At 39.1% G+C, this 144179-nt stretch overlaps 2 protein-coding genes and 1 long non-coding RNA gene across 4 annotated transcripts; 1 reads left to right on the top strand and 2 right to left on the bottom strand.

Annotated features, from left to right (window-relative positions):
* Nucleotides 1–18177: 18177 nt before the first annotated feature.
* Nucleotides 18178–51677, bottom strand: GTF2A2 (general transcription factor IIA subunit 2). The gene is made up of 5 exons (XM_068965094.1): nt 51556–51677; nt 25813–25933; nt 25100–25204; nt 21671–21797; nt 18178–19277 (listed from the first exon to the last, which is right to left on the bottom strand). Exons 2-5 carry the CDS (start codon nt 25882–25884, stop codon nt 19252–19254), a joined length of 330 nt encoding a protein of 109 aa, XP_068821195.1. The 5' UTR covers nt 25885–25933; nt 51556–51677; the 3' UTR covers nt 18178–19251.
* On the top strand, nt 19821–24471 carry LOC138073407 (uncharacterized). Its single transcript, XR_011144427.1, has 3 exons — nt 19821–19928; nt 22305–22531; nt 24053–24471. It is a non-coding gene; the product is annotated as an uncharacterized lncRNA (long non-coding RNA).
* A 1315-nt stretch (nt 51678–52992) lies between the features above and the next one.
* On the bottom strand, nt 52993–77561 carry BNIP2 (BCL2 interacting protein 2). 2 transcript variants are annotated; one of them, XM_068966404.1, is made up of 11 exons: nt 77417–77561; nt 70084–70190; nt 69123–69190; nt 68474–68650; nt 66538–66714; nt 63348–63450; nt 62635–62766; nt 61161–61247; nt 60944–61042; nt 60175–60210; nt 52993–57671 (listed from the first exon to the last, which is right to left on the bottom strand). In XM_068966404.1, the coding sequence occupies exons 2-11, from the start codon at nt 70131–70133 to the stop codon at nt 57620–57622; spliced, it is 981 nt and encodes a 326-aa protein (XP_068822505.1). In that variant the 5' UTR covers nt 70134–70190; nt 77417–77561; the 3' UTR covers nt 52993–57619. The 2 variants fall into 2 exon arrangements, with proteins under 2 accessions (XP_068822505.1, XP_068822506.1); XM_068966405.1 differs by lacking the exon at nt 60175–60210.
* Between the last annotated feature and the right edge of the window lie 66618 nt (nt 77562–144179).

A 144179-nucleotide genomic window follows, 5' to 3' on the forward strand; every position in this document is an offset into this window, starting at 1 on the left:
GACATTTGAAATCCCCAGTAGCCAGCAAGAGAATCACCATTATTCCCTAGTGATCATGGCAGGCTGTATAAATGGCCGATGCGCAAGAATGTAAAGCTTCCCTTGTTTTGTTAACATTGCCAGTAAAAAAGCCAGGGTGATTTAACCAAGGTGACCATCCATATCCTTACAGGAAAATTACAGCACTAATTTTGCAAGCTTCACAGCCAAAGCTTAATGTTTCATAACAATGATTGTAGCAGCCATTAGGTAAGGTCATCATATAATTTACTGTCAAAACTGGAACTCATTTTAGTTGGCGGGGGGTGGGTGGCCTGTAGTATTAAGGATTATTTAGATAACAAAAATAAACTAGGTCTGGTTACTCCATCTTTATGCCTCTGGAGTCAAAACTCTTATTTAGGTATGTGAATGGAATGGTCACTGATTTTGTGGTTTATACATTTCCTTGGGTGGGAGACAGTTGTGTGTGTGTATGTTATACGTGCCTTCTCTGCCCCAGCCTTCTGGTCACCTGCCCAACAAATGTTACCCAGTGAAACACTTTCTTTTCTAAAGCTCCAGAGATAATTATCAGGTTGCTATTAGTTGCTTAGTCACGTTGGACTCTTTGCGACCCCACGGACGGTAACCCGCCAGGCTCCCCTGTCCATGGGATTCTCCAGGCAAGAATACTGGAGTGGATTGCCATTCCCTTCTCCAGAGGATCTTCCCAACCCAGGGATCGAACCCTGGTCTCCAGTATCACAGGCAGATTCTTTACTGTTTGAGCTATAGGGAGATCTCACTTTATCAGAAGGCAATTAGCTGCAAGTTATATTCTTCTGTGATGAGGAAGTGATCCTTTGTAAACAGATAAGCGTATCCTGTATATGGTAGAACTGGTTTTCTGCATACAGTACATTCTGGAAAAATCACTTCTGGAAAAGTGATTTACACACCAGTTTGTATAATCTGGGGCTTCCCTGATGGCTCAGTTGGTAAAGAATCCGCCTGCAATGAGGGAGACCCTGGTTAGATCCCTAGGTTGGGAAGATCTGCTAGAGAAGAGAAAGGCCACCCACTCCAGTACTCTTGGGCTTCCCTTGTGGCTCAACTGGTAAAGCATCTGCCTGCAATGTGGGAGATCTGGGTTTGATCCCTGGGTTGGGAAGATCTCCTGGAGAAGGGAAAGGCCACCCACTCCAGTATTCTGGCCTAGAGAATTCCATGGACTGTATAGTCCACGGGGTCACAAAGAGCTGGAACACAACTGAGCAACTTTCAGTCACTCACTCACTTGTATAATTGGATCGTGCAATGAGCCTGTTTTCTTCATTTCTGATTTTGAGTCAGTTCATCGAGTGTTCTCACAATCAGCTTTCCCAGCATTCCATGTACTCTGACATAGCTATGACTGTGTCTGGCACAGTGACTCTTCTAGGTTAGTGACTGCTTCTGTAAGGCTGTATTCCTTTGAAAATGGGCAGTGCCACCACCAGCTTACCTGCACTGTCGCAGGGTCCTCGTCACTTTGCTCTCATCATGGAGATGACTGGTGAGTAGTCAGTTGCTCTGCAGTGAGCCCTGTAAGGTCTGTCCTTAGCACCAATGACTGTAGACCTCTCCACCTATTAGCCTTTCAAATGTCCTTGGTCCCCCTCTGAGGGGGCTGCCAGGGGGCAGAAAAGTTTCCAAGTACACATGTCCTGAAAAAAGAACTTGGGTCTTTGGCTTCATAGTCAACTTCCTCTTTAAATTTTCATGTGGGGAAAAAATATGTCTTTATATAAATACATTAAAAAGATTAAAATGTGAACTTATCGTTTTGGGGGAACAAGTTGCTGAAATTCTCCAAGCATTGACATTTCCTCTATAAATATTACACATTCAGGTGAACAGGAAATGCTCTTTATTTAATAACAAACACAAGGTCTTCATATCAGAAGGGTCAAATTTCGCCCTCCTTGGGTTAGTGTATTTTAGAAATTGTACAATTAAACCAACCCATCTGTTGATTTTTCCTTCTCTCATATCTGTTTCTATACCTTATCTCTGGAAAGGAAACATCCTATTGATGAATTGAGCAACTGTGTTTGTGTTCCTTTAGAAAGCTTGAATTTCCTCTTTTGATTTGTGGACTGTTGATAAGTGTTGTTTTAATCACTATATTTTTGCTGCACACTCTGCCCATTGTAATATGCCCTCTTTTCTTGATTTTGTGAAAATTTAGGAAAGGAAGAGAAGGCAGTTTGGAAATCTTGTTTGGAAAGACATGATATAATTTATGCGGGGAGAACAAGTATTTGAATTAAAAATGGACAGAATAATTAAATCCATGGCCTGCCTTAAGTACTTCAGCTGAACTGAATTTACCTACTGTGACTTCTTTCCCTTAGTTGGCCAGTCCTTACAGAGATAGAGTTCCCATCTCTATGAAGCTTTGAGTGTATGACAAGCAGTGGAATAGCTCATTCATTCATTCCACAAATGTTAATTAAGCTCTTACTATTTACTAGGCATTGTTCTTGACACCAGGGGTAGTGTAGTCAATAAAACAGAGATTCGCGTGCTAATGTTGTTCACATACTACTGGGAAAACACCTAGAAACAGTTAACATATATGTATATTAGGAGGCAAATACTAGAGAGAAATTGAAGGAAGTGAATGAGACCTTCCAGTGGGGAGGAAAAATTTAAATAGTGTGGTCAGGTCAGGGAGGTTACATTTTAATGAAAAAGGTAACATTTGAGTAAACATCTGAAGGAGATGAAGGAATGACCGGTGAGGATCAATGGGGGAAGAACATTCTAGGCCAAGAGGAAAGACTGCAGGAACACACCTGTCATGTTTAAGGAACAACAAGGAAACGGGTGTAAATGGAGCAGAGGGAAGGGAGGAGTGAAGACTTAAGAATACAGGGGAAGAGGGCGTATCCTGACGGCCTCTGTGACCCATAAGGTGGACTTGTCTTCTCTGAGAGAGATTATAGGCCGCTGGAAGGTTTCGAGCAGAGGCTGACAGGATCTAACACTTGAATGCTGAGGACGGGCTGGTCGGCTGGGAGGCGGGGGTGGGGCCAGGAGGCTAGTGTAGAGGCCAGCGTGCTGATCCCAGCACTAGCAGCAGCGGCGAGGACCCGGCTAGCAGCAGGAGAAATGGCCAAAGGGGTCAGATCCTGGGAATGTTTTGAAGGTTCAATATGAGGGTTTGCGGACAGATGGAGTTTGCTTATGAGATCAGTGGAGCCGTCAGGGATGACTCCAGTGGTTTTGTTCGGGTGTTACGTTTAGGAGGACAGGGCTACCATTGACCAAGACAGGCACACTGTGAAAGAGTGGCTGTTTAGGGGAAGACTATGGGCTTGACTTTGAAGATATAAAATTGACGATGCCTATTAGACATCTGAGAACGGATGCCGAGGGGATGACTGTGACAGGAGTCTGGGTTCAGGAGAGAGGTCTGGACTGGAGGCACTTAACCTGGGGCTCCTCAGTTCATTTATCATACAAAGCCATGGAATGGGATGAGAGCCCCCAAGGAGTGAAGAGAAATAGAAAAGAGCCTCCCAGATGAGTTCTGAGGGCCTTCTAAAATGCAGAAGTTACGGAGATAAGGAAGAAACAACAGAAGAGTTGGAGGGGAGCAGCTGGTGGAGTAGAAGGAAAGCCACTGGCTGTGCAGTGTTCTGGAAGTGTAAAGGAGAAAGCGACTCAGGAATGAGGACGTTGACGACTGTGCCCCAAGCCACTGAAAATTGCTTAAGATGAGAACGAAGACATGACTATTGGATTTAACAACGTAGAGCTGGCCTTGATAAGATCAATTTTTTTGTGGTGTTTGGAGGTGAGAATATGATTGGAGGTGGTCCAGAGAGAATGTTAGAGCAAATCTGGCTTTGGCCAGTATAGATACATGTTTTGAGTTTTGCTTTAAGGCAAGAGAAGGAGAATAAAAGTAAAATGATGGCAGGTTAAGAGCAGTTTGTCCTAAAAGTTAGAAAAGTGATAGCATGTTTGTCAGTTGATGAGAAAGATCTAGTTTAGAGGAAAAGATGCAGGAATGAGATGGGTTATTTGCCAGAGTGACAGCCTAGTGAAGAAGACAGGGTCATTATGTAGTGCACAGGAGAAAGGGCCTGTCTCTGTTGGAAGCACGGACGACAGTTCACCCACAGTAGCAGGACTGAAGGCAGGATAGATGGGCTCAGATGTACACAGAGGGTCAATGTGGTGGTCTGTAGAGTTTGTGGAGTTATTTTAGGTATAATATATACACAGAAAGGGGGCTTCCTGTGGCACAAGAATCTGTCTGCCAAGGCGGGAGATGTGGGTCCTATCTCTGGGTTGGGAAGATTCCCTGGAGTAGAAAATGGCGACCCACTCCAGGATTTTTGCCTAGAAAATCCCATGGAGAGAGGAGCCTGGTGGCCTACAGTCCCTGGGACTGAGTCAGACACGACTGAGAAACTGTGTGTGCACGTACACATACACACACACACGCACACACACGTACACATACACACACGGAAAAGTACAAAAATCCCAAAGATATAGATTATAATTTTTACAAAGTGAACAAATCTGTGTAACTCGAACCCTGATCAAAAACCAGAACATTACCAGCAACCCAGAGGGCTCCTGTGTCCTTTTTCCAGTTACCACCTAGGCTTCAGCAAAGATAATCAGACATTGAATCCCAGCAGGACCCTGCAGGGCCCTTCTGGGTACAAGCCCTTCTGTGTCTCCAGTTCTTGTTTGTAGGAAAAGCTTTCCCTCCCTAGGTATTCCTAAAATTTCAAAGAGCAGACTCGAATTAATGACTAGAGAAAGTAAATGTGGAAAGAGAGAGCTTGAACATTGGAGTCAGAGGACTTCTAGTTCCTCCTGAAGGGAGGTAACAGTCTGATGCATATCTTTGAATTGTCCTGCAGAAATTAAGACTCACATCTGGTGGAGGATCACAAGATCATAGACCCCAGACTGGTAGAACCAGATCGACAACTAACATTCCTGAAACCTCATCCAACCTGATCACACATCCTGCAACCCTCACCTCCAAATTTGCCTTTAAAAACCAAAACCCATTGGGAACTTCAGGTCTTTTGCGTATTTAGCTGCCCAGTCTGCTTGCTTTTGTTTAGTTGCTCAGTCATGACTGACTTTTTTGTGACCCTAAGGCCTACATGTTCATGGCTCCTCTGTCCATGGGATTTCCAGGCAAGAATACTGGAGTGGGTTGCCATTTCCTTCTCCAAGAGGTCTTTCTGGTCCAGGGATTGAACCTGGGTCCCATGCATTGCAGGCAGATTCTTTACCGTCTGAGCCACCAGGGAAGTCCACAAATAGTACTTTCCTTTATCAGCATCCTGTGTTAGTGGACTGGCTCTGCAACATTCAGGTAAGTGGATCCAAGTTCTCTAACACCACTACTCTGTGATCTGTCTTTGAATTTTTTGTAAGTAGTATGTTATCTTCTGTTTATGACTCCTTAAACTCAACAATTTGAGTTTCATCTATGTTGCATGTAGTCGAAGCTCAATGATTTTCACTGCTGTGTGATATTCCCTATGTGAATATACCATAGTTTTACCCATTCAACTGCTGCTGAATATTTGGGTTAACTTTTATGAATTGTGCTCTATGAACTTCTTGAAATGTTTTATAGGGAATATATGTATACATTTCAGTTTAGTAGGTATGTAGGAGTGAAATTGCTGGGCCATACGTTATACACGTTTACCTTTAATAAGTACTGTCATCGTTTTTACAACATGATCTACCAAAATAACTCCCACCAGCAAGGTGTGAAAGTTGCATTTGCTTCATTTCTTAATATTACTAATCTTTGTCATTTTAATCATTCTGGTGGGTGCTGGTGATATCAGATGGTGGTTTTAATTTGCATTTCCCTACTGTTCAGTAGCTTTTCAAATGCTTGCCATTTGGATATTCTGAAGTTCTCTTTCAATTACTTTAATTTTGTTCAGGCTTCCCTTGTAGCTCAGTTGGTAAAGAGTCTACTTTCTATGTGGGAGTGAGTGAGTGAAGTTGCTTAGTTCTGTCCGACTCTTTGCGACTCCATGGACTGTAGCCTACCAGGTTCCTCTGTCCATGGGATTTTCCAGGCAAGAATACTGGAGTGGGTGGCCATTTCCTTCTCCAGGAGATCTTCCCGACCCAGGGATTTAACTCAGATCTCCCACATTCCAGGCAGATGCTTTACCCTCTGAGCCACTGGGGAATGCAGGAGACCCAGGTTCAATTCCTGGGTTGGGAAGATCTCCTGGAGAAGGAAATGGCCACCCACTCCAATATTCTTGCCTGGAGAATCCCATGGACAGAGGAGCCTGGTGGGCTGAAACAGCAAGATGATTTTATGAGGAAATGGGGAAGAGATAGTGGAGGTTTAGAAAGAGAAAAATGTATTAAATATTTCAGATTGGGAACTGGAAAAGAAACCAGGAAAAAAAAAAAGAATGCCTGGCAGCATTAAGAACCCATTGACGTTAGGGAAAGTGAATATAAAAAGAAATCAGCCACTCATTCACATTCAGCTGCAAGGGTACAGGCCTATAGTAGGAAGAGAATAGGCTTTACTCAGGTTCGTGATTTATCCTAGCAAATATGAGAAAAATTATCAACTCCTGACCAACCTTGCCTAATCTACATGCAGGCTAAGTTTCTAACCCCAACTGGGCTATTTTGAAGTAAAGCCCAAATATATTTTTATTTTAAATTGATTTTTAAAAATAATTTTTTGTGTTTACTTATGACCGTGCTATGTCTTCATTCCTGTGAGGGCTTTTCTCTAGTTGTGACGAGCAGGGGCTGCTCTCTGCTTGTGGTGAGTGGGCTTCTCATTGCAGTGGCTTCTTGTTGTAGAGCACATGCTCTAGGGCTTGCAGGCATTAGTGGCTGTGGCACATGGACTTAATAGCTGAGGCACATGGGATCTTCCCGGACCAGGGACTGAACCCATGTCTCCTGCATTGGCAGGCAGATTCTTTACTACTGAGCCACTAGGGAAGCCCCTAAGTATATTTTAAAATTAACTTATTCTGCTGTATGTAAATCTCAACTGAGATAATAAACATTTAAAAAACTCAACATATTAAATCATACCTAACATAGTAACCACTATGACCATTCAGGTATGACCTAAATCAAATCCCTTATGATTATACAGTGGAAGTGAGAAATAGATTTAAGGGACTAGATCTGATAGAGTGCCTGATGAACTATGGACGGAGGTTAGTGACATTGTACAGGAGACAGGGATCAAGATCATCCCCATGGAAAAGAAATGCAAAAAAGCAAAATGGCTGTCCAGGGAGGCCTACAAATAGCTGTGAAAAGAAGAGAAGTGAGAACCAAAGGAGAAAAGGAAAGATATAAGCATCTGAATGCAGAGTTCCAAAGAATAGAAAGGAGAGATAAGAAAGCCTTCTTTAGTGATCAATGCAAAGAAATAGAGGAAAACAACAGAATGGAAAAGACTAGAGATCTCTTCAAGAAAATTAGAGACATCAAGGGAACATTTCATGCAAAGATAGGCTCGATCAAGGACAGAAATGATATGGACCTAACAGAAGCAGAAGATATTAAGAAGAGGTGGCAAGAATACACAGAACTGTACAAAAAAGATCTTCACAACCAAGATAATCACGATGGTATGATCACTCATCTAGACCCAGACATCCTGGAATGTGAAGTCAAGTGGGCCTTAGAAAGCATCACTACGAACAAAGCTAGTGGAGGTGATAGAATTCCAGTTGAGCTATTTCAAATCCTGAAAGATGATGCTGTGAAAGCGCTGCACTCAATATGCCAGCAAATTTGGAAAACTCAGCAGTGGCCACAGGACTGGAAAAGGTCAGTTTTCATTCCAATCCCAAAGAAAGGCAATGCCAAAGAATGCTCAAACTACCGCACAATTGCACTCATCTCACATGCTAGGAAAGTAATGCTCAAAATTCTCCAAGCCAGGCTTCAGCAGTACGTGAACCATGAACTTCCAGATGTTCAAGCTGGTTTTAGGAAAGGCAGAGGGAACCAGAGATCAAATTGCCAACATCTGCTGGGTCATGGAAAAGCAAGAGTTCCAGAAAAACATCTATTTTTGCTTTACTGAGTATGCCAAAGCCTTTGACTGTGTGGTTCACAATAAACTGTGGAAAATTCTAAAAGAGATGGGAATTCCAGACTGCCTGAGCTGCCTCTTGAGAAACGTATATGCAGGTCAGAAACCTATATGCAGGTCAGGAAGCAACAGTTAGAACTGGACATGGAACAAGAGACTGGTTCCAAATAGGAAAAGGAGTATGTCAAGGCTGTATACTGTCACCCTGCTTATTTAACTTCTTAAGTAGAGTACATCATGAGAATGCTGGGCTGGAAGAAGCACAAGCTGGAATCAAGATTGCTGGGAGAAATATCAATAACCTCAGATATGCAGATGATACCACCCTTATGGCAGAAAGTGAAGAGGAATTAAAAAGCCTCTTGATGAAAGTGAAAGAGGAGACTGAAAAAGTTGGCTTAAAGCTCACCATTCAGAAAACTAAGATCATGGCATCTGGTCCCATCACTTCATGGGAAATAGATGGAGAAACAATGGAAACAGTGTCAGAGTTTTTTTTGGGGGGGGGCTCCAAAATCACTGCAGATGGTGACTGCAGCCATGTAATTAAAAGACGCTTACTCCTTGGAAGGAAAGTTATGACCAACCTAGATAGCATTTTGAAAAGCAGAGACATTACTGTGCCAGCAAAGGTCCATCTAGTCAAGGCTATGGTTTTTCCAGTAGTCATGTATGGATGTGAGAGTTGGACTGTAAAGAAAGCTGAGCGCCGAAGAATTGATGCTTTTGAACTGTGATGTTGGAGAAGACTCTTGAGAGTCCCTTGGACTGCAAGGAGATCCAATCAGTCCATTCTAAAGGAGATCAGCCCTGGGTGTTCTTTGGAAGGAATGATGCTAAAGCTGAAACTCCAGTACTTTGGCCACCTCATGGGAAGAGTTGACTCATTGGAAAAGACTCTGATGCTGGGAGGAATTGGGGGCTGGAGAAGGGGACGACAGAGGATGAGATGGCTGGATGGCATCACTGACTTGATGGATGTGAGTCTGAGTGAACTCCGGGAGTTGGTGATGGACAGGGAGGCCTGGTGTGCTGTGATTCATGAGGTCGCAAAGAGTCGGACACGACTGAGCAACTGAACTGAACATAGTAACAGTAATTCTTTGATACCAAATGTTTTATAATTTTGCCCAATATCTTAATTATGCTGTATAGTGGCTTATTTGAATTTCCTTCCTCCGTCTTTTTTGTTTTGGCAGTTTGTTAAACAAGTTTTTTTTGTTTTTTCCCTGAATGGTCACAATGCTTTGGATTCTGCTGATAGGATGCCAGCACTGCTATTTAAAATATTTAATATTTTCCTGTTCCCAATATTTCTTATAAACTGGTACTTAGATTTAGAAGCTTAAAAGGATTCAAGTTTGAAGTTTTGTCAAGAAAATTTCGTTTTGGTATCTTGTATTTCCGATTCCATCACAGCAGGAGGTATATATGTCTGTTTGGCCTTTTTTTAAGTGTTGGGATTGAACTATGGGGTTTTGAATTTGTCAGGTGGATTATACATTTCCTATAACCTTTTCATCTAATCATGTAATTAAAAGATGCCATTGAAGATCATTGTTTAGTCCTATTACTTTATAACAAATTACAAAATGGTGGTATCCTACTTCTATAAATCCTTCATTTAAAATTTAATGTGAAACAAAACTTCCTTATCAACTGTATTGCTAGTCTGAAGAATAATATTTCCCTTTACCAGTTTAATGCAGAATAATTGAATTGGCTACGTAATGAAAATGAGTCTACATGTATTTTAGAACTCCAGAAATGTTAAAAAACAATTTATATGCTGTGACTCACTGCACTTATTTTAATGATGTTCCATCTTTGGCTAGTGTATTTTCCTATGGCTAAAGGACCAAAGTATCACAAACACGGTGGCTTAAAACAACAGAAACTCAGTTTCACAGGTCTGGATGACAGAAGTCTAAAACCAGCTTCACTGGGTCAGGACAGGGTGTAGGCATGGCCATGCTCCCTCTGGAGGCTTTCGGGGAGAACCTGCCCCTTGTGTCTTCCAGCTTCTGTGGCTGCCAGCATTCCTTGGCTTGTAGCGGCGTTGCTCCGGTCTCTCCCTCCATGATCATATTGCTTTCTTTCCTCCTGTATGCCGAGTCTCCTTCTGCATCCCTCTTATAGATACATGTGATTGCACTTAGGACCCATCCTGATTATCTTACACTTTCCCCCATTCCAAGATCCTTAACATTTGCAAAACTTTTGCTACATAAGGAAACATTTACACATTCCAGGGATCAGGACTTGGTATCTCTAGGAGTCATTATTCAGCAGAGTGAGAACCTTTTAAAGTTGGCTGTTTCCTTGGGATATGATTCCAGTAATTTTGGATAACTTCCTCATTTTCTATTATAAAAAGCCTTTCTAAGATTGTATTTCTATCCTTTACTTTTAGTTAGCTAGTCTCATAAAAATTTTCTGGTTTTTAAATGTGAATGGTATTTTTAAACCACAATTTTGGCATTAGAGATGCTCTTTGTAAATGGGTTGTCACTGAAACAAAGGATCCAGGAATCAAGAGGGTGAGTGTGGCTCTCAGTAAAGTTACATTCTATAACTCAATGAAAATAATTTTTGCTTCCTGTACCTGCAACTTTGGGCTCAGCTTTTTGGGCCCCACGGGAGGAATTCTTCCACCAGGAAACCAACAATGTTCCCACTGAACTGGAAATTGAGATTCCCCCTTGAGTATTTAGGGTTTTTGTGCCCCTGGACCAATGGGAAAATGAGGGGATTATATTGACTGGGGTGGAAAGTGAGTCACTTGGCTGTGTCTGATTTTTTGCAACTCCGTGGATTGTAGCCTGCCAGGCTCCTCTGTCCATGGACTTCTCCAAGCAAGAATACTGGAGTGGATAGCCATTCCTTCTCCAGGCAATCTTCCCAACTCCAAGGATCAAATCTGGGTCTCCTGCACTGCAGGTGGACTCTTTACTGTCTGAGCCACCAGGAAGCCCACTGTCTGGGGTGGTTGATCCCAATTATCAAGGGACATACAGCTGCTGCTAAAGTCTGTGGTGTTGGAGAAGACTCTTGAGAGTCCCTTGGACTGCAAGGAGACTCAACCAGTCCATCCTAAAGGAAATCAGTCCTGAATATTGGAAGGACTGGTGCTGAAGCTGAAACTCCAATACTTTAGCCACCTGATGCAAAGAACCAATTCATTGGAAAAGACCCTGATGCTGGGAAAGAGTGAAGGCAGGAGGAGAAGGGGATGACACAGGATGAGATGGTTGGATGCCATCATCAACACGATGGACAGGAGTTTGAGTAGGCTGTGGGAGTTGGTGATGGACAGGGAAGCCTGGCATGCTGCAGTCCATGAGGTCGCAGAGAGTCAGACCTGACTGGGCAACTGAATTGAACTGAACTGTAACTCACTGGAGTGCCTTAGTGCCCCTATATATTTTATTGTAAAAGTTAAAGGAAGACTGTAGCAATTCACTAAAGGTAAATTCACTAAGAACTTATATACTTCAGGAATGAAGTTTAGGGTCTCCTAAAGAACCTGTCAGCTAAGGTGCTGACTGAAGGCAACTGGAAAATGGTATGGGCTGTGTCAAAAAGATAGCCTGATGGCTAATTTATAAAAATGAGGACTGTGCCATTCATGTTTGCTTGTTCTATGGTGTGCGTATAAACTACGTTTGATTCCTTTTAAAAATGCTGCACTTTTCACTCACCTCAGCTTTCCTAACTCTCAGTATCTTCTCAGCTCAGCAGGGTTGCCAAGCTGTTTGGGTTCCCCTCTCCCTGAGTCTTTCAGTTCAGTTCAGTCACTCAGTCATGTCTGACTCCTTGTGACCCCATGAATCGCAGCACGCCAGGCCTCCCTGTCCATCACCAGCTCCCGGAGTTCACTCAGACTCGCATCCATCGAGTCAGTGATGCCATCCAGCCATCCCATCCTCTGTCGTCCCCTTTTCCTCCTGCCCCCAATCCCTCCCAGCATCAGTCTTTTCCAATGAGTCAACTCTTCCCATGAGGTGGCCAAAGTACTGGAGTTTCAGCTTTAGCATCATTCCTTCCAAAGAACACCCAGGGCTGATCTCCTTTAGAATGGACTGGTTGGATCTTTAATCTGGGTATTGCTCCATGCACAGCTGCACGACTACAGAGCTCATCTTTACCCCTGTCCCCTGATTCTCAGGGATTACAGCCTTGTGTCCTGCCTGTTGCCTACTGTATGAAGAACACGGTTTCATACATTTTGTGTACTTTTCTAGTTGTTTACAGAAGGAAGTTAAGTCCTGTCCTTGTTATTCTGGCATGCGTTGAAGTCTCTGAAGATGAGATTAAAACTGACAGGTAACATTTTATTAATCTTAGATGCACAGTGATTTTATATATGTGTATACTCCAAAATGATTACCATGATGTTAATGTCCATCAAGACACAGACAATTTCTTTTCTTGTGATGAGACTGTTAAAAGTTAGATCTACTTTCAGTTCAGTTCAGTTGCTGTGTCCGACTGTTTGCGACGCCATGGACTACAGCACCCCAGGCCTCCCTGTCCATCACCAACTCCTGGAGTTTACTCAAACTCATGTCCATTGAGTTGGTGATGCCATCCATCCTGTGTTGTCCCTTTCTCCTCCTGCCTTCAATCTTTCCCAGCCTCAGGGTCTTTTCCAATGAGTCAGTTCTTCGCATCAGGTGGCCAAGGTATTGCAGTTTCAGCTTCAGTATCAGTCCTTCCAATGAATATTCAGGACTGATTCCTTTAGGAAGGACTGGTTGGATCTTCTTTCAGTCCAAGGGACTCTCAAGAGTTTTCTCCAACATCACAGTTAAAAGCATCAATTCTTCAGCACTCAGCTTTCTTTATAGTCCAACTCTCACATCCATACATGACTACTGGAAAAACCATAGCTTTGACTAAATGGACCTTTTGTGGCAAAGTAATGTCTCTGCTTTTTAATATGCTGTCTAGGATGGTCAGAGCTTTTCTTCCAAGGAGTGAGAGTCTTTTAATTACAAGGCTGCAGTCACCATCTGCAGTGATTTTGCAGGCCAAAAAAATCAAGGCTGTCACTATTTCCATTGTTTCCTCATATATTTGAAATGAAGTGATGGGACCAGATGCCATGCTCTTAGTTTTCTGAATGGTGAGTTTTAAGTCAACTTTTTCACTCTCCTCTTTCACTTTCATCAAGAGGCTCTTTAGTTCCTCTTTGCTTTCTGCCATAAGGGTGGTGTCATCTGCATATCTGAGGTTATTGATATTTCTCCCAGCAATCTTGATTGCAGCTTGTGCTTCTTTCAGCCCAGCGTTCTCATGATGTACTCTACATAGAAGTGAAATAAGCAGGGTGACAGTATACAGCCTTGACATACTCCTTTTCCTATTTGGAACCAGTCTCTTTTTCCATGTCCAGTTCTAACTGTTGCTTCCTGACCTGCATACAGATTTCTCAACAGGCAGGTCAGGTGGTCTGGTATTCCCATCTTTCAGAATTTTCCAGTTTGTTGTGATCCACAAAGTCAAAGGCTTTGGCATAGTCAAGAAAGCAGATGTTTTTCTGGAACTCTTGCTTTTTTGATGATCCAGCAGATGTTGGCAATTTGATCTCTGGTTCCTCTGGCTTTTCTAAATCCAACTTGAACATCTGGAAGTTCATGGTTCACGTACCGTTGAAGCCTGGCTTGGAGATCTACTTTCAGCAACTGTTAAACACCCAGTTGACCACTGAACAATGAGGCCTAGGGTTGCTGACCCTTTGCAGTTGGCCTGTATAACTTATACCTGGCCTTCTACACAAGCCAACTATAACTTACAGCTGGCCTTCTATATGTGGTTTTTCTGAATTCGTGGTCCCACATCTGTGGATTCAACCTACTGTGGGTCATGTAGCACTGTCACGTGTGAGTGTGTGCTCGGTCGTGTCTGACTCTTTGCAAACTCATGGACTATAGCCCACCAGGCTCTTCTGTTCATGGGATTTGCCAGGCAAGAATAATGGAGTGGGTTGACATTTGCTTCTCCAGCATTGTGGTACTTACTATTAAAAAAAAAAAAATCCCTGTATAAGTGGACTTGTACAGTTCAAACTGGTGTGAATGATAGTACTTAAAAAAATTTTTTTTTTAATTGGAGAATTTCTTTACAATGTTGCATTGGTTTCTGCTGTACAACGTGAGTCAGCTATAAGTTTACACATCTCTCTTCCCTCTTGAGCTCCGTCACTCTCCCCATCTCACCCCTCTAAGTCATCACAAAGCACTAGGCTGAGGCTGTGTTATATAGCAACCTCCCACTAGCTATCTTAACACGATGTGTATACATTTCAGTGCCTCTCAATTCGTTCCACTTTCTCCTTCTCTTGTTACCTACAGCCACTGTGCTGTATATTCGCTGGACTTGTTTATACAGCTGAGGTTTGTGTCCTGTGACACCTTCACTCATTTCGCTCACTCAGGTCACCACCTGCCTCTGGCAGTATCTGTTCTCTGTACCTATGAATTCAGTTTATTTTAGATTCTACATATAAGTGAATTTATATAGTCTATCTTTCTCTAACTTCTTTCACTTAGGATAATGCCCTCAGGATCTATGTTGTGGCAAATAACAAATTTCCTTGTTTTAAAAATGGCTGAATAATATTCAGGTCCTTGTGGGCCACACATGACACTGTATGCATTCTCCATCCATCCATGGTCGCTTATTTTCACATCTTGACTATTGTAAATAGTGCTGCTTTAAACATGGCTGCAGGTTATCTTTTAAAGGTAAAAGATTTCATTTACTTCACATAAATACTCAGTAGAATTGCTGCATCATATTCTAAGGTTTTAAATTTCCAAGGAATCTTCAAAGTCTTCTATAAGTAGTTGCACCAATTTGCGTTCCTGCCAACAAGGCATGATGGTTGCCCTTTTCTCTCATCTTTGCTAATGCTTGTCTGTCTCTCTGATAGTAGTTTCCTAACAGGCATGAGGTGATGGTCTTACTGTGGATCTGTGCTGCAGTTCCCTGGTTAATGACGGACATCTTTCTGTGTACCTGTTGATGTTACTTACGTCCTCTTCAGGAAAATGCCCATTCAGATCTTCTACTTTTACCTACTGAGTTGTCTGAATTCTTTGTTGTTTTTTGGATGTAAATCCATCAGATATGTAATTTGCAAATGTTGTCTTCCATTCGTCAGGCTGCCTGTTCATTTTATTGATGATCTCCCTTGCTGTGCAGAGAAGCTTTTTAGTTTGATTAGTCCCACTTAGTTTTGCTGCCTTTGCTTTTGGTATCAAAAATAAAAATAAATAAAAAAACACTGCTGAGACTGATGTCAGGGAGATTTACACATCTTCTTTCAGTCTAATGACTTTTGGTCTTGGGTTCTTTAGCGCGCTCTGAATTGATGTTTTGGTGTACTGTAATATAGTGGGCCAGTTTTGTTCTTTTGTATGTGGATGCCGTTTTCTCAATGCCATTTATGGACTAGACTGTCCTTGTCCCATTGCATATTCTTGCCTCCTTTGTCATAAATTGATCATTTATGTGTGGGTTTATTTCTGGGCTCTATTCTGTTCCATTGATCTAAGTGTTTTGTGTTTTTTTTTTTTTTATGCCAATGTACTACAGTGTTTTTTTTTGGGGGGGTAGTGTTTTGATTACTATAGATTCATAACATAGAAAGCAGAAAGTGTGATGATTTCAGGGTCGTTCTTGCTTCAGCTATTGAAGGTGTTTTGTGGTTCACTTTGGGGAACAGAATGAGTAAAACCAGAGGAAGAAAGGATTAGAAAATAAGACAGTTGGAATATTCGAGAGAGAATACTGTTGAGTTTTCTTGCATAATACTCTCTTGAACTAATCCTGCTAAATCCTTTGTTGCATGCTTCCTAACACCTTGAGGCATTTACCTTAAGACAAGGTAAATGCCTTGCCTCAAACCATGTGCACATTTTATCTACCTATATATTAGAAAAATAAGATTCTATCATTACTACAGCATATAAAACAGTTGAATTTTCACCAATTTACAGGGCCTTTTTAGAACGGATTGACAAAACTAAGGTCGCAAATTCTTATTTTAGTTTTGCTAATAGAGGCAGACTTTTTTTTCTTGCACATTAAGAGGCCGATCACTGCAGATGGTGACTGCAGCCATGTAATTAAAAGACGCTTGCTCCTTGGAAGGAAAGTTATGACCAACCTAGATAGCATATTCAAAAGCAGAGACATTACTTTGTCAACAAAGGTCTGTCTAGTCAAGGCTATGGTTTTTCCAGTGGTCATGTATGGATGTGAGTGTTGGACTGTGAAGAAAGCTGAGCGCCGAAGAATCGATGCTTTTGAACTATGGTATTGGAGAAGACTCTTGAGAGTCCCTTGGACTGCAAGGAGATCCAACCAGTCCATTCTAAAGGAGATCAGCCCTGGGTGTTCTTTGGAAGGAATGATGCTAAAGCTGAAACTCCAGTACTTTGGCCACTTCATGAGAAGAGTTGACTCATTGGAAGAGACTCTGATGTTGGGAGGGATTGGGGGCAGGAGGAGAAGGGGACGACAGAGGATGAGATGGCTGGATGGCATCACTGACTCGATGGACGTGAGTCTGAGGGAACTCCGGGAGTTGGTGATGGACAGGGAGGCCTGGCGTGCTGCGATTCATGGGGTCACAGAATCAGACACGACTGAGTGACTGAACTGAACTGAAGCTTATTATCACTAGAGCCTGTGGGAGGGCACAGACTGGTATACACTCTGGCCGTGTCTCTCCTGTAATCTCTAGTAAAGTCTGAGTACTACCATGGTGGGAAGATTAGACCAGCTATATCACTATGCAAATGTTAGCCATGTGATGTGTATGGAAGTAATTAACACTGAGAGGGAATGTTAGGCTGTGACTTCTGCACTCATGCCTAGGGAAAAACAGGTGTGCGTATGGTGGCTGTGCTGAATACAAGAACTGGTTTCAACCTGTGGAATGTGGTATAATTCCTAGGGACTACACCTGGGTCATTACAGATATACCTTAAACACCTGGCACTCCGTACCAGTTACCTGGGTGAATATGAGTGAGTGAGGACTGAAACCCATGCAAGTCCTTCCTGTCCTTTGCTGTGTTTCCTCATGACTTCTTTTTAAGAACTCATAAGGAAAGAGATCAATATGGGTTACACTCAGTACAAGTGGGTTTAAGTTCTAAAGGATGGGTAGGATTTTGATTCTGAAAAGTAAGTCATGAGAAATGAAGGAAACTGCATAGCCAAAGACAGAAATCTTTTTTTGTGTCTTTCTCAAATTAACTGAGCAGACTATGCAATTGTTGGTATGAAAGATTAGGAAGAGAACACTGGAATTGATTATGCAGAATGGGCTGCAAGAATGAAAGTTAAGTTTTAATGTTAAGAATCAAGGACTACACTGACATATTAAGGTAACACTAGGGGCACCCAGTCCTTCCTACCATTACTAGGTTACAGTAGTCAACAATTTCCTACAAGAAACTCAAGATCTAGGCCAAAGTGCTTCTGTACCTTTTGCAAACACAATCATCTAGTGACATCATTTATAGGATTTAACATTCCCGAAAGTATACACCTCCAGGCATAGACTTCTTTAAAATCTCTATGACTGTTCATAACATGAAAGTCTAAACGATTATTCCTTAGGAAACAGAAATTTCTACCACCATAGTAAGTTTACTACCAACATTACTTGTCTTGTAACCATTATCTTGAACCTTCAAAATAAAAAGGTATTGCTCTTGACTAACTGCAGTTAAGACAAATCCTAATTACGTAAAGCCTTTGGTAATCAAGTTGCTAAATCTGTAAAAGGGGAACAAAGTTCTTCCAGGGTCATTGTGAGGATCATCTAGAAGAAAAGCACGGCACCTGTTTTTGTTACGTTTACCATAATGAAGTTAGTGATGTCGGCCCCTCTCTTACACAGATCAGACTTACTTAAAAATGATGACATCTATAGAGTAACATGCTTTCTCAACAACAAAAGAAAAGCTGAGGGATTGTGTGCAATATAAAGATCTTTTTAATATTTTAATAGGTTTATGATGGAGTAAGAGCGAAAAGACAGTGTCACACTGAAAAGGGGTGAACTGCGGGGGACCACAGGCTGCGGCTTTAAAAGCTCCTACTAAATGATAAACATTCTGCGAGACATTTTAGAAATGCCAAATTCTTCATCATGTATTCCTAGACTGACAAAACTTTTCCTTCAAGTACACAAAGATATGGCAAACGGTTAACAGGACTTTTTACTGAAAGTCTAATAACTGGTAAGATGTAGAGCACTCTAGAAATGAAACTTGACTGTTACGGCCAATTTAATTACATGTCATGTGAAGACTATTTTATGTTGTTGCAAATAGGTTTTTTGGTTTTATTTTAGCTATGAAAGTCACTCAGTGGTGTCCTACTCTTTGCAACCCAGGAATTCTCCAGGCCAGAATACTGGAGTGGGTAGCCTTTCCCTTCTCCAGGGGATCTTCCAACCCAGCGGTTGAACACAGGTCTCCTGCATTGCAGGCAGATTCTTCACCAGCTAAGCTACAAGGGAAGCCCTTATTTTGGCTATATAAGCTGTCTGAAGATGGTCTAATTTTTTCCTAGTTGAGTTTTTCACACCAATGATTACCCTTGTTTTTGCACTTTGAAAAAGATTTTTATAAGGAAAGTTCCAGTCTGGAATTCTGGTTTTGCCCCTGCTAATGCTTTCATCGGCTAAACTTGCAATTGATAACTAACTTGACTCTACTCAAATGAATGCATGTTCTAATTTCCTTTGTAAGGAACACGGTACTCTTTCAAAATGCTTATCTAGTATCTGCATATTGTGAGCTTAGTAGCTCTAGCAGTTATTACTCACATTGAGTTTTAAAATGCATTTATTAAAGAATAGTCCTAGGAAGGCAACAATGTTTGATTTGTCATTAAAAAAAAAAAGTTCTGTTTCTTCATGCTGTATAATAAAGAGGGTACAGACTTATGAGCTTCTTTCTATTGGAATTCTCTGATAGTATAGCACAGAGTAGTCATTTCTGCAATGTTAGAATAAATAAAAAAAAAGTCTCTTCTATGCTTCTCTCCAAAAAGCGATGAACAGTAACAGGATGGCATTAAAAAGCCATTTCTTTTTTCTATTCATTCTGTAGTATTGGAGCCAGTATCTAGGAAACAGAGGAGAGAAAGAGTAAATTCAAGAAGCAACTTAAATATTTCGAGAAAAATCTTTCAAAAGTGAAACAGGAACTAACGGTGGTGAAGAAGGGGAGACAAAAAGCCGACCACAGTAGTATCTTCTGCACTTAAATGTCGTTTTACCTTAACGGGAAAGTCAACCTTTAGCCTCCATGTTTATGTTAAGAAAAATCAAGGTATACTACATTTGGTTTACATACTTTTTTTCAGGTCCTCTACTTTCCCAAAATTTAAAACCACAAAGGATAATAATGTATAATCAGAAGAAATTTGTATTTAATTCCTGGTGAGACAAAAAACCCAAATTCTAGTCACTATCACTTTTTCTCTGCTCCTCTATTAGGAACTGAACTGTATTTCAGAAAGCTGACCAGTAGAAAAAATGGTTTTATTTCACAGTAGCACTGCATTTATCGGGTGAGGAATGGTATTATTACTTAATCTCCTACCTCTAACTGCCACAGCCATTTATATTTTAATGACTGTTTTTTTCTGCTGACATAGAGGAACATGGAACACAATATAAACTTTTCTTGAATACTCAACAATTTTTTCTTTAAAGAGCAATCACTTATACTGTGCTGTAAGTAAAGCAAGCTCCTCAGAAGCCACCGAAGGAGGTAAGGCTGATTTGTATTTTACATCCACTGAAGTTTGAAAAAATAAGATACATCTTTTATCTTTAAGAAGCAAGAGAAATATACTTTAAGGACCACTGATAAGTAAAACACATATGTTTACATGGACTCTTTGATATTAAGTTTGCTCAGGGGCCTTCACTGACTTTTTGGTAATTAAATATGTTTCAAATAATTGAAACTGACACTCTGCTAGTCTGTATCTGTGCTGTCCAATATGGTAGCCACTGGCTAGGCACATGTGCTTAAAGTTAACTAATAAATATAAGACCATTAACTATCTCAGCTACCCTAACCCATTTTAAGTGCTTAATATCAGATGTGGCTACAGGAGAGTACAGACAGAAAATGTCCATCCGGATGCTAATCCATATAATTAACTCATTTTGGTAGAGGTCTAGAAATTACACAGTAATGCTAAAATTCTATAGTAAAAGTTTGAAAACCTAAGGGTTATAAGGATGCTATTAGCCTAAATTATAAGAAAGACTTGGGGAAAAAAATACATTATCTGACATACAGAAAAATGTTATCACTTGTGATCCAGGAGCTATTTTTAAACAGACTTTTGTTGTTGTTGTTATATTAAGGACCCAAGTATATGATAACTATATAAAGTCATCCTAAATTTCTTAGAATGATTATTTCTAGTTAACCTTCTGAAACATACAAGCCACTGTAACATTGCTCATTTTAGAGACTCTGACATCTGGAAAACACAATTTCTTTAAAAAAGGGAGAAAGGTACAATCTCAGGCAGCTATCAAAAACCAGGCTTAAGAGAACAACAGCTAATGAGTTGTGTGAAAAACAATGTGTTCACAAATGAGTATTACTTTAAAGATATATATAACTGAAGGCTAGAAGATTCTATACTCAAGTGATATGTTATCTCCAGATGATGTTACAAATGATGTCTTTTCTTCTCTATGGTTTTCTGTCTTTATATCTTTTCAGTGATTAGAGCGTTTCTTTGAAACCCAAATTATAACAATAAAAACCTAACCTATAACCCAAGAAATGTAGGGTTTTGTTTTCCACATTTGTCTTTCTCTTGACAGTCTTCTCTATTCAGGAATAATTGCTTTAAATGCAAACTGTTCAGAATACAAAGTAAAAGTAAGTATATTTAAAATAATACAATTTATATATTTATTTTTGCTAACTGAATTTAATCATGGGACAGAAAGCAGAGACATACAGCTTCTGAAACATTAAAGGCGTGAACAAATTCCTAGGTCTGCTGTGAAAATATCTGCGAGTACCAGATGAGAAGACTAGATGTTTACCCTTATGAGTGATGGGGCTCTTATAATTATTTGAAAGATTTTAAATAATCACTTTAAAATGTATAGCTATTCAGTAACACAGAAGCCATAGGATAAATTGTTGAAATTAAACACGTAAGGAAAAAGAAAAAGCTTGAGAAATACTTCAAACCTGTAACAGAAATAGGGAAGAAAGGCTTACTAATTTGTTCCCCTTTCCCCCAACAAAAATTCAACCTGTGCAAGTAGTCTATGTGTCATACGAAACGTTTATACCTGAAGTTAGTAAGAGGACTATTTGAGATCTGGATTTTAGAATCTGAGAAAGGAGCCAGGTCTCTAGTTGGGAGTAGATCATTAGCCAGCTTCCCCCCTTACTTTCAGATGATTCTCTAAAGATGCATGAAAAAGATTTCAAGTAGCTTTGCTTTCACAGTAATTAGGGTAGACACTTACTTTTACCATCACAGGCTACAATTTTCACTTTATCCACTTTAATAAGTTCTGTCACCTCTCTGAATTCAACATCATTCAATACAAAAGTCCACACGTTATCGCAGAATCTGTATGTATTTAGAGAGCCCTTTAAAACAAAACATTGAGGCAAACCATGAAGTCATTTTTTCCCCCTCATATTTTTCTCCAGACAACTTATGAAATCCTAGCTACAAGTACATAATTCTCAAAATAGGATGAAAATTAAGGAAAATAAAGCAAGGAAGCTAAGTATTAAAATACCATACCATTACTTAAAAAAAAAAATCCTAGAGAAATATGCCAAGGTAAGAGTTTATTTTAGTAAGCAGACTATTTCCAGCACTGGAAGAGCCTGCAAATTACTCACCTGAAATCTGAAGAAAAGCTGAAGGGAAATTTGAATTTGTATTTATACTGCCCTCATGTGGTGAAATTATGAAAATGTATTTGAATTTTTATGAAACTACTTTAAGAAAGCAACCTATTTTATTGTGTATGTTAATTCTCCAAATTTGTACAAATGCATGGAATTCCTAGAAACATATATTAGCCACTAAGATGATAACATTATTGTCCTGCGCAACTGACATTCTTCTAATTTATTTCCTTTTAGGAAAAATGTGTGTCTGGACATTAAAAAAGGTCTTTTTGAAGAGTGTGATGAAGGTGCAAGAATGAATGCTGGCAGAATATAATCAAAACCCAAGAGACATACACATGGATTCACGAAACACTGAAATTTAGTATTCAATAAAACATGTATATGCCTAAAACCTTCAAACCAGAAAAAAAAATTCAGCACAAAACTGTTCCCTGCTGTGTTACCTGTAATACCAAAATGTGAGTTCTCCTAATGTCTTACAAAGTTAGAGTGACTAGGGTAACTATAATGGTTATGACTTAAGTTACCAAATTCATTAAATAATAGGAATAATTACCATCCTAGGTGCTAAGGATACAATGGTAAGCAATAGACATATGATCCCTGCCACCCAAGAGGTTTAGCTGAGCAGGGAAGATCATTAAAACAAGTAAATACATAGTGTGAAGTGCTATGTAAGCCTGGGTTACTCGGAGCATAGCAGAAGACAGGACAGAGCGTGCTTGAGTGCCAAAGACTAAGGAGTCAGGGAAAGAAAGGTGGGGCAGCAGAAGTGCAGACAGACACTTGGTGTGGGATAAGACGTTCCAGAAACCAGAGTGTGACAGGCGGTCCTAAGGTAGAAGAGATCAGGAACCTTGGGAAAGAATAGATATCCTGAGGGCACCAGGAGGTCAGGGAAGGATTTCAAGCAGAGGAGTAATGTACTAAAACTGCATTTTTGGTGACGGCATGAAGACCAGGCTAGAGGGGAGTCTGGAGGAAGGAGCCCTAAGAAGCTGATACTTTACTTTAGCTGGCTGTGTCACACAGGTGAAAGAGGCTGGGCAATAGCAGGAGCAAAGGGTCCTGAGAAGTGGAGAGGTTTTAAAAGGGAGATCTGTCAAACCTGACAACCAACTGCATGTGGCTGGATAGTGAAGACAGAAGTCTGTGTCATTCCCAAGTTTCTGGCTCGTGTACCAGCGCAGTCATAGAAAAAGCTGGTTCGAGAGGAAAGTTAAAGTTGAGTTTGAGCTACAACTTACTGTATCCAGTGCACAGCTGGACTGTAAAAGCAAGCATGGGAGAATATCAGCTTTAAAGGATGAGATCATGAAAGGAGCATATGTGGAGCCCTAGAGAACCCCTTAGGAAAACCAACAATTAAGTGACACAGACAGTAGGAAAACTACAAAGGAGCCTGAGAGAGGGGTCAGAGAATAGAAGGAGAGCTAGAACAGTATGGTTTCAAGGGAAGTATGAGTTTTAAGAGATTAATCAACAGTATTACTGATTGTACATTGGATTTATCAATAAATAACTTGGCAAGAGAAGTTTCAGTAGAGGAGTGGGATTAATGCATTGAAAATCACTCAGAACATACTGTTAAGTAAAAAGACACAGAGTTGTAAGTGTAAAAAAATTTTTTTTAAATTAGATCTATTCTTTTGACTATAGTTTGAGGCTTTTGGAAGGCTGAAAAACCAAATGCCAACTTCAGTGTTCATTTCTGGCATTCCTGTGTGTATAATCCATGATCCTATGAACGTGTAGGTTACTGTCATAGCCAGTTGGTGGTAGCTGTGTCAATAACGTGAACTAGGTAGGTCACTATGATTTATGATTAGCGTGTGAACATTCAAATATGCTGAAATTCAATATATTCAAAATATTCCTTGTATATGATAATATGCGGTTACACTTTAATATACATTTCTCCCACTTTTTTTTTTATATTTATCTATAACTGAGTAACACTTTTTAAATCCTTTAAACAGATCCAGACTAGAAATCTACAATAACTGGCGATCACTCAGACCTTGTGAACCCTATGACTCTAAACAAATTCTCTACATGGGCTAAAGTTTATGTACCATCATGGCTCAATTTAAAGGATCAAGTTTTGAATAACAAACTAGGTAGATGTGTACGTATGACTGCACAAAAAGAAGCTAACTTTGCCAGAATTACTACTATTCAAGAATCTGATAAAATTTTATAAAGACATACATGTGAAACTGGTTTACCATTATAAAACACATGCAGATTTTATCCCTTCACGTAAAAAAGTCAAATGTGGCCCTGTTTGTCTTCTTCTGCCTTCTATACCCAATATCCAGAACAATGCCTTGTACCAACTAGCATTGAAATGTTTGCTGAATAAATGGCATTTTGTCTTTTGTGATTTTCACCACCAGCTAAAACAAAAAACCCCAAACACTGATGTTCTCTTAAATGCAAAATAACATCTATGGATGGTCTTTTTATATGATGATTTTCATCTCTTTTAATCTGGATTTACTATCAAATTAAGATCTTGTTTGGTTTGGTCTTACTGTTCAAAGTACAAATGATTCCTATGAGACCTAGCTCCCAGAAGAGACCATCGTCTGCCAACAGGCCTGCCAATAAGCCATGCTATCTAAGAGCAGGTGGGGCGCAACATGACGTTTCTAGAAATTACAGTATTCTTCCCTGGCCAGAGTTTAAAAATCATAACTGATCCTTAGAGATTACTCTCACTTACCTTCAACCCTGAAGATATTGTTTCAGACGTCTGAAATCTTTAACTCTTCAAGGAAGGTAGCCAAACATACATAGGCTGATTTGTGAAATAATGGAATAAAAATCCAAAAACAACTGTGCCTCACATTAAGTGAACTGGTAGATATATCATTTAAATATAAAACAGGATTCAGTTGTTCTAAAACAAGTTTTAAAGTTTCATTAAGTCATCTCTATTTATGATTAATAAATACGGAGGTATTATAAAAATCACTATTGTAACAAGCACGGTGCAGCTAGATTTAAGAATATATCCTTACCCTGAAGTTGACGCGGTTCCTGACCCTCTGTGCCAGTGCTGCGTTTATAGCCTTATCAAACTGAAGTAGAACTTGAAGGGCAAGCTGGGGGGTAATCTGTTGAGACTGAAAAAATAAAGGTCATGAATCCTCTTTGGGAAGAACATTAAAGACAAAAATAAAAATACATGAGTTATCATCTAAAATTTAACTAAGGTTAATCAAAGCCTCTAAACTTGAATCCCTTTGTTCTTTTTTTGAGATAACAGGCAATTAATAAGCAAAACCTGACAGTATTTTCTTACACTATCTTGAAACAAACATAATTTTGAAAAGAAAACATACAGTGATGTTACAACATCAGGACAAAACTTTGTCTATCACTCCTTCACAGTATCTGCAAAGAAGTTTTCACTGATAAATTGAAGGAATCAAGTCTTGAGAAAAAACTTGGGATCAGTAATACGTTAAAAAAAAATAATAAAATTCATCAAAGTTCAAGACATATGAAAATAAATGGAAATACACAATATGTTCCTGGATGAGAAGTTTATGTAAAAAATGTTAATTTTCCTAAAATTAAAAATATGAATTCAAAATTCTAATTTACATCTCAAGACTTGCATTAACTTGTCTAAAGTTAAAGCTACACACAATATGCTATTTTCATAATTATGAGAACAAGAATTACTATACATCCATCTAAATGAAAATGTTGATTTTTAGTCTCTCACCTGTATAAGCTCATCCAGGCTCTCCTGAAGACTGTTTCCCAATGTGGTATTTCTGTACAACTGATATGCCATGGCTTAGGAGGGAGAAATTCTTTTTCTTATTCAGGCTTGCATTGATGTCCTAAAAATTTAATATGAAAGTATTAAAAAAAATTATAAATCACACATGTAATACAGTCTACTTCATATATTCAAATATACACTATGAGTGGGTAAAGAATCCGCCTGCAATGGAGGAGACACAGGCGACATGGGTCTGATCCCTGGGTCAGGAAGATCCCCTGGAGGAGGAAAATCGCAACCTATTCTAGTATTCTTGCCTGAAAAACCCCATTGACAGAAGAACCTGGTGGATTACAGTCCACAGGATCACAAAGAATTGGACGTGCCTGAGTGACTCAGCACATACTATATATACCATATAGTAACTTAGGAATTACAAGGAGTGGTTAAAAATGCTTTTTCTGTTTTTCTATTATTTCAACATAGGCATTTACATTCCTTTATACAAAGTGCGTGTGTGTGTGTGTGTGTGTGTGTGTGTGTGTGTGTGTGTGTGTAAATGTACACCTTTATCGTTTCTTTCGAACATCTACCTTTTGACCTACTCTGGACTTCACCATGTACCATTTATTTCCACTTACTGCCAAGGCAGTGATTCAATCTCCAGCTCACATTTGAGTGCCTTCCCCTTCATTTTCCTGTTCTCTTAAAATGCAGTATTTATAGAGTGCCTACCAAGAATATAACACAGTGATAGGTATCATCGGAGAGGAAGATAAAGATACACTCTGATTTTAAATAATTGATACTTTGGGGAAGGTAAACATAAAAAAGACATACAAAGGAAATTTAATAGAGAATAAGAACTGTGACAGAGATTATACAGAAGCTGACTGAATGAGCTGGCTCACAAAAACTTCCTGATTCTTCAAGCTACACTTTAGCCAAGCAAAGAAGGAAAGTCACCTTAGGCTGAAAAAACAGAATGAATAAAGCCACGGAAGGATGAAATCATCCAGTCTATAGAGAGAACTGCAAATTGATCCATATTAGGGTATCGGTATATGAATAGGAAGCGGTAGGATGTGAGGCTGAAAAAGATGACATGGATGGATTTGTCAGGAAACGTGCCAGAGTTTTACAGTGAAGGTAAGGGGAGCCCCTGAAGCTTTCTAGGTAGGAAAGGTCAGGCAAATGGGCAGCAATGTAAAGGACGTACTTGAATACAAGTTTAGAAAGAGATGAGGGATAAGGGCTTGAAGAGGAGTCCAGATTCAGCAAATACTGAGCTTCTACCACATGTTGCGTGTAAGACCCCTGACCCCGTGACACTTTCCGTTTGGACAGAGGGAGACAGCTGTACACAGAGTAACCATCAAGTAAAACTTGGCAAAGAATAACAGCTGCCTTCACGTTACATACTTGGTGGGCATCTGATACGCCTGGTCCCTCCTGCCTCTCCAAGTCTTTTCTCTGGCTTCTGTGGCCCCCAGTCAGCCTTCTCCTCCTGCCACACTGGGTACTAGCTTCTTGTTTCCTTTGGCGGGCTGCTCCTCAGCAACCTGACTGCTAAGCCTTGAGTACCCCAAGGCTTCTGTCTTCTCTCTATTTGTTTACTCCCTTAATAACCCTATCTAGGCCACAACTTTAAATACACTGTATTTATCTGCTGATGACCCGCAAACTTTTTGCCAGTCCTGACTTTTCATATGCCAAGTTGCCGCACACAAAACGGCGTCCTTGACACTGGATGGAAATATCAAATAGTAGATCAAATTAAATTTGTCAAAAACCAAATTTCTTGACATTCTTCAAAACTTTTCTGCCCCTGGTTTGCCTACCTCAATTAACAGTAAATCCAGTCTTCCAGAAAGATGGCCCCAAAACCTTACAGTCAACTTCTCTCGCATCCTGCATGCAAGCTATCAGCAAATCCTTTCAGCTGTTCCTTCTGAATGTAACCAGAATCGGACAACACTGACCATCTCCACTGCTAGTACTAGATCACCATCATCTGTCACTAAGATTTACAGTGACAGACAAGTAAGGGGTCACCCTCCTTCCACCCTTGTCTATGCCCCTTGAGCTGTTACAGCGAACCTTTTAAAACAGAAATAAAATCACATCACTCATCTATCGACACCTCTCATGGCAGCATTCTATTTCAAAGTAAACACCAGAGTCCTCCTAATGGTTTTCAAGGCCTGAATGATCTGGGCCCTCCACTATGGCTCTGGAACTTGACTTCCACCCTCTCTCTCACTGACTGCTTCAGCTACCAGTGCCCTGCTTCAATACGGCAAGACGTTCTTGTTTAGGGCCTCGGCACTGGCTGTTTGTTTTGGTTCAAATGTTCTGCGCAGATACCTGCATGGTTTACTCTCTCATTTGATTCAGATCTCTGCTCAGGTTATTCCTTCATTAGAAATGACTTTTGTGACCAACCTAGAAAAAAGAACTTCCCCCCTTTCTCTTTGCACTGCTTCATTTTCATTCATACCACTAACTGAAGCTGACATAAATATGCTTATCCTGTTTCCACCCCCACTAAAACAGATGTTTCCTAAAGATACGACTTTCATTCACTTATATATTTATCATCTGGAGCAATGCCTAGTACACAGTATGAATTCAGTAAGTATCTGTTTGTGAATAAATAACTTGGTGATATGTCAAAATGCCGATATCAAATTGTATTGCCATTAGGTGCATTTATAATAGGTTTTCTACTTTCCAGAAGGAAGTGAAGTGGTAAGCACTTTAACTCTCAAAACTACATCTAAGCACCTATCAGTATCGCTTGTCACTAAAGTCAAACTATCCATGTTGTTACTAAATACAATCCTTCTACCTGTGTACCAGGTCCTAACCTCTCTAGGACAGGATATTGTTCCACAAATTCAATTATTCCTGCTCTATCAAATTCCCGTCTATGGATCTTTCCCATGAACAAACAGGAGCTATTTCTCTCATCTTAAAAAGTCTCAACTTGCGTTTCCCGCCAGCCTCACTTTATTTCTCTATTCCTCTATGTAGCAAAAACGCCAAATAGTTGTTTGTATTCACAGTTCTCATTCCTTTTCTCACATTTTCTCTTAAATTTAACTCCTTAAAGTTTTGCCTCAAGCATTAAATGAAACAGACTGTGAAGGTTATTGCTGGCAATGCTACAACTAACAGTCCTCAACTCTTAGTTCTCATCAGACCTAAGCATCTGGCAAAGCTGACTGTTCCCTCCTCTGATAGAGGATCCTGTCTTAGCTACTGGGACAGTACACTTTTAGGGTCATTCTCTTACATTTACTGGTCCCTCCTCAATATCGTTTGCTGGCTGATGCTCTTCTCCCTTAACTCGTAATTCACAAGGCGCCCCTCGGTCCTCTGACTCTGTCTACACTCGTTCCTTGCTGCTATCACTCTGCCTCATGGCTTTACACACCATCGCTGATGACCCCCAAATTCGTACACTAGCACAGACCTTGCCCTGGACTCACTGCTGGATCCAACTGCCTACTCAGCATCTCTATCTGTTGTCTTTCCTATCTCAGTTGATAAAACTCCATACCTCTATGGGCTTAGGCAAAAACCTGTGAAGATATTCCTGACCACCTTCTCCTTCCCCTGGTCTGGCCATCTTACCTTCACATCCAATCTCTAGCATAACCTGTTAACTCTACTTTCAATATGGATTCGGAATCCAGCCGTTTTTCACCATATGTACTGTTATCACCCCGATGTCTGCCACTATCAACTGTCACTGGGATTACTGGAATAGCTTCCTAACTGGTTTCCTGGTTTCCACGCCTGCCTTCTACATTCTAATCCCAATTCAGCGGTCAGGTGCTCTTTTAGAACACAGTATTTCTTTGTGCAAAACTCTCATGTAGCGCCACCCAAGTTGGACAGGTGATAGTGGAGAGTTCTAACAAAACGTAATCCACTGCAGGGAATGGCAAACCACTCCAGTATACTTGCTGTGAGAACCTCACGAACTGTATAAAGAGGCAAAAACATATGACACGAAAAGATGAGCCCCCGAGGTCAGAAGATGTCCAAGATACCACTGGGGAAGAGCAGAGGACATCTACTAACAGCTCCAGGGAGAATGAAGCGGCTAGGCCCAAGCGGAAATGACACTCAGTTGTGGATGTGTCTGGTGATGAAAGTAATACCCAATGCTGTGAAGAACAAGTACTGCACAGGAACCTGGAATGTTAGGTCCATGAACCAAGGTAAACTGGACATGGTCAAGCAGGAGATGGCAAGAGGAAACATCGACCTTTTAGGAATCAGTGAACTAAAATGGATGGGAATGTGTGAATTTAATTCAGATAACCATTATATCTACTACGGTGAGCAAGAATCTCATAGAAGAAATGGAGTAGCCCTCATAGTCAACAAGAGTCTGAAATGCAGTACTTTGGTGCAACCGTAAAAATGACAGAATGATCTTGGTTTGTTTCAAGCCAAACCATTCAATGTCACAGTAATCCAAATCTCTGCCCCAACCACTGATGCTGAAGAAGCTGAAGCTGATCAGTTCTATACAGAACTCCTAGAATTAACACCAAAAATAAGACGTCCTGTTCATCATAGGGGACTGGAATGCAAAAGTAGGAAGTCAAGAGATACTCGGGGTAACAGGCGAGTTTGGTCTTGGAATAAAAAAATTAAGCAAGGCAAAGACTAACAGAATTCTGCCAAGAGAATTCACTGGTCATAGCAAACACCCTTTTTCAGCAACACAAGAGATGACTCTCCACATGGGTATCACCAAATGGTCAATACCAAAATCAGACTGATAACATTCCTCATAGCTGAAGATGCAAAAGTATACAGTCAGCAAAAACAAGACTTGGAGCTGTGGTTCAGACCATCAGCTCCTCATAGCAAAATTCAGGCTTAAGCTAAAGAGAGCAGGGAAAACCACAGTCCAGTAAGGTATGACTTAAATCTCCTATGAATATACAGTGGAGGTAATGAATAGATTCAAGGGATTAGATCTAGTAAACAGAGTGCCTGAAGAACTTTGGACAGAGGTCCATAACGCTATACAGGATAATAAACCATAATACTGAAGAAAACATAAATAGGATAAACCGTAATACAAAACATAACTGTAATACTGATCAAAACCATCCCAAAGAAAAAGAAATGCAAGAAGGCAAGGTGGTTGTCTGAGGAGGCTTTACAAACAGAAGAGAAGTGAAAATCAAGGGAGAAAGGGAAAAGTACCCCCAACTAAATGCTGAGTTCCAGAGAATAGCATGAAGAGACAAGAAGTCCTTCTTCAATGAACAGTGCATAAAAAACTGTTCATAAAAACTACCTTCATAAAAACAGAAGGTAACAACAGAAAGGGTAAGACGAGATCTCTTCAAGAAAATTGGAAATAACTGAAGGAACATTTTATCCAAAGATGGGCACAATAAAGGACAGAAATAGTAAAGACCTAATAGAAGCGGAAGTAATCAAGAGGCGATGAAAAGAATACACAGAAGAAAAGAATACAACCATACAAAAAAGGTGTTAATGATCTGGATAACCATGATGGTGCAGTCTTTCACTCAGAGCTAGACATCCTGGAGTGTGAAGTCAAGCGGGCCTTAGGAAGCACTGCTGCCAATAAAGCTGGTGGAGCCGATGGAATTCCAGCTGAGCTATTTAAAATCTTAAAAGATGATGCTACTACAGTGCTGCACTCATTTTGTCAGCACATTTGGAAAACCCCACAGTGGCCACAGGACTGGAAAAGGTCAATCCTCATCCCATTCCCAAGAACGGCAGTACTAACGAATGTTCAAACCACCAGGCAATGTTCTAAACTCCCATGCTAGTAAGGTTATGCTCAAAATCCTCCAAGCTAGGGTTTAGCAGTTTCTGAACTGAGAACATTCAGATCTTCAAGCTGGGTTCAGTAAAGGCAGAGGAACCAAAGATCAAATTGCCAACATTTGCTGGATCTTAGAGAAAGCAAGGGAATTTCAGAAAAACATCTACCTCTGTTTCACTGACTACGCTAAAGCCTTTGACTGTGCGGATCGTAACAAACGGCAAAATTCTTAAAGAGATGGGAACACCAGACCATTTTACCTGTTTCCTGAGAAACCTGTATGTGGGTCAAGAAACAAAAGTTAGAACCTTGTATGGAACAACGGACTGCTTCAGAATTAAGAAAGGAGTACGACAAGGCTATTTACTGTCACCCTGTTTATTTAACTCATATGCAAAGCACATCATGCAAAATGTCGGGCTGGATGAGTTACAAGCTGGAATCACAACAGCCCGGAGAAATATCAACCACCTCAGATATGCAGATGACACCACTCTACACACACGCTTGGCAGAAAGCAAAAAGGAACTTAAGACCCTCTTGATGAGGGTGGAGGAGAAAGAAAATGCTGGCTTAAAACTCAATGTTAAAAAATTAAGATCATGGAAAAATTAAAGTCATAGCATCAGGTTCCATCACTTCATGGCAATTAGAAGGGGAAAAGGTGGAAGCACTGACAGATTTCCTCTTCTTGAGCTCTAAAATCACCGTGGATGGTGACTGCCGCCATGAAATTAGAAGATGACTGCGTCTTGGCAGGAAAGCTATGACAAACCTAGAGAGTGCGTTAAAAAGCCAAGATACTACTTTGCCAACTGACATAGTCAAGGCTATGGTCTTTCCAGTAGTCATGTATGGATGTGAGAGTTGGACTGTGAAGAAGGCTAAGCGCCGAAGAATTGATGCTTTCAAAATGTGGTGCTGGAGAAGACTCTTGAGGGTCCCTTGGACTGCAAGGAGATCAAATCAATCAATCCTGAAGGAAATCAACCCTGAATATTTACTGGAAGGATTGATGCTGAAGCTGAAACTCCAATACTTTGTCCACCTGATATGAACAGCTGACTCACTGGAAAAGACTTTGTCACTGGGAAAGATTGAAAGTAGAAGAACAGGGTGATGGAGGATGAGATGGCCGGATGGTATCACTGATTCAATGGACATGAACTTGGGCAAACTCCAGGAGATGGTGAGGGACAGGGAAGCCTGGTGTGCTGCAGTCCATGGGGTCACGAAAAAGTGAGACACGACTTGGTGACTGAACACCACCACCTATTACCTCGATGACCTCATCCACCATCTCCCCCTTGTTCTTGCCCTTCTCCAGACACAACGGCTTCCTTATTTTTCTTAGAACATGACATACATGTTCCTGCCTATGTAAGCCTTTGTGACAGCTGTCTTTTCTACCTGGAATTATCTTCCCCTGGATATTCACTTGGTTTTCTTTATACCTTTCAGAACTCAATGGGGCCTAAACAGACCACATATTTAAAATCCCACCCCCGCCTCCACCCTGCAGCTCTCAATCTCCCTCACTCTGCTCTATTTCTTTGATGGCACCATGATCTTCTAATACCTTATACAGTTTTCTTATTTTATGTTTACTTTTCTGCATCCTTCAGCAGAATGTAACCTCCTACCAGAGCAAGGGCTTTTATCTGCTTTTGTTTACTGAAGAGTAAACCAGGCATCGAGAACAAACACTACCTGGCACATGATGGAAGGAAATTAAACATCTGTTCAAAAAATAAACGAAGGCAAAAAACCAGTAAGCATAATGTGTGGGGTAGGTTAGGGGGATAAAGAGGGCAGGAAGGAGTACCAGTAGGTGGATACAAACTTGACAAAAGTAGAGCATAGAATCTTGTGTCCTCTCCATTTCCCATTTAGGAGAAGTCCAAGAGGTACCTAGAAATGAAGAAAGCTGAGCGCCTAAGAACTGATGCTTTTGAAATGTGGTGTTGGAGAAGACTCTTGAAAGTCCCTTGGACTGCAAGGAGATCCAACCAGTCCATTCAAAAGGAAATCAGTCCTGGGTGTTCACTGGAAGGACTGATGCTATAGCTGAAACTCCAATACTCTGGCCATCTCATGCGTAGAGTTAACTCACTGGAAAAGACTCTGATGCTGGGAGGGATTGGGGGCAGGAGGAGAAGGGGACGACAGAGGAAGAGATGGCTAGATGGCGTCACTGACTCGATGGACATGAGTTTGAGTGAGCTCCGGGAGTTGGTGATGGAGAGGGAGGCCTGTCGTGCTGTGATTCATGGGGTCGCAAAGGGTCGGACATGACTGAGCGACTGAGCTGAACTGAACTAATGAATTATCAGAAGGAGAAATAATCCTGTTTGCAACTGCCTCAAAAAGAACAAACTATATAGAAATAAAAGATATGGATGTTGAAAACTGCAAGACAATGATCAAAGAAACTGAATATGATACAAATAAACAGAAATTCCATGCATGTGGATTGGAAGAATCAATATTATTAAAATGTCCATACTACCTAAAGCAATTTACAGATTCAACACAATTCCTATCAAAATTCCAATGGCATTTTTCAGAGACATAGAACAAACAATCCTGAAATTTATATGAAACCACAAAGACCCCAAAATGCCAGGGCCATCTTGAGAAAGAAGGACAAAGCTGGAGGCATCATGTCTGCTGACATCTAACTCTATAATGAAGCTACCGTAACGAAAACAGGATGCCACTGCCAATAAAAACAGATGTACAGATGAATGGAAGCGAATAAAAGGCCCAGAAGTAAACCTGGGTGTGTATGGCTGATTAACTCATGATAAAGGAGACAAGAATTTTGTACATGGGCAAATGACAGTCTGTTCAGTAAAGGGTGCTGGGAAAACTGGGCATCCTCATGACAAAAGAAAGGCACTGGACCACTATATTACACCATACACAAAACTAAACTCAAAATGGTTTAAAAGCTTGAAATGTAAGACCTAATACCATAAAACCCTAAAACTCCTAGAGAAAAACAGAGATGGTAAGCTCCTTGATACAGATCTTGGTGATGGTTTTCCGAATCTGACATCAGAAGCAAAAGCAATAAAAGCAAAAATAAATAAGTGTGATAGGATCATACTAAAAAGTTTATGCACAACAAAGGAAACCATGAAAAAATGAATAGGCTACCTACTGAATGAGGGAGAACATTTTCAAATCATATTTCTCACATGAGGCTGATATCCAGACTATATAAAAACACAAAACTCAACAGCAAAAACCCAAACAATCCCAGTAAAAAAATTATAAATTACATATGTAATGTGTAGTAGTCTATTTCATATATTCCAATGTATACTATTAGCTGTTATAAAAAAGACAATTGATAGCAAGTATTGGCGAGGACGTAGTGAAGGGAACCCTTGTGACTTGCTGATAGGAATGTAAACTGGTACAGCCTCTATGGAGAACAGTATGGATGCTTCTCAAAAAAGTAAGGTGGAACTCCCATATGACCCAACAATTCCACTTTAGGGTGCTTACCTAAAGAAAAAGAAGACCCTAACTGGGAAAGATACACGCACCCCCATGTTCACAGGTACTCCCAACAGCCAAGATGTGAAAGCAACCTAAGTGTCCATCAAACATGGAACAAACAAAGAAACTGTGGAGTGCAGAAGGACATGAGCTCACGTCCTCTCTCAAAAACACCAAAATCACAGCTAAACGACTGCAACATACCAAAACAAATTTTCTATATCCACACACAAAGAAGCCAGGATACTGCGATACTCATAGCATACTAGGTCAGACCTGCATGCTGGCGCTCACCTCCGAGAGCTAAGTAGTGACGGCAGCTCATTTTGAGGACAAAGACAAGGGTGGCAGGAGTTCTAGAGTACTCACTGGTGTGAGACCTTCTGGAGGCTGACATTTTCTTACTAAACAGCCTATAGGCCCCAGTATGGGGATGCCTCAGGTCAAACAATCAACAGGGCAGGAACACAGCCCCACCCACTGGCAGGCAGGTTGTCTAAAATCTTTCTGAGCCTACAGTTGCCTACTAAACACACCCCTTGCCACGGCCCTGTTCACCAGAGGGACAAGATGCAGCTCTACCCACCAATGGCCAGGAACCAGTCCTTCCCATCAGAAGGCTTGTAAAAGCTCCCTCATCCAAAAGGGAGCAGACAACAGAACTAAGAACTACAACTCTGCAGCCTGTGGAAGAGAAACTGCAATCACAGGAAGTCAGATACAATGAGAAAGGAGAGAAATGTATCCCAGATGAAGGAACAAGGTAAAGCCCCAGAAGGGGAGATAGGCAATGGACTCAAACAACAATTCAGAGTAATGACAGCAAAGATGATTCAAGGTCTTGAAAAAGAACGGAGGCACAGGCCAAGAAGATGCAAGAAATGCTTAACAAAGACCTAGAAGATCTAAAGAAGAAGCAAACTAAAATGAACGATACGATACAATGAAATGAGAAATACTCCAGGAGGAATCGAGAGCAGAATAAATGACGCAGAACAGAGGAGTGAGCTGGAAGGCAGAATGGTGGGAATCTCTGCCACGCAGCAGGATAGACAAAAAAGAATGAAAACAAAAAGTGAGGACAGTTTAAGAGACTTCTGGGACAAAAACAGATGCACCAGCACTCGCATTATAGGGGTTCCAGAAGGAGAAAAGAGAGAAAGGGCCTGAGTAGCTGAAGACATCCCTAATATGGGCAAGAAAAAAAAGACATCCCCAAGTCCAGGAAGCAGAGTCCCATACAGTATAAACCCAAAGAGGAATACACCACGACACACAGTAATCAAACTGACAAAATTTAAGATGAAGAATAAATATTAAAAACAACAAAGGAAAACCAAATGAAATACAAGAGAAATCCTATAGGGCTATCAGCTAATTTCTCAGCAGAAACTCTGCAGTAGGGAGTGGCACAATACATTTAAAGCGATGAAAGGGAAGAGCCAACAACCAAGAATACTTCACCCAGCAAAGCTCTTGTTCAGATTTGACAAAATCTGAAGCAAAATCAAAAGCTTTACAGATAAGCAACAGCCAAGAGAATTCAGTGCCACCAGACCAGTTGATAAAGGAACTTCTCCTGGTGGAAAAGACAAGACTGCAACTAGAAACAAGAAAATTGTGATTGGGAAGTTCACAGGTAAAGGTAAACATACAGTAAAAGTAGCAAATCATTCAACACAAATGTGACACCAAATCCAGCAATCATGAGTAGAGTACAAATGCGGGATAATGGAAACACATTTGAAATTAAAAGACCAGTAATTCATGGTAACTGCAAACTGAAAATCTACAAATATATACATACACACAAAAGAAAAAGGAATCCAAACACAACTCTGATGATCAAATCACAAGAGAACAGAAGAAGAAGAAAAAATAAGACTGTCAAAAACAAATCCAAAACAGTTAAGACGGCAATAAGAACATGCATATTGACAGACTTTAAATTAAATGGATAAATGCTCCAACCAAAAGACACAGACTGGCTAAATGGATACAAAAACAAGACCTGTATGTTTGCCATCTACAAGAGACCCACTTCATATGTAGGGACACATATAGACTAAAAGTGAAGAAAACATAGGCAGCGTACTCTCTGACATAAATCACAGCAATAACTTTTGGGATAAACCTCTTAGAGTAATGAACATAAAAACAAAAATAGTGAAAGTTAGTAGCTCAGTCGTGTCTGACTCTTTGTGATCCCACGGACTGTAGCCCACCAGGCTCCTCTGTTCATGGAATTCTCTAGGCAAGAGTACCTGTGCGGGTTGCCATTTCCTTCTCTGGAGGATCTTCCCGACTGAGGGACTGAACCTGGGTCTCCTGCACTGCAGGCAGATTCTTTATTGTTTGGGCCACAGGAAGCCCTCAAATAGGAACTAATTAAACTCAAAAGTTTTTGCACAGTAAAAGAAACCATAAACAAAGCAAAAAGACAATCCACAGAATGGGAGAAAATATTTGCTAAGGATGCAACCAACAGGGGATTAGTCTGCAAAATTTATAAACAGCTCAAGGAGGCAATATCAAACAACTAAACAACCCAATCGAAAAATGGCTGGAAGACCAAAATAGACATTTCTCCAAAGAAGACACAGAGATAGGCAAGACACATACTAAGATGCTCACCACTAACTGTTAGAGAAATGCAAATCAAAACTTCAGTGAGATACCACCTCAGGCTGGTCAGAATGACTATCATCAAGCTGTCTACAGACAACAAACGTTGGAGAGTACATGGAGAAAAGGGAATGCACCTGCACTGTTGGTGGGGATGTAAACTGGTAGGCGCTGTGGAGAATAGTACAGAGGCTCCTTAAAAAACTAAAAACAGGAACTTCCCTGCTGGTTCAATGGGTGGGACTCCACTCTTTCAATACAGGGGGCACGGGTCCGATCTCTGGTGAGGAACGAAGATCTCACATGCTGCATAGCCAGTAAGTTTAAAAACATAAATAAAAGTGGGTGTTAACACAAAAACTAAAAACAGAGCTATCATAGGATCCACCAATCCCACTCCTGGACATATATTCAGAGAAAGCCATTGTTCAAAAGGATGGATGCAACCCCATGCTCATCAGAAAGCTGTTTATAAGAGTTAAGACATGGTACCAACCTAAATGTCCATGGACAGATGAATTAAGATATGAGAGAGGGAGATATATATATATAAATGGAATATCACTTAGCCATTAAAAAAGTGAAATAATCCATTTGCAGCAACATAAATGAACCCTGAGATTATCACACTAAGCTAACTCAGACAGAGAAAGACAAATATCATATGATATCACTTACATGTGACGTAATACAAATGAACTTGTTTACAAAACAGAAAAAAGCTCACAGACTTAGAAAGACACACGATTATCAAAAGGGAATGATGGAAGGAAGGGATAAATTAAGAGTTTATAACTGAATCACTTTCCTATATACCTGAAACTAACACACTGTAGCTCAACTATAATATAAAATATACGCTTAAAGAAATAAAGAAATTATGGTATCTATACACAAGGATCATTCTGTCAGAAAAAGAGAATGAAATCTTGTCACTTATTATGGCAGGGATGGAACCTGGCATGATACTAAGTGAATTGAAAGTCAGAGAGGAAAAAAACACAAATACCAAATACTGTCTTGTATGTGCAATCTATAAAACAACCAAACAACCCCAAGTGCACAGATACAGACAGACTGACAGTTGCCAGAGGTGAACGGAGTCAAAAAAATGCAGCTGCAAAACAAATATGGAAATTCTGACTCATTCAAAAGGCAGACCTTATAATACACACATGTGTATGCTTACGCATGTGTGCGTGCCAAGTCACCTCAGTTGTGTCCAACTCTTTGGACTATGGACTCTAACCCACCAGGCTCCTCTGTCCATGGGATGTGCCAGGCAAGAATACTGGAGTGGGTTGCCATGTCTTCCTCCAGGGGATCTTCCTGACTCAGAGATCAAACCAGTGTCTTTTACGTCTCCTGCACTGGCAGGCAGGTTCTTTATCATTAGTGCCACCTGGGAAGCCCGCACATGTATATATATATGCTAAAAATACGTATGAAGACCTACAAGACCTTCTAAAACTAACACCTAAAAAAGATATTCTTTTCCTTATAGGGGACTGGAATGCACAAGTTGGAAGTCACGTAACAGTTGCCTGGAGTAACAGGCAAATTTGGCTTTGGAGTATAGAGTGAAGCAGGGCAAAGGCTAATAGAGTTTTGCCAAGAGAATGCACTGGTCACAGCAAACACCCTCTTCCAACAACACAAGAGACAACTCTACACACGGACATCACCACAGTCAATAATGAAATCAGACTGATTATATTCTTTGTAGCCAAAGATGGAGAAGCTCTATACAGTCAGCAAAAACAAGACTGGGAGCAGACTGTGGCTCAGATCATGGACTCCTTATTGCCAAATTGAGATTTATAAATTGAAGAAAGTAGGGAAAACCACTAGACCATTCAGGTATGACCTAAATCAAATCCCTTACGATTATACAGTGGAAGTGAAAAATAGATTCAAGGGATTAGATGTGATAGAGTGCCTGAAGAACTATGGACAGAGGTTCGTGACACTGTACAGGAGACAGGGATCAAGACCATTCCCAAGAAAGAGAAATGCAAAAAAGCAAAATGGCTGTCAGAGGAGGCCTTACAAATAGCTGAGAAAAGAAGAGAAGTAAAAAGCAAAGGAGAAATGGAAGGATATACCCATTTGAATGCAGTCCAAAGAATAGCAAGGAGAGATAAGAAAGCCTTCCTCAGTCACCAATGCAAAGACACAGAAGAAAACAACAGAATGGGAAAGACTTCTCTATAGTCTTTAGAGATACCAAGGGAACATTTCATGCAAAGATGAGCACAATAAAGGACAGAAATGGTATGGACCTAACAGAAGCAGAAGATATTAAGAGGTGGCAAGAAACACAGAAGAACTATATAAAAAAGATCTTCATGACCCAGATAATCAAGATGGTATTATCACTCACCTAGAGCCAGACACCTTGGAATGCAAAGTCAAGTGGGCCTTTGGAAGCATCACTATGAACAAAGCTAGTGGAGGTGATGGAATTTCAGTTGAGCTATTTCAAATCCTAAAAGATGATGCTGTGAAAGTGCTGCACTCAATATGCCAGCAACTTTGGAAAACAGAGGTGGCCACAGGACTGGAAAAGGTCAGTTTTCAATCCAATCCCAAAGAAAGGCAATGCCAAAGAATGCTCAAAGTACTGCACAATTGCACTCATCTCACATGCTAGGAAAGTAATGCTCAAAATTCTTCAAGCCAGGCTTCAAAAGTACATAAACCATGAACTTCCAGATGTTCAAGCTGGATTTAGAAAAGGCAGAGGAACCAGAGATCAAATTGCCAACATTCGCTGGATCATTGAAAAAGCAAGAGAGTTTCAGAAAAACATCTGCTTCTGCTTTATTGACTATGCCAAAGCCTTTGACTGTGTGGATCACCATGAACTGTGGAAAATTCTGAAAGAGATGGGCATACCAGAGCACCTGACCTGCCTCTTGACAAATCCGTATGCAGGTCAGGAAACAACAGTTAGAACCTGACATGGAATAACAGACTGGTTCCAAACAGGGAGAGGAGTATGCCAAGGCTGTATATTGTCACCGTGCCTATTTAACTTATATGCAGAGTACATCATGTGGAACGATGGGCTGGATGAAGCATAAGCTGGAACCAAGATTGCTGAGAGTAATATCAATAACCTCAGATATGCAAATAACACCATCCTTACAGCAGAAAGCAAAGAAGAACTAAAGAGCCTCTTGATGAAAGTGAAAGAGGAGAGTGAAAAAGTTGACTTAAAGCTCAACATTCAGAAAACTAAGATCATGGCATCTGGTGCCATCAGTTCATGGCAAATAGATGGGGAAACAGTGGAAACAGAGACAGATTTTACTTTGGGGGGCTCTAAAATGGACGTGAGTCTGAGTGAACTCCAGGAGTTGGTGATGGACAGGGAGGCCTGGCGTGCTGCGATTCCTGGGGTCGCAAAGAGTTGGACACAACTGAGCGATTGAACTGAACTGAACTGAAAAAACTGCAGATGGTGACTGCAGTCATGAAATTAAAAGACGCTTACTCCTTGGAAGAAAAGTTATGACCAACCTAGACAGCATATTAAAAAGCAGAGACGTTACTTTGCCAACAAAGGTCCATCTGGCCAAAGCTATGGCTTTTCCAGTAGTCATGTATGGATGAGAGTTGAAGTATAAAGAAAGTTGAGCACCGGAGAATTGATGCTTTTGAACTGTGGTGTTGGAGAAGACTCTTGAGAGTCCCTTGGACTGCAAGGAGATCCAACCTGTCCATCCTAAAGGAAATCAGTCCTGAATATTCATTGGAAGGACTGATGTTGAAGCTGAAACTCCAATACTTTGGCCACCTGATGGGAAGAAATGACTCACTGGGAAAGACCCTGATGCTGGGAAAGTTTGAAAGTAGGAGGAGAAAGGGATGACAGAGGATGAGATGTTGGATGGCATCACTGACTCAATGGACATGAGTTTGAGGAGGCTCCGGGAGTTGGTGATGGACAGGGAGGCCTGGTGTGCTGCAGTCCAAGGAGTTGCAAACAGTCGGACACAACTGAGCAACTGAACTGAATTGAAAAATACCTAATGAGTTAAATGTTAATTCAAATTGAGCTGTTCAGAGGACATGTGAATTGGTATTCTGAAAAATATGAATTTATCAAAATACAGTCTAGAGTTTTCAAAGTGATATAACATTTAGAGTTATGCCAAAAAACTAAATAGAAAGGCAACGTATAGATGTTTTCTTTTTTTTTGGCCACACTGAGGGATGCATGAGGGATCTTGTTTTCCTGACCAGGGATCAAACCCAGGCAGTGAAATGTGGAGTCTTAACCACTGGACCACCAGGGAACTTCCAACATACAGACTGGGAGAAAATATCTGCACATCATGTATCTGATAAGGAGTTACTATCCCCAGTATATTAGGAGTTCACACACCTCAACAGCAAAAAAGCAGAGTAATCTGATTAAAAAATGGACAGAGGATCAGAACAGACATTTTCCCAAAGATCACATACAGATGGCCAAAAACTACTCATGATTAATTATCAGGGAACTGCAAATCAAACCCACAATGACACATCACCTCACACTCATCAGCATGGCTATAATCAGAACGACAAGAAGTAACAAGTATTTGGTGATGATGCAGAGAAATAGGAAAAATCACTGTGTAATGCTGGTGGGAATGCAAACTGGTACAACAAATATGGAAAACAGTATATAGGCTCCTCAAAATATTAAAGACAGAATCATCTTATAACTCAACAATTCCACTTTTGTGTATTTATTTGAAGGAAAAGGAAACACTAATTCAAAATGATATATGCAAACCACAACAGATGCACACACACACACAAATAACACAAACACGACACTGAAGACAGTCATCAAACCAAAAAGGAAGGAAAAACAGAAGACTGTCAGAAACAAATCCAAATCAATTAAGAAAATGGCAAGAAGAACATACACATCAAAATACCTTAAATGTAAATGGATTAATGCTCCAACCAAAAGACACAGACTGGCTGAATGGTACAAAAATAAGATCAGTATATATGCTGTCTATAAGCGATCTACTTCAGACTAGGGACACATATACAAAGTGAGGGGATGGTAAAAGATACTCCATGTAAATGGAAACCAAAAGAAAGCTGGAGCAGCAACACTCCTATCAGAGAACACAGAGGAAGGACACTACATAATGATCAAAGGATCAATCCAACAAGATATGAGAACTGTAAATACATATGCACCCAACACAGGAGGGCCTAAATACGTAAGGCAAATGCTATCAGCCATAAAAGGGGAAACTGACAGGCACACAATAATAGCGTGGAACGTTAACACCACACTTTCACCAATGGACAGATCATCCAGACAGAAAATCAGTAAAGAAACACAGGCCTTCAGTGATACATTAAACCAACCGGACTTAACCTATACAGGACATTCCAACTGAAAGGAGAATACACTTCCTTCTCGAGTGCACATGGAACACTCTCCAGGACAGATCACATTCTGAGCCACAAACTGAGCCTTGGTAAATTTAAGAAAAATGAAATCATGTCAAGCATCTTTTCTGGTCATAATGGTAAGCGATTAGAAATAATTACGGGGGGGGGGGGGGGGGAAATACCTGTAAAAACCCCACAAATATGTGAAGGCTACTGGATATGTTACTAAACAACCAATGGATCACTGAAGAAATCCAAGGGCAAATTTTTAAAAACCAAGAAACAAATGACAAAGAAAACATGATGATCCAACCTCCATGGGAAGCAGCAAGAGTAGTTCTAAGAAGGAAGTTTATACCAATATAATTTTACCTCAGAAAACAAGAAAAATCTCAAATAACAACCTAATCTTACACCTAAAGCTACTAAAGAAAGAAGAACAGACAAAACCCAAAGTTACTATCAGGAAAGAAATCATAAAGATCAAAGCAGAAGTAAATGAAATCGAGACAGAATAGAGAAGAACAATGAAACAAAAAACTGGTCCTTTGAAAAGAAAAAACAAAATTGACAAATCATTAGCTAGAGTCATCAGGAAAGAAAAGGAGAAAGCTCGAATAAATTAGAAATGAGAAAGCAAAAGTTACCACCACCATCACGGAAATACAAAGGATCATAAGAGACTACTGCTGCAAGCAACTATACACAAATAAAACAGACAACCTAGGAGAAACAGATAAATTCTTGGCAAGGTACAAGCTTCCAAGACTGAACCAGAAAGAAACAGAAACTATGAGCAGACCAATCACAAGTACTGAAATTGAAACTGATTAAAAGAAAAGACTCCCAAGAAACAAAGTGCAGGACCAAGTGGCTTCACAGGTGAATTTGTCTCTATCAAACACTTAGAGAAGAGTTAACACTTGTCCTTCTACTGAGAGAAAGAACACAGTCAGTCGCTCAGTCATGCCAGACTCTTTGTGACCCCATGGACTGTAACTTACGAGGCTCCTGTCCATGAATTTCCAGGCGAGGAGGCTAGGGTGCGCTGCCATTGCCTCCTCCAATCCTTCTCCACCCTTTTAAAACTCTTCCAAAAAACTGCAGGGGGGGCTTCCTTGGTGGTTCAGTGGTTAAGAATCCACCTGCCAGTGCAGGGCCAGGTTCAATCCCTGGGCAACTAAGCCAGTGTGCCACAACTGCTGAGTCTGTGTCTCCAGCCCATGCTCCATAAGAGAAGCCACGCAAGACGGCCATGCACCGCAACTAGAGAGCAGCCCATTCGCCGCAACTAGAGAAAGCCTGCCCGTAGCAACGAAGACCCAGAGCAGCCAAAAGCAAATAAATATATGGATCTTACAAAAAAATCGCAAAGGAACACTCCCAAGCTCATTTTACAAGGCCACCATCACCCTGATACCAAACAAAAGATACCACAACAAAAGGAAATTACAGGCCAATATCACTGATGAACATAGACACAAGGGTCCTCAAGACAACACTAGCAAACTGAATCCAACAACACGTTAAAAGGGTCATACACCATGAGCCAATATCATTGATGAACATAGACCAAGGGTCCTCAAGACAACACTAGCAAACTGAATCCAACAACACGTTAAAAGGGTCATAAACCATGAGCCAATTTCACTGATGAATATAGACACAAGGGTCCTCACCACTAGCAAACTGAATCCAACAACACGTTAAAAGGGTCATACACCATGAGCCAATATCACTGATGAACATAGACCAAGGGTCCTCAAGACAACACTAGCAAACTGAATCCAACAACACGTTAAAAGGGTCATACGCCATGAGCCAATATCACTGATGAACATAGACACAAGGGTCCTCAACACTAGCAAACTGAATCCAACAACAGGATAAAAGGGTCATACGCCATGAGCCAATATCACTGATGAACATAGACACAAGGGTCCTCAACACTAGCAAACTGAATCCAACAACAGGATAAAAGGGTCATACACCATGAGCCAATATCATTGATGAACACAGACCAAGGGTCCTCAAGACAACACTAGCAAACTGAATCCAACAACACGTTAAAAGGGTCATACACCATGATCAAATGGGATTTTCCCAGAGATTCAGGGTTTTTTTTTAGAATTTGCAAATCAATGTGATACACCACATTAACAAATTGAAGAATAAAAACCATATGATCATCTCACTGGATGCAGAAAACTCTTTTGACAAAACTCAACACACATTTATAGTAAAAACTCTCCAGAAAGTAGGCAGAGTGGAAACCTACCTCAACATAATAAAGGCAATACATGAGAAAACCACAGCTAACATCATTCTCAACAGTGAAACACCGAAAGTATCTCCTCTAAGATCAGGAACAAAACAAGAATGTCCACTCTTGCTACTTTTATTCAACAGTTTTGCAAGCTCTAGCCATGGCAATCAGAGAAGAAAGAAAGAAGACGAATTCAAACTGGAAAAGAAGTGTAACCACTGCTGCAGATGACACGATACTACACACAGAAAATCCTAAAATGCCGTCAGAAAACTACTAGGACTCATCGGTGAGTTTGAGACACAAAGACAACTCTTACATTCCTATACACTAACAACGAAAGAAAATAAAGAGAAATTAAGGGAAAAAAAACCCAGGACTTCGCTGGTGGTCCAGTGGTTAAGAATCCTCCTGCCAATGCAGGGGACATGAGTTCAATCCCTGGTATGGGAACTAAGATCCCACGTGCCACAGCGCAACTAAGCCTATGTGCCACAACTAAGGAAGCCTGTGTGCCCCAGAGCCTGTGCTGTGCAACAGGAAAAGCCATCGCAATGAGAAGCCCCTGCCCCACAACGAAGAGTAGTCCCTACTTTCCACAACCAGAGAAAGCCTGTGAGCAGCAATGAAGATCCAGGGCAGCCAAACATAAATAAATAAATAATAACAATAATAAAAATCCCATTTACCATCACTCCCCCAAAGCTACCTAGGAAGGCAAAAGACCTGTACTCTAAAAACTTTAAAAGACGCTGATGAAAGTAAGCAAAGATGATACAGATGAAGAGATATACCATGTTCCTGGAATAGCAGATTCAATATTATCAAAATTATTATACTACCCAGGGCAATCAACAGATTCAGTGCATTCCCTACCAAATCGCCAATGGTATCTTTCACAGAATCACAACAAAAAAGTTTACAGTTTGTATGGAAACACAAAAGACCCTGAATAACCAGAGCAAACTTGACAAAGAAAGACAGAGTTGGGGCAATCAGGTTCCTTGAATATGGACTGTACTGGCACAAAATCAGAAATACAGATCAATGGAACAGGATAAAGACCAGAGATAAAACCATGCATCCATAGTCAAGTAGTCTATGACAAAGGCGGCAAAAACAGACAATGGAGGAAAGACGGTCTCTTCAGCAAGCGGTGCTGGGGGTACCTCCCTGGTGGTCCAGTGGTTAAGAATCTGCCTTCCAATGTAGGGGACTGAGGCTTGATTCCTAATGGGGGAACTAAGATCCCACATGCTGTGGAATAACTAAGCCCACGCATCCACAGCTGGAGAGCCCCTGCACCAAAACTACTGAGCCTGCATGCTCTATATCCTGTGTGCCACAACTGAGACCCAGTGCAGCCACACACAAAAGATTTCAAATACTCAAATATCGTAAAAAAAAGGCGGGGGAGGAGGACTTCCTTGACAGTGCAATGGATAGGAATCCACCTGCCAATGCAGGAGACACGCATTTGACCCCTGGTCAGGGAAGATTCCACATGCTTGGGAGCAACTAAGCTCAGGTACAACTACTGAGCCCAAGTGCTGCAACTACTGAGGCCTGTGCACCTACAGCCTGTGCTCCCCAACCAGAGAAGCCACTGCAATGAGGCCGTGCGCCACAGCTAGAGTGTAGCCCCCACTCTCTGCAACTAGACAGAGTCTGTGCAGCAACAAAGGTCCAGCACAATCAAGACAATGCAACCAAAAATCAATAAGTATACAAATGACAGAATATGCAGGTCAGGAAGCAGCAGTCAGAACTGGACATGGAACAACAGACTGGTTCCAAATAGGAAAAGGAGTACGTCAAGGCTGTATATTGTCACCCTGCTTATTTAACTTCTATGCAGAGTACATCATGAGAAACGCTGGACTGGAAGAGGCACAAGCTGGAATCAAGATTGCCGGGAGAAATATCAATCACCTCACATATGTAGATGACACCACCCTTATGGCAGAAAGTGAAGAGGAACTAAAGAGCCTCCTGATGAAAGTGAAAGAGGAGAGTGAAAAAGTTGGCTTAAAGCTCAACATTCAGAAAACGAAGATCATGGCATCTGGTCCCATCATTTCATGGCAAATAGATGGGGAAACAGTGGAAACAGTGTCAGACTTTGTTTTTTGGGGCTCCAAAATCACTGCAGATGGTGATTGCAGCCATGAAATTAAAAGATGCTTACTCCTTGGAAGGAAGGTTATGACCAACCTAGATAGCATATTAAAAAGCAGAGACATTACTGTGCCAACAAAGGTCTGTCTAGTCAAGGCTATGGTTTTTCCAGTAGTCATGTATGGATATGAGAGGTGGACTGTGAAGAAAGCTGAGCACAGAAGAATTGATGCTTTTGAACTGTGGTGTTGGAAAAGACTCTTGAAAGTCCCTTGGACTGCAAGAAGATCCAACCAGTCCATCCTAAAGGAGATCAGTCCTGGGTGTTCTTTGGAAAGAATGACACTAAAGCTGAAACTCCAATACTTTGGCCACCTCATGTGAAGAGTTGACTCATTGGAAAAGACTGATGCTGGGAGGTAGGAGAAGGGGATGACAGAGGATGAGATGGCTGGGTGGCATCACTGACTCAATGGACATGAGTTTGAGTGAACTCCAGGAGTTGGTGATGGACAGGGAGGCCTGGCCATGTTGCGATTCATGGGGTCACAAAGAGTCAGACACGACTGACTGAACTGAATCAAAACAAAAGGGAGCGGGGGGTGGGAGGGGTGGTGCCAGGAAAACTGGACAGCTACATGTAAAAGAATGGAATCAGAATATTCTCAAACACCATACACACACTAAAAACGCAGCATAAAGACCTAAATGTAAGACTGCATACTATAAAACTCTTAGAGGAAAACACAGGCAGAACACTCTGACATAAATCACAGCAGTATCTTTTGGGATTGACACCCTACAGCAATGAAAACAAAAACAAACAAATGAGACCTAATTAAACTCAAAAGCTTTTATACAACAAAACCATAAACAAGACTAAAAGACAACCCACAGAATGGAAGAAACTATTTGCAAACAAAACAACCAATGAGAGATTACTCTCCAAAATACACAAATAGCTCATGCAGCTCAACATCAAAAAACCCCATCAACCCAATCAAAAAATGGGCAGATCTAAATGGATGTTTCTCCAAATAGGACTTCCCTGGTAGCTCAGTTGGTGAAGAGTCCACGTGCAATGCAGGAGACTGCCTGCAATACATAAGCGATGTGGGTTCAATCCCTGGGTTGGGAAGATGCCCCAGAGAAGAAAATGGCAACCCACTCTAGTATTCTTGCCTGGGAAATCCCCTAGACAAAGGAGCCTGGCAGGCTGCAATCCATGGGGTTACAAGAGTCTGACATGAGTTAGCAACTAAACCATCGGCACCAAACTGGACAGACAGATGGCCAAGAAGTGCATGAAAAGATGCTTAAAATCGGAAAAATGCAGATCAAAGCTGAAATGAGGTATCATTTCATACCAGTCAGAATGGCTATGAGCAAAATAATCTGGAAACAATAAATGCTACAGAAGGTGTGGAGAAAAGGAGACGCTCCTGCACTGATGATGGGGAAGTAAATTAGTGTACCCATTATGGATAACAGTTGGAGCTTCTTTTTAAAAACAAACAAACAAACCAAAAAACAACAACTAAATATAGAACTACTGTATGATCCGGCACTCCCACTCTTATACATGCACCCCAATGTTCACTGGAGCTTCCCAGATGGTACGATGGTAAACAATCTGCCTGCCAAATGCAGGAGACCCAAGAGAAGCGCGTTTGATCCCTGGATTGGGAAGATCCCCTGGAGTAGGAAGTGGCAATGCACTCCAATATTCTTGCCTGGATAATCTCATGGCCAAAGGAGCCTGGCTGGTTACAGTCCATGGGGTCACACAACTGAGCAGGCACACACACAGTGTTCATTGCAGCGTTATTTAGTTACAATAGCCAAGACTGTTAGTCACTCAGTCATGTCTGACTCTTTGTGACCCCCTGCCAGGCTTCTCTGTCCATGCAATTCTCCAGGCAAGAATACCAGAGTGGGTAGCCATTCCTTCTCCAGGAGATTTTCCAGACCAAAGCCAAGATATGGAAGCAGCCCTAAATATAGATGTGGTACGTATGTACAATGGACTATTACACAGCCATAAAAGAGCAAAACAATGCCATCTGCAGCAACATGGATGGACCCAGAGACTGTCATCCTATGTGAAGTAAACGAGACAAAGACAAACAACACATGGTATCACTTCCATGTGGAATCTACAAAAATGGTAAAATGAACTTATTTTCAAAACAGAAATAGAGTCACAGATGTAGAAAACAAACTACAGTTACCAGGGGGATGAGGGAGAGTGATATATTGGGAGATGATGACTGACATATACACACTATTGTATGTAAAACTGATAATAGTGCACATTTCACAGTCTTTTTTCATGTTAAGAGAAAAGATATTTCTGATGAGTTAAATAAACCTCTGGAGATAAATGAGCAGCGTAACTAATTTAGCCATTGCTGTCTGTCATTGTCAGACAACAGTCAATAGCTTCATCTTACATTTTGTATTTCTTTGCATTGTGATGGTTTTGCCTTTTAATAAAAATGAAGAAGCATTGCAGGTGTTTTAGTATCTGTTGTATAGAAAATATAACTTTTTAAATTAAAAAATAAAAAAGTAAAAAAAACTGATAATAACGACCTGCTGTAAAGTACAGGGAGCTCTATTCAGTATTCAGTAATGACCTACATGAGAAAAGAAATCTTAAAAAAAAAAAGTAGATATATGTATAACCTATTTACTGTACACTTGAAGCTAACACAACTATATTTCAATTAAAAAAACCAAACACAAAAACACATATATACAGTCTTCCACTGCAGCATTATTTCCAACAGTCAAGACACAGAAACAACCAAAATGTCCATTCATGGGTAAATCAATAAAAAAAGGTGTGGTATATATAATTCAGACACTTAGAAAAGTGAAATCTCGCCATCTGAGACAATGTGAATGGGCTTTGAGGGCATTACACCAAGTCAAATAAATTACATCGAGTCAAAGAAATTAAAGCAAGACAAATACCACATGGTCTCACTTTCATGTGGAAACCAAGAAACGAAAGAAAATTAAGCTCACAGAAGATTAGGGGTAAGGGAAAAGGATGGATGAAACGACAAACTTCCAATTATAAACCATAAATCGTAAAATTATAAATTATAAAATACATCGCAGGGATATAAGATACAGCATGATGACTAGAGTTAATAATATTGTATTGCATATTTGAAAGTTACTAAGACAGACCCTTAATTCTTCATAAAAAAACTTTTTTTGCAACCATGGTGACGGATGCTAACTAGACTTACTGGGTTGATCCTTTTGCAATATGTACAAGCATCGAATCATGTTGCACACCTGAAACTCATGTATTTATATGCCTATTATGCCTCAAAAAATACTTCTACAAATAGATATTTAAATATTTGTTAAAATTACTTGCTTTAACAGTCTTAGATTCCCCAAAATTGCTTGTGATATATTAAATTTTTCTAGATGTAGTTTGAGCCATAGAATTTTAGTACTACTCCATTTTGCAGTTTAGAAAAGTAGAAGGCGCCACGTTCGGGAAGTAACCGGACAGTCCTAGTCTTTCTTGAGCAAACCATCCGGTTTAAATTCGTTCTAGTACGAATTCACAAGAGGTTTGAAAGCAGGCTTCAAGTGACCGAAGACACAAGAATGAGACATTTAAAGAAAGCGACCCCTAGATATTGCGGGTGGGGGTGGGGTGGGGAAATCACCCTTGTAGGCTTTAAGACATTCACCTGGCTAAAAATACGGTGCTAGGCTGAGGACCTTTCTCCCAAACCCCCGTGTTCCCTGGACTGTTTACTTGGCACCCGGTGGACAACAAGTCTCTTGGCCGCCTCCCTTTCCTTCCCATCCCGGGAGCGCCGCGGGACCATTTAGGCATCGAAATTGGCAACGGGCCAGGCCGAAAATGCCCTCCCAGAAGACCCAATCGACGTAACGCCTGCTCTGGAGAGTGGCAGGGAGTGCGGGCCGGTTCACCCAGTACCTGGGGAATAGGCGCTTCCCGCCTCGGAGCGGATAGAAGTGGCGCAGCCAGTAGGTCAGCCAAAGGTACCTACTTTCCCGACCACCTCTCCAGCCGCAGCAGAGATCGCAGAAGTGGGCCGGCGACCCGGAAGCGCTCGCAGAACCTGGAAGTGACAACACAGGGGTGGGCCGAGAAGCCCCGCCCCTTCCCGCTCCCGCCACCCACTCACGCCTGAGAAGGCGGGGGTGCGGAGAGAGGAGCGTGGAGCCGCAGTTTTCAAGCTTACACCGCTCAACCCACTTAGATCCCGAGTAACTCACCAGGTTCACTACATAATGAATAAGAATTATAACTTTATAGGTTGTTCTTCACTATTAGACACACTATTAGAAAATCTAAGGCAGTCACATTTTATGCCTGCGGCGTGTTTAGCGTAATACTGTTGAAGACCCTGTAAACTGAAGACAAACTCTTAAGTTTATAGCAAGAATTTGATTCAGAACAGTGCGGCAATTAACTTAACCCAGCAAGCGCCTGGTTTGTGAACCATATAGTATTTTGATTTGGAAGAATGTGTATTTAAAACTTGTGCTTGCTGCTGCTGCTGCTGCTAAGTCGCTTCAGTCGTGTCCGATTCTGTGCGACCCCAGAGACGGCAGCCCCCCAGGCTCCCCCGTCCCTGGGATTCTCCAGGCAAGAACACTGGAGTGGGTTGCCATTTCCTTCTCCAATGCATGAAAGTGAAAAGTGAAAATGAAGTTGCTCAGTCATGTCCGACTCTTAGCGACCCCATGGACTGCAGCCTACCAGGCTCTTCCGTCCATGGGATTTTCCAGGCAAGAGTACTGGAGTGGGGTGCCAGTGCCTAATAAAAGACAAATACTTAAATATGTATTCGCATTGTGTTATCTCAAGTGGTATCGTAACTGTGGAACAAAGGAAGCTGGAACGTGCACAGCTGTTTGCCGTTAAGCAGCTGAACAGTGATTAGAGTAAATGCAAAACAAGTGCTACCATCTGGAACCTCTGAGCAGGTTCACAGAGTAAACAGGTTATTATTTATGCTATGTTTTCAGCCACTTAGTGAACTGATTTCATTGGTGGATTCCCCATGACTGAACTAATTCCAAACTATGAAATACAAAGTGTGATTAAGGTTAAGATAATGTTTAAAATTAAAGTAGGATGAATTCTTTACCCCTCTGAATAGGAAGCAGCACCCAAACTACAGAAACAAGAGTAAAGATCTAAAACTATTTGAAAAGCTTAAACTTTGTAAAAATTCTGTAGTGAAATGGGAGACAGAAAAATGTGATAAAATGAGTCAAAAACAAACTTTACAATTAATTTATTTAAATTCATTAATGTTGCAAAAATATGATGTGCAACAAATCAGGACACAAGTTATTCCTAACAAGTCAAAGAAAATATTACATCTTAGTATCAATAAATCAAGACCAACCCTAGTATTTCTTACAGGGACCAACCACATCAACATCTTGCACACACAGTTTTTAGAAGTGAAATCTCTCTCACTGTAAAAGGAGAGCACTAGGCTACACAACATTATGTGAATAGTGGTAAAATGATCACAGTACGTTAATTGTGTCTAAATGACAGCATGTGAAGTTATAGTAAACAAAATGTTTGAATTCTTGAAATACACATATCAAAGTGCGTTAGTGTCTAACGAATTCTGAATTGTGTTCCATGTGCCCCAAGGTCTGTGCAAGTCAGTGCCCTGAACATCACAAATATTTACTAGCTAGTTTACGTAAATAAAACTGTTTAAGGGGCATAATTTTAGAAAATTCAAATATAAAAAGTGCAGTGGAGTAGCTAATTAACATTACTTTCCAAGTTCCTCCTTGCTGCTGCTGCTGCTAAATCACTTCAGTCGTGTTTGATTCTGTGCGACCCCATAGATGGTGGCACACCAGGCTCCCCGATCCCTGGGATCCTCCAGGCAAGAACACTGGAGTGGGTTGCCATTTCCTTCTCCAATGCATGAAAGTGAAAAGTGAAAGTTAAATAGCTCAGTCATGTCCAACTTAGCAACCCCATGGACTGCAGCCTACCAGGCTCCTCCCTCCCTAAACTCAATGTGAAAATGTATCAAAATTTCAAAATGCCAATGTTTTAACCTCTTGCAGAATGTCTTATAAAACAGAACTAGCTATCTCAAAGAGATAATAATTCTTTAGTAACATGAAAGCACTAAACCTTTGATTTTCTTCTGTTGTATGATGTATTAAGTGCTTTATGTAGACTTTCCATAGCATTTTTAAAGTAGTTCGCAAATCATAAGAAATTAGGTAGATCTACCATATATAGCTGCAGCAAAGTAACAGTTCTCTTCAAATTTTAGTGTCACTCCTTGCCGGTCAACACATTAGTTTCAATTGCCATTTACAACTTCCAAGGAAAGTTACACTACTAGGACTCACCACTGATCTGAGTCTAATTTACTCATTCTTGGGGTAGGAAGAGAAGGGTGAAAGGCTCCCTATGTAATTCTTTACTATTACAACACTAACCATCTCCCACTTCTCTTACCCAGCTGACCTTCTCATGCAAGCATGCAAGTCTAAGTCCTTAACTTTCTGCCAGCAACTCAAATTTCACAATCCCTATTCCCAACAGAGTACTTGGTCTAACTTTTAAGTGCTTTAGTTCTTCTAGATATCCCACCCTTCTGAGATCTGTGATCCATTGCTCCAATGTCTATACAGGATAAGAAAAAACATAAGGCATGAAAAAACAGAATGGGGTAGCCATATCTATCTATTTTCAGTCTATCTCCTCCTCCTGATTGAGCACTGTTAGCTCTCCACATATAACATGGGGCAAAGGATGAAACTTCTGTCACCTTATATACAACCTTTCCAATCTCATTAGGAAACTGGACTGTTCTACTTGATAATCCTAATGTTAATTTATCTGTCAACTGAAGAAATCTAAAAAGCCACTTCTGTATTAATTCAAACACTTTCAAATTCCCTGAGCACTCACATGACAACAGCCAGAGAAACAGAGTCATTTACAAGAAGGCTTATCAAAAAAGCGGATTCCTTACCTTTTTAAGTTCTGGAATTGCAGCTGAAAGACAGTCTAGCTACCTATATAAACCTGTCAATCAGCAAATTTCAATATTCAGTATAGTTACTAAATAACGATGTCCATTTTGGAACAATACATTAACTGTTTACCAGCCATGAAATGTCAAAAGTAACATATCCCATAACCCTACATTTTAACCTGAGCATTGTAATTGCCAACATTCCCTATTTGAACTTGCTTCTGTATGAAGAGACAAAGAAAGCAGAAGGAAATATGTATTCTCATTGGAGGTATTACTAGCCTTTGCACCTTTCACTCCAGTCTCCTTATTCATGTATTCTGTATGTAGCCTGCAATATTCTGTAAATTCCTGCTTGATACGAAAAATGGTACCAACAGCTGCCATATATAGTACTTCCCTTAACAAGGACACATTCAGTGGCATCTTAGATAACAACTGATTTTATCCCTAGGCCCTACTTAGAATCATATTTCTCTACATATCTCCCCAAACCCAGTTAAAAAGACTATTAAGCTTAAATTGTGGGATCAATATATTGACTACTCTTGGTGCTAATAAGGAATATGTCCAAGAAGAAACACAAATTACTTGATGAGAAACTTTTGACTAAAAAAAGAGACACTCCGAACTCAAACACAACAAGAAATAGTGACAGAAGCATCAAATTAAACAAGTTAAATCCATGATCCCAGCAGAAAGATAAAATAACACAATTCTATCTATTTAATCAGTAAGGGAAAATTAAAATTGAATGATACAGGGAAAATGTCACATAGCTACTAATGTCACACAGTCACATTACTATTTATAAATAACAAATTTAATAAATACTTTTCCTCTAGCCTACTTGTTATGATCTTCAGTCTCATAGTTATGAAACATTATGGGGCATGTCCCTGGACCAGATTCCATTAAGGTATATGTTAGAACAGGTATTCTTTTAAATCTAGTGATTGATAGCACACCCCTTTGCTTATATCACATTCCCTCTGAATTTTAATGTTCTAATAAAAGATAGGCTACCTCTACTTCAAAAAAAAAAAACAACTTAGGAATATGCACCACTTTTGCAACAAGTTGTATCTATAGTCAGGAACAATGCTTGTGAAAGCAAAAGTCAATAAACAGTAACAGGTTGAAACTGAAGAACTGGGTACTAAGTGGGGAGGAAAGTCACATATTAAAAAGCTCAGCTCAGTTTGAAACTACTTTTCAGATGAAAAAAAATCACTTAAAGCACTCTACAAATATACACTCTAATCACAAATAAATTCAGTATGATCTTTTATTCATAATTCTCATATAATAAATTCAGAAGGAATGCCTAAATTGTTAGTTTGCATTTGCAACACAAAGTATTTCTAAGATCTGAGCAAGCAATATGGTTTTGGTTTTAGTCACTGTAATGACAATAGTTCAGGATCTGCCTACAGCTGCTGGATCCAAGTCAAGTCAGAAGGCTGCTGAGGGAAGAGTCTCATCCTGGGAATCCTCCAGCCTCTCCCAAAATAGGACTTGGGTTAGCATGTCAAGTTTATGAGTGGGGAGGACAAAGAGTAAAGGAAATTCTCTTCTGTAATAGAAAAGTTTATAGCGAAAACAGTAATGATAAAAGCCAATCTAGGATGGACTAGAGCTTGAAGGTTTAGCTCTCATTCATCTCAATTTCACTACTCTTTTCATATAAATTATCTTATGAAGGGCTGGAGCATGGTACGACCCTTAAATTAGGAAAAGTACTGAGTTCACCAAATATATGAGTCCCACAAGTATATTAGAGCAATCTATTGCTTTTGGATGATTCTGTGGGTAATGAAGTTCTACCTGGGGGCATAAGTACAATTTCAATGTAGAGTCAAGGTACTTACCAAATTAAACAAGGAGTTTATATGCTTACACCAAATGAGTCATCCATAACACCACAGTATGATGATGCTCTAAGACTTACAAAATAACTTAGTTTACAGTACTGTCAACACAATTTAACAGAAAATGTGAAAACACACCACATCTAACTAGGTCAAACACCTGATAGGAAAGTATTTTGGTAAAGTGCCCACATTGAAAGCAGTTAAAAAAGCAGCCCTGTTTTCTAAAGAGAAGAAGTGACAGTGAGTAACTCATCACATTCTCTACTACACTGCACTCACACAAATTCCTAAGAGTGATATCCTGGAAACACAGCTTATTTCACATTAGTGAACAAACCTTTTTATGAAGTTTTGACTTTTGGCCAGAAGATAAAATGTCCAAAATATACATATATACACACAAACCCCAATTCTTAACCTCTTTAAATTCTCCAATTCTAGAAATGGCTTTTTGATTTGTCTTAAAAAAAAAAGTGTGCAATATACTTGTATTTGTGTCTGAATTAAGAAACAATAAATGTTAAGTGAGAAAAATGTTCAGAATTGTACTAATCTACTTAGATTTTATGTACATGACCTTTGAATATTCATGAAAACCATTTTAACTGTCCCTCACCTTATGAGCATATTTTCTAAGTGACCCAGGAAATATATTTAACCATTTACAAAAACAAAACTTCTAACATGCACTTTAAAAAATCATGGTCTTATTTACCTGCATATTTGTCCACAAGAAAGGTATACATTAAAAAATATTGCTCAAAACATAAAAATATATATTATCTCTTTCCTTTTTCCATTTAGACATATAAATATTTTACTGAAGAAAATGCATCATTTAACAAACAAATGCAAAAACTGCTTTATATAAAGTGTGGTTCTCTGCTATAATAAGCAATATAAAATATAAAATGATTACAATATAATTAGCTAGTAAAGAACTAAATTCAAGAGATCTACAAACCAATACAGCAGTGAACAGTCCCTTATACAAAAGTCCATTAAGAAAAAGTCAAGTCAATTCTGTAACAGGTTACATAAAAATCAGGACCAATAAATGCATTATAAATGCAAAAAAGCACTGCTTCATCAGCACATTCTTCAGTTGTGTTTGGACTAGATGCCAAACTTACTGTTCATTTTTCGGTTCATCTTGTTTTCCATTAAGCTCTTGATCAACTCTGTTTAATGAAAAATAATACAGATAATAAGTTATCAGTAAATGATCAATTTTCTTTTTAAAAATAATGACTGATTTTACCATAGATTATTATTCTGTTAAAAACAAAGCTTTGCAAAGAAGCAGACATAGTAAAAAGGTTACCAAACATTCTCCCAACCAGGAAAAGATAACTTCTAAAGGCAAGAGGACACTGGCAAGAATGTGACTGCTGCTGCTGTTTTTTTTTTCTAAAGAGTATAAGATACTTCATATACAAATGCACATAAATTTTATTAGAAGTTCAAGTTACAGCAGGCATATTAAGATGCTGAACTGTAACATGGCGGGGCCAGGGAGCTAAGTGATCTGAGTGGCAGGAAAAATAATTTGTCAAAAACTATTTTGTTAACTGATATATTTAAATGCTACAACTGCCACCAACTGATCAATTTGTAATTTCAGTGATGAAAGTACATATTTATGGATGCCATAATTATTCTCCAGAATTTTACTGGTACACTAAGAATTTGAATGCTTTTCATTTATCTTGATAGTAAGAAGTCACAGAATTTAATAATCAGAAATATCTAGATATAGATTTAAAATTAGGAGTTATGTAATTAATCACAAGAAACTTACAGACAACCCTTCACAGATAATGTACAACAATTTATAATATAATATTTGTATATTTTTATTTGTAGTACTTTGAATCACTGATGGAGTTTAAAACATCTTGGTATGATATATGAAGATACTTTTCACACTTGTTTCCATTACTATGATCAAAGCCTTGGCCTGTGGTAAAGCCAGATTAACAACATTTAAAAATATTAGTTATACTGGTATCAAAAATTTGAAAGGTACATATTCTTGATAAGGCATGCAATATAGACATAAATCTTTTCAACATCTGAAATGTCAGTATGAACTAATTTCATAATTGCTTTATTTTAAAACTCTGTTCAAACATTTTAACAGTCAACATCTATCTGTCTACACTTACACTGAGTTGTTTGAAACCAACATCTAAAACTGCTATATTTAAGCACACTCAGCTCTGAATCTTCCTATCACTAGTACTCATGATAGAGATTTTACCTTGAGTAAGTTCCCCACAGGTAGCTTCTGTTAATTTGACATTAAAAACATGCCCTTCTATTTTTAACTTGAATGTCATTTTCAAGCTGACAAGGATTATTTTTCAAGGCTAAAGAAACTTTCTACAAAAACTAAGAAGTGCCTGAAAGATATGTGTAATGATTCTATTTAAGGTTAAATAAAACAAAAGTTTAAAAAAAATCAAGATAAAAATAATATTTGTAAGTTTCAAACAATACATTGAAATAAAAAGTACAATTCCACTTTTTTTCTGGTGCCTAAGTTACTTAACTAAGAATTTTGTAAAAAGATACAACACAGCAGATTTCATCCACAAAGGCAATTCATTTTGAAATCTACAAAGCAGCTGGCTTCAAAATATTTTATAATTACAGACTATATTTCAGCCAGTTGTCTGGCAAGTGCACACCAATGCCTTGAGAGGAGTAAGAAATGAGCATTGTTCTTATCTCTATCTTAAAATGTTTAGCTGTAAAGTGTCATATAGAAATGTAAAGCTATGATTCGATCATGTGGTCAACTGAATTCTTGCTCATCAACAGAGCCAAAATGTGTTTGAAGTTAAATATGAAGTTATGAATATTTCAGCTTTACTTCCTCACAGTGGTCCAAATAATAAATAAATCTCCCGCTTTAACTCTTATGAAAGATTGTATGAATCTGTTTTGCTGATTTAATTGTCAATATTTTAAAAATCCATTAACAAGTCAGATCTAAATCCTGTACTTTTCTAAATTACTATGTAAATCAATACTAATTTATACCCTTGCCTTTCATCTTCTATGCTAACATATTAACAGATGACAGTCTGTTATGCTCAAAGCGGAAGTATTCAAAATTAAATTAAAGATGGAAAGCAGAGTGTTTAACTATCAAATGGTACATTGAACTTTTAGGTATTTTATCACATGGAGAATTTGACTAGTTAGCAGGCCATTGTTTAAGCATACAAGGAAATCAATGTTGGTTAGCCAAAGAATATCTGCATTGTAAATATAATTATCAACCCCAGGGGGGAAATCTGATATATTAAAAAAGAACATAAATATTTCAAAAGCACAAATTGGTAAGGTATTATAAGTAATTGGCTTTTCAAAGAGCATTCTTAGGATCTGTTATTTATACCAAAAGGAGGAAGGAGACGTGGTCTTTATTTTCTAACTGGCATTATTAAGTGGCCTTTATTTTCTAACTGGTCTTTATTTCCTACGTAGTAGAGAATCCAAGCCACACTCAGCAGCAGGAACTTTGGATTCATGGCATATCTGGGCCCTGGGGTATCTTCATATTTACAAATGCTGTTATCTTTGTCTACAAGCTAACCAACCCATAAGGAAGAGTTAGTCTGTGCAATGCAAATGGACTAGTCTAGATGCAACCCAGTCAAGGTGTGCATATACCTTTTCTTTTTCTTTTTTAACTTTTCTTCTTCATACCTTGGTGGGGAAGAGTTATTTTAGTAAATATACATGTTATGAAGATGAACAAAAACTAAAAAAAAAAAGGCTCTAACAACAAACTCAAGTTTGTAGGCAAACGCAAAAATATTTAATACACTATATAGAAAGTCAGAACTGATGTAAGAAACGTGGCGTTGATATATTCAACAAACTAAAACCTCAGATTATTAGAACAAAGAAACATTTTTCTATATTATAGCACTGTTATACTCAAGTATTTATGTTAACAGTCTTCTGCTAAGCCCTTCTAGAAGTTACGTAAGTAAATTTGGTAAATAGAACAAATTACAGCCACTGAAAAGTATCAAGGTTAGGCTGATATATTTTATTTCCCTAGTAATATGATTATTTGATGCCATAATGAGCTTACTTAAACTTGAGGAGCAGCATGTTCAGGTGTGGAGAATGTGCTTTAGTACTGACCAATCAAGAATCATCTCTTAGACTGTCACTAGTCTTTAAAATTATAAATGAACCAAACCAGAAGCAATTTCTCCTACTTCAGCTGATAGCCTAAAGAAAATGGTGACTTAAAAGGAAGGTGTTCAAAAGTATCTTCTTCCCCCTTTTCTTCATTATAAAAAAAAAAGAGCAGTTACAAAATATTTATAATCTATGAAGGGAGAAAGAATAGGTACCAAAGTATTTACCTCTTGTATATCAAAATATAAAGATCCAAATACAATGAAATAAATAAAACACAACATACTGTTTTATGCATTCTGGTATTCCAACATATTCCATGGGGACAAGCTCTGCTAGTTCTGCCAAATTAAAGACGTATCTAATTTTTTGGCTGAATTTTGAGCTATAGAAAAAAATAAAGATAAATACCTTAATATTTTTGACCAACAGAATTGACAAAACATTCATACAAAGAGTTTGTAGATTTTTTTTTTTTTAGTTAATGGCTCTCAGAAAATTACCTAATAAATGGTCTTGTAATAGCCAGAAGTGTTCTTATAAACCAAGAGGGATGTACAATGATTAGAGATTTTAGGTTTTTCCGTAACCTGGAGTTAAAAAAAAAAAAAAAATTGAAAAAGCTCTACAAATTCTAATGCTAGAAGAAAAGCTAAGTTATCAATAAGTTTGTACAAGTCTATACAAAAAACTGAAAAAAAAAAAAAAAAACAACCCTCATTGAAGAGCTGTCATTTAGATATATTACTAAAGACAACAAAAGATAAATAAAACAAAAAGCACTCCTAAATTGAAATGGCCCTTCCCACTGCCATGAAATTAATTCTACTTCATTCGTATTTATTTTCACAGTGTAGCCTGATATTAAATGTCTCCTAGTATACAACTTGTCTTCAGGACTCTGCCAGTCAGGGGTAGAGGTCAATGATGAATACAAAAGTAAGCTCTTCATTTCTCAGGAATGGAGGGGAAACTGTTACTGATTTCTTCAACAACATCAAAGGCACTGGGCAGGCAGAAAGATAAGAGGGGAAATCACCTAGGGAACAGGCAACATGAATCAGATCTAATGTATTCTTATGGAGTCTAAATGGAGAAGGAAATGGCAACCCACCCCAGTATTCTTGCCTGGAGAATCTCATGGACAAAGGAGCCTGGTGTGGGCTATAGCCCATGGGATCGCCAAGAGTCTGACACGACTTAGTGACTAAACCACCACCACCAACACAAGTCTAAAATTCTGATTAAAAGTTAAATGCATTATCCTAGACAACTTAAAATGATGAAATAAAAACTGCTGTTTTATTGTTATAGTTTACACTTATCATAATCACTAAACATTAAAAAATTACATGAACCAGCCAATGTCACGTTCATGTATGAAGAGAAACCTCTTCATAAACCTGAGTTGATTAAACTACTCTGAATTTGCTGTGGTCAAATCAAACCAAAGAGAGAATCAAAATTCCTTCTATTAGCATGGACGACTCTCAGAAGAATACAATTCTAGAGCTCACTCCAAAGAAAGATTACAGATAAATAAGCGTCATAAATAACAAAATACAGTAAGCACTATATGCTCAGTTGTGGTCGATTCTTTGCGACCCCATGGACTATAGCCCACCAGGCTCCTCTGTCCATGGAATTTTCCAGGCAAGAAACCGGAGTGGGTTGCCATTTCCTTCTTCAACTAAGCACTATAAATGAAGCAAAATGCAGAATGTAATAAAATAGGAAATGTACTGAATTCTCCATCCTTTCCCAAAATATAAATTATAGGAGAGTGTCTGATGTGGTACAAAAGAGAAATAAAGAGCAATTTTATAAGTCTGAAAATAGAAACTTGCTATGAAATTAGTAAATGTAATTCGTGAAGTAATACATGGTACCTGTAAGTGGTAACAGAAAATAAATGTTAAACTAATAAGGACATTATAAAATTTATTCAGACTAGCTTTTAACTTGTATTTACAATACCTTCTGTCAATTTGTTGATAGCATTTCCTGAGCCATCCCAGACTGGGCATTTTTCTTCGAGTTGTTGCACCATTTAAATAAACTATCATGTAGTTTTCTGCTACTAACAGCTCCAAAGTGCCAATAACATACCTATAAAAATAAAGTCTGAAACACTGCTATGCAGAACCAAACCAGGTTTATCCAAATAACACAATTCCCTTCCCTCTCCTTCACTGAAAGCAAAAATTCAAAACTCTATTAGTATTATTGTCATTTAAAGAAAAAAAAAAAAAACTTCTTTTAGAAATACACACTGAAATGTTTATAGGTGATAAATACTTGCAGGGATTTGCTTCAAAATTATATCATGAGGGAAGTATTTATGGGAATAATGTATAAACTGATAATTGTGGAAGTGGGTGATAGTTAGACAAAGATTTAATATATACTTCTCTCTACCTTTGTATATGTTTGAAATTTCCCACAAAAGCACTTAATGTGTCCTCAAATGTAAAATAAAGAAGTTGGAACAAATAATCTGTAATGTACCTTCCAGTTTTAACATGACAATTCTTCTGTTGAGTTGGAATAGTTTCAGAATGCCAAATAACAGACTTAAGGAACCAGAACCAGGATATTTACAATTTTTACCTAGCTAAATAAAGTGCACTTTCTTAAACTAGAGATATGATTTACTCAATTCTTTCCAAATATTGTGATGATCTACTTACTTAAAGAGATTGTCCATCAGGTATCTATAATTAGGTTGACCACTTTCAGGCATAAAACAGACAGCAAACACAACAATGGCATTTAATCCATCTCCATAATACCCTGAAAAAGAAACCAGCATGATTATACTCTGAAGACTTTTCAGGGGATATCATTTTTAGTTGATAAATTATAGTGGTTTATGTTCCACACATTTCTGAATCAAAAAGTATATTTTTTGCTGTCATTGGTCTGACCTTGTATAGTCTTACAAAGATCTTTAAATCCTCTCTTCTCACAAACAATAAAATCAATAAAATCCTCTCCTCAAAAACAATAAAAATATAAAATCTGGTTTATATGGTGGCCTTATAAACCAGAAACCCACTTAAATTAGCATACTCAGAAAGCTAGCCCTATTTTATCAAGTAGATAGAATTATATAATCCAAGAATATACAACATCTGCAATAAAACATTCTTATGCAACTTTTTTTTACATGTAAATAGTAAATGTAAAAATAGTTTTACATTCAGTGATGTCTAGCATTTTGTAGCTTTTAGAGCCTTACAAAGTAAGAAAAGATTTTATCTCTGACATAAGACTAAGTGAAGAAAAACAGCACTAAAATATGCTTTAATTATAATCTCTAAAATGTAAATGTTTTAATGATAATAGATATTAAGCTGTAACCAGCAAGGAGTATTTCTGCTTTAACTTTCATTCCGATTGTTTACAAACATGCACTGAAAAGGTTGAACATTTCATTAGAATCTTCACTACCTTTCTTAACCCCTTAGTCACAAAACATTGCAGTAACTCAGTAGGACAAAATGGCCCTAATTACTATTTTCTCTTAAATAAAGTGCTATGTCTCAAAAAGATTAGGTTTAAACCATGAGGCAGGTCTCACAACTTGCTTCCAATGAATGAGCTGAATTAATACATTATCTGTGCACTTCCTGATCCATATTATCCTGTTTTCTTCCCTGCGTAAGACTAAATTAGGCAGAATAATGCAACTGCAAACATTCAAGTGATTTGTTTTCAAATGAATGAAGACCACAGAAATAAGCAGGACAAAGCATTTGGCAGAGGGTAAATTAAGCAGAAATGACTACGTGAAAAAACCAATCTGCTTGACATATGTGGCATCGTGTCCTGCATTAGGAGGAATTCAAGTTATATGACATGATCTACGGAGTAACATTCTGATGCTATTTAAACAGTGACTATGTAAACTTCTACATACAGGACAGTCAGAATGATATAAATTATAGCTGTACTTCATAGCTTTTCCTATTTGACTTGTGAATTTCTTAAGGAACCAAGCCTTATATTCATATATTCCAGAAATACACAAAGTAGGTGTTCCATAAAAATGCAGAATGAATTCTCCACTTTGTGGTAAAGCTGAGTGGTTTGTTCACAGTTTTAAGGTAAATTAAGAATCATATTTTAAAGGGTCAGGTTGTATTTATAAGCACAAAAGACTTGTACAGCAATGTTCACGGCAGTTTTAATCATAATAGCTCAGACTGGAAAAATCTCACACGGTCCATCAAAACAGAGATGAATAAACAAATCAGCAGTAACAAGGAAAGAACTGCAGATACATGCAACAACAAGGATAAATGTCAAGATCATTATGCTGAGTGAAAGCAGACGAGTGTAAACTGTGATTCCAGTCACATGATTGTAACAGGCAAAACTAACCATGGGGTAGGCATTAGAACAGTGGTTACTGCATAGAGGGTATTCATTGAGAGGGAGTACCAGAGAATTTTCTGGGGCAATGAAAATGTTCTGTCTGTCTAGGGGGCTGTAGATTATATGAGTATATATGGTTATACAGGCATTTGTCAAAACTCAGTGAATTATACACTTAAGATTAGAGCATTTCCAGTGAAACAAGACGGAGAAGGCAATGGCACCCCACTCCAGTACTCTTGCCTGGAAAATCCCAGGGACGGAGGAGCCTGGTAGGCTGCAGCCCATGGGGTCGCTAAGAGTCGGACACGACTGAGCGACTTCACTTTCACTTCTCACTTTCATGCATTGGAGAAGGAAATGGCAACCCACCCCAGTGTTCTTGCCTGGAGAATCCCAGGGACGGGGGAGCCTGGTGGGCTGCCCTCTATGGGGTCACACAGAGTGGACACGACTGAAGTGACAGAGCAGCAGCAGCAGTGAAACAAGAAAGATAAACACTCTATATCACTTGTATCTAAAATATCTAAACTCTCAGGAACAGAGATTAGAATGGTGATTACCAGAGACAGGATAAAAGGGGAAATAACAGTCAAAGTACAAACTTCCAGTCAGAAGATGAGTAATTTCTGGGGACTAATGTAGCACATGGTGACAATAGTTAACACAGTTAACCATATCTATTATGTGCTTAACAGCTGCTAAAAGGGTAGTCTAGACCTTAAATGCTCCCACCACAAATAAGAGTTGGTAATTATGTGGTGTAATGCAAGTGTTAGCAAATGCTATGGTGGCAATCATTCTCAATACAGACTGCATCAAGTCAACACATTTCATGCCTTAAACTTATATACAATGTTATATGTCAGTTTTATCTCAATGAATATGAAAATTAAAAAAGGAATTTGCAAATACTGCAAAAATAAAACAAAGGATTAGAGTATTTTACTCCATATAAATTCAGTTCAGTTCAGTCGCTTGGTCATGTCTGACTCTTTGCGACCCCATGGACTGCAGCACCCCATGAACTCCCTGTCCATCACCAACTTCTGGAGTCCACCCAAACCCATGTCCATCGAGTCAGTGATGCCATCCAACCATCTCATCCTCTGTCGTCCCCTTCTTCTCCTTCCCTCAATCTTTCCCAGCATCATGGTCTTTTCAAATGAGTCAGCTCTTCGCATTGGGTGACCAAAGTATTGGGGTATAAAAGGATAAAAAGAGGAGAGTGTTAAGTCTCAGTTTAAGGGTGTTTAGGGATAAGGGTGGAGGGAGAAATAGTTTTCATTGTATACTCTTATACTTTTGGAACTTATTGTATGTGTATATTAACAAATTTTAAATGTTTTTTTCTTTTACTTCAAACCCGTTACATTTCTAAAAGGACACGTTTATTATACTTTCAAAATTATGTTAATATCCCAAAGGAAAGATTCTTTAAGCATTCAGATATCTGATAGTGTATTTAAAAAAATCTGAAAAGTCTTTGGTAGCTCTTACCTCCATGGCTGATAACTTTCTTATAGGGTTCAATTGCTTTCATATCAACCCTGTGGTCCTGTTCTCCAATTCTGAACATACGCCAGCGTCGTCCATCTTCTTTTTCCTCTGCCGCTGTATATTCAGTAATTGAGCCTTTCCTAATAACTTCAGTAGTCTTGGGTTTTGGAAGATCATCTGTCAAAAGATTTTTGAATCACAGATTGTTACTTACACAATAAAAATCAAATTACATGTTAACCACTTTACTATCTAATCAGACTGTTTAGAGAATATTTTTTACTATACCTTCTGTGGAATTTTTTTTAACTTTTTATTTTATATTGGGATATAATTGAGTAACAATGTTGTGAAAGTTTCATATGTACAGCACAGTGATTCAGTTTTACATATACATGTATCTTTTTTTTTTCAAATTCTCTTCCCATTTAGGTTGTTACATAATATTGATTAGAGTTCCCTGTTTGCGGAATTTTAAATATTTCTTCCATAATAGAGAAAAAGGCTTACTCTTGATATAAGGCCATTTTATTTTTGGAAATCACAGTTCTTTAACTTTTTTTGTATTGCTTAATTCACAGAGGACCTAATCGCAGTACAATGTACATCCACAATTTGCAGATCCTGTTGACAACACTGTTCTTGACAGATAGTTACCACTATATTAACTAAAGCAACTCTCTGGGGGCCAATGTTTTTTGTTGTTGAACACATAAATTATTCCCCAAACATTATAATACCAGATAGAAAGTGGTTAACAAGTCAATAGTTACTTCTCATTTGATCAGTTTCATAAAGCAGAAAATTATTTGATAACATTCCAAAGTGTACATGCAAAAGTCTATTTTAAATTGACATTAGCCAAAGCACAAGCACCAGTGATTAGGTATAATTTACAGTTTAAGGTTGCATTTTAGCTGATTTTTCATGATGTAATGATTTTCAAAATTTTAGTATCACAGTCCTTACCAAAAGATGGGGGAAGGGGAAACCTACTGTATGTTAGTTGTTTGTTTCCAAGACAAAGTTGTTAACGGAAAATATCCTTCCAGGAAATGACTACAGCAGCATTAAAGAAAGAAGAGACAAAACACATAGGCAGAAAACTATTTCAGTATCTTTATAAAATATTGTTTACTACTGGATTGCTTACTGAACCAGTAAAATGGGGAAGAAAAAAGAACAAAAGATAAAGTACATTAAGAATCTTACTCTTTACTGCGGATAACATACCTAGTGCTAAACTTTTGCTCGGAAGCAAAAGACACTTAAAAGGTGAAATACGCATATATAAGTTATTCCCAACTACAAAGATACTAGACAGCAATTATCTAACTAAAGGAAGCATGCAAAGCAAAACACATGCCAATTCCTTTCAATTCCAAATAGCTAATGATAACAAATCTAAGAGTGGAGTCAAGGAGACTACATTAGTTCAAGTTGGTCGTTTATAAAGTGCAGCACTATCAGATGAACCCACTGGAAAAAAAACCCTCAAAAAACACACCTCAACACCATTCCTATAGAACTCCCTCTTTGCAAATCCTTAACTACTTTTAAGAATTCCCTGAAATATGTTTTTCAGTGCTTTCCCTCTTATTTAATCCACTGAATAAAAGAACGCTGTAATTATCAAGCAATATTTGGGAGCAAAATGGAAAAACATAATTTTACAGCACTGGGCAATTAAAAAAAATAATAAAGCCACAGGTAATCTACTATAAACAGTTTGGAAAGCCATAATATTCAACGTTAGCCAATTTTTATATCTTTACAACCTATACATGAACTTTAGAATTGATAACATCTCATTTCAATAAAATCCCTTAATCATTGATTTTAGTTGGTTTCATGATCAAGTGAAAATGCCACTGTGCATATACATGAACACAAACAATCATTAATAAAGGTCAGGTAAAATCAATGAAACACCTACCTTCCCACTCAAATTCATTACTGTCATCCGATGGTGTATCTAAGTCATCTAAGTCAATCTCCCCACTTTCATCCAAATCATCTGACAACACAGAGCCATCACTAGGATCCAGAGTGAGGCTAATGTCGGGAGCCATTAGTTTCTTTCTCACTTTATTGCCATTAACTTCTAGTGAGCCTGGAATGGGTTAAAAAGAAAAATCAAAGATATATTTAGAAAAGATGCTTAGATTCATAAATCAAGTAAGAGAACTTTAATCACTTTATTCTTGAGAAAATAACATTCATTAAACAATTCCAAAGCCCTTATGTACAAACTTTGGACTTTGATCACTACTGTTTCTGTATCACAGCAAGCTGACACATCCCAGCAAGGACATGGTTTTTTAAATAACAGAAGCAGAACTTCCAGTCACCATTTACTACTAAAAATCATCTTCCCTCTCTCCTTCATGATCAAAATTTCTAAAACCCAAGGGTATGTTTTCGCAAAGTATTCCAAAGCATTCCAAAAATGCTTTCCTAAACAGTCAACTTACCCTTTGGCACCCTATGATGGAACAAAAATTGAGTATATTTTGTATCTTGACAAAGTGTGTTAAAAAGAAATACCACAGATAAAAGTCTATTTCTAAGTGTCAAGTTCTTACCAGGCCGACTCTCTGGTCCAGTTACAGCTAATATATCTGCTTCAATACTATCATCTTCTGGTAAAGGTCTAAAACACACAGACATAATTTTTAACCCAGAAATTAAAAAAAAAAATCTTTTGACATTCAAAGATCTATTAAAATAGCTTATAGAAACAATTATGTGGAAAACTGAATAAAGCAATGTTTCTTAAGCTTAAGTAATTTACAAACTACTGTTAAAGAAAAATTTCAAACTGTCTCAATTAATTTACATATCTATATAAGTAACACATAAAAGTAGGTATATATTCCCTATGTAACAGCTCTTGAATACAACTACAAAACAAATTTTAAAAATCATTACTTTACAAAATGAATATGCTTCAAATGCATGAATTTAATGGAATGTACAATACAATGTACGATGAAGCTAAACTGTCACTTAAAATGGGAATATGCACATGACGATTATGTTTTTGAGCTCAGCATTTCTGTACTACGATTATCATGCTGTGCTATGCAATGACTCAGTACTCTCACCAGCTGTTCCTATTCCAACTGCTAAGTAATCTTCTTAGGCACTGAGATGGTCTTCTGGCCAAAATGGCACGGAAGTATCCCTTAAATATATGGTCTGCCTTTGCTCTCTCTCTCTTACCCTAACTAGTGCCGACAGAGTTGTAAACACAAACACAAATGTGCCACGGTAGCTCACCAGATAATATAGAAAGCTTTCCTTGTCTAACTTAACAAGTTTTTGTCTTAAAATAAAAGCATAAAATTTAATAATTCCTGCAGGCTTCTAAAGACCATCTTCCTCTAGAAATCCTGAAGACTCTATTATTAGTACTAAATGAACATTTTGCAACACTGGGTTTCTTTAAGAAGTCCAATCAATATTCATTTAGTAAGTGACACCTCAGTAAAGAAGTAGTGAAGTTCTGTTTTGAATTTGTTTTCATTTAAAAACATTGCTCACATTGGAAAATCTTCATCTTGCCATTCTTCCTTAAGTTCTACACCTTCCATCCTCAGTCTGGACTCAATGTCAACTACAAACTCCTGATAATCGAGAGTGCCAAAATCCTGTTGAAAAAAGAGAAAAGAGAGAGAAAGAAAAAATTTCATAGGCTTATTTTCCACATTATCTGTTGAAAAGATGCAATAATCTTATATTTGAGTTCACACTTCCACCCTGATCATGAAATAAATTTAGTGGGTTACAACTACTCCTTTCCATCCCCCTCCCCCTGCCCCAAGAATTAGAAAAGAGTCAGAGTACATATATTCTAGAAATTACCATTTGTGATAAGGGTGCTGTGCAGTGAAGTACTTATTCCACATGTATACATGCATGTGTGTGTCCAGGACATGATTCACCATTTATTAGGTACTGTGAATTATGGAAAAGCAATTTTGGGGCTGAGGGGCACAAATAATACAAGTAAATAAATATATTCTCTATTCTAGACCCATCATCAAATTTTCTGTCCTTTGGAGAGAGGTTAATTCTGGAAATTGAACACTAGTAACTAGCATTTATACTCTTAATTCAGCAGAGCCCAAGTGGTGTGCTGTCTCTTATATTTACTTCTCCATAATTCCAATGCCACAATTTCTGAGCCACTTAAAGAGGGCTATTCAGCACCTGTTCAGTAAATGAATTTTGCCATATTTTTATTTGTTTCATATCTATATCAAGCTTTTCTCATGTACTTTAGCATGAGTTTTCAGACACTGACCTTAGTGAATATTTCTATTCATGCCACTACATGTTTTAACTTAGTTTCAGTTTTTCTAAGGAAGGATATGGGTGTTACTATCCTCAGTTTACAAAATGACGGATCTAGAGTTTGGCAAGGTTGATGGAATATGAAAGAGAGGTTTAAATATATTTAAGAAATCATTAAGGTCAACTGGTTAACATTACAACAAAAACTATGGTACCTTGAGGGGGCAGGAGGTATAAATGGAATATCTGATTCACTTACATTAGAGTAAGTCAATAGATGACTAAACTTAACTTAAAAAATGAAGTAACTCCTGAGAAATCTGTATGCAGGTCAAGAAGCAACAGTTAGAACCGGACATGGAACAACAGACTGGTTCCAAATTGGGAGAAGAGTAAGTCAAGATTGTGTATTGTCACCTTGCTTATTTAACGTATATACATCGTACATCATATGAAACCCCTGGCTGGATGAAGCACAAGTCAGAATCAAGATTGCAGGGAGAAATATCAATAACTTCAGATATGCAGATGACACCACCCTTATGGCAGAAAGTGAAGAGGAACTAAGAGCCTTTTGATGAAAGTGAAAGAGGAGAGTGAAAGAGATGGCTTAAAACTCAACATTCAAGAAACTCAGATCATGGCATCCAGTCCCATCACTTCATGGCAAATAGATGGGGAAACAGTGACAGACTTGATTTTCTTGGGCTCCAAAATCATTGCAGATGGTGACTTGCAGCCATGAAATTAAAAGATTCTTGCTCCCTAGAAGAAAAGCTATGACCAACCTAGATAGCATATTAAAAAGCAGAGACATTACTTTGCCAACAAAGGTCCATATAGTCAAAGCTATGGTTTTTCTGGTAGTTGTGTATGGATGTGAGAGATGGACCATAAACAAAGCTGAGTGCCGAAGAACTGATGCTTTTGAACTGTGGTGTTGGAGAAGACCTGCGAAGTCCCTTGGATTGCAAGGAGATCAAACCAGTCAATTGTAAAGGAAATCAGTCCTGAGTATTCATTGGAAGGACTGATGCTTGAGCTGAAATTCCAATACTTTGGCCACCTGATGTGAATAACTGACTCATCAGAAAAGACCCTGATGCTGGGAAAGACTGAAGGCAGGAGGAGAAGGGGATGACACAGGATAAGACGGTTGGATGGCATCACCGACTTGATGGACATGAGTTTGAGCAAGCTCCGGGAGTTGGTGAGGGACAGAGAAGCCTGGTGTGCTGCAGTCCATAGGGTCGCAAAGAGTTGGACACAACTGAGTGACTGAACTGAACACATACATCTCAAGAGACAGAAAGTATTACTAGTTATCACTAGAAGTTTTAAAACAGAGGTAAAAGTGATTGACACCAGTGGAAGAAGGTGGGATGGGGAGAATGAGGCTTTTCACAGTAAATCCTTCTATATTATTTAACTTTTAAAACCACATATGTGTAACCAGTGGTCATGTTTAATGGTTGCCTATCTGTTATGTCATTATAACATTCAAAAGATACACAAAGCTGTAGCAAAAAACCATTATGTTCCAGAACAACAATAACAAAATTACACAGAAATTTTCTAAAGTGTTAGATTTCACACAATAAACTAAATTCTTATCTCTGCCAAGACTGGGAGGCTTTTTTCCCAGTTTGAATTCTTACTTAGGCTTAAGAGGTTCAAAAATCTTCAAAAGGTTTACATTTTTGAGGAGTCACTTGCAAACAGAAAAAAAGCAAATGGTGTCTTTTTTTCATCAACATATTTGCTGGGAAAAGTCAGTTAATTTATATGTAGGAGTAAGGCATTTTTAATTCTCTGGGAAAAACTTACGTAATTTTGAGAAATGAATGGGAAACACACTTAAAATACAATAATCTTGACTTATTTAAGCCTTTGATATTCACCATAAAGTGAACTAATGTTTTATCCTAGATTTAATAACCAGAGAAGTTTCATTAATTAGTCTCACATTTGTACTGGGTGTTGGAAAAATAACAGGATGCTCTCAGTATTTTTTCAAATACTTCACATACTCAAAAATATTTAATATTTCAAAAATATAAGCAGTAACTGGAAGCTGCTACCACTATGTTTGCAACATCTAGCACAGTGTCTGGCACATAACAAGCCTGTAAATATTAGTTAAATTTAAAAATAAATATTTAATTGTAAGGTGTAACACTGAATAATAAGCATTTGCTTTGCTCAACCTCAAGCTTATTTTTCTAATTAAACTACATAAATAGGCTTCCTGTTAAGTTTTACACCTCAATAAAGAGTAGTGAAAATATTTGGGGAAACTAACATACTGTCCATTTCTGTTGGCAAAAATTTTCTCTTTGTAAGAGAAAATACACACCTTGTGCAATTCTAAAAGATAAACCATGTCTTTTAGCTATTTTACCACTTCAGTAAGTCTATCATGTGAAAATACTACTTTAAACACAGAGAACCAGAGTCTGTCAGCTCACTAAGCTGATTCATTCAATCTTCACTTTAATATCATTGAGTCACATGATGTTAATACACCCCAGCATGTGGACATGGATATTTAGTTTGGGAATAATTATTTAGGCTTGTTAAACAGGACCTAGAGGGAAAGAAAAATAGGTTCACTCTTAACCATTTCATCGCAAATTTTACAGGGAAAAATATTGATACACTAGGTAAAGTTTAAACTGCTGCTGCTGCTGCTAAGTCGCGTCAGTCGTGTTCGACTCTGTGCGATTCCATAGACGGCAGCCCACCAGGCTCCCCTGTCCCTGGGATTCTCCAGGCAAGAACTCTGGAGTGGGTTGCCATTTCCTTCTCCAGTGCATGAAAGTGAAAAGTGAAAGTGAAGTCGCTCAGTTGTGTCCGACTCTTAGCGACCCCATGGACTGCAGCCTACCAGGGCCCTTTGTCCATGGGATTTTCCAGGCTGGAAAGAGTACTGGAGTGGGTTGCCATTGCCTTCTCCTAGGTAAAGTTAGAAAGTCCTTGAAAGAAGACTGTTCTTAGAACCACATTATCAGCAGTTGTAAGAACAGGAAGCAAGAAAGGAGCAATATAAGCACAACAACTCTGAAAGAAATCAGGATATTGCTGACTCACAATATAAATAAATCAGAATGGAGAAGTAATAGTTTAAGATGCTAACTGTCAAAACAACCAAATGCAAGAGGAATAACTTGATTTCTCAACAAACTTGTGGTAGCGGTGGCACATTATTACTTATGCCAGTTATCAGTGGTGGTGATAGAGATAAATTCAAAACGGTATAGCTGACTTCAGTGAAGTGTGGTGGTAAATTCAACCAAGATGCAAATGGGGATTTCCTCATGCAGCCTAACAATATAAGTAAAAATTAAATATTAAGATCATATTTAGAAACACCCAAATTATAACTTAAAATTTTACATGACAACTTCACTATTATGTAGTTTAACACAGATGGTGGAATAAGTGCTAGTACTCAACATGTACACTCAAATCAATTTTGTTCGGCAAAAGGACACGCTTAGGCAAGCCTTTCACATCCCCATTTAAACGAAAGGACTTTGTTCCAAATGTTCATGTTCACATTTTCCTATGAAGCTGGCAATACTGGTAGTACAGAGGAAAACACTTTTGACCAGCCTGTATGTTCAGGAGGGTCGCCAATACACCTCTGTAAAGATCCTACATGCCTGCTTCTCACTGTTTCCTTGAGAGCAGAGTCATGTAGGTTTTTAAGAATGAAATGACACAAAGACACTAACAGCTTAGAATGGCTATTCTCAAAAAGACCAGAAATAACAAGCAGTAGTGAGGGTGTGGAGAAAAGGAAATCCTTGGTGGGAATGCAAACTGGTGCAGCCACTATGGAAAACAGGAAGGAAGTTCCTCAAAAAATTAAAGCCAGAATTCCGGTACAATCCAGCAATTCCACTCTGAGTATTCATTGGAAGACAATTAAAACACTAATTAGAAAAGATGTGTGTACCCCCATGTTCACAGCAGCATTATTTACAATAGCCAAGATATGCAAGTAACCTAAGTATCCACTGATGAATGAATGGATAAACACACACACAGGAATATTATTCCATCATTTAAAAAAAATCTGCCATCTACCACAACATGGGTGGACCTTGAGGGCATTATGTAACATAAGTAAAGTAAGTCAAAAAGAGAAAAACAAACATGTTACGATCTCACTTATGTGTCTGTAATCTTAAGAAAACAAAACAGAAAAATCAAAGCTTATAGACACAGAGAACATATTGGCAGTTGCGCGTGAAATGGATGAAAGGGGTAGAAAGGTATAAACTTTTAGCTGTAAGTTAGTTCTGGAAAGGTACAGCATGGTGACTATAGTTAGTATCACTGTATTAGATATATGAAAGTTGCTAAGACAGTAAATCGTTAAAGTTCTCATGATAAGAAAAAAATTTCATAACTAAATATGGTGATGAATGTTAACTAGACTTACAATATGTATTTGGCAATGCATACAAATATCGAACTCATGATGTTGTATACCTAAAACTAAGTTATCTGTCAATTACATACCTCAATTAAATGTGATACCCTATCAGAAATGTTAATACAAAATTCAAGAAAAATCACAATAGCGCTGTTTCTCACAATTGTGAAGACAAAGCACAGGAAAATTATGCCAACCATAAAAGTTACATTTATTATATTATCAGTATGCAGAACATACTGGAGGGCTCTGAGACCTTTAAGAATATTAAAGCCTAATAACTGATTTCTAATACTTTCTAGAGTTACAAATATTAGATGCAATATAAAAGTATAACTTTGGAATATTATTATCATCACATTATACTAGCACTCTGCTTTATAGAGTGTAAGCTTAAGATGACATCTTTCGATTCACAGTCAGCCAAGGTTGAATTATCTGATCTGGCTATACATATACTTCCTTTCTTAGGTGTCTTTTTCCATTGCTGCTCCTTCTGTGAGCGTCACACCAGAAGAATGAACAGAACCACTTTCCAAAGAGTGCTTTTTCCATTTACTGTTTGTATATCTCATACATTCCAACCAAAAATTCTGTATCACATATAAAACATGCGGTTATTATCCCCATTTTAGCTTATATTTGAGGCAAATAACCACATCCTGGTTTCCAGGTTAGACCTAGACTGTTTCTAATACAGCACACTGTCTCCAGTTCACTGGCAGCTTTCTACAGAATAAGACTGTCAAGCTAGATTTGGCTAAGTACTCTTGCCTGGAAAATCCCATGGACAGCGGAGCCTGGTGGGCTGCAGTCCATGGGGTTGCTAAGAGTTGGATACGACTGAGCGACTTGCCTTTCACTTTTCATTTTCATGCATTGGAGAAGGAAATGGCAACCCACTCCAGTGTTCTTGCCTGGAGACTCCCAGGGACGGGGGAGCCTGGTGGGCTTCCGTCTATGGGGTTGCACATAGTCGGACAGGACTGAAGCGACTTAGCAGCAGCAGCAGCAGCAGCTTCAAAGATTCTGTAATGCCGAAAGACTACGGTAACACTTACTTATGATAATTGAGTTCGAGTCCTATGTTTGCAGAAGGAGACCCGTCATACTTCCTGTCTAAAACCAACAATATTATGCTGCAACAGAGATTATGAAAATTAAAAATAGTGTGTGGAGAAAATGTAAAATGATAAGAACTAAGGAGAATGCAAGATCATCAAGAAAATGGTCTATAGGATAACTAGATACAGTAACTTCAGTTAAAATTCTGAGGAAACATCCATTTACAAATTGTAGAAATTCCTATACAATTTTAGATAAAGAATACGTTTAATTTAAAAAACTAAGTAGTTAAGCATTAGGAGAAGTAGCCTAATTCTTTTTTTTTTTTTAAAGGTGAAGATGGGAAAAAAAAGCAACATCAAAAATCAATCACACATTTCATTAAATTATATGGAAGGCGCTAAGACTACCCGGATGACTAAAGCCGTGCTCTCAAAGCGCTTGCCAGAGCACACCAGACCAAGGGGAAGTTTCAAATCAATGTAATAGACGCAAATAAATTTCTGATTTAATATGCGCTGGTCCAGCAGATCATCCAGGGCATCAGGTGCACCAAGGAAACCCGAGCCACTTGTGCCAGCTCTTTAAGTAAAAGATAGTGTCCATGCAGGAACTCAGCTTTTCACGTATCAAGGTCCATCACAAACGCCGCTTCCTTGTCTATTCCCCAAGGGTGTGGAGCACGTTAGACATCCAAGTTCCTTTGTTCTGTACCAGGACCCACGCTGGTGAGAAACAGGGGACTAACAGGGCCCAGAGACTGCATCCAGATCGGGAAGTGTGCAGGGGGCAGAGAAGAGGGCAGGTTCTCAGCCGAGCACAACCACCACAAATGGAAAAAGGTTGGGAGAAGTGGGGAAGCAAGGGAGGCAAAAAGCAAACAAGCCTGGCCAAGGGCGGGGGCTGAAGCGGGGCGGGGATCCGGGAAGCGCCTCTGGGCAGTTTCTAGGGCGCCTCCTATAACGGATAAAGCTCGGGGCTTCCTTTCTCGGACCGCCCCGGGTGTGCGCCCTTCGGATGTCTGCCCCCGAGGCCTGACCTCCGGCCCCAGCCTTCCTGAGGGGCACTTACCCCGGAGGGAGCCTTGGCCTCCTCGTCTTCTTCGCCCCTCCAGGCCGGCGACGTGGGGCTGACGGCCAGGTCGCAGAAGGTAGCGCCGAGCGCAGCCTGCTCCTCTCTGACGGCAGCGCGACCCGGGCCCAGCCCCTGAGCCACAGCGGCAACTACAGCGGCCGACCCGGATACAGAGAGCCGCTCCGAAGGAAGTGACAACACCCCGACCTTCTCCAGACCCCGCAGCTGGAGGAAGCCCGGGCAGAGGCGTGGCGTCTTCACGAGTCCCTCCCCCCGCCCACACCCTCAGTGGTGGCGGGCGGGGCCGGGAAGGAGGAACTAAGGCTCCCGCCGGCTTTCTGCTTTCTCCCGCGACTTGGCCAGCGGAGCTGTCAAGCGTTTATCTTAGGTTGGCAATCGTTTACACATCTACAGGAGCTTCCTCTTTCTGCGCTGGGCCACTGCCCTTGAGCCTCAAAGAGCCATTTTAATATTCTTTATGTTGGCTTTACTGATCATTGTGATTTATACTATATAATAAAATGGATGCAAAAATAGTCGATGTCTCATTGGGGAAGTAAAACTCAGAAAAACCCTTAGAGTTTGGTAAAATTCTTAAGTGAACAATGCAAAGAAATACAGCAAAACAATAGAATAGAAAGACTAGAGATCACCTCCAGAAAATTAGAGATACAAAGGGAACATATCATACAAAGATGGGCACAATAAAGGACAAAAAAGGCAAGGACCTAAGAGAAACAGAAGAGATGAAAAAGTCGTGGCAAGAATACACCGAAGAACTGTACCTAAAAGTCCTAATGACCCAGATAAGCCAGACATCCTGGAGTGTGAAGTCAAGTGGACTTTAGGAAGGATTATTACGAACAAAACTAGTGGAGGTGATGGAATTCCAGCTGAGCTATTTCAAATCCTAAATGATGATGCTGTGAAAGTGCTTGTTGCACTCAATATGCCAGCAAATTTGGAAAACCTAGCAGTGGCCACAAGACTGGAAAAGGTCAGTTTTCATTCCAATCCTAAAAAGGGGCAATGCCAAAGAATGTTCAAACCACCATACAATTGCGCTCATTTCACATGCTAGCAAAGTCATGCTCAAAATTCTTCAAACTAGGCCTCAACAGCATGTGAACCAAGAACTTCCAGATGTACAAGCTCAATTTAGAAGAGGCAGAGGAACCAGAGATCAAATTGCCAACATCCATTGGACCAAAGAAAAAGCAATAGAATTCCAGAAAAACATCTACTTCTGCTTCACTGGCTACGCTAAAGCCTTTGACTGTGTAGATCATAATAAACTGGAAAACTCTTTAAAGAGATGAGAATACCAAACCATCTGACCTGCCTCTTGAGAAATCTGTTTGCAGGTCAGGAAGCAGCAGTTAGAACTGGACATGGAACAGACTGGTTCAAAATTGGGAAAGGAGTACGTCAAGGCTATATATTGTCACCCTGCTTATTTAACTTATATGCAGAGTACATCATGCAAAATATTGGGCTGGATGACTCATAAGCTGGAATCAAGATTGTGGGGAGAAATATCAACAACCTCAGATACTCAGATGATACCATCCTAATGGCAGAAAGTGAAGAGGAACTAAAGAGCCTCTTGATGAGGATGAAAAAAGAGGTGAAAAAGCTGGCTTAAAACTCAGCATTCAAAAAGCTAAGATCATGGTATCCGATCCATAGATGGGGGAAAAATGGAGACAGTGACAGAGTATTTTTCTGGGCTCCAAAATCACTGCAGATGGTAAGTGCAGCCATGAAATTAAAAGACGCTTACTCCTTGGAAGGAAAGCTATGACAAGCCTAGACAGCACATTAAAAAGCAGAGACATCACTTTTCTGACAAAGGTCCATATTAAAAGCTCTGGTTTTTCTAGTAGTCATGTACGGATGTGAGAGTTGGATCATAAAGAAGACTGGGTGCTGAAGAAGAGTTTTGAGAGTCCCTTGAACAGCAAGAAGATCAGACCAGCCAATCCTAAAGGAAATCAACTCTGAATATTCATTACAGGGACTGATGGTGAAGCTGAAGCTCCAATACTATGGCTACCTGATTTGGAGAGCTAACTCATTGGAAAAGATCCTGATACAGGAAAAGATTGAGGGCAAGAGGAGAAGGGAACAACAGAGAATGAGATGGTTGGATGGCATCATTGACTCAATGGACATGAATTTGAGCAAGCTCTGGGAGTTGGTGATGGACAGGGAAGCCTGGTTTGCTGTAGTCGATGGGATTGCAAAAAGTTAGACGTGACTTAGCAACTAAACAACAACAAACCTCAGAAAAATCCTTAGAGTTTGGTAAAATTGTCCTGGGCGAACAGCTTTATAACAGTGCTTCTCAAATTGTTACCAGAAAACTGGGTTCACCTCTTAGTGGGGATTGAGCCAAAAGATAACCAAACTAAAGATCATGGGAAGGATTTCTTGCACCAAGCAAGCAGTATGCTAGGGAATCTTTCCCAAAGTAGTGTCTTCCAAACAGAGAAATTTAGGAAGTTTTAAGCCAAGGATTCATGCATGTGCAGGAAGGGGCTTGAGCAGAGTATACTGCAACATAGAATTGGGGCAAAGTTTGACAGAGTTCAAGCTTTAGTGTCACTTTATTTTTTGGCTCCAAAATCACTGCAGATGGTGATTGCAGCCATGAAATTAAAAGATGCTTACTCCTTGGAAGGAAAGTTATGACCAACCTAGATAGCATATTCAAAAGCAGAGACATTACTTTGCCAGCAAAGGTCCATCTAGTCAAGGCTATGGTTTTTCCAGTGGTCATGTATTGATGTGAGAGTTGGACTGTGAAGAAAGCTGAGTGCCGAAGGATTGATGCTTTTGAACTGTGGTGTTGAGAGTCCCGTGGACTGCAAGGAGATTCAACCAGTCCATCCTAAAGGAGATCAGTCCTGGGTGTTCATGGGAAGGACTGATGCTGAAGCTGAAACTCCAGTACTTTGGCCACCTCATGCAAAGAGTTGACTCATTGGAAAAGACTCTGATGCTGGGAGGGATTGGGGGCAGGAGGAGAAGGGAGCGACAGAGGATGAGATGGCTGGATGGCATCACCGACTCGATGGACGTGAGTTTGAGTGAACTCTGGGAGTTGGTGATGGACAGGGAGGCCTGGCGTGCTGCGATTCATGGGGTCACAAAGAGTCAGACACGAATGAGAGACTGAACTGAACCTTTAGTTGACTGAAGGTGTTTGATGGTGAGAAAAGGTCAATATCATCATTTCTTAGGTTCCCATTGATCTGGTGGTTGAGTGTTCAGGTTAATTTTTACCATTGAAACAGAACTGGGAGTCTTTACAACTGTCTTTGCTATTGTTTCTTCTTTTGCCGGATAACAGTCATTTGTTCTTCTGTTTCTTTAAGATCCTTATTACTCAGAGTAGTGTATATATGTCAGTGCTACTTTCTCACTGACATATATACACCACCATGTGTGAAACAGGTAGCTAGTGGGAAGGGAGCTCAGGGAGCTCAGCTCTGCGCTTTGTGAAGACCTAGATGGGTGGGTTAGGGGTGAGATGGGTGCTAGGGAGGCTCAAGAGGGAAGGGATGTATGTACACTTACAGCTAATGCATGTCCCTATATAGCAGAAATGAAAACATTGTAAAGCAATTATACTCCAATTTAAAAATAAATTTTAAAAAGTGATTTAAAAAACAAACAAAAAATAATTTAAAAACAATAAAAGGAAAAAGATCCTTATACTGACAGCCATTCAAAGGCAAGCATTGTGGCCAGGGTTGGATCACAAGATGGCATTGGCCTATAATGGCTTCTCTTATGTTAAAACGCTGTATCTAGTTCCTTTCCTCCAAGGACCTGCTACCCTATCTGCTTACAAAACTTTATGCAGAGAATGATCAACTTATTTAGTTGTAGGCCATGTTTTAGTAAGATAAAAGTATCAGGAAAATTTCGTCATTAGAGTCAACAGCCATAAAATTACCTGCCAAGTTGCTATAAAGTTTTCTAAACATTTATTCTCAGTCTCTGTACTCTTTGTCTCACGGTGGCCCAGTAACAAACAGTTCTCTGAAGGGCCCAGGTCTATGAGCCATGTTTTGAGTAGCAATGCTGCTCTATAGCTTCAGTGAACTAAGGTTAGTTTGGAGACCCTTCTCAAATCTTAAACCCTAAATCCCTGCAAAGGCCCAGTAGTCAACAATTTAGGTTAACTATGGAATGGTGGGGCTTGAGGGGAACTGAAAAGCTCAAAACTTTAAGTCATTGACCCAAAATGCAGTTCCTGGGTTTACATTGCTTTGGAAACATTTACTCACAGCTGGCAGTGGGTAAAACTCTGTGTGTCTCATCTATAAAATGGGGAATAAGTAATACTTCATAGGACTTTTGTGAGATAAAGCCATATGTATATTAGAATAGTGTATGGTATGTTGTAATTGTATATGTGTTTGTTAGGTATTATTTTCCTATCAATTTTGTCAAGTAGCTGGCAGAGTGAACAACAAAAATAAAACTGATCAACTAATAGAGCTTTAAACAACTTCTTGGACGATGCTCCTTAGAAAACAATTTCATCTTCAATTAACAGATTTTTCAGTTCCATGTCCTGCAATGTGTAATATTCTCCACAGGGTGGCAGAAAATCATTTGAAATCATAAACAGTTATGTGGTTTGTTACAATCTTTAGTTTCTTTTTCATTTCACTAACTTTATTGTTTAAATATGCTTGGTCAGTATTTGCTTTAGATTTTGAGTAAGCCATTCTACTATTTGAATTTTTATCCCCATCTCATGAATTATCCATTCTTATTGTTGAAATGTTACAAACTGTGGATAAGATAAGAAGGATAGTTGTACTATTAACACATTTATGTATAGCCTTTCAGATTTTTGTATATATATATATATATATATATATAGAGAGAGAGAGAGAGAGAGAGAGAGATGGAGAGATAACTACAAAAATAGCTCATATTTTATAAAAATAAAATAATTTACCTAATAGTTTATAATCTAATTTTTTCTTCTCATTTAAAAATATATCCTGAATTCCGTTTCTGGTCAATAAGTATATTTAATATCATAATTTTTATTATGTATAATTTATGTACTGACAATTCTTATTGAACATTTACGGTGCTCAGTTTTGGATACTCCATCTAGTGTTAAAGACAACACTGCAGAGAGTATCCATAAGGTCAGAAACAGGACTGACTTATTTTCCAAACAATATATTGGCTACATTTTCAAATTATACATTCAATATGTTTTCCCTCAACTTTTAGGTGAAATAACTTAAAGCAATGGGTCCAATTATTAATCTGAACAAAGAATATACTATTTTCCCTGTGTTTGCAAACTTTTCAGATAATCTTTAGTGTACTGTGACAATCGCTTGCTTTTTCTATGTGGTTCCGTGAATAGGTAGATATTTAGACTCCTAAAAACTGGAAAATAATTCAGAGGTGCCAGCTAAAGAATGCTGCTAGTCATGTGGTGCTATAGGAATTGAATCGTTAGAATTGCAGCTGCTGACTTTTAATAGACTCTGAAAGGAGTTCAGGTGGAGATCAGGATTGAAGCCCTTTATGATCTGGGAAAACTGGCAGAATTAGCCTTTAGAGAGTTAAATATTCTCAGGAGAAATTTTTTATGAACCTGGATTCTTGCATCTTTCCATATTTAGAAAAGCACTAAAACCATTAACTAAGATGTGTTCCTTGTGACTAGCAGCAAACTTCTGAGATGTATGCTTGGGTGCACATTCCCCCTTTGCCAAAGTCACAGATATACTGACCTCCCCTCCCTTTTTACCTCTTTGGAACAGTGTATCAGAGCTATCTGAAATGCTGTCTTCCAGCTGTACTTCTTAGAAAGACACTGAATAAAGTCAACTTGCAATTTTTACCTTGTGAGTTTTTTTAAGCCCACAAAGGAAAAATGTGTGGCTTCCAGACCTTAAGCACAAAGCAATACATTAGCTCAGAGCCACCATCGGTCTTTTCCTCTGTGGATTTTGGTTTTGGTGTTATGTTTAAATAGACCCTCCTCACTCTAAAATTAAACAAGTAGTCATAGTTGTTTAGAGTTCATCTTCTTAAAAAAATACAAACATTAAATCCAACTGGAATTTTGTATATGTGCTTATGATATGAGGTAAAGAATCTGATTTTTACTTAACTGACACAATATTCTACTCAACATCATTTACTGAATAATCCAGTAAATTTTTGAACTTGACTAGGACTCAATCAAGTGAATGTTTACCTTCAAAGCTATCATCTAAGATCACCCACTTTGTTCAAGTACCCATTCACAAACATTTTGACAAACTTCTGTATTCATTCAGAGATCATTAGACAAATCTTTACTGGACAATACTGTGAGTCCTGAGGGTTGGGCCCGGAGGATAAGATTAAAAAGACATAATGTCTGCCTTCAAGGAGCTCGTAGGCTAGTCAGAGAAAAGGGCAAGTGAAGACAGTAAACAGTTTGGTAGATTGAGTGATCTTAGTACTTCTAAGGTTCAGCTAAACAGAAGGGAGCTAACCAGATTGGGGGGTCGCAGATAGGGTCAAGAAAGGAAGACTTTCTGCAAGAGGTATATCAAGATTAAGAATAAGAGGAGTAGGGACTTCCTTCCCTGGTGGCCCAGTGGCTAGGACTCCGTGCTCGAAATGCAGGGGGCACTGGTTCTATCCCTGGTCAGGGAACTAGATCTCACATGCTGCAACTTAAGAGTTATCATGCCACAGCTAAAGATCCCATGTGCCACAACCAAAGACCCTGCATGTCATAATGAAGATCAAAAACCCATATGTTGCAACTAAGATCTGGTGCAGTGAAATAAATAAACATAAAAAAATTAAAAGCTTAAGAGGAGGATCTTCTAAACGGAGAGAATGGCATATAAAGTGTCTGCTGTTCATTGCGACTAAAGCACAAGCAATGGGAGTACGAGCAGGTATGAATGGCTGTCATAACAATAAGTAGTTAAAGGCCAGATAAAGAAGGGATTTTTTTTTTTCCCCTGAAAATTGAGTTGTCATGTGATCTTGCAATCTCACTCCTGAGCATATCTCTGGAGAAAAACATAATTGGAAAAGATACATGCACCCCAGTGTTCATAGCAGCACTATTTACAACAGTAAAGACATGGAAGCAACCTAAATGTCCATTGACAAGAGAACTGGGTAAAGAATATGCAGTACCCATATACAATGGAATATTACTCAGTCATTAAAAAGAACAAAATAGTGCCATTGGCAGCAATAGGGATGGACCTAGAGATTGTCATACTAAGTAAACTGAGACAAAAACAAATAAACATCATATGATTATCACTTATATATGGAATCTAAAAAAATGATGTAAATGAGCTTATTTACAAAACAGAAACAGATTCACATACATAGGAAACAAATTTATGGCTCCCAAAGGGGTGGGGGAAGGATAAATTAGGAGTTCGGTATTAAAATATACACACTACTATACATGAAATAGATAACAAGGACCTACTGTATGGCCCTGGAAATTATACTCAATGTCTTGTAATAACCTATAATGGAACAGAACATAAAAAGTATATATATTGTATATATGTTCAGTTATATATATATATAACAATCACTTTGCTATATACCTGAAACATATTATAAGTCAATTATATTCACACATGCCATTAAAAATCAACTATATTTCAAAGAAATTTTTTTAGAGTAAAAAAGAATGTTTCTTTAATACTAAGGATTTATTCAAGCCAATAAATATGATGAGCAAACTGGAAATGCAATCAATTACCACTTTATTTTACCCTCCAAAAGAAGGGCTTGAAAATGACCTGTACAATGGCAGCTTCATAAGGATAAGCCCTAAGAGAACAACTTTGAGAGGGATAGTACTCATTGGAATGCATGTTTTAGTGTGTATGTTAAGATTATTCATGTTCTTTGTCATACTTCATACATCAAAACAAAATCACTCAATCAAAATGGACTTAAGTGATGAACCTACTCCCCACCCCCACCTCAATTTTGCATCAGTGGTGAGATGAGGGGTGATGAAGAAGACATTTGAAACAATGCTAAGAAAATGTGTGTGTAAATTTCAGAAGACATATGTACATTAAACAAAAGTCTTCAAGGCTGCTGCACTCTCCACTGTATAATTTTATAGACAGATTGTTATTGTTGCTTATGAGCACATAAATTCAGTGAGGTTTGGCAGCTCACTAATAATTTTTGAAAAAAATAAAGTATTCTTTTTACATGGAGATGTCTTTGCTAGTTGAGCTTGAGGGTAAAACTGGATACAATTATATATTCATTTAATTATTCATAACTTGAGTCTGAAATGAATGTGTATATATTTTTCACTTACTTTATAAATTCAAAACTAAACCCAGCAGCAGCTTTGTCTTTGGTATGGTGACAAGTTTCTTTTCTACAGTGAACCAGTAAAAGATATTGTTCCAGAGATAATTTCTGCTTCCCAATTTCAGAAAATTCAAATTGGACTGCCACATTGGGTGGCAGCCACATTGGGTAATGCTGCCATATTCTACAGGATAGATACAGAGAAGCATCAGCATACATTCCTATGAAATGTTTCTATGCATAGAGTTGGAATATGGCCATTTAAGAGGAAAACTAGGCTGATTTACTGGAGTATTTCGGTCTGCAGGATTTTAAGGATTCAACTCATTCAGGGAAATAGCTAGGTTATGGGTTAAAGTCATATGAGAATAAGAGTTCAGATCTGGACGTGGTCATGTTTGTTGGGGACAGTTCAGTTCAGTTGCTCAGTCGTTTCTGACCCTTTGTGACCCCATGAACCGCAGCACACCAGGCTTCCCTGTCCATCACCAACTCCCAGAGTCCACCCAAACCCATGTCGATCGAGTCGGTGATGCCATCCAACATCTCATCCTCTGTTGTCCCCTTCTCCTCCTGTCTTCAATCTTTCCCAGCATCAGGGTCTTTTCAAATGAGTCAGCTCTTCGCATCAGGTGGCCAAAGGATTGGAGTTTCAGCTTCAACATCAGTCCTTCCAATGACATTCAGTACTGATTTCCTTTAGGATGGACTGGTTGGATCACCTTGCTGTCCAAGGGACTCTCAAGAGTCTTCTCCAACACCACAGTTCAAAAGCATCAATTCTTCAGCGCTCAGCTCTCTTTATAGTCCAACTCTCACATACATACATGATTACTGGGGACAGTAAGGATGTGCATTTCATTCAATAGAAGTTAGGAAAGACTAGTACTAGGCTTCCCTGGTAGCTCAGCTGGTAAAGAATCCTCATGCAATGCGGGAGACCCCAGATTAATTCCTGGGTCAGAAAGATCCCCTGGAGAAGGGATAGGCAATCTACTCTAGTTTTCTTAGGCTTCCCTGGTGGCTCACATAGTAAAGAATCTGCCTGCAATGTGGGAGACCTGGGTTCGATCCCTGGGTTGGGAAGATCCCCTGCAAGAGGGCATGACAACCCACTCCAGTATTCTTGCCTGGAGAATCCCATGGACAGAGGAGCCTGGCAGGCTACCATCCATGGGGTCTCAAAGAGTCGGACATGACTGAGCGACTAAAGCACAGCACACCTTAGACTATTATCAAAACTAATACTGTGAACAAAGCTTAAAGTCCATACTCAGGTCCTATATGAAGATATTAATGCCTGGTGGTCCAGTGGCTAAGACTCCACACTCCTAATGCAAGGGGCCCTGGTTTGATCCCTGGTCAGGGAACTAGATCCCAGAGGCCACAACTAGCAGTTTCGTATGCTATAACTAAAAGATCCTGCATGCTGCAATTAACACTGGGCCCAGTCACATAAATAAATGCTTTTTAAAAGATGTTGATGCAGTCTCATAAAGGAAATGGCAAATGAGTTTAAAACTATCAGATGGTATACATTTTATAACATAAAAGCACAAACTTTGGCAAAATCATGGCAACAAATAGATTGGCGATCATGATTGTCATCTGGGAAGATGATGGGCAGAGATTCATCCACCCTGAATAGGAGTCACTACCAAAGTGTCACTCCACTTATTAATTAATGCCTTTGCAAACATATGAGACACAGTATTACTATGCTTGGATTGTTACTAAAATACAGACTCATTTTGAAGAGGGAAGTAGATTTTACTCTTCCTTCTCTCCTTGAAGATACGGAATCTTTTCAGCAGTATGACCATCTAAAATTAGAAACATACAAATAACTAATTGCCTTCAATTAAAAAAGCAGAGCTTGATTGATTGATGATGATGATTTTTACCAGTGTTAATGATTTTTTAATTCTTTCTGGGCTGAGTAACCAAAAGTGGGAATTGATAACTAAAGTGAACTGTCCCACAGCCAATTACAGTTCCTGCATTGAGATTAACTCAAAATTAGATGCAGCACTGTTGTTCACCAAAGCATTAACAACTTATTCTGTATCTTTAGAGGTGAAGTACAATTTTACTTGTTTCAAGAAAACAAGTAAGTGCATTTTATTTTTTATTTTTTTTGTAAGTGCATTTTAAAAGACACAATTTGCAGTCAATTGGGAATTTCATTCTACTTAACAAAAATGTTAACATGGCTCTATGTAAGGCAAATGCATTTTTATTTTTTATTTTATATGAATATAAAAATCAAAAGTTTGTATTATCTGATCCACTACTGTGATGGGCTAAATGTTCTGCAAATGTATTTCCCAAAATACTTTAACCTCCTAAAAGTAACTACCTCAGCTGAGAGAATCTAGGTGATATTATTTATATTTTGAAACACTGGAACTCTGTAAATAAATAAAATGTACTAACTCAAATTCTTGTTAATGAATTTCAGTAAAACAGATGAGAAAATATTAATATTGTAATATTATTTTTCATGTACACAGTTCCCTTATAATATTTAATGACAAACATCTTTTTTCTAATGTAATTACTAAAGAACCAGATTATAGTTACTAAAAGCAAAGAATACTTTGTAGTTTTAGGTGTTTATAAAATGAGGAGAGATGAAATGATAGAAGTTTAGCATGAATTATCATCTTTCTTTAATCTCTGAAATTGTAGAGTATTAACTCTTCAGCAAGGTCTCCATTAATATGAGGAACTTTATGTATATATATATTATACACACACACACCCCCCCCATATATGAGATGCTATTCCATATGACAATAAGCTTACCCAGGCATTATTTACAAATATTGTATCTAATGTTTGTGTGTGTAGTTTGGGATATGAGAGAGTGTGGGGGTGAATTTAAATCAATAAGATGACTAATGCCTGAAACTGCATTATTAGTCTTTCCTTAATTAGCTTATGGCACTGGTTCCTTTTAGAATGCAATTAATTTTTCATAGAATGGCTTAACACATACACCGTATGTGAAAATAGAAGGCTAGGAGTGGACTGGGATGAGGAGAGGCATATTAGTTCTTATTCCGCTACAGTTTCTGTGACCCTGGGCAAGTAACCTATGTCCCCTAGAACTTCAGTTTTCTTGTCAGTAATTTATGAGGTACCAGAGACTCGTTTTTACCTAAGTTAGCATTTTGTCTGAAGTTGGGCTTGTCGTTTCATTAAATTTTAGGAATTCACGAAAATGTTAAGTGAATGTTTAAGTACAAACCTCTGAAAATTACCTGCCTTACGTTATCTTTTTTAAAAAAAATGGCATAAAAAAAGAAGACAATCCAAATACATAAATAAAATACATGCTAGGTCACAGGAAAGATACTCTAAAGAATCTGAATATTTACCAGGGATATTGGTATTTACAGTTTGCAAGCTTGTACAATACAGTAGACAAAGTCTTGAACTCAGAATCAGCAAATTTCCTTTAAAATTCCAACTTGGGACTTCCCTGGTAGGCAGTGAATAAGAATCCACCTGCCAGTGCAGAGGCTATGGCTTCAATCCCTGGTCTAAGAAGATTCCACAGGCTGAGGAGCAGCTAAGCCCCTGCAACACAACTACTGAGCCTTGTGCTCTAGAGCCTGGGAGCTGCCAACTACTGAGTCTGTGGGCTGCAACTACTGAAGCCTGTGCACATACAGCCTGCGCTCTACACCTAGAGAAGCCATCACAATGAGAGGCCTGAGCACCACAATGAAGAGCAGCCTCTCCTTGCTGCTGCTGCTAAGTTGCTTCAGTCGTGTCCGACTCTGTGCGACCCCCTGGACAGCAGCCTACCAGGCTCCTCTGTCCACGGGATTCTCTAGGTAAGAATGCTGGAGTGGGTTGCTATGTCCTTCTCTGCTCTACTTGCTACAGCTAAAGAAAGCCCACACACAGCACAGTCCCCCCTACCAAAAAAAATTCCAACTTGACTACTGAATTTGTAAGTCTCCTCCCTTCTCCTCAATGCAACATGCATTCTCTAAGACTAGGAAATAGGTATCAGTAAATGAAGAAACAGATGGCAATCTCAGGGAGTCTTAGGAATTGTCTTGATCATTTTTTTTAAGGACCATTCTGAAAATGAGGAGTTGCTTCAAAGTTTAGTTTATAAGCATGCCTCTTCTGATAATAGTTTTGGCTTCAGTTCTTTATTTGACCTAGAGGTACAGAAAATATCTGCTGGAATGAAATCACTTGAAACTCATTCCTCTTTTGGATCTTAATAATTCTTTGTGTTTTGACTATTAAAAAAGTCATTCTCTATATAACCACTTTCTTGGCATAGCTATCTATTTTAAAAGTGTTAATGAAAATATATCTATTTTCAGGTTCTTATAGCTAGAATACATTTTCTAAAGGTGTCCCAGGGCCTCCTAAATAAGGGATCTTTTTGTTAAATTAATAAATCTATCAAAAAATAAGCTTTTCACTTCAATCTATTTTAGGAAGAAAAAAAACAACTCACAGGTTGAAGTCTTTATTGCCCTTCTTCCCCCACATCCTCATAAATTGGTTTGATGTTTAATTTTTGATCTAGGAAAGAATAATTCATTTTTATCTTCATTTAATTTTAATAGTCAAGGAGTAGTCTACAGAGATTGAATAAATTTAATCCTTCCGCAATTAGTGTCAAATTAATTCATCCTGGATGTGGATAACTAAAGAAATACAGACCCTCCCACACACTGACAGAAATCTTTATCAGGTTTAATGTTTTATGTAAATGATCCTACTAGAAAGGAAGCTTGTCTTGTCGCTCCCTCCTCCCTTTCTGTCCTAATTGTTTGTTTTTAAACTAAAGTTTCTAATTTTAATTAGATCCCATTTGTTTATTTTTGCTTTTATTTCCAGAATTCTGGGAGGTGGATCATAGAGGATCCTGCTGTGATTTATGTCTGAGAGTGTTTTGCCTATATTCTCCTCTAGGAGTTTTATAGTTTCTGGTCTTACATTTAGATCTTTAATCCATTTTGAGTTTATTTTTGTGTGCGGTGTTAGAAAGTGATCTAGTTTCATTCTTTTACAAGTGGTTGACCAGTTTTCCCAGCACCACTTGTTAAAGAGATTGTCTTTACTCCATTGTATATTCTTGCCTCCTTTGTCAAAGATAAGGTGTCCATATGTGTGTGGACTTATCTCTGGGCTTTCTATTTTGTTCCATTGATCTATATGTCTGTCTTTGTGCCAGTACCATACTGTTTTGATGACTGTGGCTTTGTAGTAGAGCCTGAAGTCAGGCAAGTTGATTCCTCCAGTTCCATTCTTCTTTCTCAAGATTGCTTTGGCTATTCGAGGTTTTTTGTATTTCCATACAAATCTTGAAATTATTTGTTCTAGTTCTGTGAAAAATATGGCGGGTAGCTTGATAGGGATTGCGTTGAATTTGTAAATTGCTTTGGGTAGTATACTCATTTTCACTATATTGATTCTTCCAACCCATGAACATGGTATATTTCTCCATCTATTAGTGTCCTCTTTGATTTCTTTCATCAGTGTTTTATAGTTTTCTATATATAGGTCTTTAGTTTCTTTGGGTAGATATATTCCTAAGTATTTTATTCTTTTTGTTGCAATGGTGAATGGAATTGTTTCCTTAATTTCTTTTTCTACTTTCTCATTATTAGTGTATAGGAATGCAAGGGATTTCTGTGTGTTGATTTTATATCCTGCAACTTTACTATATTCATTGATGAGCTCTAGTAATTTTCTGGTGGAGTCTTTAGGGTTTTCCATGTAGAGGATCATGTCATCTGCAAACAGTGAGAGTTTTACTTCTTCTTTTCCAATTTGGATTCCTTTTATTTCTTTTTCTGCTCTGATTGCTGTGGCCAAAACTTCCAGAACTATGTTGAATAGTAGCGGTGAAAGTGGACACCCTTGTCTTGTTCCTGACTTTAGGGGAAATGCTTTCAATTTTTCACCATTGAGGATAATGTTTGCTGTGGGTTTGTCATATATAGCTTTTATTATGTTGAGGTATGTTCCTTCTATTCCTGCTTTCTGGAGAGTTTTTATCATAAATGGATGTTGAATTTTGTCAAAGGCCTTCTCTGCATCTATTGAGATAATCATATGGTTTTTATTTTTCAATTTGTTAATGTGGTGAATTACATTGATTGATTTGCGGATATTGAAGAATCCTTGCATCCCTGGGATAAAGCCCACTTGGTCATGGTGTATGATCTTTTTAATATGTTGTTGGATTCTGATTGCTAAGCTTCTGCACAACAAAGGAAAATATATGCAAGGTGAAAAGACAGCCTTCTGAATGGGAGAAAATAATAGCAAATGAAGCAACTGACAAACAACTAATCTCAAAAATATACAAGCAACTTATGCAGCTCAATTCCAGAAAAATAAACGACCCAATCAAAAAATGGGCCAAAGAACTAAATAGACATTTCTCCAAAGAAGACATACGGATGGCTAACAAACACATGAAAAGATGCTCAACATCACTCATTATCAGAGAAATGCAAATCAAAACCACAATGAGGTACCACTTCACACCAGTCAGAATGGCTGCGATCCAAAAATCTGCAAGCAATAAATGCTGGAGAGGGTGTGGAGAAAAGGGAACCCTCCTACACTGTTGGTGGGAATGCAAACTAGTACAGCCACTATGGAGAACAGTGTGGAGATTCCTTAAAAAATTGCAAATAGAACTACCTTATGACCCAGCAATCCCACTGCTGGGTATACACACCGAGGAAACCAGAATTGAAAGAGACACATGTACCCCAATGTTCATCGCAGCAATGTTTATAATAGCCAGGACATGGAAACAACCTAGATGTCCATCAGCAGATGAATGGATAAGAAAGCTTTGGTACATGTACACAATGGAGTATTACTCAGCCGTTAAAAAGAATTCATTTGAATCAGTTCTGATGAGATGGATGAAACTGGAGCCGATTATACAGAGTGAAGTAAGCCAGAAAGAAAAACACCAATACAGTATACTAACACATATATATGGAATTTAGAAAGATGGCAATGACGACCCTGTATGCAAGACGGGAAAAAAGACACAGCTGTGTATAACGGACTTTTTGACTCGGAGAGAGAGGGAGAGGGCGGGATGTTTTGGGAGAATGGCATTCTATCATGTATACTATCATGTAAGAATCGAATCGCCAGTCTATGTCTGACACAGGATACAGCATGCTTGGGGCTGGGGCATGGGGATGACCCACAGAGATGTTATGGGGAGGGAGGTGGGAGGGGGTTTCATGTTTGGGAACACATGTAAGAATTAAGGATTTTAAAATTTAATAAAAAAAAAAAAGAGAGAAAAAAATAAATAAAAAACATAAAATAAAAAAAAAAAAAAAAAATAAAGCCCTTATGGAACTCCATGTAACTAAAAACCTCTGGATTAGGTCCAGGGTCATTAAACTAAATTCTGTGATACAGTGGGCTCTATTCTATAGAGATTTTAGGTTATAACTGTGTGCTTTAAATAAAGTCATTTATAATGAACTAAAAAAAAAAAAAAAAAGAATCATATGTGTATATTTTTGGGAGCATGGCTGCACAGATGCACATAAAATTGAGCTCATTCTGCATGTAATTTTTGCATTCTCCTTTTTAATTGAATATTATATCATAAGCATTTCCAAATGTCTTTAGTTATTGTTTGAAAACATGATTTTTATAGAAGCAGAGTGTTCCACTATATGCAAGCACCATAATTTATTTAACCAATTCCTTATTGTTGGATATGTGGATTATTTCTCATTTTATTATAAATAATGCCCCATAAATATACTTATATGTTAATCTTTTAGGCATCTCTGTGTATTATCTCAAAATAAGATTCCTGGAGGCAGAATTATTATATCTAAAGCAAGAAAGACACTCCTTACTTTGCATAGTTCTGATATGAATGAGTTTCAGTTAAACATGGCACCATGCAAGGAGAGGGCTGCCTATACTTGTAAGGGTACTGATGTACAAAGCCACACTGCTTTTCCAAAAATTGTACCAGTTTACATTTCTACCATCAACCCATGTTACAACCCAGGCAAACCTGGATAACATCACTTATATAAATCTTTGCTAACTTGAGAGGCAAAAGCATAGTATCTAATTTGTAATTTACTTTTCTTTCATTATTAGAATAGCTTAACTTCTGTCATATTAATCATTTGTATTTCTCCTTTTGTGAACTGCTTTAAATTTTGAAGCAAAATGCTCTGCAAGGGCAAAATAAAAAAAAAAAAAAAAAAACTAAAGTTTCTTGGAGGACTGTAGTCTTCCCTGGATCAAATGTGTGACCCTATAAGAATAACATTCTGCCACTGATTTGGCTCATTTGGGTAGAGAAATGAAATTTTTTCCCCTAATAAAATTCACAGTTACATAACTTCTGTGGGATGTTTCAGCAAGGATGGTATGGTCAGACATCATGAGGACGATCTGGCTATGTCTTGTGTGCAGCAAGCAGCTAGGATTATGGTAAGGAGCCATTGTTTCACATAACATGATCCATCAGGCTCATCCCAGCCTTGTCATCCAAGGATGATTTCCTGAGCAGGACTGTTGTCCCTCCTATTTATCGAGAAGCCCAGACACAAAAAGCTACCAAGTAGGTTGGCATCCAAAACATTTAAAACTCTTTCTTCTTTCTTTCCTTTAAAATTAGCATTTGGGATTATATGGTGGTTGTCAGTATAGGTTTTATAATTAACCATCTTAATAGATGAAGAACATAACAATCTAATTCTCTTCTTTTAATTACTTATACAGCTATAAATGCAGAGTGGCAATTGCTAAACATGACTCATCAAGGTTTCTTTTAAAAGATAATTTAGTTATCTCTTGTCAAGTCACTATTTAAATGTTACTTTCTATATTTGCTGTGATAAGCATTAAAATTTGTATATTGGTTGATAAATCATTGTTTAGGAGTGTCTAAAGGGTTCAGTAAATGGTATGAAATTGCCATAGTATAATAAATGGTTATTTGATAATGAATGAAATTGTTTGAAAATACTGTTAAAATGTCAAGTTTAAACATATACATCATTACTCAAAAGGAAGGCAAACATGGAAACCACAGTGACATCATAAATATACTGCAATAAACACATTTATTTATACTGAACAAGTTGTAGGTACTTTGTATAAATGTGCACAAATTGATATATGAAGTTAATTTCAATCTGCAAAAGTAATTGCATTGGTTTAACTTATTTAACTCTCCTTACAATAATATTTACTGCAGAAAAAGAAGGTAAAGAAATAAATGATGATAAATAGATAAAATACATAGGAAATGGGAATTGTTTTACAATTTAATTACACTGTCACATAAAATTATCACACAAATACACCAACCCGACAGCAGAAATACATTAAAACTCTATTATCTAACGCAGAGAACAGTTTTTTTGTTGGCTATTATTTCATTTGCACATTTAAAATAATTTTGTTTTTTTTCCACCAGCATGAAATGTTAAACAATCTCAAAAGCAAAAAAGAGTCCGTTGGAAACAAAAACTGCTTAAAGGAAATGTTTTGCTTTGTCCAATATTATGAAGATTGACACAACAATCTAAGAAAAGGGCAACAAAAGCACGCCATCCTTCATGATTGATAAATAGAAGAAATATAAACTCAGGATAGAAAGTGAAGTTAATTGATTTGTTAGACTTCAGAACTCACAGGAAGTGTGAAAATAACTTAGTAGCTGTACAGCTTAATGGCCCAACATTGCATTTTGGGATAAATAAATATACATGGCAAAGATTCATTGGTCTTACAAAACCAACTCAAACATGTATTTCCTAACACTTTCTAGCCTTATGCTAGATACTGGGGCATTATTTTGGCTCTGTCCTTAAAAAGTTTACCATCTAATAAGGGAGATGAGACATGTTCATAAGAAATAAGGTTTTTATGTCACAGTTGGTTATTTATTGATTGATTTGTGTATGTATCAGGTTGTTTTGCTCTAAGTTTCCAAGCCATAATCCGTGACCAGAATATAGTGCTAAAACCTTTCTATTAAAAATCCTGAGCTTTGGTATCAATTTTTGTTTCTGATATCTAATCCTAAAAATCCTGCAACATATTTATTGATATCTAATTTTGTTACCTTACTTAGGTTACTAGGGCAAGAATAGTTTTATTTAGTCTAGGAAAATACAAAATTGAAAAGTTAGTTTGAGAAAAGTGAACTAATCAAAGGGAAAAAGTAATTGAAGGAATGAGCGAGAATTAAAAATAATTATCGAAGTAAAAACTTAAAGGTTTAATGCAGCTAATAATATACAGTGATTTAAAAGCATATCCTGCAATTTTTTCACGAGTGTCAAATATTTACCCAGGGCCAATAAACTAACTTTTTAGATAGTATTTAGTATTTTTGAAATAAAGCCATATTTCTCTTTCATTTTTCTCAATATCCATTCAAATAGAAGATAAATTGGTGGGTCTTCTACAGTCTGGGGGTTAAATAAGACTGTAACATGTACTTGGATCTTAAACTGGAGTTATTCTTCTAATTTTTATCAAATGACTAGTGGGGAACATAAATGATGAATGAAAAACAAGAAAATTTTCACGGGTTCAATTGAACACTCAGGACTTATCTGAAATTAATTATGCTATTTTCTAAGCTAAGGAAATCTCTGATAATTTTCTGATCTCTGTATGTGAAGCATTTTTAATGGTAGAAGTTTTAAAGGGTCATTTTACTGTTTTGTTTGGTGATATGTATGTGTATATATAGCCATTCTATGTATATTTATTTAGGGCCCTGGTGGCTCAGACAGTAAAGCGTCTGTCTACAGTGCGGGAGCCCTGGGTTGGATCCCTGGGTCGGGAAGATTCACTGGAGAAGGAAATGGCAATCCACTCCAGTACTATTGCCTGGAAAATTCCATGGACAGTGGAGCCTGGTAGGCTACAGTCCATGGGGTCGCGAAGAGTCGGACACGACTCAGCGACTTCGCTTCACTTCACTTCACTTCACTTCATAGCCTCTATTACATGTACATTTTCAATGGGTAACATTTCTTTCTTAAGTAAAATAAGCAGAGGTAATGTTCTTGCCTGGAGAATCCCAGGGACGGGGGAGCCTGGTGGGCTGCCGTCTATGGGATCGCACAGAGTCGGACACGACTGAAGCGATTTAGCAACTTAGCAATGATGAATACAGTTGCAACAGCATTCAAATAGTTTAAAAATTTAAAAATAAAATAAGAATGCAAATTTTCAGTATTTTATTTCTACTTTTATTCCTGTTAAAAGATCCTTTTTAATGTGAGATGTAATGATTAGATAAATGTAAACATAATTCTTATTAGAGAGCTATATCTGATTTTTCTTAATGGCATGATATATGATAATTAAAGTGTGCTTTAAATCTTAAGGGCTTCCAGGCTATTTTGGCTCCAGTTGGTGAATTCATTTATAAAAGAAAAGAAGCAGACTTTGAAATAGGTAAAATACAATAATAAAAGTAATTCAGACATGACAATGGAAAATGGAGATGCTTAAAAAGAAAATTTAGAGTATCAGATATTGATGAGAGTAGAATCATAAAACGTTATTCCTAGAATGGTTTTCATATTCCTATAAATTAAATAAACTGACTCACTTCTGAACATTAGGGTCTTCAAAATGATATGTATATACTGAAAATATGATCTTTTTTATTGGCTATTGCTACAGAAAGGGTCATAAGTAATGCCAGCCATTATTAGAATTTAGAAGACATCATTTATTATACTTCAGAATGGCCTGTTATATACAATCGTTATTTAAGAAAATATTGAACATGGGATGCAGTTAACTTCTAACATATTGGAAATATCGTTAATTTAAAATTCAAATTCCTCTATTCTCAAAAAGTGTGGTGTTTAACTGCTGTAAAAAATTTATACCCTATCTTAAATTTAAACATAAAACTCAAGAAAGATAACCAATGTTGTAAAACAGAAATGCCTACATCTCTCTGAACATATACGATGCTATCATGCTAACATAGAACGCGTGCCTTTCTTTTCCAATATCCTCTCAGTATTAATGCTTTCACTAATCCTCGTACTACTTTTACTGCTCCTTCCTGCCCCTTCATGACACCAGTTTCTCATTTGACACACTTTCCTAAACTGTGTCATTTGGGCCCCTGTTTTGTGTGATTGTGTGTGAAATTGCAAGAAGAGAATAGGGTAAATTCTCTTCCTCTTCCCTAAGATTAGGGGTGGGTCATGTAATTGTCCAAGCCCTCTGTTTATACAGAAATTACATTCAAGTCAGGTCAAATTGAAATAGAAAATTACCAGTTGTGTCTGCCTTCTACATCAGCAGAAGTATGAATCCTGAAATGCTACACAGACCTCCCTAAGATGTGACCTGTCATGGGTCCCTGTAAAAGCCTACAGGGAGAGACCTCTCTACGATGTGAAAAGTAGGGGTCAAGCCTAGATAAAAACTGGCTTAAGCCAAAATTGACTTCTCTTCTGTCAAGAAATCCATGCCTGGTTCTCTTTCCCTGGGGACCTTCTACTCTATCTCCTTATAGCAGGAAAGCTATCAAAAGAAATTTCATGATTGATTCCAATGCATTGCTATAGAAGTTAACTACCCCTGAATGCTTTTGTGAACACCAAGTCTAAAGGACTCTTCCTTCACAATCTGTTACTAGATTTTTCTTACTGGTATCATCTCACCCTTAGATTACTACAGCAATTTCTAACTCTTTTTTTTGTCCTCTAGATGCTTTCTACTATAATCAGTGCTAATTATAGCCATTGAACTAATTGACCTAAAACCGTTTTCTACTGCTGCCTAACAAGGTATCACAAACTTAGTCGCTGAAAACACTCTTTTTAATGTTCACAGTTCTGTGGGTCAGAAATCTGGACATAGTGTTGCTGGGTTCTCAGCTTAGGGTTTCACAAAGCTATTAGGAAAATTAAGATGTTGGCTGGGTTGCATTCCCATCTGGAAATGGGGCCCTCTTCCAGCTTATGTGGAAAGTTCAATTCCTTGTGATCATAAGACTTAGATTCCCATTTCTTACTGCCTAACAACTGAGAGATGCTTTTAGTTCCTTAAGGCTATTCTCATTCTCTGATAGGTAACCCTCTTTGTCTTCAAAGAGCAATCTTCCATTATACTTCAAATATTTCTAAGGAGTGACTGATCCCACCTAAGGGCTCACTGGATTAGATCAAGTCCATCTAAGATAATCTACTTTCCTTAGAGTCAACAGTCATGAGATTAAAAGCTGCTTGCTCTTTGGAAGGAAAGCTATGACAAATCTAGACAGCATACTAAAAGGCAGAAACATCACTTTGCTGACAAAGGTCCATGTAGTCAAAGCTACGGTTTTTCCAGTAGTCATATGTGGATATGATTTGGACCATATAGAAGGCTGAGTGCCAAAGAATTGATGCTTTTGAACTGTGGTGCTAGAGAAGACTCTTGTGGGTCCCTTGGACAGCAAGGAAATCAAACCAGTAAATCCTAAAGGAAATCAACCCTGAATATTCATTGGAAGGACTGATGCTGGAGCTGAAGCTCCAATTCTTTGGCCACCTGATGTGAAGAGCTGACTCTTTGGAAAAGACCCTAATGCTGAGAAAGACTGAGGACAAGAGGAAAAGGGGGCGACAGAGGATGAGAAGGTTGGATGGCATCATTGACTCAATGGACATGAGTTTGAGCAACCTCGGTGAGATAGTGAAGGACAGGGAAGCCTGGCATGCTGCAGTCTATGGGGCTGAAAAGAGTCAGACATGACTTAGCAACTGAACAACAATGATAACAATTCAATGTAACATGACCTATTCATGGTTGTGATGTTCCATTCACACTCAAGGATAGGAATTAGACAAAGTATATACTAGAGATTAATAGAACTGGGGGATCTTGGTGCCATCTTACAATTCCATCTATCTATACAGCAAGTAGCTATTTAAATTTAGCAACATTAAAAACAAACCTAATTTCAATGCTGTTTATTGCATCTTATTTTTTTCCTCTAGGTTCACTTTTCTCTTTGACAATATTATTTGTGATTTGACATTGGCTATATTATTATTTGACAAGACCCTTTAGTGAGTATTTTATTGAGGGTCAGTAACAGGTAAGCACTTTTAGTTGCCAGAAAATGTCTTTATTTTAGTCTCACTTTTAAATTATAGTTCAGACTTGTGTGGGACTCTAATTGACATTTACAGCTACTTTTCTAGAGAAGGCAATGGCATCCCACTCCAGTACTCTTGCCTGGAAAATCCCATGGACGGAGGAGCCTGGTAGTCTGCAGTCCATGGGGCCGTGGAGAGTCGGACACCAATCAGTGACTTCACTTTCACTTTCATGCATTGCAGAAGGAAATGGCAACCCACTCCAGTGTTCTTGCCTGGAGAATCCCAGGGACGGGGGAGCCTGGTGGGCTGCCGTCTGTGGGGTCGCACAGAGTCCGACATGACTGAAGTGACTTAGCAGCAGCAGCAGCAGCTACTTTTCTATTGCCTTCTGGCATCTGAAGACTGAAGCTGGATATTAGTTCAATTGTACTTCCTTTGTAACTAATGTTTTCCCTCCTTGATGGGATTTAACAGTGATATTTTCTAGTTCCACAAGTCTAAGGGTGTACTTATTTATTTTCCTCTTGGTTTCTAGAATACCTTTTCAATTTAAGGATTCCCATCTTTCTTAAATTTTGTAAAATTCTGTATGTTTTCAAATGTTGCTTCAATCAGTTCAGTTCAGTCCCTCAGTTGTGTTTGACTCTTTCAGACCCCATGAAGTGTAGTGTGCTAGGCTTCCCTGTCCCTCACCAACTCCTGAGCCTACTCAAACTCATGTCCATTGCATTGGTGATGCCATCCCACCATCTCATCCTCTGTCGTCCCCTTCTCCTCCAACCTTCAATCTTTCCCAGCATCAGGGTCTTTTCCAATGAGTCAGTTCTTCACATCAGGTGGCCAAAGTACTGCAGTTTCAGCTTCAGCATTAGTCCTTCCAATGAAGATTCAGGACTGATTCCTTTAAGACTGACTGTTGGATCTCCTTGGAGTCCAAGGGACTCTCAAGAGTCTTCTCCAACACCACAGTTCAAAAGCATCAATTCTTCAGCACTCAGGTTTCTTTACAGTTCAACTCTCACATCCATACATGACCACTGGAAAAACCATAGCTTTCACTAGAAGGACCTTTGTTGGTAAAGTAATGTCTCTGCTTTTGAATATGCTGTCTGGTTTGGTTATTGCTTTTCTTCCAAGGAGCAAGTGTCTTTTAATTTCATGGCTGCAGTCACCATCTGCATGATTTTGGAGCCCCAAAATTAAAGTCTGCCACGGTTTCCATTGTTTCCCCATCTATCTGCCATGAAGTGATGGGACCGGATGCTATGATCTTAGGTTTCTGAATGTTGAGTTTTAAGCCAGCTTTTTCACTCTCCTCTTTCACTTTCATCAAGAGGCTCTTTAGTTCTTTTTTGCTTTCTGCCATAAGGGTGATGTCATCTGTATATCTGAGGTTATTGATATTTCTCCTGGCAATCTTAATTCCAGCTTGTGCTTCATCCAGCCTGGCATTTCACATGATGTACTCTGCATATAAGTTAAATAAGCAGGGTGATAGTCTTAATATAAGTTAAATAAGCAGAGTGATATTCCACAGTTTGTTGTGATCCACACAGTCAAAGGTTTTGGTATAGTCAATAAATCAAAAATAGATGCTTTTCTGGAACTCTCTTGCTTTTTTGATGATCCAGTGGCTGTTGGCAATTTGATCTCTGGTTCCTTCCTTTTCTAAATCCAGTCTGAACACCTGGAAGTTCACGGTTCATGTACTTGAAGCCTGGCTTGGAGAATTTTGAGCATTACTTTGCCAGTGTGTGAGATGAGTGCAGTTGTGCTGTAGTTTGAACATTCTGTTGTATTCTTTTCATTATTTTTCCCCCCAGGAACTCTTAATAGAATAATATCCAAAATAATTTATTCTCCGTGTATGTTAACTGCTCTTTCATATTTTTATTGTTTTTTGTATCTAAGTACTGCATGCTGAGAGAATCCCCCAGTTTTGTCTTCCAGTTCAGTAATTCTTTTTTCAACTCTTATCCAGAGTTTGTCCCTTCTACTGATTTTTTAAAAATGTCTTATCTGTGTAATAGTCCATCTGAATACTTTAGTTTGCTTTATTAGCCATGCATTTTGTGTAATTTTTTTACCTATACTATAATTTTTTTTAAGTTTCAAAGGAAAATTTGTATTTCTTTGCAGAATCAAACTATATTTTTTAGATTTTTAAAAAACTATTTTCTTTTGTCTCAAGTAAATTTGCCTTTTTTTTTTTTTTTAACCACAGTTTTATTTGGCTCCTCTGTCTTAGAATTGGTTTCCTGGTTATATTTTAGAATTTCAGTTTTCAGATTCTGGGGTGGGAGGTTTTGATTTTTGTTTCTTTTTGTGTGTGTGTGCTCATCTCCTGCTATCTAGTGATTTCATAGTTGCCTCAGAGAATCACCCCTAGAGCCCTCAGGCAAGAGCTCAGTGCACTGGCAGCTGTTCCCAGGTCCCATCCTAGGTGATATTATTAATATACAAGACAGTATTGGGTCAGATCCAGGTAAAGAGGATGTGTCTACATCCTTTCACCTCACCAGATGCTGACCGTCTCAGAAATTATATTCCTGGGCCAAAGCATCCTTAAAGTCGACAGAAGAGCTCCAGCCCTAGTCATGGCTTCAAGCAGTAGAGGAGATTAATTCCCAAATATTTCCTGTTATTTCCTGTTATCCCTCAGAAGCTGTTCTGCTACCTCCGCTATGTGCTTCCAGACCCAGAGCACGTTCCACAGCTTCAGCCCCATCGATCTGCTCAAGACTGTGAGCAGAGGACTGACATAACCTGGGAAACATTTTAAAGTATATCAGCTGCTGAACTGAGAATGGGCTTTGGGGATCAGTGGCGTGGTTGATGGAGCAAGAGTCGAGGCAAGGAGACTAATAATTAGAGATGATGGTGGCTCAGACTGGCACAAAGGGAAGCAAAGAATCAAGGATGACTGCGAGAGTTTTGCTCTGGGCAGCTGGGTGGATGCGGCGCTCTTCACTGAAACAGGGAAAGACTAAATCTTTTCCCAATTAAGTGAGTTGTTTGCCCAAACCCAGATGATTAGGGTTTGTTGCAGGCCCCTTGATTCCAGATGTGAAACAAAAAGTTAGAGGAAATTTGGTTTCCAACATTAAGGTCAGAGATATATTGGACCAAGTGATCAGAGATCCTAAAAGGATGGGTCCCTCTAAACTGGGGGTAGGTTAAAGGAGCCTCTTGGTACTGATAGTCAGTGGCTGATTTACTCTAAACTTAGTTTAGCTTATGTTTCTGTATATTCACTGCCACCTAATTGTGTGAATCAGCCTGTGTCCAGTATGATTTTGGGGGGTGAGGCTATTTCTCCTTTCTGTGTGATACCTCTGGTTTAATTCTGTTACCTTGGAAGTTAGCACTGGTAACAATACCACTCATGAGAAATCAAAAGATAATTTAGATTCATAACTGAAGTATCATTTAGGGCATGTCTCTGTGCATAGAAAGTGAAATCAAATGTTCAGGCAATTATGAGAATTATTCAGGCAAAGACATTTCTTCCTCCCTTATATGGATATTTCATGAAAAATTTCTAGGCTTGTCATTAACTAGCTCATTACTTTAATTAACCACTTCATTATGTAAGTGTAGACACAGTCTTAGAATTATTTGTACTGTTTCTTCCTGTGTGTAAATAACTGTGAAGTAAAAATATTAATTTATGAATGTAATTGTGTAGGTGATCACTCCACATTTACTCAGAATTAGCAATTAGTGCATGCAAATCAGCTAAGACAAAAGTCTCTCTGATCCTGTTCAGAATACAGGAAGAGTTAATTTGCAAGAATGCCTGCTTCTGGCCCATTTGATTCTTAAAAGTCACGTTCTTGCCTCTGAAAATCAGAAACGGACCATATTTGTTGTGAGCTTTATGATCACCGCTAATGCCCTTGCAAACACAAGAAATAAAATGCTAACAAATCATCAGCCATTACCTAATTATATTTACCGAGACAGATAAAGTTGGGGGTGGGGGAGAGTGGATCATATTTTTTTAAAGGCGTTTCTCACTTTGCAAACAAAGATGAAATTTATAGCTTAATTATTCTTCATAGTGCTATACTGAGCCTTTTCTGTTAATCATACCCAAGTCCTAAGATTTTTCTCCCAAAAAGGTATAAAATGTGTGTTGACTCCCAGTTAGATCAGATTCCCTCCAGTACAGGTAATGCTAATGGGATTTAACATTCCTGAGGCTTCACTGGGGCCCTCAGTAGGAAAAACTCTGATATACATGAAGTATCACTCTTCCAGCAATATAAACATCAACTAACACAGAAGAGTACATTTGCCTTGGACATTTTGAATTGTGGAAGTTATTAGAATTACAGGTCATTAAAGATCATGCTTGTGATTGAATAGCAGCAGGTGAGTTGCCTTGATCATTGAACAATATTTGGAGGCTTATTTCTAGGTTGTGTGTGTGCCTGCTAAGTTGCTTCAGTCGTGTTCAACTCTTTGTGCCTGTATGGACTGTAGCCCGCCAGGCTCCTCTGTCCAGTGAGATTCTCCAGGCGAGAACACTGGAGTGAGTTGCCATGCCCTCCTCCAGGGGATCTTCCCCATCCAGGGATTGAACTCAGGTCTCCCACAGTGCAGGTAGATTCTTTACTGACTGAGCCACCAGGGAAGCCCTTATTTCTGGGTTATATATTTACAAATATTTGTGGTGATTGCTGTTCAGTTGCTAAGTCGTGCCACTCTTTTGCAACCCCATGGACTGTAGCCCAACAGACTCCTCTGTCCATGGGGTTCTCCAGGCAAGAATATTGGAGTGGGTTGCCATTTCCTTCTCCAGGGGATCTTTCCATATTAGGGATCAAACCCATGTCTCCTGCATTGGCAGGTGGATTCTTTACCACTGAGCCACCAGGGAAGCCCAGATATACTGTCCCTGAAACAGAGCAGGAGCCTGTGGGGCCTTCCTAGGACAGAATTACTCTATGTCCTCCACCTGTCTTCCATCCGTAAAAGAACTTAAACCAAAGAATAAATGTATTCAGAGAAATAAGAATATGCAGAAACAAAGGAAAAGCAGTCAAACAAGACAAAAAATAATAATTCAGTCATTAAACAAAGTCAAAGACCTTTAGTTCCTTCTCAAGGGCTATAGATAATGTTCTGAGCCATATCCTCTGAGCTGTTTTATAGACACAATAAAACCCCCATGAGGTGGAAGAAGTTAACTAACTATATGACCAGACTGTAGCCATGACGTGTGTGTGTGTGTGTGTGTGTGCGCGCGCGTGTGTGTGGTGTGTGTGTGTGTTCAGTCGCTTTACTGCTGCTACTGATGCCAAGTTGCTTCAGTCGTGTCCAACTCTGTGCAACCCCATAGACGGCAGCCCACCAGGCTCCCCCATCCCTGGAATTCTCCAGGCAAGAACACTGGAGTGGATTGCCATTTCCTTCCCTCAAGGAGCCATGACATAAGCTACCATAACTCTAAGAACTGGCCTCAAGGCAATGGGAACAAATCAACCCTGGGACTGAAGATTAACACATAATTGGTCAGGGGATTTCTGCAGAAACTAACACTTCTGGCCAGCAATTTGTTATGTAAGCGAACACTGAAATACTCTAGTCAATATGCAAGTGAATATTGAAATACTCCAGTCAATAACATTTGGGTAACAAAAGACATATCAATACATCTCTGGTTAATAATTTGTTAACTGTACTTGAAACAACATAATGCTGATCAGACCACTGCATCACTAATTTCATGGTGATTGTCAGAGATGACCATACTGGTCTACATGCAGGCCTCTATTTGTCTGTACACCCCTGAAACTCCCCTTTAAAAGCTCTTGCCCACTGATGGGCAGGGGGGATCTGGTGTTTGGACATGAGTCTGCCTTCCTTCCCAGTTGCCAGTCTCATGAATAAAGCAACTTTTTTTTTCTATCAACACCTACCTCTTGAATATTCGCTTCCGAGCAGTGAGTAGCTGGAGCTGAGTTTTGATAATATCCTGAAGTTTTCTAAGATGCATCCACAGGTCTGTGTAAACTGAGCTATATGCGCTGGCCACTGTGATCACATATATTCTTAACTCGTCATATGCTTTGGGGAAACACTTAGGTGCCAGACTATAACTTGAGAGCTCCTTTGAAAGAGCATGGACTGAAGTGGTTAGGGAAGATGAAGGTAGGTATTCAATCCGCTTCTCATTTACTCATGAATTTGATGTTTCAACTTTCATTCTCCCGCTTAGTGCAACTCTCCGGCATCACCACCAGAAGGAGCAAGGTTACTGTCTAGCGAGAAAAGCAGGTAGCTTTCCATCACTACTCACAGCAGTGTTAGATAGCTTATCTATCAGAAGCTGATATCTAAATGTCAGTCACATGCTAGGTATTTTACAACATTATTTCTTCATTTTTAATGTTTGATGTTTAAATTATATTATTTCTTTTTAAATAATATATTCATAAGTTTGAAAATTTTTCAAGTTCAACAGACTATACGATGAAAACTCTCCTCTGCCCCCTTTGTCCCTCAGCCTCTCAGCTGTTTTTCTCACAGGCAACTGACATTACCAGTTTCTTGTGGTATTTCACTTCACACGTATGTAACGTTATCTGTTTCTTTAGAACTAATTTATGCATGCACATGTCTGACATTTTGCGCCCCCATGGACAGGGCTCCTCTGTCCATGGAGTTCTCCAGGCAAGAATACTGGAGTGGGTTGCCATTTTCTACTCCATTTATTTATGTGTGTGTGTGTGTTTACATATGTAAACAAATACATTCTTTCCCTACCCTTTTAAAGATAAATGGTAGTATGCTACACACATAACTGTGCATTTAATGATATATCTTAGAGATAGTTCCATATCAATACAAAAGGATCTTTCCTAATCTTTCTTCTGCTATCACTGTGTGCATGTGCTGTAATTCATTCAATCAGTTCTTTATTGATGTGCGTTTAGGTTACATACAACCTTTTGTGATTACAAACAATGCTGCAATGAATAAGCCTGCAAGGATACTACTTTTTAAAATGCAAGTTTGCCTTCTGGGAGGAGATGTCAGCAGTGACTCTGTTTTGTACTTTATGACTCCATAACTGTGCTGACCAAACTCTGCTTTCAAAAAAAGGAGGGGTGGGATATTTGCTGAGAATGTAATTCCTGAGAACTACATAGAAAAGTGCCTTTACTAAGACATTCTTGACAAGGCAAGAAATTGTTTTAAAAAATTGGCTTGGCCAAAATGTTCATTTGGGTTTTTCTGTAACATCTAATGGATGGTTCAATCATAGTTCTTGGCAAACAACTTATGCTTTGCTGTTTTACTTTTAAAACCCGATACTGAGGGCGGTCCTAAGATGGCGGGGGAATAGGACAGGGAGACCACTTTCTCCCGCACAAATTCATCAAAAGAACATTTAAACGCTGAGTAAATTCCACACAACAACTTCTGAATGCCAGCAGAGGACATCAGGCATCCAGAAAAGCAGCCCATTGTCTTCGAAAAGTGTAATTAGCCTCCAATTAAAATAAATAAATTTAAATAAAAAAAAAACCCCGATACTTTTTGTTCCCCAGACAGGACATTATTCTGGTTGCTGCCAGAATCTGTGCTGCTAGATTGCCATTCCAAGACCACAAATAAATGCATTTCTTTGTTTGTAGTCTGCCTCTTTTTCTCACATGACAACCTGTAAGATACATTCTTAGAACTGAGTTCCTGGGTCAAAGAGCATACATGCTTATAGGCTATTTCCAACTACATCACCATTTCACACACAGGAGGTTCTCAGAGAAGTAAAATGACTCACAGTTATTAAACACTGGAGCCAGAATTCAAACATGTGCTTTTTCTATATCACCACATTGCTCTTTTACTGGTTGAAAAGATTTTTCCTCAGTAATAAATGAGTATGTATATGTACAATGCATGTGGTAAGTACTTTATAGGATACAAATGAGTAAAGACATGGATACTCTCCTCAAGCAGGTTATGATTCAGTAGTTTCAATAAAATATTGGAAGGAAGTAGGTGAAGCTATGGAATATATATGCCTCACATACCTACATTACACACATACATATATATGTGTGTGTATATATGTATGTATATTTTTACACACATACGCCATTTGAAGTAAATATAAATAATGGATGTGGCAACTCAAGCAGTATAAATAACCTCTACTACAAGTCTGCTACCTCATTCACTCATTCCTTCATCCAAATGTACTGAGAACTTGCTGGATTTTTCTGTATAGTCCTCAGTCTTAGGTTTTATTTGTAGATTTCTACCTTGGTCCTGATTCCTCAGTCCTTGTCTAGCCTATTGGAGATGTTTCCCTTCAGACTAAACTCTAGTCTTCTCCTTGGTGTTCCTTCCCTGAGATGAGTGCTTTGTTCTGATTTCCAGGCCAGTGGCTGGTGCCCAGCTGTTTGTTGACAATGTTTCCAGAGGTTGGAGCTTGAATATACAGTCTCTGGCTTTCACCTAGCCTAGATCTGGAGTGCCAGGTCTAGAGCTTCCCTACTGTTCAGGCTCATTTTAAATAAACGGACCCAACTTTATATGGATAGTAATGTTTGAAAGATATAATATATGAATAGGTAGTTTTGGGGGGCTTTCCCAGTAGCTCAGTGGTAAAGAATCCACCTGCAATGCAGGAGACGTGGGTTCAATTCCTGGGTTGGGAAGATCCCCTGGAGAAGAGCATGGCAACCCACTCCAGTATTCCTTCCTGGGAAAATCCCATGGACAGAGGAGCCTGGTGGGCTATGGTCTGTGGGGTCACAAAGAGTCAGGCGTGACTAAAGCATCTGAGCACAAGCAAGATGTAGTTTTTCTAATTATAAAGTGTTATTGACTTCCCTGGTGGCTCAGACAGTAAAGCGTCTGTCTACAATGCAGGAAACCCGAGTTCAATCCCTGGGTCGGGAAGATCCCCTAGAGAAGGAAATGGCAATCCACTCTAGTACTACTGCCTGGAAAATCCCATGGACAGAAGAGCCTGGTAGGCTACAGTCCATGGGGTCACAAAGAGTCGGACATGACTGAGCGACTTCAATTCATACAAATTCAAATTATTATCATGAAAGGATAGGGGCCTAGGTGTAAATTTGGGATGTTATCAGCACAGAGGTATTCCAGCAACCCACTCCAGTATTCCTTTCTGGGAAAACCCCATGGACAACGGAGCCTGGCGATGGTCCATGGGAATTCATGCCTCTGACTTGGTTCTGCTGTTAAAATTTCTGATTTATGTAATTAAAATTACTTGCCAAAATACAATGACATGATTAAAGAACATCCTCACCACTCAAAGCATGCTGAGAATTCTGTTTAGTTAATTGGAGTTATGTGTGTACCTCCAGGGCTGAATAGTTTGCAAAAGTGCACTATCTGTTTTCTTTTCAGCTAAACTGATCCAGGAGATGTTTTGTTCCTAAGTTGTCACGCAAAAAGGTGAATTTAGGGACTTCCTGTGGTCCAGAGGTTAAGAATTTGCTGTCTAATAGATGTGAGAGTTGGACTATAAAGAAAGCTGAGTGCCGAAGAATTGATGCTTTTGAACTGTGGTGTTGGAGAAGACTCTTGAGAGTCCCTTGAACTGCAAGGAGATCCAACCAGTCCATCCCAAAGGAGATCTGTCCTGGGTGTTCATTGGAAGGACTGATGTTGAAGCTGAAACTCCAATACTTTGGCCACCTGATGCGAAGAGCTGACTCATTTGAAAAGATCCTGATGCTGGAAAGGATTGAAAACAGGAGGAGAAAGAGACAACAGAGGATGAAATGGTTGGATGACATCACCGACTCACTGGACATGAGTTTGGGTAGACTCCGGGAGTTGGTGTTGGACAGGGAGGCCTGGTGTGCTGCAGCTCATGGGGTCGCAAAAAGTCAGACACGACTGAGTGACTGAACTGAACTGAACTGAATGCAGGTGATGTGGGTTCAATTTCTGATCAGGGAAATAATATCCCACATGCCATGGGGCAATCAAGTCCATGTGCGGCAGCTAGGGAAGTCTGTGCTACAACTACTGAGCCTGTGTGCTGTAGAGCCTGTGCTTTGCAACAAGAGAAAGCCCACATGCCACAACAAAGAGCTTGAATGCTACAACGAAGACCCAACAGAGCCAAAAATAAAAAAGGTGAATTTAGTGTACATTCTCAGTTGTGTCCTATACATTACGTGCACAATGACCATAACTGCAAATTTACTCAAAATCTGATGAAGAATCTCATTTTTTAGATATTGAAAGGTTCTTGTTCTGCAATACCAGACCTCATATTACTAAGGGCTTTGCCTTTGCAAATAACAAGAACGTTGAACACATTTCAGTGAATCCAATTCAACAAAATCTCAGATTCTTTTAGTAAGAGTTTACTAGATAAGAGATATTGTATGCTTTGGTAAGTGAAGTCGCTCAGTCGTGTCTGACTCTTTGAGACCCTGTGGACTGTAGCCTACCAGGCTTCTCTGTCCATGGGATTCTCTAGGCAAGAATACTGGAATGGGTTACCATTTCCTTCTCCAGGGGATCTTCCCAACCCAGGGATCGAACCCGGGTCTCCCGCATTGGAGGCAGACGCTTTAACCTCTGAGCCAACTTTAGTCTTATTAGTTTTCCTCATTATTCCTTTCAATGATGTTCATAATTGTAATATGTTTTGAATGAAGAAAAACAATAAAAAATGATGAAACTCACAAAAGGAAAATAGAGTATTTTAGTGTTTTTTTCAGTACAGTTCAGTCACTCAGTCATGTCCAACTCTTTGTGACCCCATGGACTGCAGCACACCAGGCCTTCCTGTCCATCACCAACTCCCAGAGTTTACTCAAACTCATGTTCATTGAGTCAGTGATGCCATCCAACCATCTCATCCTCTGTCGTCCCCTTCTCCTCCCGCCTTCAATCTTTCCCATCAACAGGGTCTTTTCAAATGAGTCAGCTCTTTGCATCAGACAGCCAAAATATTGGAGTTTCAGCTTCAGCATCAGTCCTTCCAATGAATATTCAGGACTGATCTCCTTCAGAATGGACTAGTTGGATCTCCTTGCAGTCAAGGGACATTCAAGAGTCTTCTCCAACACCATAGTTCAAAAGTATCAATTCTTTGGTGCTCAGCTTTCTTTATAGTCCAACTCTTACATCCATACATAGTATTTTTTTGTATCTAGATAAATAGTCTTTAGAAGACTATTTTAAATCCAGTCTAAGACTAGTCTAATTTACAAGTTCTATTGTAAATATTAGAAAGGAAGTGATTCGATTACAGTAGATTATTTTTCAGGAATATTATCAATGTACAAGTAATACAGTAGAGATAAATAGCATTTCCCAAATAGGACTATTTTTCACATTTTAGACAATGAGAAAACACAATCTTGCAGTGACTTGGAAATACAAAACTATTTATTGTGGAAGCTAACTCAATTATAAATGAAGCAATTATGCTTTATAATATAATCTTCCAGTTTAAAGCTGGCAATTACCAAAGTGCACACATACACATTAAAAAACAAGAATAATTTTTAAATGGCAAATATTATATTCATTTTTAATTACAAAATACATATAAAAACAGATAAAAATAAAATATAAATAAACATGGTCCCTTTACTCAGAGATTACCATGTTTTGATGTATATTCTTTGACCTTTCTCTTTGTGTCATGTATATTACAATGTACAGTTTTTACAAAATGAGATTATAGCTTACATATTGTATTATATCATGAGTTTTTAGTTTGAAATGATTTCAAACTTATAGAAATTTTGAAAATACAATACAAAGAACTCCCTAAACCCACCATTCAAAGAACCTATTCAAGTTTTGTTAACTGTACAAATAAATGTTCTTTACACAAAAGGAGCCAATCTAGAAATAAACATTGCTGTCTTTTTAATCTTTTTCATTAAAAAGGACATTCATTAAAAGGACAGTTCCTCAGTCCTTACTTGACTTTTATGACCTTGACATATTTGAAGATTCCGGTTAGTTGCTTTGTCAACTGCCCCTCTATTTGGTTTTGTCTGCTATTTTCTCACGACTAGACTCAGTTTATGCATCTTTGGTAGGAATATCACAAAGGAATGTTGTGGCCTCTCACTGCATTTTATATGATGGCATACTATTAGATTTCTCCACTACTAGTAATATTAACTTTTGTCACTGGTAAGATGGTTTATAGCAGGTTTTTCCCTATAAAATTGCTTTTCCTTTGTAAGTAGTAAATATTTTATATGGAGATATTTGGAGATCATACATAAATATGTGTGTGTGTATCTCCCATTTTTTAACCAACTCTCTTCCACTAGTTTTAGCACTTCTTGATGTTTCCTAATTAAGTTTATTACTACTATGATAGCTACCAAGTGGTGATTTTTCTAAATCCATTATTTCTTCTATGTTTTTTAGTTGACATTCTATTATCAAGAAGAGCTTTTTCTTCATTCATTTATATCAGTGTGGATCATGGATTTCTATTGTTTTTCTACTACTATGTATTTCTATTACTGCTATTAATTATTCTGATCATGAAATTGCCCCATATTTAGCCAATGGAAGCTCCTGAGAGCTAGCTTCTATGTGAAGGCCCACACTATTCTCTGAGCACTGCCTTACCTTCTGGTACAAGATGTCCCAGGCATGCTGTATACTTTTCCTGCTCCAGCCCTGGCATCACTATTTCTCCAAGAAGCCCTGCTTGTTTTTCATGGAGGTACTTTTTATTGGAGAAGTCTTTCCAGACCTAAAAAGTGGTGTGCTTATTGCTTCTGGAATGTTGATGCTCCCAGACACTCAGGAAAGACACATATGTATAATACAGGTACATTTATATCTGGTTTTATGTTTATGCATACTGAAAGCCATAAATTCGCAACAATATCACCAATTCTAGTCCAATACTGCAGGGTGAATTTTAACCTTCACTCCTTCCATATATGTAACTCTCTTCTCTGACAGTGAATAACCTCGTTCTCTTAATCCATTGTTCAATCTGCCACCCTCTGCTCAGTCATCTTTAACCTCACTAAAAAGAAACAATAATATATTACTATTTTTCCAAGTCACTAAATACTTATCTACAAGACCATTTTTAAAGGCTGAATGTTAGTCCACTGAAGGTATACTTGGCCATTTCAGTTGCTTTCCAGTAATGAATATTCTTTTATCTGAATCTTTACATAATCCATTATTATTTACTATTTGTGAAAGTGAAATTACTGGGTGAAAGGTAAACACATTTTTAAGACTCTCAATTTATAGTGCCACATTTTAAGTTTGAGTAAAACTGTGTGAATCTGGATCCCACATATATGGAATTTATAATCACTTTTTCATGGACTTAACTAAAACTGAACTTTGCAGTGGCTTAAAAAATGTGGCAATTACATCATAAAATGAAAAATATGGAAGAACTGTTTACTCAGGGAGAAAATGGTTTTTAAACTCCCCACAACTGCAAGCATCTATTTAGTAGCTACTTCCTGAATTTCAACTTTGTTCAAGCCACTTGCTGAGCACTATAGGTAACATAAGGTTGCATTAGATGCCAATTCCTTCCTCAAGGAGGGGCCTGCTGCTGCTGCTGCTGCTGCTGCTGCTAAGTCGCTTCAGTCGTGTCCGACTCTGTGCGACCCCATAGATGGCAGCCCACCAGGCTCCCCCATCCTTGGGATTCTCCAGGCAAGAACACTGGAGTGAGTTGCCATTTCCTTCTCCAACAGGAAACCATTAAATCAGTGAATTAAAAATTCTTACTTTATTCATCAAAGTAAGGCCCTCCAGGACCTTTGTTTGGCAGGACTTCATTAAGGATTAATTTTCATTATTTAAGAAAAACTTTTAAAGGGCATTTTTAAAAAGTCTATAGTTGAGACTAATTCAGAACAAAATTTTCCTTTATATCCTGTTGTACAGTTTTCTTATTGGAACACCATAGAGTACATTTTTTATTATTCCTATTCTTCAAATCCCCCTCACTTTCCACTTAAACCCTAAGTTCTACATGCTTATAAGACCCAGCCAAACCACCCTCCCCCAAACAAGGCAAAAACATATAAATACATAGAATTTAATGAATCTATCCAACAAAACGTGAACATTTCAGTGCTCAAAGCAAGATAGACCTAAAATATAAACCCTAATCATACCAACAAATTACTTAGATATATACCCACTGACATAGACAGACATCTCCTTAGATCTATTGGTCATTTATATTAAAATTTTAACACTATATCTAACATAAATTATACAAAACAACTACATCTATGGTACTTTGTTATAAAAACACAACCTGTTTATGTAGCTTACATCTTAAAGCTTAAATCCTGAAAATGCTTAGACGAGTTTATTAACTCCATAAATACATAGGTTTTGTCCCAGCCTTTCTACTAGTTTTTAATAAAATTACACATGCAAGCATCCACACCCCATTGAGAACATCCTCTAAATCATTAAGATGAAAAGTAGTGGGTATCAAGCACACTAATAGGAAGGAGGAACTCATAAGGCCTTGCTTAACCATACCCATGGGAAATGGGACTTCCCTGGTGGCTCAGTATAAAGAATCTGCCTGCCAGAATCTCCTGCCTACAGGAGATGTGGGTTTGAGCCCTGTGTTGGGAAGATCCCCTGGAGAAGGAAATAGCAACCCACTCCAGTATTCTTGCCTAGGAAACCCCATGGACAGAGGAGCCTGGAAGGTTACAGTCCATGGTGTGGCAAAAGAGCTGGACATGACTTAGCAACTAAACAACATCATCAACAACACAATCGTGGGAAAGAGCAGTGATAAAAATTACACCATAAGCAAAAGTTCAACTAAGTTATATTATCTAGGGTTGGTGAATTTTGTGCCAGCCACCATGGGCATACAATTGACCCAAATTAATAGAAAACTGATGTAAAGCATATTAAAGGGTAATAAAAAAATAAAGTTAAATTCTAACTAAGCCAAAAAACCCATAGCTAAAATAAACCATGAAAGTGATTTTAATATTTTCTAATTATAGGACAGCTAAGACCCAAACTGGGATTAGATACCCCACTATACTTAGCCCTAAACCTAAGTAATTATAATCAAATTATTTGCCAGAGTACTACTAGCGAGGCTTAACAGTCAAAGGACTTGGCATTTCGTCACATTCCTTTAGAGAAACCTGTTTTATAACATATAAACCCTGATAAATTTCACCAACCCTTGCTATACTGCCATATTCAGCAAAACTTATAGAGGAATAAAAGCAAGCATAATTATACACAAAAATATTAGGTCATGGAGTAACCTATGGGATGGGAAGAATGGGCTACAGTTTCTACTTCAAGAATATATTTCTCATGAGAGGAAGTTTATTTATTTGGAGTGTAATTGCTTTACAATGTTGTGTTAGTTAGCTGTACGACACAGTGAATCAGCTATATTTATACATATATCCCCTCCCTCTTTAGCCTCCCTCCTACCCACTCCCATCCCATCCTTCTAGGTCATCGCAGAGCACCAAGCTGAGCTCCCTGAGCTATACAACAGGTTCCCACCAGTTATCTGCTTTACAGAGTGTGGTGTATATATGTCAACGCTACTCTCTCAATTTGTCCCAACCTCTGCTTCCCCAACTGTGTCCACAGTCTCTATGTCTGCATATCTATTCCTGTCCTAGAAATAGGTTAATCAGGACACAAAAGTTTTTATGAAAACTAAAAACCAAAGGAGCATTTAGTAGTAAATTAAGAATAGAGGGCTTAATTGAATAAGGACATGAAGCACACACATACCACCTGTCACTCTCAAGTATTAAAATAACTTTCTATAACCTATTAACAAACACTAACTATAAGAGGAGACAAGTTGTAACAAGGTAAACACACAAGGTAATTGGGCTTGGATAAATCAAAGCATAGCACCTAGTTTGGACCTACATTCATAATCCACGAATGTTTTGAACTAAATCTAGCCCAAACCTCCACAAATTTTACTAACACAGGCAAACCAAATCAATCATTCACTCAACATTTAAAGTATAAGAGACAGACATTTAAACATTTGGTGCTATAGCAAAGCAATAGGGTACTATGGAGAAAGTACCCTAAGGGAATGATGATAAAAACATTAAAAGTAATAAAAAGCAGAATTTACCCCTTTTACCTTTTGCATAATGATGTAACTAGTAAATATTTAACAAATAGAACTTAAGCTAAATACTTCAAAATCAGATGAGCTACTTATGAACAGTTTGTAGAACAAATTCATCTCTGAAGCAAAACAGTGAGAAGATGTACAAACAGAAGTGATAAGCCTAACAAGCCTGGTGATAGCTGGTTGTCCAAGGGAAGAATCTTAGCTCAATTTTAAAAATTACCAAAAAATGATAAATATTAATGTGTTTTTAAATGTTACCCTAAAAAGGCACAGCTTTTTAGAAATGGATACAACCTTATCTATCTGGCGTGCTGCAGTTCATGGAGTCGCAAAGAGTCAGACATGACTGGGCAGCTGAACAACAACAACCTTATCTCGAGAGTAGAAATAAGCAACATCATAGTCGGCTTTAAAGGTAGCCATGAATTAAGAAAGTGTTTGTGCTGAAAGAATAACTTTAGTATCAACAATAAGCAGATCAACTCCTAGTTTTACATTGGACTAATCTATTGGGTTGACCAATAGAAGCAATAACTGTTAGTGTGAGTAATAAGAAATACTTCTCTTTGCATAAGTTACCATCAGTAACTGATACTTTGCTGACAATTAACAGCAAATAAACAAAACTCAACATAAATTATGATGTACACTGTTAACCCAACATAGGCATGCACCCAAGGAAAAATTTTAAAAAGTAGAAGGAACTTGGCAAACATAAACCCTGCTTGTTTACCAAAAACATCATCTCTAGCATAACTAGTATTAGAGGCACTGCTTGCCCAGTGACAACTGTTAAACAGCCACGGTAACCTGACCATGCAAAGACAGTATAATCATTTGCTTTCTAAATAAGGACTGTATGAATGGCTACACAAAGATTTTATTGCCTTTATTATTATTATTATTTTTTTTTTGCCACTTGGCTTGTGGAATCTTAGTTCCTTTACCAGGGATTGAATGCAGGCCCTCAGCAATGAGAGCATAGAGTTTTTACCACTGGACTGCCAGGGAATTCCTTGTCCCTTACTTTCTAAATCAGTGAAACTGACCTTCCTGTGAAGAGGTGGGGAATAAAAAAATGACCTGAAGATCCTATGAAGCTTTAATTAATTAAACACCCCCACCCCCACCCCCCAACTAAACCACCAAAGGTTAACAACATTTTCACATGAGTTAACAATTTTGGTTGGAGTGACCTCAGGGAACAAAAATCCTCTGAATAAAGTCTATACTAGTCTATATTAGTCAAAACACACTATCACAAAAAAATGGATCAATGGAATAAGTTATCCTAGGCATAACCATCTAGTTTAGAGTTCATACTGATAGGGTTTATAACCTTGATGTTGGATCAGCACATACCCATGGTGTAGCTGCTACTATTAGACATTCATTTGTTCAGTGATTGAAGTCCTGCATGATCTGAGTTCAGACTGGAGCAGTCCAGGTTGGTTTCTTTCTATTACATATTTCTCTCAATACAGGAGGACAAAAGAAACGAGGCCTATTTTTAAAAAGAGACTTAAAACCAATTAATGATATCTTAATTAATATATATTACCCCAAAATAATTATAATTATTAATTATTAATAATTATAATTAATATAATCTTACCCCAAAATACAGTTTGTTAGAGTGACAGTTGGGTAATTGTGTAAAACTTAAATGTTTATAACCAGAGGTTCAAATCCTCTTCTTAACAAAATAATTAACATCTTAATGCTCATTATCCCTATTCTTTTAGCCATGTGCTTGTAAAATAGCTGTGAATTCTTCCATTCTTACAGGATAATTGTGAATCAAAACACTAAAAACTGATTTTTCAAGTTCTAGGAGAGTCTAGTCACTTGTTCTTTTTTAGGTAACATGAACTTAGTATAAATACTTTGGTCTAGATGCAGAAACAGGCCTACTTAAGGTACACTATGCTAAAGATCCAGGGACCAGATTCTGAAAGGGAAGTGCTGAATGTTGTATTTCCTGCTTTTATTGTATCCGGTGCTCACTACCCCTAGGACACCAAGACACACGAGCAGAGCAACACCCTGCACCCAAGATGTCCATCAGCAGATGAATGGATAAGAAAGCTGTGGTACACATGGAATATTACTCAGCTATTAAAAAGAATGCATCTGAATCAGTTCTAATGAGGTGGATGAAACTGGAGCCTATTATACAGAGCGAAGTAAGTCAGAAAGAAAACACCAATACAGTATATTAACGCATATATATGGAATTTAGAAAGATGGTAACGATAACCCTATATGTGAGACAGTAAAAGAGACACAGATGTAAAGAACAGACTTTTGGACTCTGTGGGAGAAGGCGAAGGTGGGATGATTTGAGAGAATAGCATTGAAACATGTATATTATCATATGTGAAATAGATCTCCAGTCCAGGTTCAATGAATGAGACAGGATGCTCACGGCTGGTGCACTGGGATGACCCTGAGGGATGGGATGGGGAGGGAAGTCGGAGGGAGGGTCAGGATGGGGAACACATATACACCCATGGCTGATTCATGTGAATGTATGGCAAAAACCACCACAATATTGTAAAGTAATTAGCCTCCAATTAAAATAAATTAATTTTTTTAAAAAGTGGAAAACAAGAAGGTGACTAGCTTAATAAAACAAAGACCTACTCTCCCTGAATTACGAAAATGAGACTTTCTTAATTTCCAAGGTGGTGCTAGTGGTAAAGAATCTGTGTGCCAATGCAGAAGACGTAAGAGAAGCGGGTTTGATCCCTGGGTTTGAAAGATCCCACGGAGAAGGAAATGGAAAATCCCATGGAGAGAGGAGCCTGGCTGGCTACAGTCCCAGGGGTCGCAGAGTCATAAAGGACTGAAGCAACTTAGCACTGCCCTGTGACCTCTGAGACATGGGCAACCCAGGTGGCTCAGTGGTAAAGAGTCCACCTGCCAATGCAGGAGATGCAGGTTTGAACCCTGGGTCAGGAAGATCCCCTGGAGAAGGAGATGGCAACCCACTCCAGTATTCTTGCCTGGAAAATCCCATGAACAGAGGAGCCTGGCAGGCTATAGTCTGTAGGATCGCCGAGAGTCAGACATGACTTAAAAATAGGGCACACAATCTCTAAGACATGCTGCCTGGGGAATCCCGTCTGATGAATGAGAGAATAGTTCAGGGGGATTAGGCAAGCCCCATCCACGTTCTACAGCAGGACTCCCAAGGGCTGATGTCACTGACAAAGGGTTGGTTTCTTTAGGTGTATCTGCCGCAACATAAGTTTGCAGCCACTTTGAGGTTGACATTCTGTGAGTGCTTTTCTTTCTCCCACTTCTGAGAGTTCCTAATGAAAAACAGCTCTGCAAGGCTCTTATAAGGACCTGACTCAGATCTACGAAGAATCTTGCTGATTCTTGTTCCAGGGTAAGAAAATCCAATTCTTTGAAAAAGTCTCATTTCTCTAATGAATAGCACTGTGTCTTGTTTCTGTAGGGCTTCTTACATCATTCTCAAGGAAAATCTCTCACAGACAGCATCATATTTTCTGTTTCTCATGGGTTCTAATACTGGAACAACTCTCTCATCACCGTTTGGGAAACTTTTCTAGTTTAGAAACTAAACATTTTTAGTTTAAAAACTTTGAGGACTCACTATATTTCTTTGAATGTTTGAAGGCAGATTTCTAGATTTCAAAAACTTAGTAGGGTACTTCCCTGGTGATCCAGTGGTTAACACTCTGCTTTCCAACGCATGGGGTGCAGGTTCGATTCCTAGTTTGGAGGCTAAGATCCCACACGCCTCAGGGCCAAAAAACCAAAACATAAAACAGGAGCAATATTATAACAAATTCAATAAAGACTTTAAAAATGGTCCACGTCAAAAAAAATCTTAAAAAAATAAAGACTTAATGGGATGGTGACAAACTCATTTTAATCTGAGTACCTATAATGCTGGATTGAGGTTCTGAACTTTATCTGGGCTTTGTGGAAGAGAGGACTGTGTCTGACTGCCAACATGTGATAGACTTGGGAGAGGGCATCAATAATTCAACAGAACAGCCAGTGGCTCTTCAACTTTTTCTCTGATTCCTGTGTTATTTTGACCACTGCAGGGTAGAGCTATGGTATGTTTGGTTCCCTGGAGAGTTCCTTCAACCAAACTCCATTTTTCAAGTTTGATCTTAAGGAATCTCTCTGATTTGTTCCTGAGGTCTCTTTTTTTGCAGGTGGACTTCATGCAATGGGAGAATGGGAAAGTACCTGGGATATCAACTTTCATATGATCTATGAAAGAGCTTAACAGAGGAAAAATGTCCCATCACTGTCAATGGAATGAATATTCTATCAAAATGGCTCTCTCATTCTCCAGGATTGAGATTAACTTTACCTGCTGAACGGGGTAAAATTTATTTCGGTGGCCTATGACCACCATCTATCAGCATCCGACCCCTATCTATAAAAAACAATAAGCATGATCTTAAGGCACTCTTAGGGGCTGTCTAAGAGATGTATATTTGCTGACATACAACCTGACTGAAGCCAAACACCATTACCCCTGTGAGTGATTGGAGGGTGGCCATAAGTGAACAGTTTTATTTCCCTCTAGCAGCTGAGCTCCCTGACCAGGCGAGCTGAGCTGACACGGCATTTCAAGTCCTGTTACCAGCTCAATGGTTCTCTTATAAAAAAAAAAAGCAAGCAAGAAAAAAAAAAGCACCTCTTCTTCATTTAGCCTCTCCATCTTGATCATTGCTGATGGGCTATCAATAATTTCAAGTTGGTTGAGCAGTTGGCTGAAGGTTAAATAAATCCTGCCGGCTGTTTGCATGATTGTACCCGAGCAGAAGGCTTCCAATTTGAAACAGTTTTCTTGCAAGTGCTCCATAGAAATGTTTCTAGGGTCAAAAAAGTTAAGAAATTCCATAACAAAGGCCCCAGGGCACTTGAAATGAAAACCCAGTCAGGAGCCACAAACATGCAGATACAAACAAAAATAGGTTTTTCTCTATTTCAGATTTTCCTCAGAGAAATTTAGAATCCAAAGAATGCATGCAATTAATTATTAGCAGGAAAAATTCTCAAGACTCTAAAGTGCTCCTTTGGATACTGGTATTTGTTTTTTTAAAAAAGGAGTCAGATTATATTTTCAGAAGCTTGGCCAATAGCAACAAGCAGAAGAAAGTGCACCATGTAGTCATACTATACAAGGTTTTCAGTTGCTATGCAATAAACTTTTAAAATACTTTATTCACATTCAAGACATGAGTTTTTTAAAGCAAAATTTGGTCTTGTTTCTCCCATCACCCCCATATTACAAAAATAATATACATTAATTATGGAACATGACAAAGTACCCTTAAGCAAAAAGAAAATAAAAATCACCATGGAAGCTAACTCTTCTCAATTTATTTTTTAAAATATTTATTTATTTTTTTTGGCTGGGCCAGGTCTTAGTTGTGGAATGTATGATCTTTAATGGCAGCATATGAGATCTGGTTCCTGACCAGGGTTCAAACCTGAGCCCTGTGCATTGGGAGCTCCAAGGCTCAGCTACTAGATCACCAGGGAAGTCCCTCAATATTTTATATCTTTCTAGCATTTTCCATATATACTTATAACTCTTTTACTAAAATGTGATTTTACTGACTATAAAATATTACAGCTATTTTACATATATGGTTAAAAAATTATATAGATGTTGTTAAAGATATGTTTTTAGCTTCTGGAAATTATTTCAACTGTTTATTTGGTGAGAATTGGTGCTGTCAGAATCCAAGAAGTTCTCAACTTCTGGGGTCTTGTCTATGATGCCACATTTCTTGATCTGCTTTTTTCTAATTACTGACAGTAAAAGTGCATCTTGTTTACCTAAGCCATAACTATTAATATTTGATTTTAAATAAGCTTATGCAAATTGCCAAAGAGTTTTTAAAGTTACAATATTTGAGGCGTTGTTTTACAAACAATAAAACCCCTTAATTTTTTTTAACTTCCTTTCAAGTATTTTAGGAAGGACTTTTATGGATGTTTTATGTGACTCTTGTCCCTGTGAGATATCCAGGATGATGGATCCCTGTTTTATACTTCAGTGGGCTTTGCACTACTCCTTCTGTTTGCCACATGTGAGGCTTCTCAGTATAAGTGTGAGCTACACTATTTCCAGTTCTCTGGAAATTTTGGCATGGTAGAAATATCAATAACTTCAGATATGAAGATGATACCACCATTATGGCAGAAAGTGAAGAGGAACTAAAGAGCCTCTTGATGAGGGTGAAAGAGGAGAGTGAAAGCTGACTTAAAACTCAATATTCAAAAAATTAAGATCATGGCATCCAGTCCCTTCACTTCATGGCAAATAGATGGGGAAATAATGGAAACAGTGACAGACTTTACTTTCCTGGACTCCAAAATAACTGTGGATGGTGACTGCAGCCATGAAATTAAAAGACGCTTGCTCCTTGACAAGTCTAGACAGCATATTAAAAAGCAGAGATATTACTTTGCTGACAAAGGTCCCTATAGTCAAAGCTATGGTTTTTCCAGTAGTCATGTGTGTATGTGAGAGTTGGACCATAAAGAAGGCTGAGCCCTGAAGAATTGATGCTTTTGAACTGTGGGTTGGAGAAGACTCTTGAGAGGAGGAGAAGGACTCAAGGAGAAGACTCTTCTCCTTAGACTGCAAGGAGATCAAATCAGTCAATTCCTAAGGAAATCAATCCTGATTATTCATTGGAAGGACTGATGCCGAAACTCCATACTGTGGCCACCTGCTGCGAACAGCTGACTCATTGGAAAAGACCCTGACCCTGGGAAAGATTGAGGGCAGGGGGAGAAGAGGGCAATGGAGGATGAGATGGTTGGATGGCATCACCAACTCAATGGACATGAGTTTGAGCAAACTCCAGGAGATGGTGAAGGATAGGGAAGCCTGGCATGCTGCTTGGGGTCTCAAAGAGTTGGACACAACTGAGTGACTGAACAACAACAAAGAAAAACAGAACTCAACAACTGTGATAAAACTTGGCCCTTCCACACTTTTCCTAGCTCTGTTAGGAGCTTACATTTGTAAGCTTACATTTGTAGTCATTGCCATGGTGAAAGATGAAGGTTAAGTTGTTGAGGGAAAGTGAAGACTACACAGGGTATTATCTTGTTCCTATGGCTTTGCTCTAACTTGTGATTAACTTACCATGTTTTGCTGATTGACAAGGGAAGATAATAATTAAGTGGAAATGGACACAAGTTTCAGTGATTTAGAGTGCTCCTACTCCAAGTGTGCTCTGCTCACCAACTGTTTGGCATCATTTAACAGCTTATAATAAATGCAGCAATCTCAGACCTACTGACTCAGAGTCTTCACTTTGAGTCCCCAGTTATTTACATATACATTAAGACTCGAGACGTCTGTCCAGAAGAATAGATTTCACAAGTAGAGTTAAAATGCTGAAACTCAGTCATTTGTCACTGAACATTTAAGTGATGTAATCTGACACAAAGACATTGAAACTATTTTGACTTTTTTTTTTTTTTTTGACTTCTTTTAAAACAATCACCTCAAAGTATGGTACTGGCTTTTGAACTGCAAAAAAAAAAAAAAAAAAGCTGCTGGATGAATGGATAAAGATGTGTATGTGTATACAATGGAGTATTAGCCAACCATAAAAAAGAATGAAATAATGCCATTTGCAGCAACACAGAAGGATCTGGAGATTATCATACTAAGTAAATCCAAAAGAGAAAGACAAATCGCGCAATATCACTTATATGTGGAATCTAAAATGTGACACACATGAACTTATTTACAAAACAGAAACAGATACACAGATGAGAAAACTGAGACTTGGCAGGGTCGAGTAATTTGTCCAAAATTATTCCGAGAGCAAGTCGCATAGCTGGGACTGCAGTCCAGGATAAAAAGCTTCAAAGCACCTTCTCTTAATCACTCTGAATATAAAAGCACAACACTTGCACATTTTATGTTACTGTGAAATATACTGATTTGAAATCATATAGTATAAAATATTAGCTGAATCTCTCATGTACAATATTTTAAACAATGCACATAATCTCAAAAAGAAAAACCTGTCAAGTATCTCATTTTGAAGTGGCCTCGTTGAGGGACTTGTAAACTGTGTTTATGCTATTGCCACAAGGTGGCGTCACTCCAACGGCGAAAAAGAGATCGACTATCCTTTGTCAGCACTATCGGAAACAGCCTTGAAATATGCTAGGCCTCTGGGAGAAACCCTCAGACACAATATAATCCTCACAAATTTAACTGACTAACTGGAGGTCTGGTTCAAGCTCTCTGTGTTAACTTCAAATGAAAAAATTCAGCTCTGTGCATTATTTTCACTGTCACTTTGAATTCTCACATTAATTTCAAAGTTCACCTTTCAAAAAGACTGAATTTGGGGAGAAAGGACTGGAAAATAAGGTAACTCAGCAGTAACTCAGCAGTTTTTGCTTCTGCCATCATATCTTAGAACTGTGCAATGTGGACATTAAAAAACTGTGGTGTCTTCTTTGAGGGACTGAAGCGAACTGTTTCAAGTTAGAGAGTAGTCAATCGAACTACTTGTTATGAAATTCGCATTGCTTATTTTATTAATATCCTATCTCACTGTAAAACTATTAAACCATATTCTTTGCTTGTGGCCCCATGGACTGTAGCCCACCAGGCTCCTCTGCCCATGGAATTTACCAGGCAAGAACACTGGAGTGGGTCGCCATTTCCTTCTCCAGGGGATCTTCCCAACCCAGGCATCAAACTTGTATCTCTTGCGTCTCGTGCACTGGCAGGTGGGTTCTTTACCACTAGTGCTATAAAATGTTCCTTAAGCATTTTATTAAACATTAAAGAGAATTCAAATTAATTTTTCTTGATAAAATTTTTGTTTACTATAAATATGTATTTATATTTTAACACATTCTTTAGGATATTGGAAAATACTGTGGAGGTTTGGGTACTACTAATACAGGAAACCACCCTACTCCCAGTGAATATTTTTCTGCTTGAAAAGTTTACGACTATGATGGCAACAGTCTTACTTCCTAGAGCATAAGATTAACCGGAGAGACTCTTCCAAAGTAGAGTTTCATAGAGAAATAAAATCCAGACAATTTTTCTATTGCTAAGGTGATCATAAGAACACTGGAGTCATAATTCACTGAACTAATAACCATGTTACTCCAGGTTCAAGGCACAAGTGAATTCCTCATAAGAAAACAAGTTATCTCACATCATTTTAAAACTGTCAGTTTATTCACAGGTCAGTCATTAATATATGTACCAATATACTAGAAATATAGACCTAATAAAACTGGAGGTTATGGTAAGTCATTAATTAAGACTGGTGGCTTTGGTAAACTGTCTCAATCAATTTTACAGACTCATGTCAAAAGTGTTCTACAGTAGTTGGAAGGGTTTCTTTCAAAAGATAGCTCACAAAATTAAAAAAAAATTACTGACCAAAAAACTACTTATAAATATAAAAATATATATATTTAAATTGCTTCACTGAAGGCCCACAACCTGCCTTGTCGACACCATTTCACACACTGTAAATGGAAAGTGAATACTCACTAAAGGGAAAAAATGAAAAGTGGGTGCTAGTTGTCCTCCTCCCTGACCTCCAGTAGGTGGGACAAGGGAGAGAGACGATAGGACGACACTAAAGATGCAGCCCAGTTATTGAGAGATGAGAGAGCCTTGGGAGGTTAGGTCTGTGCCAGCCCCGACTGAGCACTTACCGTGAGCTGCATCCTGGGCCCAGGGGCCAGCACAGGAGACCCAGCAGAGCAGCTCTGAGCACAAACACTGGGGCCAGACTGCTCGGCCTATTATCCTACCTCTACCACTTAGTGCTGTGAGACCTTAGACAAGTTTCTTAACCTCTCTGGGCCTCAGTTTCCTCATCTGTAAAATGAGATTGTTATCAGCATTAAACGAGTTGATATGTTTAAAAACACTTAGTATCTGGTACAATCTATATACTTATTTTTTAAAAAGCTTTTTCTCTGTCTTCTCCAATTCCCTTAAAGCCTGCAATGGAGGCCAGTTCATGACTCTACAAGCGTGAAGTTAGCTTTTAAAACCACAAGTGAGCTTTAGTCAATCTCACTACCTCCTGGATTACATTCAAACTCCTTGGTGACGTATAGAGATCTTATACAACAACCCTTCTCTCTTCTCCAGTTTTTGAACCATATCTCTGGTCAGCCCCTCTATTCCAGATACACAAAACGATTTGCTCTTTCCCAAATCTGGCAAGTTTCATGCTTCCAGATTTGCTTATGCTGGTCCTTCTCCATGAAATCCCATTTTCTCCTTATCCAGCTGGTGAACTCTCTAAGGCCTAGCAGAAGGCCTTTTTTTTTTTTTTTAACTGTAGAAAGCCTTTCTGGACCCTTCTTCTTTGCCTGGGCTTCCTCCCCCAGCATTACCTCCCGCTAACATGAATTACTCACTATTATATCCATTCTCCCTCTGAAACTTAGATGTCATTACCTTAGATGTTACTCTAGAGTATAGATTTCTAGAGGTCATCTGTTTCCCCAAATCAATATTTGTCGTACAACAATTGTTGATAATTTCTTACTATATGGTATTGCCTTTCAATGCAGTCCCACTTTCCTTCTTCGACTCTTCTCATCCTGGGTTTTGATCTTCCAGAGAAACCTAGGTTTTCAGTCTCTATCTGGGATTATCTGAACTGGCCCAAGGACCCACTGTTGGAGCCAGCCCACACAACCCCTTCTTGATAAGTGGGCAGGTTGCTGAGTTTGTGCTGGATTCCAGTGCTATCCCTCCTGGTCTGGGCATTCATGTGCAGTGTACAAACCTTTAGGATCCTACAACCATTCCTCATTTGAAGAAGGCTATCTGCCTACTACAGACTTTATTTCCCTGGAAATAAAAGGAAAAGGCACATAGTACTACATTTTGGATCTAAATATTATACTTAAAAAATACATTTGGGACTTTCCTGGTGGTCATTGACTCAGAATCTGCACTCCCAATGCAGGGGCCTAGGGTTGATCCCTGATCAGGGAACTAGATCCCGCATGCCTCAACTAAAGATGGAAGATTCAAGTGCCTCAACAAGACCCGGCACAGCCAAATAAATGAATAAATACTAAAAAGAAATATATTTAATACCAAACATAAGAGCTGTCCCAGACACCTGTATGTGTATTAGTCACTACCTCTAATTCCTTCTCTCTTGGGAGAATGTAGGGCAAATGTTGTCTTAGGCAAATGTTGTAGAAATGTTTCCTTTTCCACACTCAGTGTTGCAGTTCAGTTCAGTTCAGTCGCTCAGTTGTATCTGACTCTTTGTGACCCCGTGAATTGCAGCACGCCAGGCCTCCCTGTCCATCACCAACTCCCGGAGTTCACTCAGACTCATGTCCATCGAGTCCGTGATGCCATCCAGCCATCTCATCCTCTGTCGTCCCCTTCTCCTCCTGCCCCTAAATCCCTCCCAGCATCAGAGTCTTTTCCAATGGGTCATCTCTTCGCATGAGTGTTGAGGTTAGTGATTAAAAAAGCACCTTCCCTTTCATAGCAGGCTTCCCTTTCAAATCACTAACCAGCTGTATGTGTTTTGGTATCAATGTCAACATTTTTTTCAAGATTTAAAGATTTTTCTTTAAAGATTTTTCCAGGGGTAAATTGCTAATCATGAATACCTGGCTGGGAACAGAATCGAAGTTCTTAAGAGAGATTTCTGTTCCATATTCTTTATTTCTCTGGCTTTCATGAAGCATGATACTGGCACAGTGGGGTCATAAGAATGTAAAGTACATGCAGGATAAGTAGGGCCTTTAAAAAAAAATCATTTTGAAGCTACTCAGCTATCTCCAGTCAGCAGAAACCCTCAGTAGTCAACATAATTATTAGAAGATATGTTTCCTAGACATGGAGATAGAAACTAATGAAGTACATTGGGTGATTAATGTGTTTTGAACCCACAAATGAAAATGATTTCTTTGGAAGGTAAATAAAAGAGAGATTGACATATTTTGATCTCACTTTCTATTATTTGGAATGAGGTATAGGACATCATTATGAGCAGCAAGGAAAGAAGAGATTTAGAAATCTAAGGTGTTAACATGAAAACATGAGGATGCCCATCACATATTTTTAGTGAAGGGAGTTTGTGAATCAACCCGTGTGGCCTGTTCCCAGAAAACTGGTCAATATACTATCCTAATATTTGCAAATGATACAACTGACAAGTGCTTAATTTCTAAAATATACAAACAGCTCATACAACTCAACAATAACAAAAGGCTCAAACGACCCAATCGAAAAATGGGCAGAAGACCTAAACAGACATTTCTCCAAAGAAGACATACAGAGGACCAACAGGCACATGAAAAGATGCTATCATTGCTAATTATTAGAGAAATGCAAATCAAAACTACAGTGAAATATCACCTCACACCAGTCAGAATGGCCTTCATCACAAAGTCTGCAAATAAAAAATGCTGTAGAGTATATGGAGAAGAGGGAACCCTCTCACACTGTTGGTGGGAATGTAAGTTGGTATAATCACTGTGGAGAAAAGTATGGATGTTCCTCAAAAAACTAAAAATAGAGTTATATGATGTAGCAATCCCACTCCTGGGTATACATCCAGAGAATACTCTCAATTCAAAAAGATACATGCCCTCCTATGTTCATAGCAGCACTATTTACAATAGTCAAGACATGGAAACAACCCTAAATGCCCACTGATACATGAATGGATAAAGATCAGGTATAGAATGAGAGAGAATTCAGCCATAAAACATTAAAATAATGCCACTTACAGCCACATGGATAGAACTAAAGATTACCATACTAATTGAAGTAAGTCAGAAAGAGAAAGACAAATACCATATGATATTGCTTATAAGTGGACTCATAAGTGGACTCATATCTACAGAACAGAAACAGATTCACAGACACAGAGAAGAGACATGGTTGCCAAGAGGAAAGAGGAATGGGGAAGGGATGGATTGAGAGTTTGGGACTAGCAGATGCAAACTATTACATATAGGGTGGATAAAAAACAAGCTCCTACTGTATAGCATAGGGAATTATATTCAATACCCTATGATAAACCTTAATGGAAAAGAACAGAGAAAAGAATGTGTGTGTGTATATACCTATGTACATATATACAATACATATAACTGAAGCACTTTGCTGTGCAGCAGACATTAACGCAACACTGTAAACCAACTATACTTCAATAAAAAATAAAGGAAAGGAAAAACACTATCCTACACAAATGTATTTGAGGCCAGTCCTCCATGTTGCCAGTTCTGAATGATTTTTTGTCTTAGGGTACATTCAATATGAATTTTATCAGATAAACTGTGTTTAAATTAAATACATTGTGTGCTTTCAAAACTTTCTATAGTCATCATCATCCCTGGAGCAGTGAAAAGGAAATAACCCACTGGGTCAATCTGCCTCTTTTCATCCTATTTCCTAGCCTGCCCTACAAATTCTCTTTAAGCTGGAAAACAGTTTTGTTATGGATAAATGTTGGTGTTAGAATTAGTTTGCTTTTAAGTCTTATTTAACACCTTTTTCTCCACTTATGCTCTAGAAATAAAGGTTCAGTTCAGTTGCTCAGTTGTGTCCTACTCTTTGCCACTCCATGGACTGCAGCACGCCAGGCCTCCCTGTCCATCACCAACTCCCGGAGTTCACTCAAACTCATGTCCACTGAGTCAGTGATGCCATCCAACCATCTCATCCTCTGTCGTCCCTTCTCCTCCTGCCTTCAATCTTTCCCAGCCTCAGGGTCTTTTCCAGTGAGTCAACTCTTTGCATCAGGTGGCCAAATTATTGGAGTTTCAGCTTCAGCATCAGTCCTTCCAATGAATATTCAGGACTGATTTCCTTTAGGATTGAAATAAAGGCAGCAGGAAACAATCATTTAAGGTATGTACTGTTTTGTGGGGCTTCCCTCATAGCTCAGTTGGTAAAGAATCTGCCTGCAATGTTGGAGACCCGGCTTCGATTCCTGGGTCAGGAAGATCCCCTGGAGAAGGAAATGGCAATCCATTCCAGTATTGTTGCTTGGAAAATTCCATGGACAGAGGAACCTTGCAGGCTACAGTCCATGGGGTCGCAATAGTTGGACATGACTTAGTGACTAAACCACCACCACAACCACTGTTTCCTGAGATGCACTTTTTCGTTTAAGTCTCCAAAGGAAGCGTTACTCTCTTCATTTTTCACACAAGGAAACCAAGTCTGCAGTGGTATACATCTCTGTGCAGTTGACCAAGAATTCTAACTCTCATCTCATTGCTCCTCAAAGTCCAGGTGTTTTTCTGTCACACCAGGGATTGGCAAGCTGTGACTCTATTTTTTTGTTTTGTTTTTTTAAATTGTGGTGCTGGAAAAGAGTCTTGAGAGTCCCTTGGACAGTAAGAGATCAAACCAGTTAATCCTAAATGAAATCAACCCTGAATATTCACTGGAAGGACCGATGCTAAAGTTGAAGCTCCAATACTTTGGCCACCTGATGTGAAGAGCTGACTCATTGGAAAAGACTCTGATGCTGGGAAAGATTGAGGGCAGGAGGAGAAGAGGGTGACAGAGGATGAGAAGGTTGGATGGCCTCACCAACTCGGTGGACATGAGTTTGAGCATACTACAGGAGATAGTGAAGGACATGGAAGCCTGGTGTGCTGCTGTTCATGGGGTCATGGGAATCGGACATGACTGAGTGACTAAACAACAACAACAAAGATTGGGTTGTGACATAAGTTTCATGTATACAGCATTATAATTTAACTTCTGCATACACTACAAAGTGGTTACCACCAAAGGTCTAGTTCCCATCAGTCACCATACAAATGTCCCAATTCACTCATTTCACCCTACCGTTACCTCCCCTTCCCCCTTTGGCAACCACCAGTCTGTCCTCTTTATCTATGTGCTTGTTTTTATTTGTTCATTTATTTTTTTGAATATTCCATATACACGTGAAATCATACAGTGCTTGTCTTTCTCTATTTGACTAATTTCACTTGGCATAACCACCTCAAGGCCCATTCTTGTTGTCCCAAATGGCAAATTTTTTCTGGCTGAGTAATATTCCAAATATTCCATTGTGTCTGTATGTATTGTTTAGTCACTGAGTTGTGTCCAATTCTTTTGTGACCCTATGGACTGTAGCCTGCCAGGCTCTTCTGTCGTTGGAATTTCCCAGGCAAGAATACTGGAATGGGTTGCCATGCCCTCCTCCAGGGGATCTTCCTGACCCAGGGATCCAACCCCTGTCTCCTGGGTTGGCAGGTGGACTCTTTACCACTGAGCCACCTGGGAAGCCTGTGTGTGTGTGTGTGTGTGTGTGTGTGTGTGCATATGGGCATTGGGCCATATTTTGGGTATTGTAGATAATGTTGCAATAAATATGGGGTTGCATATGTTTTTTTGAATTAGTGTTTCTGTATTCTTCAGATAAATACTCAGAAGTAGAAATGCTGGATCAAATGGTAGTTGTATCCTTAATTTTTTAAAGAATCTCTATACTCTTTTCCATAGAGGCTGCACCCATTTACATTCCCACCAACAGTGCACAGGGACTTCTTTTCTCCACATGCTCTTCAGCGCTTCTCATCCCTTGACTTTGGATAATGGCCGTTCTGGTAGGTGTGTCGTCTCTTGCGGTTCTGACTGCATTTCCCTAATGGAGAGTGGTGCTGAGCATCTTCTCCTGAGCCTGTGGGCTGTCTGCGTGTCTTCTTTGCAAAAATGCTTATGCATCTCCTCTACACATTCTTCGATTGTCTTTTTTTAAAAATTGTTTAGTTGTGTGAAGTGAGTTCTTTGTGTATTTTGGATATTACCCTACGATCATATATAATTTGCAAATATCTTCTCCAGTTTGGTAGGTTGTCTTCTCATTTTGTTGCCAGGCAATAACTTTTTAGTTTAATGTAGTCCCATTTCTTTATTTTTGCTTTTGTTTCCCTTGCCCGAGGAGACAGATCCAAAAAGACACTGTGAAGAGCAACGTCAAAGAGCATGCTGCTTATGTTTTCCTGTCTGAGTTTTATGGTTCCAGGCCTTACTCTCATGTCTTGAATCCAGTTTTAGTTAATGTTTATGTATGGTGTAAGATAGTGGTATGACTTCTATTTTTGAAAAGTTTTATTGAGTCACAGTCAAGCATTAATATATTCATTCACTTGTCCTCTGTGCTTGTTTTATGCTATAATGGCAAAGCTAAAAGGTGGCAAAATCAATGTATGGTGCACAAGCCTAAAATATTTGATAACTAGCCCTTTATAGAGAAAGCTTGCAAATTTTTAATAGTTCACTATTCTTAAGGAGCTTTCATATATACATCTTTTGAACAATATACAGGATCAAGAAATCAGTGGGGATTTTGTCTTCAAAACTGCCCTTTTTCTGATTTCAAAATTAGTGTGAACTCTCCCTAAAAATTTCAGAATACTAAAAAGTAATAAAGAAAATAATGATCAGTTATAATCCTGCTATTTAGAGAATAGCTATGGCTGTTCTTCAAATTTTTTCTGTATGTACATGTGTACTGGTGATTTTTTTCAAAAGATGAATTATTAGATATGCTGCTGTTATTTGATTTTTCATTTGATATATTTGGACAGTTTTTCATGCCAACAAACATGCATTCGTATCATTTTAATGATGGCATAGTATTTGACTTTATGATTTCACTATAATTTACTTAGCTGATGAATTCTTATTTGCAGAAAGGAGAAAAAATAAATTGTTTACTGCTAAAGTAAGTTATGACAAAAAGAACACTATTCAAAATTTTAAAGCTTTCTTAATTACAGTAAAATCATAGGCTGATTTGCACCTTAATCTAATATTGGGCTCATCTAAATGCAGACAAACCTTAAGAAATTACAGTATTTCACCCTGTGCTCTAGAATCCGTGAGGGTTATCTGAGCATATTCCAGTGACCCATGTTCAAGTGAGCATTTTATATTTGAGACCAGCATGCTTGATATATCGCTGGTTACCCGCCTGGATGTTTTACTTCCCTTGTTATGTTAAAAGGGAGGCAAGCATGCTATTTGATAACATGGCATAATTAGATTGTTATACCAAGTAATAGCCACATCTACAGTAGTGTTTTGGCCTGGAATACAAAACAGTACATATTGTGGAACTGGAGAAGGCTAGTGATCATTAAATACAAACTCTTCATTTTGTAAATGAGGACATGGAGCTCAGGGAGCTGACTCTGAGAACAGTGCTCTTCTCACAATGAAATGTTACTTTTTACTTTACGTCAATTTTTATTGGAGTATAGCTGCTTTACAATGTTGTGTTAGTTTCTACTGTATAGCAAAATGAGTCAGCCGTACATATAGATATATCCTCTCCCTTTTTGACTTCCTTCCCAGTCAGATCACCACAGTGCATTAAGTAGTTTCCTGTGCTACTGTGAAATTTTAGCAATAGCCCTTTCTCCTTTTGAATGAACTCTTACTGGGAGCACCAGTCTACAATGTGGACGAAGGAGATGTGTTGCAGTTGAAGCAGGATGGAAGGCAGCAGTGGCTCCCTGATCTTTTCTTAACCCAGATGGGGGTCTCCCTGGGTTCAAGACCATCAGCATTGTGTCTTGATAGCTGTCTGGGTCTTGAACCCTAAGTCAGGTTCATTTCACCTATTTCCTTTGTGCTTTCCTTCCCTACCCTTTGCTATGTTAAAAAGAGATTTCTATCTGAAAGGCATTTGGCTGGGAGTTATTTTCTCCCTTTGTTCATCAGCCATATCTCTAGTTAGGAGGGGAGGACTAATATTTCGGATTAAATGCACAAAAGCATATGTTTCATGCAGACTTAATCTTAAAGGTCAGAAAAAAGACACTTTGATATTGTTCCAACTTCAAAGCAGTGTTCTAGTGATGAATATTATGTTATTAATGGTCAAATATATTCAATGAAACATTCATTTTTGCTATTCAGTGGCACTTTGCCACAGGAGTGATCACAAAATTTACTATAATTTTGGGACATTTTTATTCCAACATTTTATGAAAGGCGAACCATTCTATTACCTACTCCAGTGGCATAAATAAGAATTATTGAAACCCATCTAGAGTATTACTTTATTGATGTTTCTCACCTGCATATCCTATAATATACTGTGTTTATCTTGGAATGACAATACCTTGCAGCACAAAAAGAAAATGGAAAATCAGATCTTCTCTAAGAGAAAATTAAGATCATTATGTAAACAGCAGCCGGGTCTCATCCAGAATATGTCACATAAATATCACACCATCAAACAAGAAATGTAAATTATTATACATATGCGGTAATTGAAAATTGTATTATACATTAGTGGAGTCGCCCATTTATCTAATCACAATCAGTTCCCATAAAATCTCATTTAGGAAAGTTGAGTGCAGCTCAGGGAAGGTGGCTACAGGGAATTTCAATCATGGAAATCTAAGTCTGGGTTGAGATCTCATCAAGCTCTGCAAATCAGTTTTTCTCACTCCTCAAGCATACTTTTCAAATCTCTGGAATGGTTTATATCTGAACTGACCATCTCAGTCTCTCAACTGGGCAGAAGACAAGAGATCAGCTAGCATTCATGAACTTGTTTCTAAATCCTCATTCAAAGACAATATTTGCAGCACCATTTAAATGTTTTCTGGAACTTCTCACCCTTCTCTGATTTCTCTACAAGCCACATTTCTCTATGATCACTTATATTCATTCATTTGTTCAAAAATTTTTTTTTTACTCAAGTAATATGTATCTAGCACCTTCTATGGAGAAGGCAATGGCACCCCACTCCAGTACTCTTGCCTGGAAAATCCCATGGACAGAGGAGCCTGGAAGGCTGCAATCCATGGGGTCGTTGAGGGTTGGACACTACTGAGCGACTTCACTTTCACTTTCACGCACTGGAAAAGGAAATGGCAATCCACTCCAGTGTTCTTGCCTGGAGAATCCCAGGGATGGGAGAGTCTAGTGGGCTGCCTTCTCTGGGGTCGCACAGAGTCAGACACGACTGAAGCGACTTAGCAGCAGCAGCAGCAGCACCTTCTATGCCTAGGCTTTGCATTGTCAGTTGAAGATGCAAAAGGGCTGACGCATTCTCCCTGCCTTCAAGGTGCTGCCAGTTTAGTTAATGAAAGTGAAGTCGCTCAGTCATTTCTGACTCTTTGCAACCCCATGGACTGTAGCCCTCCAGGCTCCTCTGTACATTGAGATTCTCTAGGCAAGAACACTGGAGTCACATTTCCTTCTCCAGGGGATCTTCCTGATCTAGGGATCGAACCCGGGTCTCCTGCACTGCAGGAAGATTCTTCACCCTCTGAGCCACCAGGGAAGCCCAGTTCAGTTAATGTAAGTCATCAAATAGTTGCACTCATGTATCTATAATTTGCACCAGCTCCCTGGTGGCTCAGACAGTAAAGCGTTGGCCTGCAGTGCAGGAGATCTGGGTTCGATCCCTGGGTTGGGATGATCCCCTGGAGAAGGAAATGGCAACCCACTCTAGTACTCTTCCCTGGAAAATTCCATGGACTGAGGAGCCTGGTAGGCTACAGTCCATGGGATCGCAAAGAGTCAGACATGACTGAGCGACTTCACTTTCACTTTATGTATAATTTCAAGCTGTGATGGACGCGGAAAAGGAAAGATAGAGGGGGCTATGAGAATGTAGAACAGATTTGGTTTTATGGGGAGCATTTACACAGGAAAGGGTACAGGTGGGAAAGGAATTAGTACAAAGCAACCTTTACCACATGTAAAGGTTTGGAAGGGAGAAGAAGCTTGGAGCATTAAAAAATACTGAATCAAGGTGGGTGTAGCTGGAGCCCAGTGACTAAAAGAGAAAGACTGCCAGATGATGCTGGAAGCTGATGATGTGGGGAGAAGCATACAAAGCCAGATATGCCAGAATTAAGGATCTGGGGTTGTACTCCAAATGCAATTTGAAACCACTGAAAAAGGTTTACAACATGGAGGGTGCAGAGATGAGATCATCAGAACCTGACTGGCCTTTAAAACATCTCTCAAGATACAGAGGAAGAGCAGAGTGGGGCGGCCAGTTTAGGGGTGATGGTGATACAGGGAAAGTAGTGGTTAACTCAGGAAAGGACTGACATTAAAAGAAACAAAAGTGGGTGGATTTGAGAGTTAAAATCAACAGGACTAGGCATGGACTCGGGGTTGGGGCCAGTGAGGGGGAGGAAGCCATCAGGGATGCCACCCATGTGTGTGGCTTGAGAACTTGGATATATCGCATTGCCAATCCCCAAGACAGTAACAAGAGAGAGGACCAGATGCCTTACAGGGCCATCACATTTGCTGCCTTTGCGGTACTAACTGCCATAAACAAATGATAAGTTGTGGACTAGAGCTCTTCCCCATAACGATGACAAATGAAAGGGTGGAAGTTTCTCCTCAGCAGTCTCTGAGAGAACACTGTGAATTCCCTTCTGAATTTATCAATATAAAATGTGTTAATGGATATTAATATTAGGTCATGGTAGTATGAATTCAATCGCATTTGAATCTATCACAACTGCCAGGAGAACTTTGCTATCATCCTCTTAGATTTTCAGTGGATAAAAGACCCAGGCGTTTAGAAATTTCTTCTATGCAATGTCTTAATCATGCATTCTGATGAGAGAGAGAGTAGTTTTGAATCATCATGAACAATAATAATAATACATTTTAATTTATGGACAATCCATGCCTGAAGGCCTCTTGGCATTTAAACAGAAAACAACTAAGAGAGTACCTTATATTCAAACAAGGCAATATGCCAACTAAATAAATGTCAGAGTTGGTCTGTAAATAAATGACAATACCCAGAATTGGGCTTCCCAGGTGGCTAAGTGGTAAAGAATCTTCCTGCCATGCAGGTGATACACGTTTAATCCCTGGAGGGGGAATATTGTACGGAGAGGGGAATGGCAACCCACTCCAGTATGCTTATCTGTGAAATCCCATGGACAGAGGAGTCTGGCGGGCTGCAGTCCATGGGGTTGCAAAGAGTCAGACATGATTTAGTGACTAAACAACAACAACAACAATATTACCCAGAACTCAACATATATAGCACTTAAAGAAGTGCTATATGTGAAACTGGCAGAGATTTAAATGAAAAATTAAAATTATTCTTATCTGGAAGTATCCTGCAATCATCAGGTTAAGTAATAGGACAGAGCCTGGACATATATGGTTGTTGTGTGTAGCCAACACCTATCAGAATGAAGGCTGCCTACCCTTCTGCCAGTGTCATCAGGAGAAGCATCACTATAGCAACTCCCAGCTTCGCTTGCAGCCAAGACACATGCCTCCGAACTAGGCTCCACCAATCAGATGCACCAGTGGGAGACTGATTTACCTGAGCTATTTGAGAAACATCTGTGTGCAGCATTTCCAATTTTGCAGGTGGGGCGGGTGGCACAAATATCTATCTTTCAGGTACAGCAAAGGCAACGAGGGATTTACCCAAGTGGTGTCAAGGGTAATGTCCTGGTGCAGAAGAAGCTGTGGGGGCAGAGAGGCAGTGTCTTCTGCTGGTTAGGAAGGCAGCAGTAGCGATGGCAACTTCTCACCTGGCCAGGTGCCCTGGGTGATATAGGCCTTGCTCTGGGGAACTTAGCCTCATGTTGGCCCTCTAGCCCTTTTCCCAGCTGTTTTAGTTATCCAGCGTCCCTCCCCACTCCTGTCTGATGAACACGTGTGTTAAATTTACCCAGCTTCAATAAGTGGGCACCTTTTGCTATATTTGCTTTATCTTTCTCTCTCTCTCTCCGTGTATGTTTGTTATTTCATCCTCATTTTTTGCTATACCACTTGAAAGTCATCAACCTAACATTTTACTCCTAAATACTTCAGTGCATCTAAAGAGTACATCTCACTAGTATAATCTTCTACAAAGCCACAATACTGTTACCAAACATAAGAAAATTTATATTAACTTCATAATACTACCTAGAACACAGACTATATTAAATTCCTTCAGTCTGAAAATGGCTTTTATAACCTTTTTTTTTTTTTCCCTAAAACAGGATCCAGTCTAAATTCAATGTTGTAACTGGTGGTTATCTCTCTTTAGTTTCTCTTATTCTAGAATAACTTCTTTCTCAAGGGGACTTCCCTTGTAGCCCAGTGGCTAAGACTCTGTGCTCCCAATGCAGGGTTCCATCCCTGGTCAGGGGACTGGCTCCCACCTGCCTCTGCTGGGAGTTCACATGCCACAAATAGAGATCCTGCAGACTGCGGCAAGGATTAAGCATCCTGTGTGCTACAAGGGGGACCTGCTGCAGTGAAAGTAAATTAATTTTTAAAATGTATTCATGGCATTGACTTTTTGAGGGGTAAAAGAGTTGTCTTAGAGGTTCTCCTACATTCTTGATTAGTTTAATAGCTTACTATTTGTGGTATTTAATTTATTCCTCTTTTCATATTTCCCATAAATCTGAAATTAGGGCCAGAGTCCTGAGTAGATTCAAGTTTACATTTTGGCAAGCATACTTCATAGGTGTGTAGGTACCACCTACTGATAGGGCCTTTGCCATTGTTGGCGATACCAGATTTGATTATTTGGTTAGGACGCACTCACTACCGGATCACTTCCATGTCAATATATGGTTTTTTCCCTTTTGCAAGTAATCTTTGTAGTAAGTAGCTTTCCTGGTGGCTCAGATGTCAAAGAATCTGTCTGCAATGCAGGAAACTTGGGTTCGATCCTTGGATCAGGGAGATCCCCTGGAGAAGAGGATGGCTACCCACTCCAGTATTCTTGCCTGGAGAATTCCTTGGACAGAGGAGCCTGGTGAGCTATATGTATAGTCCACGGGGTCACAAAGAGTTGGACACGACTGAGCGACTAACAGTTTGTAGTAAGTAATCTGTGCTTTACCTATTATGAACATTCTGCTTTTTAAAAAGTTAGCTTATGATTTTAGTATCCATGGGTGATTTTTTTTCCTGGCAACATCTTTTGAACAAACTCCTTTTCTCATTTATCACTCCAAATGAGACTCTGTTGTCTGTAACCAAGCAGTCTAACTTGGTAAGCCACCACCTATTTGTAAGAAACGGCATGGACTCAGGGGACTGGAGAGTTTGGAGCGGTTCATTAATGGATGTTTCACTCTGAGGGGGCATTTGGTATGTGGTTCTGATGGAAACAGTCCCCATGCACTGTTCTGAATTTGGCCAATCTTTTACTTTTTCCCATCATGTTCCATTATTCTTTCTATTTATGTCCCTTTTCTCTCCAGTCTCCTCTTGGGGAAACACACAACTTGGACTATAATGTTAGCTGGTTGCTTCTGTTGGATGCCTCCGTGTGGTTTTCCAAATTTCAACTCAACCTGTTGTCTCCACTGTGAGCTCCTTGAGGAAAATGACACACTGACACACAGTAGACACACATAATGTTACTGAGTAGGTGATGAGTAAATGCCAACTCATGTGCAAATATAGCCCACCCATTCAATTTACACTTTTCCTGGGCTTCCCTGGTTGTCCACTGGTTAAGAATCTACCTTGCAATGCAGGGGACAAGGGTTTGATCCCTGGTATGGGAAGATCCCACATGCCCTGAGCAATGATGCACACATGCCTTAGAATTGTGATCCACAATGAGCCTCCACAATGAGAGGCCTGCACACCGCAATTAGAGAGTAGCCCCTACTCTCTGCACTAGAGAAAGCCCTCACACAGCAACGAAGACCCAGCAGAGCCAATAAATAAATTGATCAAAAAAAAGTTGACACCTTTCTTAATCCCTTTCCTGACCTCCAAAGGCAACGCTTTCATGAGGTGGTATAGTACATGTAGCAAAAGAAATGCACATACCAAGGGGTCAATTCGATTGCCCAAGTTTCTAGTTAGTCCAAGGCAGAGGTAGAAGCAAGTTTCCAATTACTGGAACATTTATTTTCATCATCACTAAGTTCTGGGAAAAGCTATCACCCATAACAGGCTTGAAGAAACATATACCTGGCACAGCCCATTTAGACCTTAGAATCTCTGCTCAGACCACTACCTCTACGAAGCATTTCTGACACTGTGGCCACCTGCTCACCTCTGAGCCATCACGCCATTGCTGGACCAATAAATAGCAGAGCATTTAGGGGCTGGGTGGAGATAACCCCGGAGGTTTGCGCCTGATTGCCTGTTCCCGTAGATGCCCTCAGTTCTTAGTGTAATTGATGTGTCATAGGCTTCATCTTGTGATTTGTTATGGCTCATTGATTAACGGGGGGCTGACAGAGCCCAGTGTTTTCCTGCTGTCCTCTCTGGCAGGAATGTTTGTTCAGCAAACAAGAAGGAAGGGGGTAGGGATGAAAGCACAGAGATGCTGCTTCCTTTTGCATCTCTCTTCCCTTCTGGATGTCATGGAACCAGTCAGGGCCAAATTCACCTGCTGGGAGCTTGGTGATGTGGGCTTCATTACAACTGGTTTCTGAAGTTTCCTACAGGAAGTGATAGTGGCCTCCTTCTGTTTTATAAGTAACTGGAGGCCTACAAGAATTTATGAAAAGTTGCTGGTATAGAAGACCTGACTGGCTTTCCCGGCAAAACCAAATAAAATATAATGTAGACTGTTGGCCAAATGAATTGATGGTGATCAAACAGAGCATAGTTTTCTCTGTAGGTATAAATGACAGGGAAGGGGCAGGAAAAACCCGCAACAATGGAAAGGTTTTGTATCTTGATCTGGGGAGGTGGGGTGGTGGTATGTGTGTGTGCAAGAGAGAGAGAATTAATTGTGATGTTCACTTAAGATTTATGTACTTTACTCTGTGTATATTATAATCTTATTACATATCTCCTTAAAATACAGTCTGTAGTAGAGGAAATAACTGTATTCAGAGCCACCCACTTCTTATTGTTCACATCTTTGCTGTCTTTGTTTCTTTAGAGAGATCTTCACTGACCATAGCTAGAGTAGCCCGTCCTCCCCTCTATACTCTATCCAATTACCTGGTTAATTTTCTTCATTGCACTTATCATCATCTGAATATAGCTTATTTATTAATGCACTTACTGGCTATCTCTCACCACTAGAATCTCGTAATGGCAGTGCTTCTCCTTGTCTTAATTCCTATGGAATCCTCGGCAGGAAACATATGTTGATTGACTGACTGAGGAAGAGATACTTAAGTGATATTGGGACTTGGTTATAGGATTAATATTAATCAAAATAAGGTCAGGAGATCAAACAGCACTGCTGGTAAAGACCTAGGACTACAGTCAAAGCTGAGTTAGAGTTCACGAGACCAAGGTCCAACACACAAGCCAGAAAACAAAGTCATGGTCAGCATCCACATCAGGCTAGCTACAAGGGCAACTCAGATGTGGCAATGTCTGCAGACCTTTTCAATTGTCACAGTTAAGGGGAGGAAGACTACTGGCAGCAAGTGGGTAGAGGCCAGAGATACTGTGAAATATCCTACACTGCACAGGACAGCCCCTCAACACTCAACAAAGAATAACCCAGTCCAAAATACCAGTAGTGCCAGATTGAAACACCCTGGAATAGAGGAGGACAGACCCTATTCAGAGTGTGGAGAATTAGGGCCTCTGCTTTGAAAGTGTATAAATACTGCATTTTTCTACTGCCAGAGGCAGAGAGCAGAGATTTTCTCTAGTGTGTGCTCAGCTGCTAAGTTGTGACTCACTCTTTTGCAACCCCACGGACTTTAACCTGCCAGGCTCCTCTGTCCATGGGATTTCCCAGGCAAGAATACTGGAGTGGGTTGCCATTCCCTTCTCCAGAGGATGCTCCCGATCCAGGGATTGTACCTGCATCTCCTGCATTGACAGGCAGGTTCTTTACTGCTGAGCCACCAGGGAAGATTTCCTAGAAGGAAAACAATTCTATCCATACCTTTATTCTATAAAAGATTTTATTTTATGGATATCCCTTTCTTCACAAGCACAGGCTGACTGATATTTAAATATGTTTTACAGTGTTATTCTGGATTTAAAGCCTCAACTAGTTCGAATTTTTCTCCCTGGATGAGCTCCTAGCTCCTGGCAGCTCTGCCTGACAACCCATCATTCTTGGGCTCCAGGCCAATTTCTTTAATGAATCTCTCTAATTTAATTCATATTTTCCCACCTCTCTATTAAGTACCACCCAGGCTCATCGAGCCTAATATTTGAACCAAACACATTTAATGACTGTCCCTTCATTAAACATTACAAGCTCTTTCAGGCCTTGGCAGACGGGCATCCCATTTGATAACCCAGCGCCCCAGCAAAGTCAACAGCCAGGGCCAAGTTCATCCCTCTGCTTCCTGTCTTACAGCTGGGGCTGGAGCTTCATGGGCAAGATGGGCTTTCTCACTGGGGAAGCACAAGTTTTCCAGGCCAATGGATTCAGCGCTCTGGCTATATCTCTTGTCTTGACACTAGATGTCAGCGAAGGGTAATTGTTGTCTCAATTTAGAGGCCAGCTCAGGTAGTGGCTGGCACCCTCGGTTCATGTTTTATAGCGAAGGTGAAGTATGGCTCTGTTCCCACCACACACATATATTACAATAAAAGGGGATATCGGTGCCTAGTGTTTTTAAAGGCTAGTCATAAAAGATGAATAACGAGGCAGTTTAAAGCTAAAAGACAGCTGCCAAGCTCAATGGCCATGATGGATGTCGAACACCCAGTGTGGAGAAAACCCATTCCTCCGAGACCACTATCCAAAAAATTAATTACTACAATTCAGCATCTTTAAATGTGCCACTTAATATACTGCTACCATAATTAAATTTCCAGCCCTGTGACCTTGAGACCATTTCCTGAGATAATAAATGAGATCAAGGTTTAATCGATGCGGATGCAAGTAGAAACTGTCCAAGGCTGCAGGGAGACTCCGTGCTGTGAGTCAAGGTTGGGGGTTGGAGCGGGCTGTGCCAGAGTCGGGCTTGTCCATTCTGGGGTGGGTTGGGGTGGGGGGAACTCCTTAAGTTTCTGTGTTTGCCAACCAGGATGGCACAATGAGGTAGAAACAGTGTGGGACTAGGAGCCGGGGGGCTAGCGTTCCAGGTAGAGCTGTGTTGCTGACACTGTTTGACCTTCATAGAGTCACTTCTCCCTGGGCTGGAGACAGAAGGGCTAGACAGCTTGCTTTCCACAGCTCTGTGTAGCTCTAGTGTTTTCTAGTTCTTTCTGTTAAACTGTATGGAGGAACACGTCAGCTCCCCCTTCCCTCCCAGCGCCAGTATCTCCCCATACACACACACATATACACGCATCTGTAGTTTAGAAACTGTATGATAGGCAATTAGGCTTCTCTATCATTTACCAGGGGATTATAGGTGGTGATAGGAGGTGAATGGGGTTTGCTAGTGTCTCCCCCTATAGAATGTCACTGTCTTAACAGCCAGATTCCTTGGAGGGCTATGCCAGTGCTTAGTCACTCAGTCACGTCTGACTCTCTGTGACCCCATGGACTGTAGCCCTCCGGGTTCCTCTGTTCACGGGATTCTCCAGGCAAGAATACTGGAATGGGTAGCCATTCCTTCCCCAGGGGACATTCCTGACTCAGAGGCTGAATCCAGGTCTCCTGCATTGCAGGTGGACTCCTTACCATCTGAGCCACAAGGGAAGCACCTGGAGGGCTAAGGATCTCCCCTTGTCCAGCTAAACTACTAGCTCCTTGCCAGGTGAAGAGCTAATTCTCAAATGGAAGCACACAGAGAATGAAAGGTCTTTGTAAAGAATCTAGCTAAATGAAAGGCAAGAGCAGGTCTAAAGTGCGGGCCACATGCCGTAGGAGCTGTGAGGGGAAGAAAGGGTAGGTGATTCCCACCCTGTGCTTTGGGCCTGGGAGGCAATGGTGCTCACATTTAGTTTCAGTGAAAAACTACTGGCCACCAATGAGGCGCTGGGGACCATGCCAGAGGCTGGTCCTTACCCTCAATTTGTTCACAGTGTCTCAGGGAAGTGGGAAGGAATCATTTCACGCCAGTGTTGTAGTACAATCATACAGATGCGTGTAAGGGATTGCTGAGCTGGATGGAGCCTTATTAGCTTCATCTGTTCTTATTCCCCCATGTCCAGCAGACTTTTTGAAGACCTTGCCATTGACTGGTTTGCAGTAGAACCTCCTGCCCAACAAAAATATGGAAATTAAAAGCCTTAATTCAGTTGAGG

Source organism: Capricornis sumatraensis, chromosome 2, assembly GCF_032405125.1.
Source record: "Capricornis sumatraensis isolate serow.1 chromosome 2, serow.2, whole genome shotgun sequence".
In the NCBI taxonomy this organism is placed as follows: domain Eukaryota; kingdom Metazoa; phylum Chordata; class Mammalia; order Artiodactyla; family Bovidae; genus Capricornis; species Capricornis sumatraensis.

Bases quoted from the DNA above. Each gene is read 5' to 3' on its own strand.
- GTF2A2 (XM_068965094.1), bottom strand. From the start codon at position 25,884: ATGGCATATCAGTTGTACAGAAATACCACATTGGGAAACAGTCTTCAG. The intron at 21,798-25,099 runs GTAAGGATATAT...TTTGTTTTAAAG, and splicing joins GGAACCGCGTCAACTTCAGG to GGCTCTCTAAATACATACAG. The intron at 19,278-21,670 runs GTAAGTGTCTAC...TCTGTTTCCTAG, and splicing joins TGTAGCCTGTGATGGTAAAA to ATACTGGCTCCAATACTACA.
- BNIP2 (XM_068966404.1), bottom strand. From the start codon at position 70,133: ATGGAAGGTGTAGAACTTAAGGAAGAATGGCAAGATGAAGATTTTCCA. The intron at 60,211-60,943 runs GTATGTTGTGTT...TTCCCCACCAAG, and splicing joins ATACCAGAATGCATAAAACA to GTATGAAGAAGAAAAGTTAA. The intron at 57,672-60,174 runs GTATATGCACAC...TTCATTAAACAG, and splicing joins TTAAAAAAGAAAAAGAAAAG to AGTTGATCAAGAGCTTAATG.